The 117,003-nt window shown below is 58.4% G+C and overlaps 11 protein-coding genes across 25 annotated transcripts; 4 read left to right on the top strand and 7 right to left on the bottom strand.

Moving 5' to 3' along the window:
* Window positions 1–678: 678 nt before the first annotated feature.
* Window positions 679–22,100, bottom strand: ARHGEF2 (Rho/Rac guanine nucleotide exchange factor 2). 4 transcript variants are annotated; one of them, XM_067313317.1, is made up of 27 exons: window positions 22,082–22,100; window positions 19,326–19,641; window positions 19,003–19,165; window positions 18,742–18,850; window positions 18,455–18,494; window positions 17,756–17,876; window positions 7,986–8,136; window positions 6,959–7,026; window positions 6,783–6,846; window positions 6,426–6,555; window positions 6,228–6,337; window positions 6,007–6,153; window positions 5,644–5,894; window positions 5,036–5,161; window positions 4,781–4,898; window positions 4,431–4,688; window positions 3,757–3,833; window positions 3,496–3,665; window positions 3,211–3,278; window positions 2,920–3,111; window positions 2,710–2,802; window positions 2,570–2,637; window positions 2,443–2,484; window positions 2,264–2,314; window positions 1,737–2,171; window positions 1,420–1,600; window positions 679–1,259 (listed from the first exon to the last, which is right to left on the bottom strand). In XM_067313317.1, the coding sequence occupies exons 1-27, from the start codon at window positions 22,083–22,085 to the stop codon at window positions 1,174–1,176; spliced, it is 3,639 nt and encodes a 1,212-aa protein (XP_067169418.1). In that variant the 5' UTR covers window positions 22,086–22,100; the 3' UTR covers window positions 679–1,173. The 4 variants fall into 4 exon arrangements, with proteins under 4 accessions (XP_067169418.1, XP_067169421.1, XP_067169419.1 ...); XM_067313320.1 differs by lacking the exons at window positions 17,756–17,876; window positions 18,455–18,494; window positions 18,742–18,850; ... (1 more) ...; window positions 19,326–19,641; window positions 22,082–22,100 and adding an exon at window positions 14,787–14,803; XM_067313318.1 differs by lacking the exons at window positions 17,756–17,876; window positions 18,455–18,494; window positions 18,742–18,850; ... (1 more) ...; window positions 19,326–19,641; window positions 22,082–22,100 and adding an exon at window positions 13,863–13,963.
* Window positions 22,101–24,229: 2,129 nt separating this feature from the next.
* Window positions 24,230–31,073, bottom strand: SSR2 (signal sequence receptor subunit 2). Of its 2 annotated transcripts, XM_013952101.2 has the most exons (7): window positions 31,011–31,073; window positions 29,158–29,436; window positions 27,159–27,313; window positions 26,144–26,242; window positions 25,665–25,773; window positions 25,406–25,483; window positions 24,230–25,075 (listed from the first exon to the last, which is right to left on the bottom strand). In XM_013952101.2, the coding sequence occupies exons 3-7, from the start codon at window positions 27,311–27,313 to the stop codon at window positions 24,965–24,967; spliced, it is 552 nt and encodes a 183-aa protein (XP_013807555.2). In that variant the 5' UTR covers window positions 29,158–29,436; window positions 31,011–31,073; the 3' UTR covers window positions 24,230–24,964. The 2 variants fall into 2 exon arrangements, with proteins under 2 accessions (XP_013807555.2, XP_067169500.1); XM_067313399.1 differs by lacking the exons at window positions 29,158–29,436; window positions 31,011–31,073 and adding an exon at window positions 28,544–28,622.
* Window positions 31,074–32,024: 951 nt separating this feature from the next.
* Window positions 32,025–40,155, top strand: CCT3 (chaperonin containing TCP1 subunit 3). The gene is made up of 14 exons (XM_067313176.1): window positions 32,025–32,148; window positions 33,435–33,496; window positions 33,944–33,994; window positions 34,092–34,154; window positions 34,729–34,825; window positions 35,438–35,555; window positions 35,739–35,925; window positions 36,430–36,579; window positions 36,849–36,981; window positions 37,400–37,481; window positions 37,712–37,892; window positions 38,196–38,441; window positions 39,017–39,148; window positions 39,768–40,155. Exons 1-14 carry the CDS (start codon window positions 32,118–32,120, stop codon window positions 39,870–39,872), a joined length of 1,638 nt encoding a protein of 545 aa, XP_067169277.1. The 5' UTR covers window positions 32,025–32,117; the 3' UTR covers window positions 39,873–40,155.
* An 860-nt stretch (window positions 40,156–41,015) lies between these two features.
* GLMP (glycosylated lysosomal membrane protein) lies at window positions 41,016–44,436 on the top strand. 3 transcript variants are annotated; one of them, XM_067313435.1, is made up of 6 exons: window positions 41,016–41,088; window positions 41,653–41,910; window positions 42,164–42,346; window positions 42,510–42,728; window positions 42,913–43,190; window positions 43,527–44,436. In XM_067313435.1, the coding sequence occupies exons 1-6, from the start codon at window positions 41,035–41,037 to the stop codon at window positions 43,693–43,695; spliced, it is 1,161 nt and encodes a 386-aa protein (XP_067169536.1). In that variant the 5' UTR covers window positions 41,016–41,034; the 3' UTR covers window positions 43,696–44,436. The 3 variants fall into 3 exon arrangements, with proteins under 3 accessions (XP_067169536.1, XP_067169539.1, XP_067169537.1); XM_067313436.1 differs by lacking the exon at window positions 41,016–41,088 and adding an exon at window positions 41,469–41,536; XM_067313438.1 differs by lacking the exon at window positions 42,510–42,728.
* A 612-nt stretch (window positions 44,437–45,048) lies between these two features.
* On the bottom strand, window positions 45,049–47,792 carry TMEM79 (transmembrane protein 79). Of its 3 annotated transcripts, none has more exons than XM_067313177.1 (4): window positions 47,691–47,792; window positions 46,252–47,041; window positions 45,833–46,046; window positions 45,049–45,591 (listed from the first exon to the last, which is right to left on the bottom strand). In XM_067313177.1, exons 2-4 carry the CDS (start codon window positions 46,955–46,957, stop codon window positions 45,387–45,389), a joined length of 1,125 nt encoding a protein of 374 aa, XP_067169278.1. In that variant the 5' UTR covers window positions 46,958–47,041; window positions 47,691–47,792; the 3' UTR covers window positions 45,049–45,386. The 3 variants fall into 3 exon arrangements, with proteins under 3 accessions (XP_067169278.1, XP_067169280.1, XP_067169279.1); XM_067313179.1 differs by having other exon boundaries at window positions 46,252–47,036; window positions 47,691–47,777; XM_067313178.1 differs by lacking the exon at window positions 47,691–47,792 and having other exon boundaries at window positions 46,252–47,422.
* Window positions 47,793–48,713: 921 nt separating this feature from the next.
* Window positions 48,714–77,118, top strand: SMG5 (SMG5 nonsense mediated mRNA decay factor). Its single transcript, XM_067313191.1, has 22 exons — window positions 48,714–48,821; window positions 55,473–55,571; window positions 56,179–56,302; window positions 56,972–57,128; window positions 59,645–59,734; window positions 61,049–61,138; window positions 62,062–62,140; window positions 62,741–62,866; window positions 63,361–63,429; window positions 65,599–65,807; window positions 65,966–66,103; window positions 67,204–67,905; window positions 69,589–69,758; window positions 70,060–70,135; window positions 70,845–71,020; window positions 72,116–72,274; window positions 72,499–72,558; window positions 72,874–73,033; window positions 73,427–73,517; window positions 74,162–74,236; window positions 74,589–74,727; window positions 75,133–77,118. Exons 1-22 carry the CDS (start codon window positions 48,745–48,747, stop codon window positions 75,214–75,216), a joined length of 3,150 nt encoding a protein of 1,049 aa, XP_067169292.1. The 5' UTR covers window positions 48,714–48,744; the 3' UTR covers window positions 75,217–77,118.
* A 4,163-nt stretch (window positions 77,119–81,281) lies between these two features.
* Window positions 81,282–83,965, top strand: PAQR6 (progestin and adipoQ receptor family member 6). Of its 3 annotated transcripts, none has more exons than XM_067313200.1 (8): window positions 81,282–81,568; window positions 81,737–81,838; window positions 82,048–82,175; window positions 82,630–82,835; window positions 82,919–83,045; window positions 83,122–83,218; window positions 83,304–83,448; window positions 83,596–83,965. In XM_067313200.1, the coding sequence occupies exons 2-8, from the start codon at window positions 81,788–81,790 to the stop codon at window positions 83,874–83,876; spliced, it is 1,035 nt and encodes a 344-aa protein (XP_067169301.1). In that variant the 5' UTR covers window positions 81,282–81,568; window positions 81,737–81,787; the 3' UTR covers window positions 83,877–83,965. The 3 variants fall into 3 exon arrangements, with proteins under 3 accessions (XP_067169301.1, XP_067169302.1, XP_067169300.1); XM_067313201.1 differs by having other exon boundaries at window positions 81,282–81,631; window positions 82,747–82,835; XM_067313199.1 differs by having other exon boundaries at window positions 81,282–81,631.
* Window positions 83,966–85,516: 1,551 nt separating this feature from the next.
* On the bottom strand, window positions 85,517–86,362 carry BGLAP (bone gamma-carboxyglutamate protein). The gene is made up of 4 exons (XM_067313246.1): window positions 86,287–86,362; window positions 85,956–86,000; window positions 85,794–85,860; window positions 85,517–85,686 (listed from the first exon to the last, which is right to left on the bottom strand). The coding sequence occupies exons 1-4, from the start codon at window positions 86,345–86,347 to the stop codon at window positions 85,554–85,556; spliced, it is 306 nt and encodes a 101-aa protein (XP_067169347.1). The 5' UTR covers window positions 86,348–86,362; the 3' UTR covers window positions 85,517–85,553.
* A 941-nt stretch (window positions 86,363–87,303) lies between these two features.
* On the bottom strand, window positions 87,304–90,792 carry PMF1 (polyamine modulated factor 1). Its single transcript, XM_067313433.1, has 6 exons — window positions 90,605–90,792; window positions 90,324–90,429; window positions 89,907–90,007; window positions 88,924–89,119; window positions 88,616–88,665; window positions 87,304–87,601 (listed from the first exon to the last, which is right to left on the bottom strand). The coding sequence occupies exons 1-6, from the start codon at window positions 90,775–90,777 to the stop codon at window positions 87,517–87,519; spliced, it is 711 nt and encodes a 236-aa protein (XP_067169534.1). The 5' UTR covers window positions 90,778–90,792; the 3' UTR covers window positions 87,304–87,516.
* A 195-nt stretch (window positions 90,793–90,987) lies between these two features.
* On the bottom strand, window positions 90,988–102,981 carry SLC25A44 (solute carrier family 25 member 44). Of its 3 annotated transcripts, none has more exons than XR_010886622.1 (5): window positions 97,848–99,050; window positions 96,761–97,495; window positions 94,705–94,832; window positions 93,010–94,189; window positions 90,988–92,814 (listed from the first exon to the last, which is right to left on the bottom strand). XR_010886622.1 is itself a non-coding variant. In XM_067313244.1 (5 exons), the coding sequence occupies exons 3-5, from the start codon at window positions 97,380–97,382 to the stop codon at window positions 93,998–94,000; spliced, it is 942 nt and encodes a 313-aa protein (XP_067169345.1). In that variant the 5' UTR covers window positions 97,383–97,495; window positions 97,848–97,958; window positions 102,919–102,981; the 3' UTR covers window positions 90,988–93,997. The 3 variants fall into 3 exon arrangements, 2 of the variants coding, with proteins under 2 accessions (XP_067169345.1, XP_067169346.1); XM_067313244.1 differs by adding an exon at window positions 102,919–102,981 and having other exon boundaries at window positions 90,988–94,189; window positions 97,848–97,958; XM_067313245.1 differs by having other exon boundaries at window positions 90,988–94,189; window positions 97,848–97,958; window positions 98,300–99,050.
* Window positions 102,982–105,137: 2,156 nt separating this feature from the next.
* Window positions 105,138–111,960, bottom strand: SEMA4A (semaphorin 4A). Of its 3 annotated transcripts, none has more exons than XM_067313192.1 (13): window positions 111,807–111,960; window positions 111,662–111,724; window positions 111,456–111,554; window positions 111,239–111,347; window positions 111,035–111,151; window positions 110,053–110,183; window positions 109,785–109,954; window positions 108,539–108,689; window positions 108,251–108,440; window positions 108,037–108,152; window positions 106,777–106,940; window positions 106,003–106,136; window positions 105,138–105,885 (listed from the first exon to the last, which is right to left on the bottom strand). In XM_067313192.1, the coding sequence occupies exons 1-13, from the start codon at window positions 111,882–111,884 to the stop codon at window positions 105,176–105,178; spliced, it is 2,232 nt and encodes a 743-aa protein (XP_067169293.1). In that variant the 5' UTR covers window positions 111,885–111,960; the 3' UTR covers window positions 105,138–105,175. The 3 variants fall into 3 exon arrangements, with proteins under 3 accessions (XP_067169293.1, XP_067169294.1, XP_067169295.1); XM_067313193.1 differs by having other exon boundaries at window positions 106,003–106,133; XM_067313194.1 differs by lacking the exons at window positions 111,456–111,554; window positions 111,662–111,724; window positions 111,807–111,960 and having other exon boundaries at window positions 111,243–111,310.
* Window positions 111,961–117,003: the final 5,043 nt, after the last annotated feature.

Raw genomic sequence — 117,003 nt, 5'->3', positions numbered from 1 at the left:
CATCCTGGCGTCAGGCCCCTTGCAGCCCCCTCCAGGAGCTTCGTCCTCAGCCTGGCCCCCGGCTCCTGCCTGGCCGGGCTGCCAGCAGTGCGGAGGACGAGCCCGTCCCCGGGGCGGAACTCGCTCCTGGGCCGGCCGGATTATCCGTGCAGCCACCTGGGAGCTGAGAACGGATGAGCTCAGCTCACCTCCAGCACCGTCGCCCCACGAAGGCGCTCGCGGCACCTCTGCCCTCGCGGCTGGGGACCGCCGGAGGCAGGGGCCGCTTCCGCGGACTGCGGCTGAGACCCGACTCGCTTGGTGCACGGCTGAGACCCGACCCGCTCGGTGCACAGCTGAGATCTGACCCGCTCGGTGCACGGCTGAGACCCGACCCACTCGGTGCACACCTGGGCTAACCCCCCCCGGCCGGGGGAAACCCGAGGCGCTGAGCACCCGGCCCCCCGCCCCCCCCAGCCAGCCCACGCGCACAGCTTGGGTCCAAACTCGTCTCTTTAATTACTTTGCCTCTGGGTTTTTTTCTTCATTTTTTTCGTTTTTTGTACAGTTAAACCGAGGGGAAACACCAAACCCATTAAAACCGCCCCTCCCGGGGGGGCGCCGTGCCCCGCGCGGGGGCCCAAAAGCTTTGGTACGGACGCGGCCCCCCCCCCCCGCCGGGGCCCTTCCCCACCCCCCCCCACCCCCCGGCAGCGGGGACGGATGCTCCCGTGCCGGGACACGCTGGGAGCTCGGGGGGCCCCCGGGAAGCTCCCCCCCCCCTTCCCCGACGCGGGGTCATAGGGGAAGCGCCGGATGGGGGGACATTGCGACCCCCCCCCCGGGGGGACCGTGGGGGGGGGGGGACCGGGAGCCCGTTTGCAGCCCCCCCGGCTGCCTCCTCCCGCCCCACCGAGACTAAATAAATAAATTAACCGGAGCGGAGGGGGGGGGAGCATCGGCCCCAAACCGCTGTGACTCCCCCCATCCCGCCCTGGAGGGGCCCCGATGGGCCCACGCGGCTCCCGTGGGAATAGCGGGCTCCTGTGGGAAGAGCGGCTCCCGGACCCGCTGCCCCCCCCACCGCCTCCCTCTTCCCCCCCTGCCAGCAGCTGGACCCGGCTCCTCCTTGCCCGGCGGCTCCGGGGAAGCCGGTGGCTCTGCCCGGACAGGGGAGGGAGCTCGAGCCGCTCCCTAACTATCCGACGAGCCGCCGTCGCCCTCCTTCAGCTCCTGGCTGCTCTCCACTTCCTCGGGAATGTCTTGCATCCGCAGGAAATCTGCAGGGAAGCGGCAGCGCCGTCAAGACTCCCTCCTCCAGCCCCCCCCTTCCCCCCGGCGCCGCGCTCCCCCTCCGCCAGGGCGGCACGGGGGGGCCCAGGCGTCCGGGATATATCCCCCTCGAACCTGGTACCGGGAAGCGGGCCCCCGGACACCCACCTCGGGGGCTGGCGGGAGGGGAGTGGCGGCCGGGCAAGCCTTCGTCCTCCAGGAGGGCGTCCAGGGCGTCCTCACCCTCCCGCAGCCGCTCGCCGTCGCCCCGGTAGTCCAGCTCGTCGCGGGGGCACGTGCCGAAAGCGTGATGGAAGGGGAGGCCCACGGGGCTGCTGCCGTGGCTCATCTGCGGCAGGAGGGGGGACGAACGAACAGGGAAAGGGCTGAGGCCGGACGAACTCGTGTCACGCACGGGGCATCGTTTACCCCCGCAGCACGGCGGGGTGAATTGGGGACTGGGGGGGGGGGGGGAGGACGGCTACCTGGGGCGGCGTGAAGCTGAGATAGAGCGCGTCGCCGGCGGGCAGGCTCCTCCGGCGGGGATCGGCGCCGGGGCCGCGGTGGCCTCGCGCGCCGCCCTCCTGCCGCAGGGCGGCCAGGTGCCGGCGCGCCTCGTCCAGCTCGCGCTCCAGCCGCCCGCGCTCCTGCTCGCCGTCCCGCAGCCGCGCTTCCAGCGCCCCGGCTTCCTGCGCCTTGTCCTGGCAGAGCTGCCGGCAGCGGGCGAGCTCCTCCTGGAGCAGCGCGTGCTGCCGCTGCAGCAGCGCCAGCTCCGTGCTGGGCTTCTCGCCCGCCCGCAGTGCCACCGGTGCCACCACCGCCACCTCGGGCTGCGGGCCGCCGCGCGCCAGCTTCTCGCGCCGCTCGGGACCCTCCTGCAGCTGCAGCTCCAGCAGCGTGTCCTGCTGGCTCACCACCGCCTGCAGGGCACGGCACGGCGTGGGGCCACCCGTCAGCGCGGCGTCCCCACGGCGTCCCTACCCTGCCACCGTGCACCGCGCGCCCCACCGACCTGCAAGCCGTGCAGCAGCGTGTAGAGGTTCATGAGCCGCTGCATCACCTCCTGTCGGAGGGAGGGAGGGAGAGGATGGTGAGCCCCCCCCCGGGGCGGCGCGGATGGGGGAAACTGAGGCACGCCGGCGCCGCGGCGAGACCCGGCCGCGTCCCCTCCGCGCCGCGTCCCCACCTCACCTCCTGCGGCACCTTCTGCAGCAGCTGGTTGCCGTTGCCGTCCTGCCAAGAGAGCGCAGCGGTCACGGCGGGGGGACGGTGCCCTGGGGACCCCCCACCCAACCCCACGCGCGGCGGCCGCGCTCACCCGCTGCCCGGCGTCCGAGTCGGCCCGGCAAAACTCCAGGGAGCCGTTGAAGGCGCCGGCGTCACCGTCTGCGGGGAAAGCGAGGGGTGAGGGCGGGCGGACGCCGGCGTCGCGCCGGTGCCGCCGTCCCCGCGTCTTACTGCTGGCGCCGGGGCTGCAGCACTCGGCCTCGGCGAGGTGGTTCTGGTCCCGGTCGCGTCCGGCGCCCGTGAACATCTCCTTCAAGCACTCCACTGCGGGAAAAGGCGCCCTGAGCCGCGGCGGCACGCGGCTGCCAACCCGCCCCGTGCCTCAGTTTCCCCAGCCGCAGCATCGCCGCGCAGCATCCGAGCCCCCTCCCCGCCCCGTACCTTCCCGGATGGCGTCGTGCATGAGCTTCTCGCCCCGGGGCCCCTCGGCCGAGTCGGAGCGGAAGAGGGTGCGGGGCGCCAGGGTGGGCGAGGGGTCCTCGCAGCCGCTCGCCAGCGCCAGCATGTCGGCGAACAGCCCCACCTTCTCCTCCAGCAGCTCCGCGATCTCCCGGTCGTGCTGCAGGATGCGGTCTGCGGGGTGCCAGCGAGGGGTGAGCGGCCGGCGGAGGGTGGGAGGGGGACACGGCGGCGGCGGCGGCGGGGGGACGCGCCACCCGCGGCCGTACCCACCTTTCAGCTTGCGCAGGGAGGCTTCGATCTCCGTCTCGATCAGCGGGAAGTCTTGGCGGCTGGGGCAGCTGCAGGGGACGGGGTCAGAGCGGGGACCCGAATCCCCGGCACCGCATCCGCCCTTCCCAGGTGTTGCATCCCTCAACGCTTTTGGCCCCCATTGACCCATCTGCTTTGCAGCAGCTTCGCTGCGCACCCGGTCACCGTGCAAACCCCACGTTGGCCGTGCAAACCCCACGTTGGCCGTGCAAACCCCATCCCGGCATCCCCGGACACGGCACTCACAGGCTGACCGTCTGCTGGATGACCTTCATCCAGTTGTTGCGGTCGTCGCGGGAGGCGGCGTGCACCTCGTACATCTCCGGCGGCGCGGCGCTGATGAGGAACATGCCCTTCTCCTGGTTGGCGATGTCCCGCACGATGAGGTTTTGCAGGGAGATCACGGCCGGTTTGTCCTGCGGGAGAGGGGCAGTGGGTGCTGAAGGGGTCCTGGCATGCCACGGGGCCAGGCCACCGTGGGAACACCCCGTCCCCACCGCGGCTCACCAGCATGGGGAAGGTGTATTTCTGGTCCTTCTCTTGCAGGAAGATGAGGACGTCGGTCATCAGCAGCACAAGGACATCTGGGAGGAAGAGCAAGATGCAAGACGTCAGGGTGCGAGCAAGGCCACCGAGGGGCCGTTCCCGGGCAGTCCCCCAGCTCCTTCCAAAGGTGGTCATGGAGGGTGAGAGCCTCCTGGCACCCCTGTGCCCTGGCACTTTAGGTCCTGGCATCTCCTGGCACCCTGGTCCTCCAGGACCCCCATCCCCTGGCACCCAATCTCCTGCCAACACCATCTTCTGGAATCCTGGTCCCCCAGGATCCAATCTCCTGGCACTCTGGTCCTCCAGGACCCTCATCCTCTGGCACCCAATCTCCTGGTGCCCTGGTTCTCCAGGATCCCCATCTCATGGCACCCTGGTTCTCCAGGATCTCCATCCCCTGGCAGACAGACCCTGGTCTGCCAGGACCCCATTCCCTGGCACCCTGGTCCCCTAGGACCTCCATGTCCTGGAACTCAATCTCCTGACACCCTGGTCCTCCAGAACCCTCATCCCCTGGCACCCAATCTCCTAGCATCCAATCTCCTGGCACCCTGGTCCTGCAGGACACCCATCCCCTGGCACCCCACCACCCCCGGCAGCTCCATGCCCCGTCCTCCCAGCACCCGGTCACCCACCTTTGAAGCGCCCGGCCGCCGTCTTCCAGAGCATGCAGCCGCTGTGCACCAGCTTGCGCCGCAGCAGCTCGTCCTTGCAGAAGACGCCGGCCCGGCTCTCCCAGAGCAGCGGCACCTTGGCGCGGCCGTCCACGCGCCCGTACACCTCCTGCAGCCGCGCGTTCATCTCGAACGTGTGCACCTCCTCGTTGATGGACGAGATGAGCTCCTTGACCAGCTTCAGGGCTCGCGACAGGTCCGCGTAGTCGGCCTCGTTGTCTGCGGCGCGGGGGACGCGGTCAGCGCCCGAAATCCCCCCCCCACGGCCGCCCAGCCCGCTCCCGCGCCCCCCACCACCCCGGCCCCGCTACCTTTGGAGTTTTTGAGGACGCGCTCGATGAGCACCGGGTACTTGGTGATCCTCTGCGTGACGAGCAGGATGCACTCGGGCACCCCGTGGCGCCGGAGCAGCGGGGACCGCGTCATCCTCTGGCGCGGCGGAGGGAGAGGGACGGCGTCAGCGGCACCAGCCCCGCCAGGGAGAGGCTCGCGCTTGGGGAAACCGAGGCACGGAGGGAGGGCGGCCCCCCCGGGGGAGCCGCCGCGGCGCGGGGACGCGCTCTCACCCGGATGAACTGCTGGAAGCGCTTGTCGCGGGCGAGCAGCTCCTTGTAGAGCTTCACGGCCTTGTTGTGCCGGCTGCAGAACTCGGAGTACGCCTTCTTCATCTGCTCTGCACTGGTGCCCGAAAACTGCGGGGGCGAGGAGACGTCAGCGAGGACCGGACCAGCCGGGGTCCCCACATGCCCACCTGGGCTGGCCTGGGCTAGGACCTCCATATCCCAGCACTCAAACTCCTGGCAACTTATCTCCTGGCACCCTGGTCCTCCAGGACCCTCATCCCCTGGCACCCAATCTCCTAGCACCCAATCTCCTGGTACCCTGGTTCTCCAGGATCACCATCTCATGGCACCCTGGTTCTCCAGGATCTCCATCCCCTGGCAGACAGACCCTGGTCTGCCAGGACCCCACTGCCTGGCACTCTGGTCCCCTAGGACCTCCATGTCCTAGCACTCAGTCTCCTGGCACCTTATCTCTTGGCACCCTGGTCCTCCAGGACCCTCATCCCCTGGCACCCAATCTCCTAGCATCCAATCTCCTGGCACCCTGGTCCTGCAGGACACCCATCCCCTGGCACCCCATCACTCCCAGCCCCACCTGGTTGACATCCCACCTGGTTGACGAGGATGTCGCCGAGGCGGTTGATGACAAAGTTCTTGTTGCTGTCCTGGGCCAGGGACTCCTTGCGGCGCTCCAGGAGCTGGGCGAGGAAGCGCTCATGGATCTGGCCCAGCTCGTCCACGCAGGGGAAGATGCTCTGCACGGTGGTGGGCTCCAGCTGCAGCTCCTCCAGCATGCCCTTGCGGAACATGTTGGCCATGATCTTCAGCGTGCGCACGTGGTGGATCTCCGTCTGGATCAGCTCTGCCGAGGGATGGGGGTGGTGTGAGGCGGCCCCTCGCTTGGCCCTGCGTCCCCGTCCCTGCACCCCAACTTGGCCCGCACCCCTTTCCCCCGTCCCCTTGCGTCCCCGCACCGTAGATGACGTCCTGCCGCTTCATGACGTCCATCTTGTGCTGCTGCAGGTAGTTGTTGTCCACGGCCAGGCTCCAGGAGTCGGCCTCGAAGTCCTTCTCGTCCGTCTCGAAGTCGCTCATCAGCTGGTTGAGGATGACGTCGGGGCCTGGGAGGAAGGGCCGCGTGAGCGGAGGGGCCGGCGGCGCCGAGCCCCAGCGCCGTGCCGCCGCCGCGTCCTACCTTCGTCGATGAGCGACTCCACCGAGAGCGTGCGGTTGCGCACGTTGAGCGAGTCCGTGGACTGGGAGAGGATGCGCCGGATGCCCAGCGGAGACTCATCGTTGAAGGTCCTGCCGGGGAGCGAGGCGGGGTAGCGCCGGGCGAGGGGCCCAGGCGTCCGGGCGGCCCCCCGGCGGAGCCCCTCGCCCCTGTGCTTACCCCGCGATGTTGGTGGTGGAGACGCTCTTGGAGAGCGAGAGGGACGGGCGGCCGCGGCGGGAGCCCAGCAGCGTCTGGCGGAAGCTCTCCGAGGGGTAGATGGCCGAGTTGGGGCGCTCCCGGATGGCGGCTGGAGACAGCGGGGCGCGGGGGACGGATCAGCACCCGCCACCCCCCGGCCATTTCGGGATGCTCCGGGATGCTGATACATCCGGGGAGGTGACCCCAGATGCCAGCAAGGACCCGCAGGGTGGCAGCACGTCCCTACGCCGGGGCCACCCAGACCAACCTCCGCCCCGGGACACGTCCCCACCCCAGGGACGCCCCCCATCGCGCCGCCGCCGGCCCCCCGCTCACTCTTGTTGCGCAGCGACACCGACTGCAGCGCCGAGTTGTTCTTCAGCAGCGCGGCTTTCTGTTGCTGCGGGCGGGAGGGAGGGGGGCAGAGGCGTCACGGCCGCGCCAGGGCTGAGACCGGGCGGCTCGTGACACGCGTGCCCGGCACGGAGGCGGCGCCGGGGCTCGGGGCTCACCTTCTGCTTGACCTTGGTGCAGTTGGGCAGCGTGTCCTTGCAGCGGTTGTGGATGGTGACGTTGCAGGCTGCGAGAGAGGGGGACGAGGTTGGGGGGGGGGGGGGGCCCGAGCGTCCGGGCAGCAAGAAACGCTCTTTTTAAACGTCGGCGTAGCTTAAATTGTCTTTTTTGGCCCCTTTGGCTTCGCGGCCGGTTTGGACCGGCTCGGGAAGACGGTGCTGTTTGCTCCACCGGGGTCGGGGCTGCCGGTCGGTGCAAAATAGGGAACTCGGGGCAGGAGCGCGGCGGGTTTCCGGAGCAATGAGGCCGCGGAGGCCGTTTCCCCGAGCGAAGCAGAAACCCTCGGAGCAAGCAGGGCGCCCCGGCACCGACCGACGGCAGCAGATGCAAGGGGATGGCGAGAGCCCCCCCCCCCCCCCTTTGGGCCACCGAAAGCCGTCGGTCCCCAGCTGCCGGGCGGCCGGAGCGGCGGCGGGCGCAGCCGCGGGGAGCAGCTGCGCCGGGCGCAATTGCACCGCGTTCCCGGAGGCGGCTGCGCGTGCATGTGCGGGGGGGGGGTACGTGCATCGCGCAGCCCCCGGCGTGGGCAGCACGGAGGCGGCCCGGACACCAGGCCGGTTTGCAAAGAGCTTTTTTGCAAAAACCCGAGCGTCCGCCGGCCCCGGCGCTCGCAAAGCCGGGGAGGAGGCAGGATGCACCCAACGGGAGCATCCTCCCCCGGAGCCAATCTCGCCGGGAGCGAAAGGGCTTTAAACGGGGCTGGAGGCGGCGGTTCCCGTTGCTCCCGCTCGGCGTGCCGGAGGGAGGGCGGCGTTTGCAGGCAGCCGCCGCTCCCGGCGGGGGGCACGGGGCACGCCGGCAATGGCAATCAGCCCAAACGTTAATTAAAGCGCGCGGCTCCGGCGGGCAGCGGCTCGGCACCTCGCTCCGACGCGCGCGGGGGCTTTTCCCCCCCGGAGCGCGGATGCCGCAGCGGGGGCGGCGTGCAACCCCCCCCCAAATCCCGGGCGCGTTTCGGCTACTCACTGGGGCAGATGAGCGCCTCCTTGGCCGTGATGCTCTTGTTGCAGGCGAAGCACATGGTCATGCCCGAGACGGTGATGGTGGTGAAGAGGTGGCCGTTGGTGTAGCGCGCGTCCTTCTCCTTGCCCTCCTTCATCTTCTCCTTCTCCTTGCCCTGCGCCGAGGGGGGAGCCGGGCGGGTGAGGGGGCCGCGGCGCGGCGCCGGCGCCCCGGCGGCCCCCCGCTCCGCGCTCATGCCCGCAATCGGGGTGGGTTTGGGGGGTTTTTTTTGGATTTTGGGTGTTTTTTTTTCCCCCCCCCCGGGAAATGGGGGTCCCCGCGAGCGGAGCCGCGAGCGGCAGTGCGGGAAAGCGCGGGTGGGGGGTTGGAAAAAAAAAAAAAAAAAGCACCCGGATATCTCAACTCTCCCGTACTTCCCTGCATCCCATAACCATGACAACCGCGCGGCTGATGGAGAAATCCCCCCCCCCCCCACCGCGGTGTTCAGGGATGCACACGATGGCCGGGGGGAGGGGGGGGGGATGCCGCCGTGCCGGAGCCCCCGCCGAGGCCTCGGGGTGCGGGAAGGACCTCGGCCGCGTGCGAAACCGCGGGAAAACCCCTCGCGCTGCTCGGCGCCGGGAGAAAAACGCAGCGGTGGGGGGGGGGGGATGTTCAAACCCCCCCACGCAGAAAACCAACCCAGGTGTCCGGGCCCGGACCCCGCAGCAGCAGCCCGTCCCTTTTTCTTTATTACTATTATTATTATTATTATTAATTTATTTTAAATGCTTGAGCTCCTAAGTGCAGATTGGGGGTGTTTTCCCCCCGGATTGGGGCTGTTCCTGGAGGCTGGGGGCCGGGGGGAGCCCGGCGCCCCGCTCGCCCCCGGGTTGCCATGGTTTTCTCCTCTTAAAAAAAAAAATAAAATAAAAAAAAGGGGAAGCGAGCCAGCGACTTCCTGCGGCAGGTTTCTGAGTCATTCGAGGGCGGCTATTTCTGCTTCCGAGCCGAGGCCGCGGCACGCGCCCCGCTGAAAGCCGGCCACGGGAACGGCCCCGCCGGGGCGCCCCGGGGACCCCCCGGCCGGGAAGCGGCGTCCGGCACCGCGGCCCGGCACAGAGCCGGCTTTGTCCGCCGCTGCCGCCGCCGGCTCGGACCAGGCGCTGCCTGGCACCGGGGCGCCCGCAAAACAGCACCCGGAGCCTCTCCGAGCTGGGCTTATTTTAGGGTGCTTGGGATTTTCGGGGTGCCCAGGCAGGGTGCAGCTTTAAGCCGAAGGGGTTTTCAGTTTTCCCTGTATAAAGCGGATTAAAGATGCAAAACGGGCTGGGAAAGGGCGCAAAAGCGCTGCACGGCCCCCGCAGCCCCCGTTCCCGGCAGCACCCGGCACCCCCCGGCGCGGGAAAACACGCGGGGCACCCGTCCCGCGACACCCGGACCCGCTCGCCGCAGCATCCCTCCGGCGTCGCGCGCAGCCCGGGGAAAGGACGCGGCCCCCGGGGATATCGGGGAAAACCCCGCCAGGAGCCGGCGGCGCCGGGGCGCTCACCCGCTCTCGGCCGCCGAGGCTCTCGGCCTCCCACTCCTCCGGCAGCGAGGCGCAGGAGCAGCAGCACATCCCGCCTCGGCATCGGCCGCCCCGGGGCTGCCAAGGCGGGAGGGCAGCGGCGCCCGCGGCCGCAACATCTGCCCCTTCGTCTGCGCCGCGATTGTTCCCGGCCCTGCGCTGGGTTTTTTTTTGCTTTTTTTTTTTTTTTTTTTGCTTTTTTGCCTTTTTTTTTTTTTTTTTTTTTTGCTTCCCTCCCCTCCCTTTCAAGGGAAGCCGGCGCTGCGCGGGAAGGGGAGGAAAGGGCCCGGAGTTCCTGCGTCCCGGCCCCGACCGCAGGAAACAAAACAGCCGGCGAGACAAAGGAGGGAGGCGATTTCCCTTCCTGCAGCCGCAATCCCCCCCGCCGTTATCCCAGCGGGAAGCTGCATTCGCTCCCCAGAAACTGCCGGCCGGAGCCGGCCCATCCCGTGTACCCGCGCGACGGGAGCCGGGCGTCCGCGGGCGCATTGCACGGCCGAGCCCGGGGAGCAAAATCCACCCCCCCGTCCCGGCGCGCGCGGGAGGAAAATCCCGGCAGCCCGGGCGATTAGGTGCCGCGTGCGACGGCCGAGAGCTGCATTTTGGAGGCGGGTGAAATCCCGCGACACCCCGGCACGCGGGAGCCCCCGGCACCAGCATCAGGCCGGGATCTCCCGCAAGCGGTTCTGGGGGTCAAACACAGGTTTCGCCCCGGGGACTGTTCCCATCTGTAAAATGGGCTGCGCACGGGGCCGAGAGGGGAGGCAACGTCTCCGGCCGGAGGGTCCGCGAGCCACGACGCGCTCCGCGGCCCATCGGAGACCGCCGGTGGGGAGAGAAGCGGGACAAGGCGGATGGAAGGGGCCGGATGGATGCGGCGCCGAGCCTCCGAATTCAGCCGGGGCTGCTTTTCCGAGCGGACGCGGTGCCCCTCAACCGGCCGCCCCGACTCCGAGCACGGGGCTGCGGCTCCCGGCGCGGGATGAAAGCCGCCTTTGTGCCGGGCGGCTCGCGGGCGAACACAGACGGTGCCTGTTGCCGGCTCGCGCCGAGCGCGGGACGGGAAGCCGGCTGCGCCAGGAGCAGCCCGCGGCATCCCAGCGCGGTGCTCGCGGGAGCCGGCACGGCCCCGGCACGAGGTGCCCGGAGAGGCGACGGCGGCTTCGGGAAACGCGGATGAGGTGGCCGGGGGGGCTCATGCACCACGCCACCGCTATAAATAAATACCCCGGGGTGGGGAAAACCGGAGGGTTTCCCCCAGCCGTGCCGCCGGCACCGTGCTTTGGGAGAGAGCCCCAAATTTCCACCTGCACCCGGCTCATCCAAACCCGGCTCCCACCGAAGCGAGCGGATGAGCCAGAAAACCTGTAGGAAACAGGCATTTAAACAAAAAAAACCCGCATCGAACACCCGCCGCTCCTCCAGGCCCGAGTTGCAGGAGGGTAGCGGAAAGTTGCTCAGCTCTAAATAGAAATTCAGGGTTTTTTTTTTTTTAAGGCATCGACGTCGCTCTCGGTACAACGCCTACTGCGGGCATATTTATGCTGGCACGAACCTGACTTCGACCAAGATAGCTCGCAGCTTTTCCTGCGTGAGAACATGCCCGCGCAGCGCTGCCGTAGCCTAGTAACTAAACCCAGACTGGCGGAGGCGAGGGGGAGGCTTCGGCAAAACGACACCCCGGACTTTTTGCCCCCAAAGGTGCCCGTTTCCGCCCCGAAGCTCTTCCCCCCGCGCGCTCCCCTAAAACCCAAGGGGAAAAACGCCCTGCGGAAACGCAGCTCCCCAACCGCGGCACAGGAGAAAGCACCCTCCGATGGCGAAGCCGAATGGAAGCTCCAACTTTTGCCGTTGCTCTCGGATCGGCGCTGGCCCTGCGGCAAAAGTGACACCCCCCCCCCCCCGGCTCCGCTAGGGCTCCTGGGCTTCTTATCACCTGCCTCTGGCACATCCGCGGCCCGCGGGAGCCGGGCGGAGGCAGCGGGAAAGCTTTTCCCAGCTGGAAGCGATGCACAAAAAACGATGGCCCCCGTGTTGCGTGCGTCCCCCCCCCCCCCATCGGGGGCCGCCCTGCCGGGGCGCCTTTGCTGGGAGCCCGAATTTCTAAAGGCCGCGACAGCTGGCGGCAGCAGCCCGCGAGCGAGCGGCGCCGGGAGCCAGAAGGGGAAGGTGGCTGCTCTCCAAGCGCCTGGGATCCTTCATCCCCCTCCCAAATCGCTCCCGCCCAGCTGGAGGCCTTGGGGGGGGGGGGGGAGGCTGGGAAGGGGGAACCGATGGCGGCGCATCCCGGCACCCGCGGCGGATCCCGGCACCCGCGGCCTCCCGGGGTGGGGCGAAAAGGGCCATTGCTGAAACACTCTTTTTTTAACAGAAACCGCCATTTCCCCCCCACCCCACCCCGCCGCGGTGCCCGAACGCGCGGGAGCTCGCCACCGCTTCCCCACCCCACCCCGAGAAACACCAGACCGCCGAGGAAGCCTCCGGGCGGCCCTTTCGCCCCCGAAACCGGCGGGGCTGAACTCCCGCCGTGGGGTTTCCCGCGGCCTGCTCAGACCTGGGAAACTCGGTGCGTGCAAGGCCGGGCCTCCGCCACGTGAGCCGTAGCGGAGACGGCAGCGGCGAAAGGCGGCAGGCGCCTTTGCGAAGCCCCGCGCGGCGTGCCGGATAACGCCCGTTTGGTGTGGGGTAAACTGAGGCACGGCGGGGCGAGCGGGGCCGGAGCAGACCCCAGGCGTCGCCCGCCACGTCCGGCCGGGGCGAGCGTGACCTCGCGCGCCGAGCCGCCCTCGCCGCGAGCTGGCAGCGGGAGCACAAAGCCCTGCCAAGCGCCGGCAACACGCGGCACCAGCTGGGTCCCCCCCCAAGCCCCCCCCTCCCATTCCATCTCTCCCCATCCCCGAAAAACACAGCGGGCTCCGGCTCGCGCGGCAGCATTTCGCCACGCCGGGGCCCAGGCGCTCCGACACCCGCGCCGGCCAACGGGAAACGCTCCCGCGGGACGGCCGGGACCTTGGGGTCAGCCCGGTCCCCAGCTCGCCGCAGCCCCCCCCCCTCCCGTGCCTCAGTTTCCCCGGCACACGGCGGCGGCGGAGCATAACCCCCCCCGCCCCGGGCTTTGTCTCCGCTGGATGCGGCCGCGCTGCAAACAATAACCGGGGGCTCCCGTTTCGCCCGGGCGCAAGGGGCGGCAAATTAAACCCCCCCCTCGCCGCGAAGAAGGGTGGTTTTGGTTTTTTTTTTCCGTTTTTTTTTTTTTTAAATACCGCCAAAACGGCCCCAACTTCGGCGTAAACAAGGATCAGGCGCGAGAACAATTGAGGAAGTTGCAAATCCGCCCCGAAGGCGCCCAAGTTCCCCCTTGCGATGCCCGCTGCTGCCGGCGGCGCGGGGCCGGGGGGGCCCGAGGGGGGGGTCCGGGGAGGGGGGGACCCGTGGGGGGGGGGTCCCGGGGGTCCCGGGCGCATTGTTGTGCGAAGCGCCCACGGCGCACAATGGGGAGAGGGCCGAGCCCTCCGCCGCTCCGCGAAACGGCTTTTGTGCGCGAAAAACGGGGGGGTTAGGAAATAGTTCTTTTTTTTTTTTTCTTTCTTTCTTTTTTGCCGCGCCTCGCCTTCCTGGGGACCCCGACCCAAAATCTTCCCCCCCCCCCCCCCCAGGCAAAAATCACCCCTTTCTCCAAGGGCCGCTGCCGCGGGCTGGGCATCGCCCCGTGTCCGTCCCCCCCCCCCCGCCTCGCAGCACCCGGACTCACCCCGGCGCCCCCGCTCACAGCGCCCAGCTCCGGGACCCCGAAACTTTTCCCCCCGCCTCGCCCGGGCGGGGAGGGGCAGATCCGGCCCCCGAGCGGCGCCGGGCAACAAAGCGGGGCGGGGGGGTTGGGGGGGGGAAGCAGAGCCCCGGCCGGGACGGCGGCGTCCCCCGGGCCCTGCCACCCGCCGGGGCTGCGGCGGGGGGGTGAAACCCGCCCCGGGCGGACGGAGCTGCGATTTAGGGGGTGGAGGGGGGGGGGGGCGAAACCCCCCCTGCATAGAGCCGGGTTGTGAGGGGGGGGGGGTAACGCAACCCCCCCACGCAGACTAGGGGTGTGATGGGGGAAATGCAACCCCCCCAGCAGGGACCAACCCCCCCCTCCATGCAGCCAAGGTAGGGATTGGGGCCGGGGGGGGTGCAACCCCCACGCAAGCAGCCGGGAGGGGGGGATGCAACCGCGCAGCGTGGGCTTGCGAGGGCGGTACGACCCCCCCCCCCCCCCCAGCACGGAAGAGGGAAGCGGGGAGAGGGGGGGCAAAGCAAGGCCGGGGCAGGGCAGCGGGCCCGGGGGGGGCACCCACCTTGCAGACGTTCTCCTTCGCCCGCTCGCTCCTCGCCCGCGCCAGCGACTCGATGCGGGACATAGTCCGCGGAGCCGCCGCCGCCGCCGCGCTCCCGCCCCGTCCCGTCCCGCCGCCGCCACCGCCGGGCTCCGGCCGCCGCCGCCGCCGCCGGGCTCCTCCCCCGGGGCGGCCCCGCAGCGGGGCGGGTCGCGCCGCCGGCCCCGGCCTCGTGCGGCCCCGGGGCCCTTTGTTAGCGCCGGGACCCGCGGCGGCACCGTGGGAACGGCCGCGCCGCAACCGGCCCCGATCCGGCCCCGATGAAACGGCAGCGGCCGCCCGGAGTCACTCCGGAGCCGGGCCGGCACCGTGGGAACGGCCGCTCCGGGTCCGGCCGCTCCGGAGTCAGGCCCGGTCTGGCCCCTGTTAACTGGGAATGGCCACCTGGAGTCACTCCGGATCCGGGCCTGGCACTGTGGGAACGGCTGCCCCCAAAATCGCTCCCTATCTGGCCCCACTTAACTGGCAGCAGCTGCCCCAGTCACTCCGGATCAGGCCCTGGCAGTTTGGGAACAGCCACCTGGGAACAACTGGCCAGAGTCACTCCAGGGACAGTCTAGATCCAGCCCAGCCACATGGGAACAGCTGCCCAGAGCCGTTCCGGATGTGGCCTGACTCCACAGGAGAAAAAAACACCAGGAGTCAGTCCAGATCCAGCCAGCAGTGCGGGAAGGGCTGCCCTGGAGTCACCCCGGATCACACCCCCAGGGCCCTTCCTTAACCAGCCCCGTCTTGCGCCTCAGTTTCCCCTTCCCATGGCACAGCGGAAGACAAGCGACGGGCACCCACGCGGAGGACGGGATGTCGGCAAGCGGCCCTGGATTCCCCCCGCCCCGGCGGCTCCTCGAAGCTTTTGCTTCCAAACTAAGGGAAGCGATACCGTACCCTGCTCTCGGAGCTGCTTCGCGGCACCCTAAATCCCTTCTTCTCCCAACCGAGGCACCGTTGGGCAGCAGCGGCGGAGCCGGGTGCTCCCTTTGCGGAAAGCTGCCTCCTCGGGATGCCGCCGGAGCCACCGCCAGACAAAAGCGGCCCGCGCGGCCGTGGCAAAGGGCGAGCTCCAGCGTGGGCGACTTTTTTTTTTCCCCGGCATGTTTATTTAACCGCGCAAACACACTGCCCTTAGAAACACCCCTCCTGTGCGGAGCCAGCGGATCCGGCCAGGGGCCGAGCTCCCTGATTTAGCTTTTGCAAAGAGGTCGCGGTGATCCAGGGGCCGGGGGGGGGGGGGGATCCGACGTTTGCTTGTAACGGGAATGAGCCGTTGAGTCACGGCCGGCGAGCGCAGCCTTGAAGCAAGCTCAGCGACTTCTTGAGAACAGTCACTGTTTAGACGCAAAATGCATCACTTCCAAGTCATCCTGGCCCCAACGGATTTCCGAAGGGGGGGGGGGGAAAGGAGCCACTTTCCCTGCAAATGCCTCGGGAGTCATAGCCACTGCGGGAGGTTCGGGTTCCCTCCGGAGCTGGAGGAGATCCCCACCGACGCAAGGAGTAAAAAGTTGTATTTAAGTGTGTATTTTAAAGGAATTTTGTTTGTTTTTTTTCCCTTCAAATGTGACTTCTGAAGTCACCCCAGCGCGAGGACGGGAGCTGTCACAAGATGCACCCCCCCGCGGCTGCAAAGCCGGACACATCCCCGCGGGAAACCGAGCCACGCGGGCGCTGTATCCCCAGGAAATCGCCTCTCCCAGGGGTAAAGCGTTACGCCGCGCTACCCGCGTTGGCACCGGGCCGCCGGCGCCCCGTTAAACGTTAACCTGCCCTGCGCTGGCTGCCGAGGGCAACTCCGATTTAACGCGGCTAATGCAACGCGGTTGCATCTCCCAGGACGGAGGCATCACGGGCGAGAGCGGAGACTGCTCCGAGCGCCGGGCAGAGCGCGGATGCAACCATCTCCCCGGACCTTAAGCAAATAAAACTCCCCTTTCTCTCCCCCGCCGGGCCGGCAGCGCTTGACGCTCGCCCGTGTTTAAGTGGAGCAGAGGCAGCGCCATGTGCGCAATAAAGAGAAACGCCGGCGGCCTTCGGCTTAATGAGTAACTGCGAAAAACCCCGGCGCGAGCCAGGAGGTGCAACCGCTCCGAACGCCTATTTCCAGCCAGCGAACGCGCGCCGGGTCAGGGCACCTCCGTGAATGAAGCGTGGCGCGGAGAAGCCGGCGGGCAAGGGGAGCGTTCGCCTCGGAGCGAGCCTCGCTGCCGCCCTCCGCTTTGCTTTCCCCCCCGCCGCCGGCGCGGCCGTGCAAACAGGGGTTTCCTCCGCCGGCGCTAACAGAGGGCGGATTGTTTCCCGACGGCTGGAAAAAGGCCCACGATTGAGAGCCGGGCGCCCTCCGGGCCGGGAGAGCTCCCGTAGCCGAGGCCAGGGGCAGCGCGAGCGGCAGCCGGAGCTGCTCCGGTGGCACGGCCGCCCGGCGCGGGCTCGCTCCTGGGCGTTGTCCGGCTGCCAAGGCAGGGTTTTAATTAAATCGCTTTGCCAAAAAAGCAGAACAAAACCCGGCCAAGCGCCGGCGAGGCCCAGGCTGGCGGGGACCCAGCCAGGGCCCTCGGTGAGGTCAAACCCAAATTAGCGGCTGTAAACCCCCCCCCCCACTGTGCATCCTGCCGGTGTTGCCCCATCCCGGCTGAGCCCCGTTTCGGCTCTGCTCCGGAGCGGAAACGAAGGCGACGCCGGTGCCCGCCGTCCCGGATAACAATTCGGCCCTTGTTTCGGGCATCTCCGGGCTCCACATCTCCCGGAGATGAAGGACGGAGACGGCGGCCCGGGCTCTGCAGGGATCTGTGCCCCGCTCCCATGGGACCCCCGGGGGGCTTCCAGTGGGGACCCCCGGCCGGCAGTGCTCCTCTGCCCCACGCTTCCCCCAAACAGCCCCAAAACCTAAGGATGGAGCTGCCCCAGGGAAAAGCGACCCCTCGGCACCTCCCCTCCAAGCCCGGGTTCCCAACGAAGGGGGATTCGCTGCCGTTTGGCCACAGGGACCCGGCTGTGCCCATACTAGAGGTGGGGAAAACTGAGGCACGGGGGCACGCGATGGGTGGGCACGCGGGGCTTCGGGTCAAGAGCAACGGGAGCCCGCGTTGCCGCAAGGCGGCTGCAGGAAGAGGGCCTGAACGCACGGATCGCTCCGGGAAACAGCTCCGCCGAGCCAGCAAGCCCGGGGGAGGGCGCGCGGGCGGCGAGCTCGCGGCGCAAACGGGCCCTCCCGCGGCAGGAAAAGCCTCACTTCCGCCGCCGCAGCGTGGGCCCGGCGCCCGGGACCGTCTCCGCCCCGCGGCCTCGGAGGGGACGGCCGCGGCCGCCCGGATGGCGTCCCTGAGCATCCCTCCCGCCACATGCCCGAGGGACGGCGGGAGTCGCTCGGGATCGCTGCAAATCCCTGCAAGGGCAGAGCCTCTTCCCCCCCCCCCCTTTTCCAGGCTGCGCCAGCTCCGCGGCCGGTCGGAGCAGAGATGCCATCGGTGCCTGCCACCTGCATCCCGGGGAAATGACTTCACTCCAGGCAGATTTGCTTTGGAAAAGGGGGAGCTGAGAAATCCCAGAAATGCTCCAAGCACAGAGGGGTCCCACGGGGAGCCAGCTGCAGGGGGACGAAGCCGGCGCCTGCCCACGGCGCATTCCCAAAGGACCCTGCACCCGGCACATCCAAGTTTTTCCTTTGCAAAGGATGGAAAACAGCTGGCAATAATGCTGGCCGGGAGAGGGAAACTGAGGCACGGCTACGGGCCGGCAGGGGAACGAAGGCTGCAACGGCGACACCGCGTTTCGGGAAGCAAAGGGACCCCAACACCCCCCCCCCCCCCCCCGCGCGAGGACCGCGGACGCATCCCGCCCCGAATCCGCCCTCCTCCTACCTTGGACTTCCCCGTCATCCTCCTGATGAAGCTGAGGGTCCGGCCCAGGGGGGTCTCGTCCCGGCGCAGGCTCCCCGGCTCGCCCGTGGCCGCCAGCTGCCCGCAGCTCCCGGCGCTGAAGCTGCGGGAGACGGCGGATCAGAGGCGGCCGGGAAGCAGGGAGGAGCGAGCGGCCGCGGCCGCCCGGAGCAGCTGGGCCGCCGCACAGAGCCCTTTCTGTTCGCCCGCGGCCGGCGGCGCCCGTTCCCGTGGCCTCCCGGCGGCGAGGACGCCCCTTTTCCAACCCCGATGCCTCCGGCAGGAATTCGGGGCCAGCTCCGCGACAGGGACCCCCCCTCCCCGGAGGTGCTTCCCGGCTGGCCTCCTCCGTGCCGGCACCCTGTGATCCCTGCGCTAACGAGCCGGGCGCGTTGCCCTAATGAGGACGGGAATGGGCTGTGACAGGCGCCGGGGGCCAAGCGCCGCCGGGCAGGAGTGAGTGAAGTGCGTCAGGTCTCAGCCCCCTCGCAAGGAGGTGGCAAACGGCGGCGGCTTGACCCGGCGGCCGCCCGGACGCCTGGGCCCCCTCGCTGTGCCCGGCGGAGAGGGCTGGCTCCCGGGGAAACCGAGGCACGGGGCGGCTCGTCGAGGTGCTCGAGGACCCGGGGGCATCCGAGGTGCCGCCTTGGCCCGGCCCGCGGCCCCCCCCGGCCCACTCACCCGTTGGCCAGGCTCAGCTGGGAGGCGAAGAGGGAAATTTCTGCAAAGGAAACACGGAGCGAGTGAAGCGGGAGGCCACGGGCGCCTGGAGCGCGAAGCCGGCAGTGGGAAGAGCCGCGGCTTTTTCTTGGAGCACCCACATCCTTTGTGGAAGGCTCCGATTTAGGGGGAACGCGAGGGGGGGATGAGAAATAATTAACTTTTTGGCAGCCCCCTTGATTCGGGCTGGTTATTAGGGAGGTTTTGCGCAGCCGACGCATCCCGGCTCCGGAGGCATCCCTACTCACCGTCCGCATCCGGGAAGCTGTCGATGCCGCTCAGCGACACGGATTTGGAGAGGCCACAGCCACCGGGGCTCTGCCCAGCCCGAAACGCCTGCAGCCGCTTCGCACCCTCCTGCGAGCGGAGCCAGGGAATCAGCGCGGGATCAGGGGGGATGACGGACCGGGGGGGGTCGCCGCCGGCCGCTGCCGCCCCTTCCCCGAAACGGAGCTGCTCGCGGAGGGTCGCTGCCCACCGCACACCCCGGGTCCCCCCCCTGCTCCTACCTGCTCCGGCTTCCCGTCGTCCTCGTCCTCGTCCTGCGAGAGCAGCGACTCCAGGTCGTCGTGGCTGTGGAGCAGGGGCAGGCGCCGGGGGTCCCGCCGGGGCCGCGCCAGCCCCTCCGCGCCGGCGTCGAAGTTGTCGGGACTCAGCCCTTTGAGGCAGGCGCTGCGGTGGGGACAAAGCGGGGGGGTCACCGAGCCGGGACCTTGCGCCGGAGCTCGGGCGGCTGGAAGGAGCCGCCCTGCTCGGAAGCGAAGGATGCTCGGCACAGGGATGCTCCGGAGGGCGGGATGGGGACGGGGAGGGCAGCGGGGCAGGGGGCTACCTGAGCTGCTCGTAGCCGGGTTCCCCGCGCAGCTCCTTGCCCGGCTCCCAGCTGTGCCGGCGGAAAGCGTCCCGGGAGCGCATGGAGGTCCGGAGCACGCAGGTCCGCCGGAGCGGCACCCCTCGGAAGCGATCTTCGTCCTCATCTTCCTCCTCCTCCTCCTCCTCCCAGGGGGCCTGGGCGCCAGGGCTGGGAGTGCGGACGGGCTCCGTGGCCGACACGCGGCGGCGTTTCTGGCCGGGGACGCCGCAGAGGGCACCTTCGCAGGGGCCCAGGAAGACGCCGGCGCCGTTCATGCCGCCCTCGGAGCCGGACGCTGCGGGAGGGAAGGGCGGAGGCGTCGGGGACAGGCGGCGCGGGACCCGCCGGGCAGCAGGGACGGAGGCTCCCTCCGGGCCCCCTGGCTCAGCCCACCGCCGCGGTGCATGGAACGAGTTGGGGCGGCCTCAGCCGAGCTCCGGGGGCCCCCGGAAAGCGCGTGGGGCCAATCTGGCCGGCATGGGAAGGGCTGGAGCCGGCCCCGAGCCCTGTGCAAACATCGCCGGGGGGGGCTGAGCAGCCGCCCCCAGCCCTATTTGCCCCGGTGCCGCCGGCGGCTCGCGGGAAGGCGCCCAAGCACCGGCGCCAGCGGCCGAGCCTGGCCCCCCGCGAGTTACTCATTAACCCCCCAGGAATTCGGCATGCGAGCGCTCTCAGCCGCAGCCTGCCCCAATTCCCCCGTTTCCCTGGGAAGCGCAGCCACGAGGCAGCCGGAGCCCAAGCGGCTCCCGCCCCGACTCACCGCTGCGCTCGGCGGGTGCCGCGCGGGGGCCCGTTCCCACGGCCGGACCTCCGCGGCCCCGGCTCGGACAGGCAGGGAAATGGGATGAGCTCAGCCGCTTTCCTGTTTTTGTGCTCCCGGCACAGTCAGCTGATGAAAACTTTCCTCCCCGCTGGTCCAGGCGCTGCCCTGAGCTGCACCAGGCTGGACCGGGATGAGCCACCGCTCTTCCCGTAAATCCGGAGGTGGTAATAAGACAGCGAGAAAGCGCATAGGGACAAAGTGCAGGGGAGGATGAAGAAAGGGGATGATGATGAGGAGGAGGGCAAGCGAGGAAGGGCTGGGGGTCGCCGGAGCACCCCCCACCCATAACATTTTGGGAAGGGGGAGGACACAGCTAGGGAGAGCAGGTCTACCCAAGCAGAGGGTGCCCCCCGCCCCACGTGTCCTCGGAGGGACCCGGATGCAGCCAGGTGTGTCCGGCGCTCGCTTCCACTTCCTCCAGCGATAAAGCCCGACTCTCCCCAAAGGCACACACGGCCGGCTTGCCGGCGGCGCGGAGGGGCCGGCGCCTAGGAAAAAAAATGCCAGCGCGGCCAGGAACTTCCCGTTTTGCGGTGAGAAAAGGGCCGGGAAGCTCGGAGCACAGCCCGGCACTAGCATCTCACCCCTCTGCACCTTCCTCAGCCTCCTCATCCTCCGCTCCGGCCACCACGACGCCAGGAAGGGGATGCACAGACCCCGTTGCAACGGCCCCGGCTTCGCGCCCGGCTCCGGTGCTCCCGCACGCCCCATGCCACCGCTGGCAGCCCCATTTGCCCCAAATCCATCCTGTTTTGCCCCAACGAACCAAACAAACCCCTTTGGCCTCCGGGAAATGGGCAGCAAGGGCGGCACAGCTCTCCCAGCAGGACGCTGCGGCCGGTACCCGTCCGGTGCCCGGCCGCCCGCCGGATCCATCGGCAGGGGCTCCTCCGGGCACGGACAGGAGTCGCCAGCCTCCCCCCAGCGCTACAAAGCCGGGGCCGAGCGGTCCCTAAAGCCCCCGTTTGCATTTCCAGCCCCCAAAAAAATGTCGGCGCGCAGCAGCTGGAGAGCGGCGAGCGGGCTGGGGGATCACGTTACCCGCGCGAGCCGGCCGGCCGGCCGCCGCCAGCGGCTTTGTTCGCTCCCGCTCCCGCGTAATGGGGCGGAGGACGGCGGAGGGCTCGCGCCGCACCGGGAGGCGAAGGTGACGGGCACCGGGAGAAGGGCTTTTGGGCAGACATGTCCCCCCCCCCCCGTCACCACCCCGCTCCAAGCCAGCTCTTTGGCTCAGTGCTGAGCACTGCCACGCTCATCACACACGCATATAGGATGGCATCTGGGGTGGGTTGTGGGACCAGACCGGGCTCTTCCGACCCCGCTGCCGGAGCCCCATCGCCGGGGACCAGAAACGGCCCCAAACACCTGGCGCTGCCTCACGGACGGGGAAACCAAGGAATGGAGCCGGAGCGAGCGGCTGGAGGCATTGCAGCAATTTCACACCGGGTGCCGGAGGGACCCAGGCGTCCGGCCCCTTTGCTCCTGGGCTCCCACGTGGCCCGGGGGGGGCACGGAGGGGACCGGCAGCAGTGGGTGCTCCCAGCCGGAGCCTGGCACAGCTCGGCTCACCCGTCGGGGCACCCGCGGAGCCGCTCGCCCTGCGATCCCTACCTGCTGCCACCGGAGCGGCCCGGCCCCGCGGGACCCTGGTGCCAGCAGCGCAATGCCCGATGCCGGCGGGGTACCGGCCCCGCTCCGAACTCCTGGCGCTCTCCTCCCCCTCCACCCTGGCCTCTTCCACAGCACAAAATAAACCAGGAACCACTTGGCAAATCAGCTCCTTTTGCCTGTTAACCCTTTGCCCTGCACAGCCGGGATCCTCCACGCCCGGAGGAAGGCAACCACACTCCTCCATCCTCGCGGGGCGCCCCAAATTGGGCCTTTCCCCCCCCCGGTTTTGCTCCTTCCTTACCCATCAGCCGTGGCTCTGCGCGGGGCACCGAGCAGCCCTCGTTTCTTCCTGCTCCATCAGGTTCCCGCGTCCGGGGGCTGCGGTTGCCCTGTTCTGGCTCCCGGCAGCCCAAAACACCCAGGACCGGGAGTTATTAAGAAACCGTCACCGCAGGCAGGAGCGGGGCCGCCCCGAGGCGGAGGGTCAAACCCTCTAAATCGGCTCCGGGGCCGCGTTAACCCTTCCGCCGCTTGGGGACAGAGCATGCACCTTGCCGGGCGCTGAGCCAACCCGGCCCCTCTGGATCCAGGAGGGATTTGGCAGCCCGAGGAAAAAAGCCGGGTCTGCTGTCACATGGAGCACCAGTTCAGCAGAAAAAAAAAACCCTCTCTCACCCCACGCACGGGCCGGGCACCGTCTCCCTGCCCCGTATCCCTCGGAAAAAGGCGACGAGAGTGTTTGTTTTAAACAAACGGGTGGCACCGGGACCTTTGTGCAGCAGGAGCACGGTGCCAGGAGGTGAGGTGCACCTGCAGGATTGGGCCCGGAGCCGGCAGGGCCCGGCTGCGCCCTGCCCTGCAGGGAGATAAACCGCGGCTGACGGGCCGGAGAACAAACTCCAAGGTTTTTCCGAGAGCCCCAGCAGACGTCCCAGAGCCTTGTTCCCGGTCACGGGATGAGGATGGCCACAGCTCGCACACACAGAGGTTACACGGGAGCTCAGCAGCTGTTTCGGCTCCTAAATTTCAAGCAACTGAGCAAAACCAATCACGCACCGGTTTTGCGGGTAAGGAGGACCCGGGATAGCCTGGGGACAGCAAAATATGAGATTCCTGCAAATATTTCTGGAGGCTTTCTGGAACTTCAGGGAGCCAGGACGAGGATGGACCGGGGAGGGGGCTCCTTGCAGCTCCCCCCGGCAAACATTAAGGGGCTGGTTCACAACTATGGCTCCACAACCAGGGTTTCTAGTGTTAGCATGACCCAAAGACCAAAAAACGTCGATATTATTAGGGATACTAGATAACTCCTACATTTAAATCGGTCTCCCACATCAAAAACCACAGCCCAGAGGAGCAGCTTAGGCAAGACGCATTAGTTACCTTCGCCCTTCCTTGCCTCCGGTCTGTCCCGCTGCGGATCCCCGGGGCACAGCAGGGACAACCGCCAAAACAGGCAGAGTCTGTTTTTTCCAGTGAGAGCGGCCTTACCTCAGCCTTGCGAGGAAAACGCCGCTGCCGGGCACGTCCGCGGGAGAGGCAGCCCCGCACGGGGAAGCGGGCTGCCAGCCGGACCCGTTAGCGCAGCCCCCCGAGCCCTCCTCGCTCGCACCCTTCAGAGCGCGCCTTGTTCAGCGTCAAACGGCGACCGTCTCCCTAATCCCGCCGGTTGCAACGCCCGGCAGGCAAAACAAAGGGTGCAACCGGTGGCAGCGAAGGTTGGGACGAGGGGGTGAGGAATCCCAGCTTGGAAACATTGTTCTGGGAACAAAGGCACAGTGTTCGCTCCAGCACGGCCTGGGATTTCGATCCACCAACACAGATTTCTCGGCTGCCACCGCCGCGCTGGTGAGCGGGCTCCAACGCCCGGCCAGAGCGGCACCGCGGGAGCCCCGCGCGCCTCCGCCGGGGCTGGCGAACCGCCGCAGAGCTGCTGCCCAAAGCTCAGGGCAGAAATCAGCCACCTCTCACCCGCTGCGGGTCCCCCGAGGCAACTTATCGCTGTGCCATCACCTCCTCCAGAGGAAAAGGAAGCACAAATCGACGCCCAGCACGCAGCCACGGCATGACTTATTTACGGCTGTGGAGGGAAATCTTATCCTAGGGCCACCAGAACAGGAACGGATCGGGCGAGCTGCACAAGAGCGAGTCGCTTCCCCCCGCGCAGCGGTGCGAGTCACCAGTCCTTCAGGGACCAGAGAAACCAACCTGAAAAAGCGACTTCTGCTGTCCACATGTTCACCCTGCTCTCGCCCTTCCAGCTGTTTTACCGACAGGGGTTTCACAGCTACACCTGCAAGAGCAGGGGAGGGGCAAGGAGAGCGCCACGGAAAAGTCTTGGGATATTTTTAAGCTCGACCAGAGGGGCTACAAACACACAGTAGGCCCATTAGCTGCTTCCGGAGGCAGCCGCCTGCCTCCAGGCCCTCCTGAGGAAAGAAAGGCAGCCTTGTTTTGTGGTGTTCATTTTATTACAAAACCCTCAGTACCTCGACACACCTCGACCCTCAACAGAGCGACCAGAAAACACAGAAACACGGCAATGAACCGCTCACTGAAATACAACGGGGCTTCCTAGAGAACAAGCATCGCTGCGGGCCTCCCGCGCCCCATCTAGCAAAGCAGCAGCTCCAACGAGCCTCTGCGGAAAGGACGTCTGTCACCGTCACTAGACGGAGCTTCTTCCCACAAGCGTTTCTGCAAGGTGGGCAGCGTGCAGCACTTGGAAGAGGAGGGATCCAACGCTGGCGCAAAATCTAGGGGGTCCAAGAAGACTGCGGCAGGCTGAGATCCACTTGGCTGAAAGGCAGCAGAGATGCCAGAAATGCTGCAGAGCTGCACCCCCACAAACAAGCTCCTCTACGTGTTAACACATTCTTATCACAGCTGCATCGGCACTTATCTGCACCAGAGCAAGGCGACTCTCTGCTCCGGATATGCAGACAAGGGGATTTGGTTGTGGGTTTTTGTTTGTTTGTGTTGTGTGTTTTTTTTTTAAAGGGAGAAGGCAACGCATCACTGCCATTGAAATGATCGGTGACGCCCCGGCGCTGACGGGGCAAAGCTTAGGCCAGCTGGTGCTTTAAAGGGTTGGTTGTTGCTGATCCAAACACACCTGCTGTTCTCGGTGCGCGAATGTTTGTTCTCTCCTGAGCTCCGGGGTGCTGGTGGCACTCGGCTTCGCTCAGTTCTTTTTGGTCTTGGGGGTGTCGTACTTCCTCTTGCTCGAGTACCACAGCAGCAGCGGGATGCCGATGGAGGGCAGGGTCATCACGCCAAAAGCTGCCCAGTCCAGCTAGAAGGAGAAACCATTAGAAAGGAGTCAAAACAAATCAGAGCTGAGCATTATAACCATCAGATCTTCCGCCCTCAAAGCTTCTGTCCTAAATCCCACAGCGCCAGCTCTTTCTCAGAGCCGGCTATGATGAAACCTGTTTGCTCTTTGAGATATTCTCTTCTGGACAGCTGATGCCAATTAACCACAATCCCCGCTGAGCATTTTCCAGGTGACTGTAGTGCCAAGCAGACGTACCACAAACCGGCACGACACCCGCCCTGTGCTGGGGTACACAGTCACGCCAGCACAGCACACAGACAAATGAATTATCAATCGGAAGATACTTACAAAATGAGGAGAGAACCTCCTGTCAAACTCACGCTGAGCCAGGATTCCTCCTTGCCCTGGAGCACTAGTGAAACCAACCTGAAAAAGGTGGGGGGAAAGTTAGTATTTGCCACCTTTCCTTGTGGCAGCACAGAACGGGTTGTCTAAGATTGCAGGGACACGCGTCACCCCCAAACAAGCAGCTCGGCGATCACGGTCAGGCACATCTGCTGTTCGGTTTGGGCTAGGATCCCATGGACAATCAGGTAAAGTCACTCACCACCACCTGTCCGCCCTCCTGTGCCAGGTACGTGATGGTAGCAGAAGTGAAGTTGAAGTAGCCAGCTTTGAGAGGCCGCAGAACCACGGTGTGGGACACGTTACTAGCTCTGAGATCCGTTAGTTAAGGAAAACAGTTGCATTTCAAAGCACGGAAAGTAAGAAGATAGGTAAAACACAAAACTCAACAGGGGGTAAAGTCAGTCCGGCTGACAGATCCGAGTCCCCTGCAGTTACAGATATCCAGATCCATCCACTCCTCCTTCCCAGTCATATGAACTGCAGTGATCTGACACTATTTACAAGGAATTTTTTTTACACACCACCTTCAAGGAAAACAGAGGTTTGCACCCAACACCTTGGCCAGGGTACAGCGAGCTGGAATTTCCATGACAAGGAATGAAGATAAGTGAGCTCTGGGTTGTTTAGGGATAAAACAAGTGTTGGGAGGGGAGATAATTTCAAAACATGAAAAGATACGGAGCAATCCTGTCCCACTTGACGTTGAGCATCCCAGAGACGATGCCAAAATCCTCCGGGGGAAAAGAATCATCCGACAGCTCCACATCTAAAGCAGCACTAAATGCAATAAAGAACGGGATCAGAAGAGAGTCCTAGACCCGGTACTCTGCTCTTTGGGGACTGCACCACAGAGGTAAGGCAGCTCCATATTGGCAATTCAGTGGCTAGAACTGACTTTTGGAACGTAAAAAGACACCAAGAAAAGATGGGGAGGAGAAACAAAGTGTATTAAAAGGAGACTGCAGAGCAGGCAGGGTCTGACAAAGGAGGAAGGCAAAGCTCAGAGAAGCTGCAAAAGCAGCAAGGAATTGGATGTGGAAAAAAGCTCGAAGCCAAGAAAGCGAGTGTGCATACTCAGGAGCGTAACTGCACCAAGCTGGACCGAGAGCCAGAGCAGCCAAGAGGTGAAAGCGGAAACAGCGAAAGCAGGACAATGGGACAGGAAGGAAAAGGCAAATCGTAGGGTCGGACCTTCAAGCGCTGGTGGTGCGAGCTCAGAGTTAGGGGGAGCAACGGCAACAGCACGTCCTGAATGAGCCTCGGAACAGCCTCAAGCAGTTCACTGAACACCGATTTGCTCCTCACACATGTAGGGACCCACTGTTCCCCCTTCAAAACCCCCCAAAATCATATGCCCTTCCAAAAAGGTCACCTGTAACCTTCATCTTCCCTACTAGGAAAGCCCCTCATGGCCAGCACCACACTCCCAAGGAGCAGGCACGAAGGAAGAGGCTCAAAGGAGTTTCATAGCTGACTCCGATGAGCTCAAAGAGGGGAGAAAGCAAACACACTTCTAGAACAGGAACTTGAGCCAGTGTCTCACCAGGTCAACATCTTCAGAGCACATCTCACACCCCCAGCCCTACAGCAGGACACGCCAAAGGCTTCTCCTCTAGGCATCTCCCCTCACCCTATCCTGCCCCCGCACACAACGTTTGCCCCCTCCGCCATCAGAAGCGCGGACACGGCTTACCTGGAGCCGACGTTGTAGATGTTGTACTGCAGAGTTAAGTCCTTGCCCTCCACAGCATATCTGTTTAATAGAGATTTGGAGGCCAGTAGCCTGGCCCCTTCCTCACAGCAGGCCACGTAAAACAGGGCAAACAACGCAAGAACCAGGAGCTTCATCTAGAAGTAAAAGAAAATGAGATGTCTTCGATAATTTCATTGCAAAGAGATGCTTTCTCCCTTTTCAAGGCCCCAACACATCTCTTCCCCTTTATCACACGGCAGGAATTTGCAAAGGTCTCAGACCACAAAGCCTCTTCCAATAACTTTCAGAGCAACATTTTGACAATTAACAGTTAACTATCTATGTCCAAGAAACCATCTATCATGACTGATAAAAAAACTAACAAGGTACAGTGAAGTGTAGCAGCTTTCCACCACTGTCTGTGCCAGCTCTTACAAGAGACCTGGTTCTTCTCCCCACCAAATTCCCTGTTCCTCTTGGAGCGCTAGCTCATTTCCAATCTATGTTACTCTTTCTTATTCCCAGCCAGCAGCTACTACCGACTCCCTCCAGCGGCCTTTCGCTCCCCAGAACTCCCTGCCTCAGGCCACGTGTCCCTGTTTCCCTGAGCCCGGCATCTCTGGAGCTGCCCCGCAGCCAGCACAAGGAGACCACACAGTGATTACACGTGTTACCCAGAAGGGGACTTGTTAGCTCTTTTCTATGCAAAAGCTGCTGACATGTCAGAGCTGCTGCTCTCTGTGCCAGGGGATCCTTCTTTTCCTTCAATATCCCCCGGCTTCCCTTCCTACATTCCCCCCCCCAGCCACTGAAACCCAGCAGCACCCAGACCCTCACCCCCAGACACCTAACAGCCTGCCACCTCCCTACAAGGACTCCCTCACCCCTTGAGGGCCCCCCTGGCCCTCAGACTCTCCCATACATTTCCCTGCTTCCAGACACCCCCCCACCTCCTTCTCCCTCTGTGCCCCCCCTCCAGCTTCCCCATGCAGCTCCCCTACCCCATTGCCTCCCCAGGACTCCCTCACCCCTAAGCAGGTCCCCCTTGCCCCACAGACCACCCCCCTCCAGAACTTCTTCACCACCCTCGGGCTCTCTTGCCCCCCAGGGAAACCCCCCCCCCCCCAAGGCCTCCCTTTCCTCACAAAGACCCACCTCCCACCCCCAGAACTCTCTCCATGAACATCTCCTACCCCTAGAGACCCCCTTCCCCCAGGACTCCCCACCATGGCCCTCCCCTGCCCCACAGACCCCCTCCAGGGCCCGCCCCGTGGCCCTCCCCTGCCCCACAGACGCCCCCCAGAGCCCGCCCCGTGGCCCTCAGTCGCCCCCAATCCCCCTCCATGGGCCCCCGCTGCCCCCCACGACCCCCGGAGGCCCCTCACCGTCTCCGCCCCGCTGCCCCGCGGCACCCAGCGGAAGGCCGAGTCAGCACAGAGCGACCGGAAGTCCCCGCAGACCGGAAGGCGCCGCGCGGCCCTCTGGGAAATGTAGTCCTGCCCCCGCTCCCCTCCCTGGGACTCCGCGCGTGCGCACAGCGCGCCGCCGTGCTCTCCTTGCCCCTGCCCCTGCCCCGGGTCCGCTTTTGGGGCAGAGGCTTTGCCTAAGGAAACCTGGCAGAAGCGTCTGCAAAACACCAGCTTTTAGTCCCAAAAAATATATACTAACAACCACCCCTCCCGGGGGAGAAAATGGAGGGCTACTGCCTGTGCCAGGTCCTGCTGCCCCAAGGGAGGCGGCTGGAGCCCAGCACCTGGAGGTGCACGGGGATTTTGGTGCTCGGTAGGACAGGCTGGTGCCTGGAAGATACAACTGTCCCTGAAGCAAGGCACTGCCCCCTCTCCAGGACCTGCTTGCCCTTTATGTAGAAGGGGGCAAGTGACCTGAACCTGTAGTTCAGGTTTGCTAGAAGCCCCTTGCTGAAGTTAGTGCTTTGGGTGTGGAGAAGACAAAGCTGCCGACCAAGGACGGAACATAGGAAGCCAGAAGAAGTCCATACCTCCCCTCTTCCTCTGATTACTGCTCATGTTTCTCTCCATCTGTTCCTGCGGCTTGTGTATTTCTCCTCTTATCTCCTCGTTGAAGAGCTCTGGGCAAAAGGGGAGAGGAGGTGCCTTCCCCACTTTCCTGCCTTTAATTAGTGACGAGCAGGTAGAGCAGGAACCCGATGACCACCATGGCTCGGAAGAGTACTTCAAGGAGGAGCAGCAGCATGCCGAAGACGAGGCTGGCCAGCAGATCTGCCCAGCTTACCAGTAATGACGACTGCATAGAGACTCTGCAAAACGACGAGGGAGATGAGGACGAGAGCAGGGAGTGGGATCAGGGTTAAGTTCCTTAAACATGAGGCTGGCTATGTGGGACGCCTCTCCCAGTGCACCTTCATATATTATATTTGGGCCACTCCGCTAACTAGTCTCTCAGTGGAGAGGCTCCACCCTTCTGTTTCCGACAGATAAGGAAGTGTACTGACCTCCCCATTGCAAAACCAGTAAGCAAAGCAAAAGTTGCTGGCTCAATTTCCAGGAGGAAGCCTTGAGAGGTCCCTCGTTCCTGTGCTGCTCAGGCAGTTGCCTGCAGACCTCTGGTGGGAGGAGGGCCACAAAGGCATGAGAACCTCCCCAAATCCACACCTCTGTATACATGTTCCTCCTCACACACACAAATAAACAACCCATGAATCCACCTCTCCAGAGACCTCCCAGCCACAGGCTCCATGTACCTCCTCGTACTCCTCTTTCTTTTATCAAGATCCCCCATTCTCAACCTTTGGCAACAGCCCTCCATACACCTGCTTTCTTCTTTCCCCCATGAACCAGGACACTAACAGAGCAGGAGACTGGGAATGAGCAGTCCTGAAACTGGGCAGAGCTTAGCCAAGCCACACACTATGGGAAACAGAACTCCAATCAACGTTAGCCATCCACCACAGAAGCAGCGTAACCACAGGCTGGGTTCCTCTCTCCAACACCTCAGTGCAGGCCCTTTGGTTCATAGCCTTCCCGAGGGCTGTTTAATTTGAAGAAAAACTCACAGAGAAAATACTGATAATAATTTTACTTCCTGTTCCAAGGGTAGTCCTATTACAATCACAGTAATAAGGACCGTCGTGCTCACACCCCAACGCAGGATATACAAAGGAGAGGTGACTGGAGGGCAGAGACTGGGGCTGGGTCACTTGGGGAAGAGGTTGTGGCCTGCAGACCTGCCTCCTGCTCCTCCCTCTTACACTGCTGGCTGCGCAGCAGCAGCTGCATGATCTACTGCAGCCAGGATACTCAGACAGGCCTGAGCAATCTTAGTCTGGATCTGGAGATTGTTGTGCTTGTGCTCCCACAGGGCAAAGCTCTCCTGAGGCTGGTGGTCAGGGGCTGGGGAAGAAAGGACAAGGAGCATAAGGCTTTTGTTCCTTCCTCCACTGAGGAACAGGAAGTATAAAAATGGAAAAATGACTCAAGACTAACTAGAGCTGCAGAAAACCGCAGAGTCTGATCCTGCTACTGCACCCTTTAGGCTACACACCCAGCCTGCAACTGGAAATAACCCCCAGAAACCACCACACTTATCAAGCTTCGGCTCACACATAGATTTCATTCTCCTTGAAGGATTGGTATTGCGGGGAGCGGCAGCAAAACTTGAATATATGCAAGATATTTATCAGTAGGATTTGCTGTAGCGCCAGGAAGTCCATAGACCAGAACCCCATGGGGGCAGCTATCACACAATCACTGAAAAAACACCTGTTCTCAGCCTAAAACGCTTAAGGCTTTTGACAGAGGAGACTTGAATTTCTCTGCAAAGCACCTTATTCAAACAGTAACTGGATATCAAAGGGAAACGCATCCAACCTACTTTTTCTGTGCGTTTTTCCTCCCGGCTAACTGTTGGTGGCTCCATATGAGCAGAAAGAGCCGGTAACTACGAGAAAGGAAAAAAAAAAAAAAAAGAGCCGTGTTACTCAATTAAACAGTTCAAGGAAAACAAACTGGAAAAGCTGAAAACTTCTCTATGCACACGGGCTGCTGATGCTTTTGCGAAAGGGCAAACGGAGTTGTTTTCTGCGCCTCTTTCTCTATATATCTTGAAAAATTTGACGGGCTGGATTACAAGCAGTGGGACGTAACCGGCTGCTTTGGGCTCAGGGACTGGTAAACCCAGAGGGGACCACGATGAACCCGGGCCCTGGGGAGGTCTCGCAGCCGCGGGCCGAGGGTCCCCGCTCCGAGGCGGGCCAGGGCCCTGGGGAAGGTCTCGGGGGAAGCTCCGTCCCGCCAAGCGGCGCCGCGGGAACCGGCGGGATGGCAGCGCCCACGGCGCGGCGGCCCAGCCCCTCGCCCCGGCCCTCAGGCGGCCCGAACTACCGCTCCCAGCATGCCGCGCGGAAGCCTGCCGCTCCCGTGATGCCCCGCGGGGCGCGCTGGGCGAGACCACAGCATTTACGGGAGGGGGATGCGGGTTGGCTTTGAGGACTTCGCTTCCGCACACGGTCCTCACAGATCCTCTGTCTCCTTACTATCTCGTCTGTGGATCCGTTCCGTTCCCGTTCCGGTGCCTTCCAGGCGCGATGAGGAGCGCGGGATGAGAGCCTCCCTCGTGGGCCCTTCTAACGGCGGCTCCGAGCCCTTATGCGCATGCGCAATGGTCGCCGGCGCCGCTCCCGCACGTCCGGCGCGTGTGGCACTTTGCATGCGCAGTGCCGCCTGGCCCCGCCCCGCGGCCACACGCGCTGGGGCGTCGCTTCTCAACCGAACTTGCTTCAGAGCGCAGGGGAGGAGGGGGGGTTGTGCCGCCTTCTTATTGGGCGCCGGGCCCGCGGCGCGGGCGGTGATTGGCCGTGGCGGGCGGGAGGCGGGGTAGGGTGTCGCGGCACGGTGAAGCGGCACTTCTCGGCGCGGCCGCTTCGCGCTCGCTGTCTCCAGAAGGTTCCGCGCCGGGCACCGCGCTCCAGCCGCCGCCAAGATGATGGGCCCGCGCCCTGTGCTCGTCCTCAGTGAGTCCCGCCGGGGCCGCGGGCCGGGCCGGACCCCGGGGGGGGGGCTCCGAGAGTGTGGAGGGCGCGGGGGTCCCCCTTTCCTCTCCCCCGCCGCCATGTTGGGTCCCCCTCAGAGCCGGGCCCTCCCTCACGGCCGCCGCCCCCCGGTTCCCCTCTCGGGGCGGGGGCCTCGTTCTCCGCCGGGGGTTTCCCTGGACCCCCGGTCCCCGCCCCTGACACGCCCTGAGTCCGCCCCCCCCCCCCCAAATGCCTCATTCCCCTGCCGTTCACAGCCGCTGCCCAGCCCTGGCTGGGGCCTTGCCCCCCCCTCCCCATGGCTGCCCCTTTCTCAACTCCTTCCCCCCTCCCGTGTGTCCCCCCCCCAACCCCTCGTGTGTGTCTCAGCACTTCGCTTTTTGCTCTCCCCTTTGAGCCCCTTACGCTGTTGCGATGCTCTTGCCTTGCTCTGATACGAGTCCTTGCAGGTACTCCTTTCTGCTTGGGTTTCTCGTCCTCCCCTCCCCATTTGCTCCCCTCACTGTTAACCCCCCACTGTTAACAGGCTGCTGTAGCCTTTGCTGCCGCCCCCCCTTCGCATCTTCCCAGCGCTGCTCTTAGCGTTGCGCTCTTTTGTCCCGTCTTACAAATCTCATCAGCGTGCGCAAATGTCCTCTCCTGAAGTAAAGCTGTGCTCATCCCGTCTGGGCTTGTAGTTAAGGAGAAGCGGCATCTAGACCTGATCTGGGTGGATATTCTTTAGGGCAGACCCCTTTGACAGCTGGTCCCCTAATAAGGTCATGAGGCTCTGGTATGGCAATGACTGCTCGCATTAATGTGCTGAAGGCTGCGCATTACTGATGTATAAAGCTTAATTTTACAATGCTGTTTTACTTACTGCGTGTGAGCATCAATAACTTCTCAGACTGCTGAAAACTACTGTGCAACAATTTGTGTGCTCTATGGCTTCTTACAGATTCTAATGAATCCCTGCTTTTTGATTTTTGTGGGGAGCATAGGTCATATTTTGGGTGTGCCAAGTTTTGTCTTAGTTGAATTATGCTGATAACCAGGAATTCTTTAATGCTCTTTTTCATTGATATTTTTCTATGAATATGCTTTCTTATCCTGGCAGTTGTATTTATTTTGTAAACTCTTAATTTAGCACTAGTCATAGATCCTGTGTGTGTGACTGGGATGGTATCTTTGATGCATTGTCAGTATTACTGCTTCAATCTTGGATTTCTAGTAAGATCAGATTTCAGTTATACTCAGGCTGTTACTATTTTTTTTCCTACATGCTTTAGGTCAGAATATGAAACGTGAGTCTGGAAGAAAAGTCCAGACTGGGAACATCACTGCTGCTAAGGTACCATATTATTATGCCAGTTTTATTTAAATTTTAGAGGGGAAACTAGATTTGGAGAGTTTTTCTGTAGTCTACATTAGTCTAAAGTAGAAGGAGCATAGAAAATGAATTTTCAGTGTTAATGCAACAAGTGTTAACAGTGTAACTGGACACTGAGGGGTTTAATGCACCAAACAGCAGCATTCCTTGAAAACCTCTTCCTCTGCAAAATCTGAAAATATTCAAATATTGACATCTGATTTAGACAATAACTTAGGGGGATGCCAACACTATTATAATCCCTGTGTTTTCACTCCCACAACTTCTGCATCTAAGCAACTATAGACTCACTGGTTCACTTAGATTTAATGCAGTGACTGCCTGTTTCATCTAGATTATGGTTTACTAGAGGCTGTTTTAGACTTTGTTGCCTTCTTACATTGCCTAATTCCTTTTTTCCCCTCTTAGACTATTGCTGACATTATCCGAACATGTTTGGGACCAAGAGCTATGATGAAGGTAAGAACTGCTGAAGTCCCTGTGCTCTATATACTGACTAGAAACACTGCACGTATTACAGGTCAGTGCAAATCTTGTTTCTCTCTTTCTGTTGCAGATGCTTTTGGACCCTATGGGTGGGATCGTGATGACCAACGATGGCAATGCTATTCTTAGAGAGGTAAGTTTCTCCTAAAGGATTGTTTTGTTTAACATGTGAGTCAAAATGTTCTAGAATACAGTGAAATAGCTGCCAATTGAACTGTATTATTTCGCCTTTGGTCCTGAAAGCCAACAAGTAATTAAACAGCAGTACCGAGAAGGGTGCTTATTGCGGAGGAATTAAATATTTCTAGCTAATTCTTTCTCCTTGGGAGATTTGGCCCCAGGGTAGAAAGTCGTTGTGGTGATTTTCCAAGATTGGTATAAATTCAATGTTAATTATAGTTATAATCACTTGTGTGCATGAAAATCTAATGAGTAGATGCTTGCTTTCACCATGCAAATAATTAGACCAAAAAATCATTGTGTAAATAACATCACAAAATTTTTAGTGCCTAAAAAACTGTGGGAGATGCAAAATTGTGAAACACAAGGGCTTATTTTCTATCTTGGAAAAGAAGAAAATTCTTTGCCATAGTCGGGTAGAATGCCTTTGATTGCTTAAAAGGTGTGGTGTTTGTTCCATTGAGTAATACAAGAAGTTTCAGCTTTAATATTTTGGACCAAAAGCCTGCCATTTGCCTCCCCTACAGATTCAAGTCCAGCACCCAGCTGCAAAGTCAATGATTGAGATCAGCCGTACTCAGGATGAAGAAGTTGGAGATGGGACCACATCTGTAATTATCCTTGGTAAGAAGAGTGACTAAGACGTGTGCTTTTATAAAAGGGTAAGGCTGAAGTTGGTCCTGTTTCAGGCTAATTTAGTTCTTGTATGCGATAACGTTTGCGTGATCAGATACTTCTGATTAATATTGTGCTACTTCTTGGCCTGGCAATGTGATATACTTTGTCACCTGAACAGTTTGCAGCAAAACATTTTGCTTTTGCTCTCAGTTCTCTGATCAGATGCACAGGAGTTATGTCAAAGGACTCTACTCCATAACCTGCAGTGCATCTACTGCTTTTTTCCTCCCTTGTTTCCCACCTGTGTTTGCTCATCAGAACCCAGCGAGTATGCCTTGATGAGCCAGATAGTTATGATTTCCCTACCCTAAAATTGTTTTTTTTTTCTTTAACCATTAAGAGAGCGCTAGGTTCATTATACACTTGTTATGTGACCAGCTCTGTGCTTCGGAGGGTTGTATTTTTTCCCCAAGATAAGTGCAATTAAGTACAAAGAAAGGTACAGGTGGCGATAAAGCTCTCTGCATGCATAGCAGATACTTTTTGTCTGTGGTGTTCTCGTGTCTTGACTGATGGTTGTTCTACTAACTCATCTGGGGGGTTTTGATGTTTGTTTAGCTGGAGAGATGCTGTCTGTTGCCGAACACTTCCTTGAACAGCAGATGCACCCAACGGTGATCATTGGGGCTTATCGTAAGGCCCTGGATGACATGATCAGTATTCTAAAGAAAATTGGGTAAGTATGGGCTGTGGGAGTTGGAGAAAAAGGGTACAGGATTTTATTGCTGCTTAAAGATGATTCTTCAGGGAATCACCCTAGTAAAATATAATTAAATATAATTAGAGAAGGATGAAATGGAATTATGAATAGTTTGTAGCTTGGAGTAATATTCAGTTTACTATTTTTTCCTTGTCTCAGCACTCCAGTGGATGTGAACAACAGAGAGATGATGCTTAAAATAATAAAGAGCGCTATAAACACCAAGGCAATAAGCCGCTGGTCTGACTTGGCCTGCAGCATTGCTCTCGATGCCGTCAAGACAGTGGAGTTTGAGGAAAACGGCAGAAGGGAAATCGACATCAAGAAATATGCTAAAGTGGAAAAGGTGAATATGTCCTGGACCATTTCTTTTCTGTCTGCCCCTTTCTTATTCCGAACTAGTTGTATCAAGGATGCAGTGGTACGAATTTTACGTGCTGCTGATCTGCAGCCCCGCAAACATAACCCTTGAAGATACTTTACTGAGTGCTGTCAGTAATGCTGGTGTGCAGTGAAAAGAATGGGGCACTTGTTTCAAGGTTTTAGAATATCTGTCAAAAAAATCATTTCAGTTATTTAGATTTGCATCTTCCAAAATCATGTTGCTAGGCAGTAGGATGTGAGCAGTTTCTCGAGTTCTTTTATGGCTTTTCACTTAGTAATATGTCAGCGTGCTCTTAATGTTAACTCGGATTGTGATGTGGATGTTTTAGTTGAATATTCAAGAGACCCTTCCTTTTTTTTCAGTATGTGGGCTGGATAGTTTTAAGAACGCAGATATACATGTTTTCATAGAGTAGACTAACTCGCCTTATTTCCCTCCCGTTTCCCCCTTTCTTGTGTCTGTCAGATTCCAGGTGGTTTTAATGAAGACTCTTGTGTTTTGCGTGGAATCATGGTGAATAAAGATGTAACTCATCCCAGGATGCGTCGCCTTATTAAGAATCCACGCATTGTCCTTCTGGATTGCTCACTAGAGTACAAGAAAGGAGAGAGTCAGGTAAAGCGAGTCTTATTAGAGATATCCGTGACCCTTAAAACTAGTAGGGTGAACAAATTCACGTGACCAGCATGAGTGGCAGATGATGTTCTCAGTTAACTTTTTCTCCACGGTGCTGAGCCCACAGCAGAATTAGCCTGTAGATGCAGCAGCTCCCTAAAACACTGCACAGGGATCAATTAAGATCACTCAAGCTGGAGGAATCTGTGTTTAACTCAGTGCAGGGTTGGGAGGAATACATTAAGATTTTGACACCTCTTTCTGTGCAGACCGATATTGAAATTACTCGGGAGGAAGACTTTGCCCGCATCCTGCAGATGGAGGAAGAGTACATTCAGCAGATCTGTGAGGATCTGATCAGAGTCAAGCCAGACCTGGTCATCACAGAAAAAGGAATCTCTGGTAATAACATTTGTGATCTTTGCTTGCATTGAGCTCATAGGTAATAAGGTTGATGCTGTGTTACATGCACTTTTTAATGATTAAAAAAAAAAGATTTTGAATATGACCCCATTTCTTAGCTTTCTAGAAAACAGTTGTACAACACAAGTGTTAAAATTGGTTCTTGAGGCTGCCTTATGAGCGTGGACACTTCTAATAATATTTTGCTTTTCCAGCATTTGGAAACAATATCAACACGTAAGTGAGGTTGAGTCTAGCAAACCATAGGAAACCGCACTGGAATTTTGCCTTGCAGCTTGGTTTAAGAAGCAATCTTTAGGTGTTTCCTTTCCATGACCCTTTATGGGTCTCTAAAGTAGTAACAAGTTTATAATGGTACTGCTGATTCATCAATAAAATTGCACAAACCTGCTTTCAGACTTGGCCCAGCACTACCTGATGAGAGCCAACATCACAGCAATCCGCAGAGTGAGGAAGACGGACAACAACAGGATCGCCAGGTAAATGCTCCCCCCTCGTTGGAGCAGAGTCTTTGTGGTCCGTTGCACTGAGCTGTTTCATTCGTATCTCAGCCTTTCTCCCCGGTTATCTGTGAGCGTCTAACTCGTCTGTCCTTTGGCTTGTGGCCCAAACTGTTGTGTAACCTCAGGGGTAGATGGACGCTCGAACGCGTGTGACTTTGCTGCAGCTCGGTTTCAGGAAGAGATCTTGACTGCCGTTTGTGTGCTAGGGCTTGTGGAGCTCGCATTGTGAGTCGCACAGATGAGCTGCGGGAGGAGGATGTGGGAACTGGAGCCAGGCTCTTTGAAGTTAAAAAAATAGGAGATGAGTATTTTGCCTTCATCACTGATTGCAAAGACCCCAAGGCTTGCACTATCATTCTGCGTGGAGCCAGCAAGGAAATCCTAGCAGTAAGTTATTACATGTTCTGCTTTCCTTCCTGTCCTGGCCACCTTCTTAGTGTCAGAAAGCCCTTGCTTCCTTGTGAGGAGCTATTGTGTGCGAGTGGAGCAAAGTGACAGTTTCCTCTGGGTTCTGGAGTGAGGATTCGGAGCGACAAAGAATCCCTGTCTCGTGTGCTGTGTAGTCAAGGCAAAACTGTTGTACTGCGGCGTGTGATGAGCCCAGCAGACCTTGGGCTGTGCGCTCATCGCTGATGGTGAGCTACAGTTTAGTTTGCAACTAATAAGCCTGTGCTTTTGCCTTTGTTACAGGAGGTGGAGCGCAACCTCCAGGATGCCATGCAGGTGTGTCGCAACGTCCTCATCGACCCGCAGCTAGTGCCGGGAGGGGGAGCTACCGAAATGGCCGTTTCTCACGCGCTGACGGAGAAGTCCAAAGGCATGACGGGCGTGGAGCAGTGGCCCTACCGGGCCGTAGCCCAGGCTCTGGAAGTCATTCCCAGAACACTGATCCAGAACTGTGGTGCTAGTACCATCCGTGTGCTGACCTCACTCAGGGTAAGGCACATGTCACAGGATCTTCCCGAGAGATTTGGCTTCTTTGTTGCCCTCTCCTACCCCTCAGATCAATCGTGCTTCTGTGTATTCTGATAGCAGCTTGTCATACTACTCAGGGTGCAGCTTTTTTGTAGTTACAATAGGCCTTTTTACACTAAAGAAAACCTTTTTGAAATAACCTATCTGTTGAAGGTGATTGAAAGATTGGATTTGGTTTTTTTGTTTGTTTGTTTTTTCTCATTAGTTGGGCTGCAAACATTTTTACCAAAGTTTTGTGCCAAAATGTGAAAACAAGAGAGGGGAATTATATAGCTTGTTGGATGTCCCAGAGTTAAAACCTGAAAGTGAACAAAATCAAAGTCTTAAACTTTGAGATTAGGTTGGGTAGCATGAGAGGGAAGGGGTTTATGTGGTGCTCTGTAACAAATACTTTTGTATAAACTCCACAGTTGAGAAACTTCTTATGATTTCTTACCGTTTTGGTAAACACGTGATCCGTTTGAGTCCCTAAAGCTGAATTTGCTGTCTTAATCTGTCAGAGATGACTTTGGAGTAAGCTTTCGCTCTGTTTACAGGCAAAACACACTCAAGAAGGCAGCCAGACATGGGGAGTGAATGGTGAGACCGGAGCCTTAGTCGACATGAAGGACCTGGGGATCTGGGAGCCTTTAGCAGTCAAATTGCAGACCTACAAAACAGCAGTAGAGGTAAGGAAGAAACTTAAGTGAGCCTCCGTAGCGTATCTTTCGGAGAGAGGACTGTTACTGCCTGCACGCCCAGATGTTGGGGTAGGTCCTGCAAACCGTTTGTGGCACGTGCTGGTGCGTCGGCTCGCATCTAGCTAGCGCAGGAAGCAATGTGATAAGGGATGCAGCACGTGGGTGACCAGAGCCTGCACTCAGGCTCTCGGGGAGTTGTGTTTTGATCCCTAGCCTGAACTGAAATGGGTCGTTTTCCATCTTGCCCGTTATTGCCAACTGTGCTCGTTAGTCTCGCAAGGACGGGCTGTTCTGTGCTGTTCAACAGCCCTGTGGTAAGAGATCATTTAATTAGAGGCAGTTGGTTCTTTGCTGTGAAAGCCAGGTAGGTTGGATTTTATTCTTATTCAGGATGGGCTCTGGACTAGACTTAAAATATAGTGTTAAGTAGGGTCCTTGTCTTGGGCTGCAGCTTGGTCTAAACACAAGTCAGCGCGATTCCTATGGAATAAAGACTGGGTGGGAAGCTTGTGCACGTGCGGCCCTGCAGAGGAAGCCAGCTAGCTCTGCGCTGCCAGAAGCGCTGCAGCAAGCTCCTCTCTCACCTGGCTGCGGGCTTTCTCCCTAGACGGCTGTTCTCCTCCTCCGTATCGATGACATTGTTTCGGGGCACAAAAAGAAAGGCGACGATCAAAGCAAGCAGCCTGCAGCTCCAGAGGCAGCCCAGGAGTAGAGGGGTTGAGTCACCCGCAGAAAGAGCCAGGCGCCTCCGACTCAACTGCAGGAAGAGCTCAGTGGAGCGACGCAGCTTCTCCCCTGTCCCTGAGGCTGAGCCAGGGCAAAGTCTGAGAATTAGTTTGTCTAAAGTCTGTGGGTGGGGAAAAAAGAACATGAATGTGGCGAAAGAGCCAGTGTCACGTATGTGCCCTTGTTGTTTGGAGACACTGATGCTTAATTTAAGTCTATACTGTAACTTCTCATTGCTCTTTGCCTCAACAATAAAACACGTCACTTCAGTCCATTTGTCTGCGTGTTTGTTGCAAGTGCGCTGGGGAGGAAATGGGGGAACTGCTCGGTCATCGCCCTGCCGGCTCGTACCGCTCCCGTCGTCTGTTCGATGTTGTGAGGTCCTCTGCAACGCTGCTGCTGGGGAAACTTGCAGCAGCAATCTCCGTGGCAGCCTCAGCAGGGCTTTCCGTGGACCAAGCTTGAGCCCTTCCTCTTCCTGAGGTATGGAGCATGAGGCTGCAAGATGGTTACATGAGTTAGGAAAATAGTAGGGGACTGGACTGAGCGCTGTGGGGGCAAAATCTGGTCTCGGTGCATCCAGCCTGCCGTTGCCGCTGCCTGTGCCCTTCCCCTTTTGCTGGGAGGAGTCAGGGGAGTTTGGACAAGTGGACAAATTGCTGGATTTTGTAACCAGGATGCAATTTCCCAGGGTGGATAAAAAATTACCAGGAAAGGAACAGGTTCTTAAAATGAGATGCCCCTTGGGAGGCAGTGGAATGAGGTCCAGGCGCCAGCGTGCAGCTGGCAGCATCTGTCCAGCTCCAGGCCGGATCAGCCAGCCGAGAAATTAGTCACGGTGCGGCAGGTTGGTTGCTTGGTGCCAGCGGCGCCGGAGCGGGGAAGGCAGCTACCCTTCCACTTCGCTGCTGTCGCTCCCCGTGAAATTCCTCGGCCTTTTTCTGTGGCGTTGGGCCGCGGGCGTCCAGCTGCAGCCAAATGCAGCGCAACCCTCCTGTCCCGCGGTTGCGGGCGGGTTGATGGCAGCGGCTCCTTTAAGAAGCTCCCGCTCCTTCGCGGCGCTGCGCCTTTAAGGGGGGGGGGGGAGGAAGCAGCTGAGCGGTCACGTGAGCGGCGCGGGGGGGGGGAATTGCAACATTGTAGCGAGCATGTTGCTGCTGGCGGCGCTGCTGGCGGCGGCGGGCGGCGGCGGCCGCCGGGAGGTGCGACCGGCACCGGGACCGGCACCGGGACCGGCGGGGTGACCCCGCCCCGGAGCCGGGCTGCGGGTCCCGGCACGGCGGGGGAGCTGCTGCACCCGGGGCGCCGCCGGGCCGGGAGAGGAAGCGGGGGGGGGACTAGCGGCCTCCCGCGGCCCCTTACGGTATCGCGGCGGGCAGCTGCGGGGCTCGGGGAGGAGGAGAGCGGCTCCCGCGGGGCTGCCGGCCTCCAGCGGCGGGGCCGAGCAACGGCGGCCGCTCCGCATCGCCTGGGCTGGGGGCTGGCGACAAGGCTCCCCCCCCCCCCCCAGCACGGAGCGCGCCGCAGCCGGTCCCCCACGGCTGCAGCCTGCTCATCCCTAACCTCCCTGCTGCCGCTGCGCCCGCCCGGGGCCGCCTGCCTTCTTCCCACGCTGCGAGACGTCCCGCGTCCTCGGGACCGACTTGCAAAGTTGGTGGGGAAGCTGAGGCGGCGGCTGGTTCTCCCGTGTCCTCGTCTAAGCGGGTCGGGGAACCCCGCGCTAGGCAGCGCTGGGGCCTCGCTGAGGGTTTCCCGCTCCTCCGCAGGTGTCCATGCAGTACAACCCCGGCTGGAACAACTCCTCCGTCAACCTGCTGCACGTGCGGGCCGTGGGGCAGAACGACACGCTGCACTACGTGTGGAGCAGCATCGGGGCCCCCGCGGCGCTGCTGGTGGCTACGGGCAGCCAGAGCAGCACCCTGCACGTCAACTGGACCCGGCTGCTCTCGCCCGCCCCCGCCGGGGCCATCTGGATCGAGCCCCCCGGCAGCGTCGTGTACTCCACCGCCGTCGTCTTCACCAAGGTACCGGCTGGGGGTGGCCCCCTGCACTGGGCGGCTGCGGCCAAACTGCCCCCTGCGCGTCCTGCCCTGGGCGTCTCTCCCCCGAGATGGGGCCTTGAGATGTCCGGCCAAGGCAGCTCCTTCTTGGGCTCCATCCTGTTCCTGCCATCGGTGGCAGCCCCGTGCGTGGTGACCCGCTGTCCGCAGCGCGAAGTGGTGGTGTCCCGAGCGTCCGCCGGCGGCTCCCAACCCTTCTCCTCTCCCGTGGCCCCAGGTGTTTGAGTACAGCAAGGCCGACACGCCGGAGGAGCTCTTCTACCCCGCGTACGACCTCTCTAGCTTCTCCTGGGACAGCATCAACAGGACGCTGAACCACACGGCGCTGACGGCCGAGTTCCTGGGTGTCCCTGCCTCCGACCCCAGCGGCAGCTTCTCCAACGGCAGCTTGGCTTTCCGGGTACGTCCACAGGGGCGGAGAGGGGGGGATTCGCTGCTCTAGGGTGAGCACAGCCCCTATGTCCTGCTGAATATCTCATCCAACGAGGTCCTGGAGAGGGACCAGTGGTCCCTGGTGTCCCAGCCCTGGATCACACTCTTCCTCCTGCCCGCGCCTCCGGCAGGTGACAGCCTACGAGGCCAATGGCCGCGACGGGCCCCTGCCCAGCCTCCTGCACACGGCAAACAGCTCCAAGGTGGAGTTTGTCCTGGCCGGGGTGGCCCCACGGGGCAACGGCTCCCGCTTCGCGCTGGAGGTGGCAACGGTGGAGGAGCCGGGGGTGGCGCGGAGGCTGCGCTCGGCGCGCTCCATCGACGACGAGTACACACCCACCATCTTCGAGGTGAGCGCGGCCGTGGTGGCCAGCTCCGGGCCTGGGGATGTCCCCCGCTCCGGGGGTGAGCAGTCGGGCATCCTGCTCCTCCCGCACCTCCGCCGAGAGCCCAGGAGTCCTGGCTCCCCGCTGCGGCTCCGTAAAGACCTTTTCCTGCCCTTCCTTTGCCCCCTCTTGCTCTCCCCCGGATCAGACGCTCTCCCTGGCAGCCGAGGCCCGAAATGCCAGCGCCGCGCTCAGCTTCCTCCAGTGGAAGGCGACCGCCTATGGCTCCCGGAGCCCCAAGCGCGAGGACGGCATCCGGTGCCGAGCCCACGGCCTGCAAGCGGCCAACTGGACTCTGCCGGCGTCCGGCGTCATCCGCGCCTACTTCGGCGAGGGCTTGGGCAGCGCCTACGCCGTCAGCGCCATCAACATCTCCTTCGGGGGCGAGGACGGAGAGGTTTACCAGGAGAAGCGTTACCTGAGCTGGTGAGCGGGGTCCGGTGGGTGCCAAGGGCCGCTAATAACTTGCGGTTTGAAAATCCTGGGCTAGGGAGTCTCCGTGGTTGGTAGCCCTTGATTTGTGCCCCCGTCTGAAATTTGTGGTTTCCTACTGCCTTGTAGCGAGGAGTTGGGCAGTTTGTTGTCCCGATCTTTCCCCTGGCCTGGGAGATGTCCCTCTCCCTGCCCCGTGTGGGATCCTGCCAGGAAATCCTGGTGCGGGGACGGACCAGCAGATCTGGCCCCAGCAGGGCAGAGAGCCCCAGGTCTTCCCGGCGTGGGGGAGCCGAGCCGCGTCCCCACGTGCATCGTCCCCTCCTGCAGGTCGGCGCTGCTGGGCTTCGGGCAGCCCCCCGAGGACACCTTCTCCCCCCTCGTCATCTCCATCATGGCTGTGGCGCTGGGCACCCCCATGGCGCTGCTCCTGGTGGGCAGCGTCGTGGTCCTCTTCGCCCAGCGGAAATGCTACTCCGAGTACGAGCCCATCAACTGAGCGGGGCCGGTCCCCGGAGAGACCGCCGGGACCCTCCTCGTCCCTGGACAGGGGGACGCAGCTGCCTGTGGGGGCTCTGACGCCTGCCATCTCATCTCTGCCCCCCGTCCACCCCCTCAGAGCCGGCTCGGAGGAGGCTGGAGCAACGCTCACTGCAGTCGCCTGTGCTGCGTCCCTCTGTCCTGCTCCCTCCTGCTGTCCGGAGCCTGGACCAGATCGCACTTCTCCCTCTTTTTCCCTTATCTGCCCAGCTGGGAAGTGACTGGAGGAGCCGGTGGTTGCTCTGAGCAGAGGGAAAGATTTTTCCTGTCCTAAGGGATAAAACCACTGCTGGCCTGGCCTTAGCCAAGCAGCCGGCGCTGGCTGTGCCCCCTCCCGTATCGGGTGCTCCGGGCTCGCTCGGAGAGCTCTGACCCAGGAGCGGGGCTGGCGCCGGTGCCTTGCTGCTTCTCGCGCCGCCCTCGCCCGGCGGGGCTCCTCCGTGGGAGGACTTGCGCTCCGATCCCTCCTGTCGGGACCAGGGAGGGCTCATCCGGCCTCGTGCTCGGTTGCCCGCAGCCGTCGGCTCCGCGGGGCTGAGCCAGGGCTGGGGGCCGTGGGGTGCGCGTGGTCCTCGCTGCGGGGGGGGGCTGCGCCGCTCGGTGCTCCCGGAGGCACCGTGGTGCTTTGGGGCGCGCTGGGTTCCGTGTTCTCAACCACTGATTGTCTTGGACCAAATAAAAGGGATTTCTAGGAGCGGTTTCCCGCAGAAGCGTCGTGCTGGGGGAGAGCAGCCCTGGGGCCTCGCAGGGGTTAACGGAGGCTGGAGCTCGGAAGGAGCCAGTTCTCTTTTTCTGGGCACAAAACCATGCGTCTGAGACAAGGGAAGCTCCCACGCTCCCAGGGAGAGAGCTGGGGGATCCCTCTCCCGCCCTGCCTTGCAAAGGGTGCTGACGGGGGGCCGTGGGGTGCAGGCTGGGTGCCTGGGCAGGGGGGGGATCGGCTGCCCCCCTGGGCCGGGCAGCAGCAAGGCTGGAGCCGATTCACCCAGCCCCGGGCCACCTCGTCTCGCCCGCGTCCCTCCCCGGGGCAGGGCTCCCTCGGACCTGGCCGACCGGTTTGCGAGCCAGACGCTGAGCCTCTGCCAGGAGGAGGAGGAGGGACACGCCGGGCCTGGCTGAGCCGCCGCACAGGATCTGGGATCTGGAGGCAGGGACGAGGCTGTCACGGTGCTGGGACAGGATGGGGGAACATCTGTTTTTTTCCCCCCTCTTGGAAACATCATTTTGGGGCTGGATCCCAGGGGCCGAGGGTGAAGCTGCAAGTCTTCGTGGTGAGGGCGAGTCCTGGGGAGATTTAATCACGGAGCCAGTTGGTGGAAGGGTTTTATTGGGCAAAGCCAGCTCCAGCAAGAGGTTTGGGTCCCTTCCACCTACCCGTCCCTGTGAAATGGGTCCTGCTGCTTGCTGGGACTTGCTCTGGGTCCCCCATTCGCCCTCCTGCAGGAAATTCCCAGCCCGGAGGGTTTTACAGCCCAGCCCTCTGCATCCAGCGAGATGTCACCGGCTCCGAGCAGGGACCCAGCTGGATCCACCTGTCCCCATCCGCCTTCCGGGCTCATCCTGCAGCGTCTCTGCCCAGCGCGAGGAGGACTCGGCCCCTCCGCACCCCGGGCGCCGCAGCTGAGCACCCCGGTCTCCCCGCGGCCCCTCTCACCCCCAGAATCGGAGCTTGTTCCCGCTGTCCTTGGAGGGGCCCTCGGCCTTGGCGCCCGCCACGGCGAGGAGGTTTTCGGGCTCCAGGACGAACATGCCGTACAGGTTGCAGAGCAGCATGGCCAGGAGGGGCAGGAAGGTCATGCTGAAGCCGAAGGCACGGAAGGAGCGTCCGATGGCATACAGGAGCCAGTAGAGCAGCCTGGAGACAGGAGAGAGGTCGGGGCTGAGCAAGGGCACGCCGGGAGGTGACACGGTGATGCCCAGGGCTCAGGAGCGCTGGCAACAGCGAGGGTTTGCCAGACCCAGGCGGCTGCTGCAGGAAGGGGGACAAAAAACAGGGCAGGGAGTTTTCCAGGATTGACGGACCTGGCTTGGTCCCTCTGGGAACCTCCTGCTGCCCAGGGAGGGGATGCCGGGGTGGAGGGCGAGGAGCCGCTTACCGGGAGATGGCGAAGAGCCCCGTGAGCAGGGGGACGAGTTTCAGGGCCTCCTGCGGGAGGTAGGTGGCCAGCACGGCCATGTTGAAGAAGTAGAGGATGAAGAGGTGGACGGACTGGGAGACGTAGGTGCGGTGGATCTCCACCTCCCGCTGCAGCTCCCCGAAGGGCTCCAGCGAGGAGGAGCAGAGGCGGGAGATGCCGTGGACGATCATCCCTGGCGGGGGGGCAGAGAGAGGGGCTGAGCAGGCACCCGGAGACCGAGGCACGCGGTGCAGGGGGGTTAGGAAGCCGTGTCAGGGACAGAGAGCCGGAGAGGGGTGGGAAGAGGGCAGGAAAACTCGGTCGTGTGATTCTGGCAGGAGCGACGGAGCTGCAAAGAGCTCCGCTGCATCCGCCGCATCCCGCACCCCACGGCTCACCGAGGACGACGGGGAAGGTGGCGAAGGCGGCGCAGCGGAGCGTGTAGACCAGGCGGGCGCCGACGGTGGGCAGGAACGGGGCGTCGAAGGGCAGGAAGACGTAGGCGCCGTAGACGAGGCAGGGGCAGAGGAGCAGGGCCCCCACCACGGACGCCACGGCCCTGAGGCTGTCGGAGCTGCAATCCTCGGCGCAGGGGCACCGGGACGCTTTGGCCGGCACCTTGGCCGCTAGCCCCTCGTAGCCCGGGGCGTCCCTGTAGGCGAGGGGGAGGAAGACGTGCTTCTGGCAGAGGCCGTCGGGTCTGTCGCCGCGGGGGGCCACGTAGCCCCCCTCGCCCTGCTCCCGGGGCCGCGGGGCCGGCTGCTGCTTCCGCTCGATGCACTGCGGGTCGATGGGCACGAAGACGTGGGCGGCCACCACGGGCAGCCCGGGGGGCTCCTCGTCTTCGGCCTCACCCGGGGGGCTGGCTGGGGCGGCCTCCTCGGGGTCTTCGCGGCCCCCCTCGGGGCTCGAGCGCTTCTTGGCCTCCGCAGGATCCGGCTGGCTCCGGGCGCCGTGCTGGCACTGATCCCACGGCAGGGTGGCGTCAGGGTGCCCCGGGGGCTCGGTGCAGCCGGCGGGCGTCTTGTCTGGGGGGGTGGCCACCGTCCCCAGCTCCAGCAAGGCCACCTCCTCGGGGGGCAGGACCGGGTCGGCCACAGCCATGGTGTTTTGGGATTTTATCCCACGTTTCGGGGCAGCAGGAGGGGACTAGGAGGCGGATCCCATCCCCGTCGGCCTCACCCTGCGCTAGGAGGAAGTAGACAGACAAAAAGACAACAAGAATGAGAGGTTTTGGCCCAGGAATCCCCCCTCATCAAACGCCCCTGGGGTTTCGGGCTGGGAGTTGAGCCATGCAGCTCGGGAAAGCTGGATCCCGCCAGGCCGATCCAAGCACGGCTCCGTCCCGCGCCAGCGTGGGTCGCGTCCCAACATGCGTGCTGGGGTGCGCAGCTGGAGTGAGGACGGGCCAGATTTGTTTCCAAGTCAGGGTGGGTGCAGGAGGGAGCTGGGTGCTGCCTGCTACGGGGGGAGCAGGCGATCCGGGTGGAAATCCCAGATTTTCCCCCTCCCAGAGGGCCCCAGCCAGCGGCTCCGGGTCTCTCCGCTCGTCCCAGCCCTTGCTGGCTGCAGGAATGGGAGCCTCCCGCAGGGAAAATCCCGCCCCAGGCGCCTTCCTCCTCGCACCCCCGTCAGGAGCCCCACCACCCCGGCCCGGCCAGCGGCATGGGGAAACTGAGGCACGCCGCCGCGATCCACCCGCGCTCCCGCCAGGCGGGATGGCGGAAAAGCAGCTCCCTGGCCGCGTTTGGGCCTCCCCCCCCACCCCGTCTCCAACCCCCCCCGCGGGGCGGCCGGGAGGCAACCGGAGCCGGGCTCCCCTCGCCCGGCGACTTACGTGCCGAGAGGGCCGGGGGGCGGCGGGAGCCCTGGCAGCGTTGCCGCCGCCGCCGAGGCCTCTCCGCCCTGGACTTCAAACCTGTTTAACCGGCGAAGGTGGGGCCGGGCCGCAAGGGGCTGGCGCAGCCACCTCGCCCCACGCGCCGCCCGGCCCGGCGGCTCCCAGGCCTGGAGCCCACGCGAGAGGACACGCGTGTGTGAGGGGACACGCGTGTGCGAGGGGCTCAACACGTGTTTTGGGGGGCTCGGCATGGCGATGGGCTGCCAGCCCCCCCATCCCATCCCAGCCCCTCGGCGCCGGCTGGGGAGACGGGCAAACCTCCTGGGGAGGCCGCAGCACCTCCCGGGCGCCCTGTCTCCCTCGTTGCAGGTTTAGGAGCGGGATCCCACGCCCCGTCCCCTCTGCAGCCCCCCCCCCCCCCCAGGCCCGCGAGTTGCCCCAAAAGGCTTCGCCGCTGGCAGGGAGGGGACAAAATGGAGGGCAGCCCCCAGGCCGGGCAGGCCCGAGAGGCACCCCAGTGCGGTCACGGGGAGCGGGGGGAATCCCAGGGGGGTCCCTTGGCGCTCGCTGAGGGAGCTGGTGGCGGGGGAGTCCCTGAAGGGCTGGGGCTGCCTGGACGGGGATGTTAATGGCGGGGGGGCTTCTCCCCGCGGCCCCTGGCCTGGCCTGGCCTGGCCCCCTCCCTCCTTCCAGCCCTGCTGTGCGTGTCCTCCTCGCAGGGGCAGCAATAAAGCTCGTTGAATGAAGCCGGAGAGACCGCCATGTTTGCCAGCACTTAGTGCTGGCACCCAGGTGGCGGGAACTCTCGCGAGGCCACGCCGCGTTTCTCCCCCTCCCGCCTCTCCCCTGGTCTCGCGGCAAGTCTCGCGATAGCTGGGCGTCAAGTCTCGCGCGGCGCGGGGCAGGGGGCAGCGGCGCAGCCATGGCGGCCGAGCGGGGCCGGTGGCGGCGGCGGCGGCGGGCAGCGGCGGCGGCGGCGGCGACGACGGGGCGGCGCGGCCGGTGCTGAGGGGGCCGCGGGCCGCGCCGGGCCTTGCCCCCGCCGGGCGCCATGAGCCAGGGCGGCGGGGCCCCCGGCGAGAGCGGCGAGCCGGAGGCCAAGGTGCTGCACACCAAGCGGCTGTACCGGTGAGGAGCGGCGCCGGGGGGGGCCCGGGCCGGGGGGGTCCGGGGAGGTGGGTCAGGGCCAGGCCGGGCAGCGAGGCAGCGGCTCCGGGGGAGAGAGGGGGACCGGGGGGAAGGAGGTGGGGAGATTCAGGGACGATGGAGAGGGCAGGGGGAAGGGGATGGGGGGAGTTCGGGGAATATTGGGGGGAACCAGGGGGAAGGAGATGGGGGGAATCGGGGACGATGGGGGGGGCAGTTCAGGGAAGATGGAGGGGGACGAGGGGATGGATCCAGGGGAGACGGGAGGGCCCGGGGAAAGGAGATGGGGAGTCAGGGAAGACTGGGGGGGGAACAGGGGGAAAGAAGATGGGGGGAAAATTCAGGGAGGATGAAGTTATGGGGGGAAGAAGATGGGGGGGAGCAGGGGTGAGGGGGTCCGGAGGAGATGGGGCAGGACATGGGGGGGGTCACTGGAGGAAAGAGGACTTGGGGGATCCAGGGAGCTGGGTCAGGATGGGGAAGGTGGGAGATCCAAGGGATAAGGGGGAGACCAGGAGATGGAGAAGATCCAGGGAAGACTTGGGGGAGTGTAAGGAAAGGAAAGGGGGTGTGGGGGATCCAGTGAGATGAATCCGGATGAGGGGGATGGAGAAGGGATGTGTGTGGGATGCAGGGAGATGGGGCAGGACACGGTGGGGGGCACTGAGGGAAAGAAGTGTGATGGATGCAGGGGGATAGGGCAAGATGTGGGGTGATCCGGAGAAAGGGGGAGCTGGAGAGGGAAATCACGACACTGGCAGCGCGCAGGGAATGCATGGGGAGGGGTGGAGAAGTGGGTCCAGTGAGCAGGTGCTTGGGCCAGGGCATGTTCCAGCTGTGTGGAGGGCAGGACTGCTCCAGCTGCGGATCTTCCCAGTAAAACATTTCCTGGGACTCCACTCTCCCTTATGTCTCTGCGCTGCGTGTTCGAAACGGTGTCGGAAGAGAAGATTCAGGAAATCACGGCGGCCTCAGTCCGCTCACCCCAGCGGGGACGAGGTGCCGTTCTGGCAGCGCTGCGCAGCGGTGCCGCGCACCCCAGCTGTCCCGAGCGCTGCGGGAGGCCCCTCGCGGGGGTGGGAGCCGGGGGCCAGCCTCCGCTCTGCCGATGACTTGTTTTGTGACTGCGGCCCAGTCATTGCCCCCTTCTGTCTCAATTTCTCCATTTGTGGAGCAGATTCATACTGGAGTTTCAGGAGTGACGGTGTGATTTCTAAGATGAGCAAGATGGTGAAGGCAGGAAACAGGGTTCATGCTAGGGTCTGTTTCCAGTTGTCTTGCTGACTTGCTCGGTGACATTGGGCATGTCCTTTCCACTCTTGGAACCTCCTCGGTAAAACAGGGATAGCCTCGCCTCCCTCTGAGAAATGTGGTGAGATCCTTGCCTAAAAGTCCATAGCAGGTTTGAATGCCAGCTGCTAGAATTTGTTTCTGTGTCCCTAGTGTGCTTCATAAGAGCTTGTCCCCTGTGCTTTGAAGTTATATTACTTTTTTATTTTATTTTATTTTTAAATTGCAAGGCTTGTGGTAAAATGCAGTGGCTTGGATTATCCAGGGTGTGGGCTGTGCTGTCACGCTGGAAGCGCCTCCGGGGCCATGGAGCTCTGTACCTGCTGTCAGACTGAAATACCCCATTTGATCTTCGGGGTGTATTCCCACAACTGCTCGTCACTGAGGTAGCGCAGCATAGCAACGCACCTCCTGTCACTTGAGGTGTGTGGTGGCAGGGATCGGAGAGGATGTGCGCGCTCCTAGGGCATCCTGCTTGCAAAATAAAACACGTCTTGTTTAAACCACCTTCAGGTTGGTTTAAGATGTGTTTTACTTTGCGGTTACAATGGGCGAGGAAGGTGTGTGGGCAGTAATCGCTTCTTAGCTCACCTGACAAGCTGTAGCTCACTATGCTGCTGAAGCTCACAAGTGAAAGTCCCTTCTCATGCATTTGGTCATCAAGGCAAGGAAGAGGTTGTTTTCTGTTTACGTCTCTATGGCAGAATTAGGTGCATGCTTGCTTAGAGCATTTTCACAGCAGAAAACCACATTCCTCTAGTCATCTCTTTTCTTTTAGCTCGAAGTGAGTATTGTGATTTTACTGCAGCGTTTATATCTGCAGTGGTCACAAATTTTCTTGCTGTGTAGCTGATAGGTCTCCCAACAAGCTTTCTATTTTAACAGAGTCTCTTGTCAAATTTTCTGTTTCAGCCTGGGGTTCGGTTAGGCAGGGTGGTAACTTACTCTCCTGTTAGAAGTACTGTATTCATTGTACTTTGTGTGATGGCCAACTACTGTCTCTGGAAACTTTGGCCACCAGGTTAGATTGTGCCTTTGAATCGCAGATGTTTGAATGTCACAGCCCTAGCTATAAACCGTGCTCACATGGGATCAGCTTTGTGCCAGCTGGTTTGTGAGAGCAGCGGGAGTTGAGCTCAGGTCTCTGCAGTCCTTGGCCGGTGCGTTAGCTATGACAGTGTCCTTTTGGAAATGAGGTTGCCCATCTCCGTTCGTAGGCTGGTCTTTGATCTTTTCCATTTAACTCTTCCTGGACTGATAATCCCTGGGTTTCACCACGGAATGTGGCCCCTGGATTATACTGGGTGCTGTTTTACAATGTAATTTTTAATTTAGGATGACTGTGTTTCTTTTACCTGATTCTGGGTAACCGTTGCTTATTGGCTTTGCGCTACTTTCTGTTCTGGGCGATATTATTTGTGTACCGACATGTGCCAGAATACAAGTGAACGGCTGCAGCTCCTCTCCTTGAGACGTGTCGTACTCCTCAGAGGCTCTTAGTAATGTATTAGATAAAGAAATAGCATGAATAATTCTCCCTGCCATCTTGCCCCCGTCCCAGAATGTTAACGGCACAGAAGGAAAGTGTTGGATCCGTTCCTGCGTGGCCGAAGAGGACTTGGCGCTGGACTTTTTCCACCCTGCTTGGCATGATGTGCTGCACTTGGTTCTTTTAATAGACTTGGTGTCTGATTTGCTCCCTCCGTGGTTCTGATGTGCTGTCTGAAAGCAAGGTTTAAACGCAGCAGGTACAAATATGGGTACTGAGACAAAATTTGGCTTCTTAACCCCTAAGTATAATTCAGCCCATGGTCTCAGGCCACCCAGGGCCCAAACTGCTAAGCTGCATTTTAATCCGTGCGCGGTCTGCCTCTCCTGCTTTGGTATTCCTGAACTTTTCGAAGTGAGCCCGTCTCCCGTCCCTTTGTAGCCTCGTTGTGGCCCCTTTCCTCACTGCCCCCAGCACGGGATCCCTGCGGCTCTCTGCTGGTTGTCGCAGCGTCGCCTTCGCTGCTGCCTCCGCTTCCCCCAGCAACAGCCTGGAGCTCGCGCTGTTGAGAAGGCCTTTTAGCGTGGGGTCTGCCTTGTGCCTTGCCGCTCAGCAACCCACATCCTAAAAGATAAACCTCGCTGCCCTGTGGCTTTCGAGTCACCAACCCTCCGTTTCTTCACAAACCCATAAAAAGCAACAGAAAGGACCAGTGTCTCCCAGCACCCGTCCCTGGCTGTTGTAGGAAATGGTGCTGTGTGGGAGACGCGCTTTGGGATGCCTCCCACTCTGTGCTGGAGGGGAAGGTGAAATACCCTCCAAGGTCCCTGCTGAGATAGTCCCCGGAAGGAAACTTTTCCGTACTTCACGTTCGGTCAGCGTTTGAGCCCTTGGTGCATGTGAGTAGATGTGTTCCTTAACTGCTTGATCGCATTTCTTACCCGCCGATAGTGCTGGCAGCCAAGTAGCTGTCTGTTTGCTTGACCCTCAGAAAGGGGGCTCTGGCAATTGCCTTTTTGAGTAATTCACGTGATTTCATGGGTGTCACGTTGGGCGGTATCAAGATGCATTTCCGTCACTGCTAGACTCAACCAGATCCTTAGATGAGACTTTGTGACGCTCTTCTAGATATAAAAAATAGAGGCTTGTTTGGCGTATAAACACTGCTGAGCAGTGAGGGAACTTGGACCGTGTGCCCATAAAGGGAACTGAATTTAATAAACGTCAGGAGAAGGGGCCAGTGTGGGGCCTTCAAGTACAGTTAACTTGCACACGAGGATGTGCGCGCAGGTTCATGCCTGCATGTGTTGGTGCCCATCCGCAGGGCTGGCCGTGTCCTTGGATGCAGGTGTCTAGTGCTTGTAGTCACCGTGAAATCGTTTCCCACCTTGAGATGTCAGAGTGACGTGTGAACTTGCACCAGACGCAGAGCAGCTGCTGATCTGGAGCACAGAGAAAGAATTTTTAAAGCTATTTTGAAGATGTAGGGACTACCTATTTTGGGAACTGAAGATCATAGATTTCCTGTACTTCTCTTTGGGAGTCAAATGAATCAGCAGTTCCATTTTCTTCTGGTCACCCTTCTGCATAGGAAACAGCAGCTCCCTGCAAGCCACGCTCTTTCCTGCTGCAGTGCTTGCTGCAGAGGGTCTTTGGGAGCTACAGTGACAGGACAGTAATCACAGGTTGCAGCGAAGAAATGTCTCTTGCCTGCTGCTTTGGTGAGATCTATTTTGGGGAAGTGAGATGTGTGTGTGATTTTTATTTTTGTGTTTTGTTTTGTTTTTTCCCCCCATTGGTATGCTGTGAGTGTGGACAAACACTTTACAGTTAGTTCCTTTTACATGCAAGAAAGCGTTTTACTTGCTCGCTTTTGGAGGGTACGAGGTTGTTGGACAGAGTTTGCAAAGGACCTTCAGGCCACGTGAGAAAGACGCTAGGGAGCAGATGTTGCTGTGGATATCAAGGTTTGTAGCAGACTCCCGTGTGTGATTCTTACTCTATACTTGGTTTTCCTCATGATTATTTAGGAAGAAGTTGGTTCAGCTCTGCGGTGTTTTGATCTCCCAAACCGTTGTGCAAGGTTATCCTCTTCCCCACGCTCCTCTTCCTGTGTCAGGTTCTGTGGTTTTCAGTAAACCAATGAGAGGTTTTAAGTTAGTCTTGGATGAAGGGCTTCCTGGGCCTTATCAGATAGATCATTTTGTCACTTTGAGCTCCTGAATGTTTTGCTTTGCTTTTTTGGTGAGCTTTCTTCTGACGTGGTGGTTTGGGGAAGGAGACTTGCCTCACGAGTAAGGGGCTGGCGTCTGAAACCATCAGTTACTTTACAGTGAGATCTGTAGTTTTCGAGGCAGTGGCGCTGGTTTCAGCCTACCCCCTTAGCATCTGCTTTTGCATGCTCTTGCTCGCAAGTGCCCGTGCGAGTGTCCTGTACTCAATCTGGTGACCATTTGTGCATGTGCACGCGGAGAAGGTCTGGGAAGTTTCAGGCGTTGCATAGTGCTCCGAGCGTGACGAGGAAGTTTGCTTTCTGCAAACGGTGGAGGTTTCTGTGGGGGAGGCTGGTAGCAACATCTAACTGTTCTGCTTTGCAGAGGTTTGCTCTGATCAGCTCTGTCTCATTCGGTATTTACAAGGCATCTCGCTTGTCTTCATCTTGTTCAACATGTGGCACTCTCAGCGGGAGGAACGGTAAAGGTATAAGAGCAAATGAGGGATGCAAAGTTGATGGGGGGAAAACAAGAACAGCTAATGGCTGAGGATGGCTTGGAGGACACGTTCCGTAAAGAGGAGCGTGTAGAGCAAAGAGCTGGGGAAAGTTGATTTCAAGAGTCGATGCAGTGGCATCGAATAAAGGCTTAACAAAGGCAGAGGTTTAGAGATGATCTCTCTTGGTAGAGAGGGTATAACGTGGCTTTTTGATTTTTTTGCTTTATCGAACCGTCCTTGAGGTATTGATGGGTGTACTTTCTGTCAGTGCTAATGCTTCTGGAAGTCCCTGATTTTATTTCGTTGCGGTGTTCTGCAATCGTAGCCTGCTTTGTTCATAGCTTCAAACTGTTGAGTACTTGAGATTTTACACACGGTGGCATTCCTCCTCCGGGAGGTGGGAGAGTCTCGGGCAGTGACTCACAAACGTGGTTTTTGCTCAGACACTCGGAAGTTGCTTGGTCTGTCTTTTGGCTGACTGGGGAGGGAGGGGGAACTCTTAATAAATTTGGTATTTTAGAGTGTTTTTGCATGTTTGTGTCATCTTTCATCCAGAGATCTCTAAGAGCTTTAATCAATGAATTGCTCTAATAAAGATCAGGAAGTTGTGGCAGATGGAAATGAAGTGAGTTGCCTTCTTTCATAGACGAGTTGGTAAAGGAGCAGGAAGTGGTGGACTTTTGACCCTTGCCCTATCAAAACAGTAATCATTAGGAACAAATCCATTCTTTAATCATACAGTTTGCTATATCTAAATAATCTGTGTATTTGTGCATGTGTAGTATGTTTTAATTGCGGAGGTTAAAAGTTACTAATATGTCCAAAGACACTTATATATATATATTTTTTTTTCTACTGTAGAAATAATTGGCAATTTTGACCGCACAGGTAGCGGTAATGGCTGATTTGAAGCAGAAATACTAAAGTGTATATAACTCTGTTTTTTTTTTCCTTCTTTCCCTAAGCTTTTCAAAATAGTGTGCAGAAAGGAAATCAATGAATATGGTGTTGGTGGTATACTGCAGCTCGTTAATAATGGAATTAACTAGGCTGGTATGGTTCCATGCAGAGATTCCAGTTCTCCTAAAATACTCCCAGATAACCTGCCGTTCTGAAACTCTTCTTTCTGCGTTCCTTTGCAGAGCAGTGGTAGAGGCTGTTCATCGGCTGGATCTCATCCTTGGCAATAAGGCAGCATATCAAGAAGTGTTCAAGCCAGAGAATATCAGCTTGAGGAACAAGTAAGTTTGGGCCGATGATTTATTCGTTATATTTGACCTGAAAAAAATGCATGTGAAGTAACACGTCAGCAGTTGCAGTCGTCGACCAGGGATTCCTCCAGGTTTTTAGAGCAGAGGCCATACTTCAGGTCTGTATTTGAATGCGCCTAGTTGTAGAGTCCAAGTCCATGGCTGGAGGCTTTCCTGAATGCCATTGTAATACAAATAGGTCATCTTCATGTTGGCTAATGACTTCCTTGTAATTATCTTAAAATACCTATATGGTGAAGAAACTTCCTATACATGCATGAAATTTTTTATCAGGTTTTGGGGGTGCCTAGAAAGGATGGTGGATTTTTTTAATCTGTGATCATAGACAATTTTTGACATTCCTTATGAAATTCCTGCAATTTAGAAAGCTACTGATGGCCAGCTGAGGCAAGGTAACTGATTGAGTTTATGGCTTTTCCAGCTGCTACTGTGTAGGAGTGACACAAGCTGCACCATCACCAGATGGCCTAGCTCATCCATAGTAATCAATTCAGATTTTCCTCTTCCCCGCTCATGTAGCGGCAGCTGTATTTGAAGCTGCTGTAGCTAAATGTGAATTCTCTGCTCTCTGTCACAGGCTGCGGGAGCTGTGTGTGAAGCTGATGTTCTTGCATCCGGTGGATTATGGGAGAAAAGCAGAAGAACTGCTCTGGAGAAAAGTTTACTATGAAGTTATCCAGCTCATTAAAACAAATAAAAAGGCAGGTATCTGTGGCTGCTGCATGAGAAAGTCTCTGGCCATGCAATGGGTCAGACCAAGTTAAATGCTTCATTTGCCTGGAGAAGTTGTGGTCTGAACACAGGGCAGGAAGCCAGGCACTCCTGAATTTTAATTGTGAAGCTGACATACACTTTCTGTCTATCTGTGGGCAGGTAACTTCTAATGATCTGCCCAGAGAGCTGCAAGTGCAGAGGATATTTCAGCTTTGCTTACTTAATTTTTGTCTTCCTGTCTTCAAAATAGGCATATCTCCATGTAAAGTGAGTGCCAGTGATACTCTTAAGGGGCTTTGTCAGTGCTGGTTGGTTTTTCTAGAGTTGATCACTGGAAAATACTCAAGACGTTCACATTAAGTTGTATTTTCTAATGCTATGAACTCTGTCCTGGTGATCTGGTTGCCTGAGTGTAATTAAGGTGTGCTCTAACCAGATGCGTTAATCTTTTATTCCTCATTGCTGCAAGTGTTTCTCCTTGATGTTGACCCTTAGTAAATACTACTAGATACAACATTTTTGAGCAAGAGGAGGTATAGAACTGCTGAAAAACAATTATAGCCGAGATGCCTGCTACATACTTGGTATAACTTGGGTCGCTAGCCTAAAAAGTTGCGTGGATTGCATTAACACATCCTCGCTTCTCTTCTCTCCAGCACATTCACAGCCGTAGCACTCTGGAGTGTGCGTACCGGACTCACTTGATCGCTGGCATAGGATTTTACCAACACCTTCTCCTCTACATTCAGTCTCACTATCAACTGGAGCTGCAGTGCTGTATTGACTGGACTCATGTAACGGACCCTCTCATAGGTTAGTGTTCAGCCTGTCGGGCTCTTGGGTAAGGCCTGAATCCCAGGCAGGTGGCTTCCCCCCCCCCCCCCCTTTAATATCTGTACTGAACTGGGGAAGCAAGAAGGATTGGAACGTGTCAGAAAGTGCTCGTAGAAAATCCCTTAGTAAATGTTTGGTGATGGCAGACTTTTATGCAGTTTTGGAAGAGCTCTTCCAGCTGTACAGATTGTTTTAATAAATTAAAGTAGACAACAGGGCCTTGGTGGGAGTGGGTTCTAGAAATCAGCAGATTTTGTCAGAACACCTTACACGCTTAGATGTAAGATGCTGTTCCTACTCCTGGTCCCCTCTCTGTCTGTACTTCTTTTACATACTTCCCACTTGTGCACACACCACATAAAGCTTTGAAACTGCCATGGACTCTTGGACTGAGAACATAAAGAAGCTACTGTAACATAGTAAGCTGCTATATGTTAGCTGTCTCGGGTAACTGCCTCTGTGCATGCCCTTAGATGCCGGGTAATTTGAGGTATCTTACCTCTTGGGGAAGAGGAAGAAGCGTGTTTACAGGCAATAGTCGTGAAGCAGCTCTAGGCTGTGTATGTGTTCACATCGTAGATTATCTTGTAATAATGCGCTCATCTTTGCTCCTGTGTTGTGCTCAGTAACTTCAAGGCACATATTTCTGTTCAGGTAGATCCAGCTGAGAAATGGAGCCTCGGTATTTTTTGTGAACTGTATTAGCAAGGGTTTAATTGACATTTTTAAAGCTGGCAAGGGGAAGATGACACGGAAATTGGAAAAAAAGAAGTTAGTATGTCTTTAGCAATAGAACATTTTAGTTGTTGGTATCCTATTCTTAGCTTCTGGGAGATGATTGTATCATGATCAGCTTTGAAATGTCATTTTAAAAGGCAGATGTCCCTGGCAACTGTTGCTTTGAGAAATGTAGCTTGGTACTGCAGAATTAATAAATCCTCAGAATGCACATTCCAGCTGGATTTGTACTCTGTGATATGTGATTGCATTTAAAAGACTCCCCTTCTTCAGGTTTCTTAATGTGTTCAGCCTCCTGTAATTAAAATGATGCAGTAGAGAAACTTGGAACTGGACATTAAAGATGAAACCTTGCATATCCGGAAATGATGTATGTGGAAGAATTGCATATGAAATACGAATTAGGGTGGACAGAACTTGATGGTTATGTAAATGGGAACAAGAGGATTCAAAGCAAAATAGAAAGGGAGGGTAGATCCCATAGTGTCTGTGGGCACAGCCTAGAGGCTGTGTGTCAGTATGTGACTCATGCGATGCCTGTTAGCAACTGGGAACCATTCCTCACTGGTCACTTAATCCTTCAGATTTCACTTCCGCCCTTTTAAACTAAGCCAAGAGGGAAGCAAGTCAGACTGCAGGCTGGACCGGTCTTCTCAAAAATATCTTCCTTTGGGATTTCTGCTTGAGGGATTTTTCTCCTACAGAAGGTGGGAGACCTTGGGAACAGGAAGACCGAACCTAGGCCGGGCGCTCTAAGTCGTGACACTGATCTGCCCCGTGGCAGTAAGTGCCCTCTAGAGAGAGAGGGCGAACGCGGTAGCCTTCCTCCCAAGCTCCAGCTGAACCACTGCCCCTCTGGCCGAGGAGCAGGTGGGCTGGGGAGATGGGATAGTGTCTTGCCAGTGGCAGCCCCTCCCAGGAACTGAGTCATGTTTAATGGCTCAAGTTAGTCAGAACAGCTGGCTGGAGCCTTCTCCTGTTGCTTTTGCCACTTTCCACTGAGTTGCATTTTCTTCTGCTAGTGATTGTCCCTGCTTGACTGCAGATGCCTTATCTCCAGCACGGATTTCCCTTCCTGCTTTTTCCTTGCTTTACTTCCCTTCCTCCCTTTTTGGTTGGCCAGCCTGGAGGTCATTCAGCACTGAATCCAAATCTCAGTCTTGGTGCAAACAGGCCGAGTCCATCCTCAATGTCAGGGAGGGTATGTCCACGCTGAACGTCACCACCAGGTGCAGGCGTGCCCAGCCTTTGTTCTGGCTTCCAGGGAATCGTGCCAGCTCCTATCCAAAGGCCTCGTTAGCCATGCTAACAAAATCAGCCTCTCAACAGGCCTTATTAGCTTGTGCTTGATGCTATGTTAACATGATCACATGGCTTGTAGACAGGAATCAGCCTCTGTCCTTTCATCCGAGTGCAAACGGAGCCAGCTCTCTGCGGCATACCTTGTAGTCAAACTCTGAGTGACAGTCGTTTTGGTGACTGGCAGGGATGCAGCGACATGCACTGCCCCTCATCAGCAGGGAGCTGAGGGAGGAGTCCGTGTCGACGTACGTTTTCCACATTTTGACAGCAAGGGTGAACCGACGTTGGTCTACAAGATGCCACAGACAGCAGCCAACGCTGTGGTCTGAACACGTGGTCTTTGTTTTCACCCACTGAAATGCTGGGTGTCTCAGGCAGAGGCGTAGATTGCTCGCGTGTCTTTCCAGCTGCCTTTACCCAATGGTGTATGTGATTTTTTTGCATTTCTCATGTAGGCTGCAAGAAACCTGTGTCTGCATCGGAGAAGGAGATGGAGTGGGCACAGATGGCATGTCACAGATGTCTGGTTTATCTGGGAGATCTAGGTAAGAACAGCATCATCTTTCAGGGCACCCTTTAATACATAAAAGATGGTGCCTGTACAGCGGGCTGATTCCCTGATTGTTAGTCAGCTGCCATAGTTGCTTGCAGACGCTGGTTTCTCTTGGACACATTTGTCAATGACTGCTTTAAGGTGAAAGCTTCACGGATAAGTGAGCTGCTGCAGATTGCAGCAGCTTTGTTTTAGTGCCAGTAGATGAGTTTGCTATTGGCAAACAACTGAATCTGTGGCTGTGTAAGAATGGAAGCCTTGACTTTATTTATGTTACTTGGACAGTGCAAAGGAAACTCGAAGCGGGGTGACTTCTCAGCTCAGACTTGCTTTAAGATTGCCTTACAGAGCCACTGTCGCCAGTGTAAGCGTGAATGAAAATTGGATTTGTTAAGCAATATTGTTAACTGATCCGGAAAGATAGGCCACGCCAGAGACCCAGGTTCTTTGCGAGTGTGTCTGGCTGTGTGTTGTCCTTTATATAGCAGATGTGTCTACCCCACAGTCACGACCTCCTAAGTGTGTCAGCTTCTTGCTTGATTGTGAACACGTGGGTGTGAAGGCAGTGAGAAAACATGCAACTGTGTGAAAAACAGCTCTTTGAAGTGTGGCATGGGTAACTGTGCTTGACACGCAGCAGCCTTTAAATTCTTGAAAGCTGTTTTGGCGTTATCATTGTGCATGAATCAGCTGAAGAATTGCGAATCATTGCGGATGAGTGTCGTATGGGGGCAGCAAGAATGACTTATCTGACTGGTGGGAGAAAAGTGTGCTCCCCTCTTTGCAGTGCTTTCACCTAAGGTTTTCAAGGTGCCTACCGTTATCCAAAAAGGATAATGATTGATAAGGTCCAGTCTAGACACCAGGCATTTTATTAAGTCAGCTGACTTTAGATTTCACACTCTGCTGTAGTAGGATATGGTCTGTTTGGGGTGCTGGAAAATGGAGCACAACACTGAGTTATTTCAAGGATGACTGAATCAGCACTTAACACGTGGAGCAGTAGATCTTGTTCCTTTTGCTTACACACCGCCACAAGTGTTGAGAGATGTCCCCTTTGCTTGGAATGGCAGGGATTGTGATGTGCAGGACAGCGCAGTTAAAATAGAAATGTTTCAAACTGTCCTGGCAAGCCCTGTGCATTTCTGTGTTTTGCCAAGAGCGGTTCGTATTTGATGGATTTGTTGACTTGGCCAGTATTTCTAGGTTTGTGGTATTTTTAATCTGTAACGAAACTGTGCTTCTCTGCAGAAGGGGAGACAGTGGCTTCTAATTTCTGATGTGCAGCGTGTGGTTTTTCTTTCAGCTCGCTATCAGAATGAACTGGCAGGTGTGGACACAGAGTTGCTGGCTGAGCGATTTTACTATCAAGCACTTTCTGTTGCACCACAAATTGGTGAGTGAGTTACCATGAATTTTCATTGTTCAAGTCATGCTGCCATAACCTAAAAGCAATACTCTGTGACACGGCTCTATTTAGGTTTATATCTGGTTGCTGAGAGGGGAGTGGTTTTATTCTCTGGTTAAAAGTAGTTCCTTCTATGAGAATCTCTCTTTGGCAGGCAAGCCAAAGAGATGAGTTAAAGCAAAGGTGGTCTTCTCAAATGACATCAGCTTACTTATCTGATTAATTCTGAGAAGCTTAAACTTCCATGAATGGGGTAAAATCCCGTTTGTCTGGCTCAGGGAAGTTCCAGCTGTCCCTTGCTGGAAGCAGAACATTACTGCTCATCCCCCTGTTCTAACAACAACAACAACAAATCTCATGTGCTTCTCTCTGCTTTAAGTGATTCTTTTATGCAAGCACACTGTAGCAAGAGTTGAGTGCCTATCTTATCTTAGAAAGGAAGCAGTTCCAGAAGGATGTTTTCTCTGCCCTGTCTTTGCGAGGCTCTTCCAAGTTGTTTGCTGCGGCTGATCCCAAATACCAGTAGCTGACCAACATTTACGTAGCACAGTTGGCTGGGACAGAGCCCTTGAATGCTGATAAGATGTTGTCCATGTCAAGAGAAATACAACATACTGGGGTCAAGGCCATGTGCTTATTAATGAAGAGGAGGAGGAATTGTTTGCTCTGCTTTCTTCTGCAGACAACCAGCAGGAAGGTGGGGAAGATCTAAAAACACTGTAAATCAGGGGAAAAAGCTAAGTGGCTAAAGGATCAAGTAGTCCAGACCTTTGGACTGCAGTTATACTATTGTTTGTGCCACCTGGCTTCCCTCCCATATGGAAATGTAGTGAGAAGGAACGGATCTGCTTTCTAGCAGGGAGAACTGGAGAACTGCAAATTGATTCACTTGCCCCTCTCTTTCGTCGCAGGCATGCCCTTTAACCAGCTGGGGACACTGGCGGGGAGCAAATATTACAATGTGGAAGCTACCTATTGCTACTTACGCTGGTGAGTGCCTGTGGGGATCTTCTTTTTTTTCTGGGCAAGGAATCAGTGCACTGTGGTTGCCATTGTCAGATTTTCTCCTTTACTTCGGGCTCATGACTTTTTCAGTGGATGAGTTTCAGGGGGATGGGGGAAGAGAAGAGGGGAGCAGTTATTTCACCCTTGAGCAGGACTGATAGTAAGAGCGAGCCCTGGTCAAACCAAATCGCCGTGCAGGTCACTAAACAAACATGCAGGACTGCAGTTGGAGGGCAGGGTTCCTCCTGCGACCCTGTGCCTGGGCTAGAGAGCGCCAGGTCTGAAGGGGAGCGGTGGTGCTGTGTGAGGCACCCAGCACAGGGAGGTGGGTGGAATTCAGTTATCTAAACGTGGCCTTAAGGTGCAAATTTATAAAGGTGTGTAAACATTGCAGATGGAGCTGCAGCGCAGCTTGGAGTGGGGTTTGCAGACATCAAGGGGAGTTAAGTACCCCGGCATGTTCAAACAAAAGCGCTAGGTACCTGTCTTTGTGTGCCTGAATATCTTTCTAGTGAAGTAAAACCATAAAATGTGAGCAGCCCTGTGGCAAAGTAACTTTTGATGTGTTCTATTTTGGTATCTCAGTATCCAGTCTGAAGTGTCCTTTGAAGGTGCCTATGGGAACCTGAAACGGCTGTACGACAAAGCAGCCAAAATGTATCACCAGTTGAAGAAATGTGAAACCAGGAAGTTGTCTCCAAGCAAGAAACGGTGAGAGCCCAAAGAAAAGGGAAGGGATGCAGGCTGAGAGTTTGCAATGCCATCGGGGTCCTTTTCCGGGAGAGGGTAGTGTCATTCCGGGCAACAGGCAGCTGGCCCTTTTGAGGCAGTGAGGGTTCCCAGAATTTGAGAGCTTTTTCTTTCTTTTTTTTTTTTCTTCTTCTTTTCTTTCTTTTAAACTGCTCCAGTGTAGATCCCATTCTTGGTCTCTTAGGTCATGGTTTCAGGAGAGAAGTTAAAGGCTGGATAGATGTAGAGGTTGAGGTGAGGGGTTTCTCACTCTCCTCTTGAGCTGGTGACTGTAGATGAGGGTTGATGTGTATTAGTGGAAAGTAGAAGCATATAAACTGGCTTTCTTCTCCTGTTTCCTCAGAAGGTGGGTATCAACTGAGACCTGATTCACCTATTGATAGAGCTCTGTTAGCCTCTCCCGTTTCTGTTGATGGGATACCTGCTTTACAGTGTTTTCTCCTTAATTTTTTTAGATGCAAAGACATTAAGAGGTTGCTGGTGAGCTTTATGTACCTGCAGAGCCTTTTGCAGCCAAAGAGCAGGTAAGGTTATGACAGATTATATCTCCTATTGATAACTCACAGTAGCAGGTATTTAGGAATGGAAGAGATTGTTCCCTGCAGGATAACAGTGTCTGTGCTGAGGCTTTCTGCCAAAAAAATCCAGGCCTCGTAAAGTCTTCTAACCTTGCAGTGAGAGTGAAGATGATCACCTTTCAAGGGAAGTTGAAATATCAAAGGGTTAAATACTTTGTGACTCTAGATAAGTTGAGCCTCCGAGCTCGTTTGTGCTTTGTACCATGCCTTTGGTGTGTTCTAATGTCTTTTTCAGTCATCAAATGCTTTCTCCTGGCAAGCACCAGATTTAGGCTGATTCAACTACAAAGAGTCACCGTCTGCACGTGTGCAGAGCAGTTCATTGCACTTGGAAACCTGTAACCAAATACCTTGTTCAGAGGAATGGATAACATAACCTGTTTGTATTGGAATAAATGGAAAGCTTTGTACAGCTGTGTGGCTTTTCCTGGATTTTCTCTGTCTCTACTGGGAGGTTTTCAGGTGGTTCTAAATTAACCTCTTACTGCTTGAGATAGAGTAGGTATTTTAGAGGCTGCAATTAAATCTGTCATAGAATAATTTAGCTTAAAAGGAACTTCTAGAGGTTATCTGGTCCAGTCCTCCCCCAAAGCAGGGCCTGTTTTGAAGTTAGATCCAAATTCAAAGTTGGATCAAGTTGCTCAGAGCCTCATCCAGTTGAGTTTTGAATATATGCAAGGACAGAGATTCCCCACCTCTCTGGTTTCTCTTGCAGTGTTTGACCACCCTCACTGTGGAATCTTTTTCCTTGCATCTCATCTGTTTCTCCCTTTCTGTGACTTGTGCCCGTTGCTCTCTTCCTCTTGCTGTGCACCTCTGAGAAGAGTTTGGCTCATTCCCCTGTAACCACCTATGTGGCAGTTGAAGACAGACCATATCCCCTCAAACCTTCTCTCTTTCGAGCTGAGTGAACCCGGTTCTCTTTGCCTTGTCTTATCGTCATGCGTTGTAGTCCCCTTGATAGCCTTCTGCTGGACTAAGTCCAGTTTGTCACTTTTTTTTTGTCCTGAGGCCTCCAGAACTGGCTGTGGTATTCCAGGTGCCATTCCGCAAGTGCCAAATAAAGAGGAATAATCACTTTCCTCAAGCTGCTGGCTATGCTTTTGCTAACGCAGCCCTGTATGTGGTTAGCTTTCAAATATTGACTTATGCTAGAGCTGAACCTCAGGGCTCATTTAATATCCGCTTAACACATGTTTAGTGCATAAGAAAATAGGAAATTACTTCAATATCCCAAGTATGTTGCCCCCTGAAAAGGATTTACTAGATGTTTTGCAGACAGGGATTTTTTTATTATTTTTTATTGGTAACTAGGAAACTCCTGTAGTCCATTACACTGAATACTTCCTTTGAAGTAGCTCATGGCTGCAGAGGTTTTTGAAAAGTTCTTACGGGGCTGCAAGTTAGACAGAGCTATGGGAGGAAGAAAAGTTGAGTCCCTGGTTTGTGTGCTGCAGTGTAGTGTTTTAACTGAGCAGTGGATCTGAAACTTTGGCTATTTTTAACATTAAAGTGCACTGTGTATCTTAATGGGTACTGTCTGAGCCCACAGGGAAAAAGTCATCCAGGAGTTATTTAGGTTAAAACATAAAGTATTTCTGAGATCTTTGAATTACATGAGCTAGAGAAATGCAAAGAATGAGTTTAATCTCCAGATTTTTCTCTGGTTTTAAACTAATATTTCATGTTTGGTGACATGAGCCCATTACACTAAAGAGTGCTGAGTTAGCTGGCTCTCCTGCCTTGTGCCCTGAGATGTGTAAATGAGGGCTGTGTTTGTTCCTGTCCTAGTCTGCAGAAGCATCACCCCGAGCCTGGGAGTGAATGTTCGAACCCCCATGTATATTTGCTGGTGACCCATCTCTTTGCAGGGAGGAGATCTAGTTATCGTTTGCCTTTAGATTAGCAGCTTTGGAGAGAAAAACATAATCTAATTCATCTCACTTGCTTCCCATAGCTGTTGCTGCCTGTAGTATTTTCGCTGGTGCTTAATCGTGTCTAGTGCTAAATGACCTAAGTGAAGCCTCTGCCAGTTTTGCTTCAGTTTCCATGCAGACATTGCCAGGAGCTTGAGTCTTGAATAATAATTCTTGTTTATTTTTCCCTCTTGCTAAGCTCTCTGGATTCTGAGCTGACATCTCTCTGCCAGTCTGTGCTGGAGGATTTCAACCTGTGCTTGTTCTACCTGCCTTCTCCTCCTAATCTGAACTCAACTAGTGAAGATGAAGAAGAGTATGAGAGTGGCTACTCCTTCCTTCCTGATCTCCTGATCTTCCGCATGGTGATCATCTGCCTTATGAGTGTTCACAGCCTCAAGAGGGCAGGTAACCAGTGCATTATTCAGCTCTTTCATGAATAGAAGCAGAGCGATATGGGTAACACTTGGTATTCCACTTAGGCAGATATGGTCTTAATTGGAATCCGTTTTGTAGGATAGTGGGAATGTCAGTCTCCTCCACCTCACTATTCCGTCTTGTTGCAGGTTCAAAGCAGTACAGTGCAGCCATCGCTTTCACACTGGCCCTCTTCTCTCATCTGATAAACCACGTCAATATTCGCCTGCAGGCAGAGCTAGAAGAAGGGGAAAATCCAGTCCCAGCCTTTCAGAGTGATGGCACAGGTAAGAGGACAGAGACAATGCAAGCTGCATCTGCCCAGTTGCCTACCTATATGGGTGGCTGTTACTTCCCTTTCCTAAATCCCCTGGGCATGGGCTTTGTAGCATAGTGTCTGAGTGAATGGAGTGGTGTTAGAGATGTCCTGATGTTTGACTGTTGGGCTGAAATCCCCAATGACAGGTAATTTGTTGAGACAGTCTCCACTTGGAAGTTCTCCGTGAGTTTCAGAATCATCACAGGCTGAAAGAGTTGCTTTCCTTTTTGTAAGGAATTATCTTTCTGTATCTCTTGGCATCTCATTCATCATCTGTCTACTGCTGTCTGTGCTCTGTATTTCCTGTCTCTCCATTTGCTGTTGTTTACTGGACTCTTCTCTCCTGTTGAGGAGGTGATCTCAGGTGAAACACCTGGGCAACAGTGTCTCAGGGAGGCCCTGCTCTGCCCACCTAGTATCTGTTCAGAGGAAACAGAGGTCTTTAGTTTCCAGCACAACCTGTTGAGCAGAGTTCAGTTGAAAGAATAAACCCCCTGAATCTTTCCCTTCAAATCAGTTGATTCATAACATTTAGCAGAGCGTGAGTGTAGAGTTTTCTTGGCCAAAAGTGACAATGAATGACTCCTCCCCTGCCTGGGTTTTGAAGCTGGCAAGGTGACATAGGCTTGCAAAGGCTCTGAGCGTGTTGGTCAAGGAAGGGGTTAGGTCAACTCAGTCTGGTTACAGGGCAGAGTGGCTGGTTTAATCGAGCTGACTGGCACGTGCGGTTGCCCTGTCTGGTGGATCACTGGGCTTTCTGACCACAGAAGGCTGGGGAGAGGGTTTGGGATTCAAGTGTGGATTTTGTGCTGGTCTGGCAGCATTCAGCACTGAGCTGTCTGATAACAGAGCAGTACGGTTTGAGCAGTAGGAATCCAGGCTTTCTGGCTGCCTTTAGAAAGTGTGTCATCCTGCCAGGGTTGCTGTTACTTTTTCTCTGGTGGAAGACGCTAATAGAAGTGATGGCTGAAATTTGTATGGCTTGTTCCCTGGGCTCAGGGCTGGCAACCAGCTTGTGTCACGCATCAATGCTCTTCTAACTTGTGGTCTTGTTTTAAATGCCTGCAGATGACCAGGAGCCACGGGAGCCCTTGAACTCCATAGAGAAGGAAGCCGAAGCTGACTTGGCCAATCATCAGCCCAGCGAGGAACAACAGAAGAATGACTGCAAGAAAAGCAAGAAATACTCCCGTCTCTCTTGTCTGCGTCGCCGCCGCCACCCCCAGAAGGTGGACGAGAGTGACCTGAGCGAGGGCTTTGACTCTGACTCTAGCCAGGGCTCCACAAAGGGCAGCGATGGCTCAGAAAGTGGCTCAGAGAAGAGTGACGAGGAGGCAGAAGCTGCTTTTGATGTGGAGACGGACTCTGACATGAACAGCCAAGAATCTCGTTCTGACTTGGAGGACATGGAGGACGAGCCGGGTGAGGAGGGAAGTGGCCGAGGCAAAAGCGGGCCCAAAGAGGCCTTAAAAAACTGTGTGGATGGCAGTGGGCTGGGGGACTCCAAGAGCCCAAGCATCTCTAAAATCGAGACTCCAGATCCAGCAACCAATGGGCCAGCGTCCCTGAGCACTAATGACGCAAGCATAGCCAGTAATCTCCAGGCCATGTCTACCCAACTGTTTCAGACCAAACGCTGCTTTCGCTTGGCTCCCACTTTCAGCAACATCCTCCTGAAACCAAACAGCGAGCCGCCGGTCTTGAAGGATGGAGTAGACAGCAAGCCATGTGTCAATGGAGATCTGGAGAAGCCTGGCTTGGCAGAGCAAGGTAAGGATCAGAGGTCTGGTTCAAAATTGTATTTGTCATTGCAATCCTGCATAGAAAACTGCAAGCTGTAGAAGTCTGTTTGCTAAAATTCACTGTTCCCTGAAGGAGGAGTTTTGCTGTTAATGCCTGATGTCCAGGACCACATGCGCTGAACAAAAGGGACACCTGCAGCTAGTCTGTGTTAGCTGTTGTTCTGCTCAACAATCTGTCAGATTACAAACTCTGCAAAGCTCTCATAGGCGCTGGTCTGCGAGTTGGCAGATGTGACCTAGCCGCATGCGAGAGGAGTTGAGAGCCAGTTTCTGTGAGCTTCTGCGTGCTGCCTCGCTCAGTGTTTGGGGCTGAACCAAACTGCAGATGCACAGCAGGTGGAGCTGCACACTTGCAGCTCTCTATTACCATGCGACTTATAAAACTGAGTAACATTCTGGGGGGAAAAACAGCTTGAAAGGGAGATCAGATGCGCTACAGGGCGTTGTTTGTATTTCGGATAAAACCACATGGGCCCGTTCGGTCTTGTTTGTCGTTCCTCCCAGCTTCCCTGGAGCAAGGAAACATTTTGCATCGTGCTGCCAAACTCATGGGCCTGCAGCTCTGGCAAGATTCAGGCGTTGCTTGGGCTAAGATTTGAAGGGGGAGCATTAGATCATGTTAGTGTTGAGTGGCTCCCAGCATTGCTTTGTAACCACTTGAAAGAGACGAGGGTAAAGGAAGAAACAAAGGATTTTTGGTCTGTTTAACATTTTCCTTTATATATTCAGCGGGTTACACAGATGTTGCTGCTCCAGGAATATATTTGAATAGTGTAGCTGTGATGTCTTTATGGATGTAGGAACTGAGAGGTTGAATTAACCCATGTGCTTTTTTTCTTTAAGCTCTCCTTGCTTCAGCTGGGCTGTTTCAAAACTCAGGCCCCTTTGTGCTGACTCTGTCTCTAAAGCTGAAGGACATTTAATGGTTTTAACCCTCTGCCAGGGATGGTTTCTGAATAAATTGCTTCCTCCCTTTTGATACTGAGCGTTTATTGAAGGGTAATTGCTGTGCTAATAGGCAGAAATGACTGTGCAGTTAAAATAAGGCACAGTAGCAAAATGCATAGTAGATTCTCAATTTGCTGCTACCTTGACCGCAGGTCGCTCATTTAGCTGGCCTGGAGTTTCATCCAGGGAAGTTGCTGTGTCCTGGCAGCTGGCTTTGAGCTCCTCAGGTCTGTGGAACTACAAAATTGCGAGGCGTAATGGATATTTAGATTCCCTGCCCACCCCTGGCTAGTAAAATAGCCTGGCTGTTTGCTTGTCTTGTGTTGCCTGAAGGTTGGCACACAGTGACCCAAACAGTGGTTGCTGGCTCTGGTCTCTGAAGTAAATGGCCTGGTCCTTGCGCTGGGACGTGCTGCTTCCCCCTGCTCTGTTAGTGAGTGTCTCTGAGGCTTCTGCAGGGCCTGGGCATTTGTTAAGCTTTCACAGGGAGATTTTAGTAGTCTTCTCCCAAGGAAAAGTAAAATACAACAGTGGAGACCCTCTTATCGACAGCTCAGAGGACAGGGAACTGCTTTTGTGAGGATGTGTGGAGGAACAGAGTTCAACCCAGCTCTCCCCAACCCAGTGCTGTTCTCATACCAGTAGGGCTTTGCTTCTCGAGGGGTTTAATGCTTGCCATCCTGCTTTTCCCTTCGTTTTCCAGATGATGTATCTGACTCTGAAGAAAGCATTTCAAGCAACAAATCCTGCAGGAATGAGCGATCCCTTCAGGAGAAGCTAGAGATTGTGACCAACGAGGGGTTGCTTCCCACTGTCAAGGTGTTCCTGGACTGGCTGAGGACCAACACGGACCTCATCATCATGTGCGCACAGGTAGGAGCTGGGCTTGGTGTGTGCAATCCATGCCTGCGTCTGTTCAGTTCTCCTGGGCTGGAATGTTAAGGGCGTGCTGAAACCATTGGCCTGGTCCCACTTCCCCGATATGAAGTGATGTTTCCATGCCCCACCAGTTGAATTAAGCTAATCTTGACCTCGGGAAGCATAGTGAAGTTTACTGTTTGTAAAGCATTTTTACAAACAGGTCTGTGGAAGATGCTGGAAAGCCCGAGAGGCCTGGTTATTGTCTCCATCCATCCTGATATTTTCTGTGGCCTGTTGTGTTTCATTCTTGCAGAGCTCTCAGAGCCTGTGGAACAGGCTGTCTGTGCTCCTGAACCTTCTGCCTTCTGCTGCAGACCTGCAGGAATCAGGTACTGGAGAAAATAATGGAAGTGTGGTGTTTCAGCAAGTCTAGTTATCGGTAGTTTTCATGGTGTGCAACAGATCCTGGAGTGAGAACTTTGCCAGTAGCACTTAGCTTATAAGCACAATGGGAAGCAACTTCATCCACGTGCCGTTTTTGTGTTTAAGAACCTTCCCAGTTAAATACTGCCCTACAAAGCTTATTAATCCATTCTATATGGCTGTCAGTATACCGAAACACTTGCACCTGTGTTGGTGAAGCCTTTGTGTAGTCAACACAATCGAAATGGACTGTCAAGACTATAAGTAAGGGTGTGATTTTTGTCGTGGCATTCACAGAAGCTAGTTTTGATGCCCCAAATGCTCATGATGTGCCCTGCACCTCAGCCTGAAGATCCCTCTGGGACGTGAAAAGCATAGCACAGACGTGGATGCTTGTCTGTTGGAAAGAATGGGAGCACTAACCCTACAAACGAGTTTGCCCGAGGCATTACACCTCAGCAGGTCACTTGAGACAGTTACTCTTTGTATTTTGGGTGGCCTTTTTGTTGTTAATGCTCCTCGCCCAACATGTGCTCACAGTACATGTATAATTTACTTAAAATCTTCTGCCCTTGTTCTTTACACATCATGTGCCTTCAAGCATTTTCCCTCTTTGTCCCTACATCAGTTGTTTCAGTCACCATATATTGCTGTCTCGCCCGCTCTTTGCTCCAGGGCTGGCCCTATGTAATGAAGTCAAGGACATGCTGAGCGGCTCTGAACTCCCAGACCTGAGCGCCAACTTGCTGCTCCCCGAAGATGTGGCCCTGCGCAATCTGCCCCCTCTGAAAAACGCACACAAGAGGTTTAACTTTGAGCAGGACCGACCCATTTTCTCAGCAGTGGAGGAGGTGAGTCAGGGTAAACTCAATCTTGGCGCCAGCCGCATTTCCCTCTTTGGAAGTGCGGCTGGTCTTGGTTATGCAGGTGAAGATCTAGGTTGGTTCTTGCCAAAAAAGACCCCAAACTGATTCGAACTTTTGAGTCTGAGGCTAGTTCACACCATTGGTGGTTGCTGCAGTTATCTGTGTATCCAGAAGTCACTGTTCAAAAAATGAAGCACAGTCACATGTTGGCAGCTTTGCTGCATGAGGTCTCCTGACCTCCCTGTCTGGACAGACACGTTGTTATCTCTGCCCTTCCTGGGATGAAAGGGGATGTGGTCAGGGCTGCAGGATGCTTCCTGTGATCCTGATTTAGTAAATGCAAAAGGCAGTGAAATCTCTCTTCATGTGGCACCATCTGCCCTCGCAGAGCACATTTATATGCTGTCCCAAGCACAGAGGGCCAAGGTGGTCGTTTCTGGGTAGCGGACGTGTCTGCAGAAAAAGGTGACCGTTCTTCTCTCGTCTTGTCTGGCTAGACCAGTCTGCTCCCTTCTGGGGTGGGAGCAGGTTAACATTTGTCTAGTTTTGAGGACACTGCTCTGACCTGTGATGTGGGAGCCCTGTTTGTTAGGTTGGAGTCCAGCAGGGTGAGTTCTTGAATGTCATCTTAAGCTGCCGGGGCAGCTGGAGTGAAGTACAGCAGTCTCATGTCCAGCGTGAGTCGCCTTTTGCCAACCTCGCTCAGCAGTCCAACCAAGAGTAGTGCCTGCCCTAAAAGCAGTGTATAAACTGTCTCTTCATTTGGTTCCTTTTCCCAGCGCTGAGGGCTGAGCAGAGACTTGTGGGGAAAAAAGCAGCTGTTGTTTTCTCTGTGGTTTTCTCAAGTTGGGGAAACCCTGTTTGCAAACACTTAGCTTTCTGGCCAACCATAGACTTCTCTGCAGCACTCTCCACGTGTTATTGCCTTCAGAAGCACATTTCCATTGGAAATGTTTCCTTTGGATTTTTTTTTAATAACAGTTTCTGTCTTTTCCAAAAGTGTAAGCTCCAGGGTCGGAGCCGGCTCAGGCTACAGCCCACTTGGGGAAACAAGGCTGGTGACTGTCTGCTTCTTTGCAGTCTGTTGTTCGGATTTGCTGCATCCGGAGCTTTGGCCACTTCATTACCCACTTGCAAGGCAGCATCCTGCAGTTCAACTCGGAGCTTGGGATCTTCATCAGCATAGCTCAGTCGGAGCAAGACAACCTGCTGCACCAGGCCCAAGCACAATTTCACATGGTGAGTTGGCAGAGGTAGGCTAATTCTCTGTATTTGGCACAATGCCCCATAGGTTACTATTAGATGGTAACTACAGAATTTGGAGATGAAAGTCTCGCTCCTGCTACCATCCTTAAAGCTACTCAGCTGTTCCCTTTTCTTTTCACCCTGTTTCTGAAATTGTGTGCTACTGTCAGCTTATGTGTTTCCTGCTAATTGATTTGGAAGTTTGTTTTTATAACTAGGCTGCTGAGGAAGCTCGTCGGAACAGGCTAATGAGAGACATGGCTCAGCTTCGACTGCAGGTAGGAGATGCTAGTTCCAAGCTGAAAACTGGGAGGGATGCTGGCTGAAATGCGTGTGAAATTAAGAAGGGAAGAGCGAGCTCCCTGCTCCCATCTCATGTAGAGGTGGTTCCTCTGTTCTGCCAAGACAGAAGTGATGGGTGGGCTGGAACTGCCCCACTCTCCATGTCCAGTCCTCTGCTCCTTGGTTGAACCTCTGTGTGCTGGGAGGCTGGAAGGGCCTGGTGGAGCGTTGCAGGGGGCTTCTTGTCCTCTTTGATCCTTTATTTCAGCATAAATGCCAAGCAAGTCTCTCTGTCTGTGTGTGTCTTTCAGCTGGAGGTTTCTCAGCTGGAGGGAAGTCTCCAGCAGCCCAAAGCCCAGTCGGCTATGTCTCCTTATCTCGTCCCGGACACCCAGGCCCTCTGCCAGCACCTGGCTGTTGTCAAGCAGCTGGCCACTAGCGGGAGGTTCATAATCATCATTCCTCGAACAGGTATGGGGACTCCTCTTCATGTCAAATAGCTGAGCCTGCCTTCCCCTCATTCCTTCTTTGTTAGGAAGAAAGCCCTCTGGACCAAGGTGGCTGCCATCCATCCTGCTGCCGTGGTCCCTTGCCACCGCAGGAGCAGCTGAAACGCGGTTCGCACATGTCTCTTCTGGGGCCTGTTTCATTTGTGGTGCATGCTTGAAATCCAACGTAGTTTATTGGAGAACAGCTGGAAAGAGAGAGGCCCTGACCACCTCCCGCTTCGTCCGCCTCCTGCGGCAGCAATCACTGCTGTGCATTGGGGGCAATTCAGTGGGATGTGGAATTCTTGCCACATCTGGGTTAGCTTGCTGAAGTAGAGCTGTAAGCCAGATGTTCTTGCTTCTTTCTTTCTGTTAGTGATTGATGGCTTAGACTTCCTGAAAAAGGAGAACGCAGGTGCTCGGGACAGCATCCGATATCTGGAGGCAGAATTTAAAAAGGGAAACAGGTGAGAGTGGGAGAATGATGCACATTGCCCTTGGTTTTAGAGTGGGTATATTTTGGGATGGAAGAAAATGTTGTTGGGAACATGCTTTGCATCCCTCAGAGAAGAGTGAGAAGTGGACCTGGAGAAAGCCAGGCCTCAGGAATGCACTTGGCGAGAGGAACAGTGGTGAAGTAACAGATTTGGCAGCTGGTTCCCCAGACACTCTCGTAGCTGCTGCTCAGCTGTGAAATGTAGCTGTTCCTGAGGGTGGCAGGAGTTGCAGCCCTTTACTGGTGTGTAAAACTGAGCTGTGCCTTTTGCTCAGGAGTGCTAGGAGAGCTGCGCTGCCTTAGTGCCCGGGTTAGGTGCAGCAGGGCAAACGGGAGTGCTCCTATAAAGACAAAACTGCACCTTCGAAGCCTGTGTCAGGGCTGGAAGCCTTTAAAATACTTGTGGTATTGTGAAGTGCAGACAGCGATGGTGATGAGATAGGGGGGGTGACCTGAGGGAATCCTTGGGCAGGCCGTTTTGTGTCTTTTTGGCAGATACACGCCAGCATTGCCAAAGGTGCCTGCAGACCTTGACAGAACTGCTGTAGAGTATTGACTTCTGTCTGTGTGACAGTCTCCATGTGGGCTCAGTGACTCTGATCTTTCTTTCCTTAGGTACATTCGTTGCCAGAAAGATGTTGGGAAGAGCTTTGAGAGGCATAAATTGAAGAGACAAGATTTAGACGCCTGGTAAGATTACAGCATCTGGAGATGTCTGAGCCCGATTCCCAGCAGGCAGATGGATTTGGGGAGAAGTGTTAGCGTTGGGACCAGTTGCAGAGCTTGCTGGATTTGGTGCTTTATGTGGGTGACTATAAAATTCCCCAAAGAGAGTGGCAAGGCACGCATCTGTGTCCCATAACACCAAACACCTCTGAGACCGTTCTTAGGACCAGAAAAGCCATCAGCAGGCAACAGAGAAACAGCCTTCCTTTCAGTGCATCCTCCTGAGCATGCGTGAAACCGGTGCCCGTTTGCCCAAACGGGTGCTTTCCCCTCTGACTTTCCCCTCCACTTCTCTTTTCTTGCATCTGTGTGGCAGGAACCTCTATAAAATACTGGACAGCTGCAAACAGCTGACGGTGTCCCAGGCAAGCGGAGAGGACGACACCACAGGAATGGTCACCATCATCACGGGCTTTCAGCTGGAGGACCCAAGCGCCTTCTCGGTGCCCATGCAGGTCAGTAGCTCTTTGTTCTGGCTGAACTGCACCTTCCTGCTTCCTAGCAAGGTTAAAATCTGGTTGTGGCAACAGATTGTTTTGGTGTTTTCTGCCTCTGGTAGTAACTGTCTTGGACTTCCCAGATCTAGTTTGTAAGTCATGGCTCCTACTCTTTATTTTCTTGAAGGCCCCCTGATCTGTCATGCTTTTGTGGTGTGAAGTATCCTGGGGGAGGAGGGAGAAGAGTGATTTGCATGACTGTACAGGCTTCTAATGCCAGAGCTGCGTAAAGCAACATTAGCATGAAGGAGAATTAGGCCTTTTAGCCATGAAAAGCCGTGCCTGACATCCGGGAGTTGTGAAGGGCAGCGCTCTTGACAGGGCAGGGAGAAAATAACCCCCTGTGTATGTGTTTGCTTGCAGTCTGCCCTCCAGGCAGCCGCCAATGCCAGCGTAGAAATAAAAAACGTCCTGGAGTTCTACAAGCAGTGGAAAGAGATGGGCTGATGTTCAGAAGGGCATCAGGTTGGTGTACCTTTCTCTCCCCCTCTCGGAACGTGCAGCGTCTGAACGAAGGAAACAAAAATCCAGGCGACACTTAGACACGAAGAAGCAGCAGCAGCAACAATAAGAAAAATATCTACAAAAAAAAAAAAATTAAAAAAAAAAAACAAAACCAATCCAGGCACGCACACGGACACCCGCCACCCACACCCCGACCAGACGGCTGTACATCTCCAACAGCGCTAACTGCTCTGAGAAGAGAGAGGCACCTCGGCATGGCTGAGGCAGAGCTCTGCCCTTCTCCCAGTCGGCAGGGATGGGCGAGAGACGGGCAGTCATTCATTCCCCCCTCCTTCCTCCCCAAAGCTTGCTTGGCCATCCGAAACGGGCAGGCGGCTTCGAAAGCGTGGACTTCACTTAAATGAAACCAAACCAGCGCAGCGGAAATGGAGCCCCCCTAGCTTGGGAAACGAGATCCGAAGAGTGTTTAGCTCTTGCTTGGCAATCTGGTGACAGGAAAGCAGATGTTCCTTTTTTTTTTTTTCTTTTGAGTTAATTATTTTTCAAGGGGTTTTTTTCCTTTTAATTCTTAGTTTTATATATATAAATGATATTAAAAAAAAAGAAAGAAAAAGTGGAGTTCCTTTGGGGTTCTGGATACTCTTCCAATGTTAGAAAAGGAAACAATGATGCTATTTAAAAAGAGGGGGGAAAATGAAAAAAAGCTCTTAATATAATTTTTTTTCTTTTTTCTTTTTTTGGGGAAAAAAAAGCATATTTATTTCCCTTCCCTGTCTCCACGGAGCGGGCTCAGCGCAAAGGGATGTCGGCCTGCAAAGAGAGAGCAGTCTGAAGTGCCCCTGTGTGCTTCATGCGCGTCCTTGCTTTCTGCACAAGCTGTGTGCTTCAACGAGAGTTTGGCCGGGCTGCTGGAGAGAGGTGAAAAGGACTCCGTTCCCCCCGTCTTTTCCTCCTCTTCCCCCTTCCCCAGTCCCTCCCACTTCTTTGCTTCCAGCATTAGGCCTTGGAGAAAAGGAGCCGAATCCAGCGGAATCGCTGGGAGAGGGAGAAGAGCCATGTGGGATTTAAGCACCGATAAGGTTTGCGTGCTGTGACCACAGGATGGATGAAACCAGCAGACGTCTCCCAAGGACCCAAGCCTCTTTTTTTCTTTTTTTTTTTCTCCCTTTCTTTTTTTTTTTTTTTAATCTTGCAATGGGATGTGGAGGAGGAAGGAGGATCTCAAAGCCATTATCTCCTCTGCTGGCTGTTCTGACACCGCTGCTGCTACGTCATGCTAGAGAGGGTGACAGAACTCGCGTGGTCGTATCCCCCCCGCACACCCCGCTCCGGGGCAGGCAAAGGCAATGCAGGGACTGCTGCGGTCCAGGACTGAGCCCACGAACTTATTCTGTGCTTTAAGCATCCCAGAAAGAAGGGAAGATGCTACCTGGGAGGATGCTGGAAGAGCTGATTTCCCCTTGTGCCCTGCAAGGGACGGTACAGACCTCCATCCTGACGGCATCTCAGGGCGACCTGTGTCTGACTTCCTGCGACGCTGATGCTTGGAAATGAAGAAACAGGTTGCTCCCAAGACAGCTGAGCGGTGGGAGATAGGCTGAATGGCCTCTTCATAGTTCATCTGCGTCAGTGTGCTCAAGAAACAGATGTTTCCATCCACGTGAACTAACAGCAGCTATGCAAGTAAAAACCACTAGTCTTCTACGTTTGATTGTTTTTTCACATGGGCCAGCCAGAAGCTGCTATAAAAGGGGCGTAATATGGAAAGACAAGTAACATACTCCAATCTGTGCAGACTTCCTAGCACGATGCATTGTACTGGAGTGGCAGGATGTTCCTTGTTTTCAGGTAAAAAAAAAAAAAAAAAGAAAAGAAAAAAGAAACCAGCACAAGTCCCAGATAATCCATATATATTGCAATTTCAGTTCCTTTGCAGCATGCATCCTATAGCATGGCAGAGAGAAATGCAGAGCATTAAGTTGCAGCTGGAGCTGGCCCTACAAGGTCCACATGCTTGAAAGGTGACCTGAAAGGCAGGTGGAAGGGGTAGACTGGCAGGGCTTCCCGCAGGTTTTTCCCTTTGCAGCTTCTCCTGAAACTTGGGGCGCTTTTTCTAGGCTAAGCCAAGGAAACAACATGAGCAGAAGGGCAGGTGAAAGACTGGCTCGGCTCGGGCCTTCTTGGAGATCTAAGATGGACTGTGAAGCTTGACAGTCGTGCTTTCCTCCAGTGCTATCAGTGATTTTATTTAAAGCCATTTGTTTGTCTAGCTCATTATTTTTATTTGACTGGGATGGGGGAAAGAAAAAAGACTCGCTCTGTGAGACTCGTCCTTCAGCGCACGAGCCGGAGCAATATGGTGTGGTGGAGAAAAGATTCGCCTCCCCTTCTGCCCCTCTGTTGACATGGAGAGCGCTGCTCAGCGATGCTGAAATAGGCTCCTTGTCCACCAGGAGCCTGGCTCAGCGGGGCAGCTGGCTGGGGAACTGTGCTTTTTTCCTGCTGCTTGAGAAAACCATCCAGGCCCTTGCTGCAAAGCAAATCGGAGGGGTCTGCAAAGTCTGCAGCTCCCTTCTCCGAGGTCTGCAGCCCTAATTGTCCTTCTCTTCTGGTTGGGTAGTGCCAAGTGTGCGCTTGGCTTTGATAAAGAGAAGGACGTTGATCTGAAATTAGAAAAGCAAGGAGCTGGAGAGGTTCCTCAGCTTTGCCCTGGGCCAGGTATTTCCTTGGCTACAGCTGGAGCTTGAGGGGAGGGAAGGAGCAGAGCAAAGGAAGCAGCAACCACAAGGGAATGGTTCCCCTGCAGCTAGCAAGTGTCTCAGTCCATGCAGCTCCCCCGGTGCAGGATCCGCCCTGGAAGCCGAGCTCAGCAGGGTCGGGATGGCAGGTGGGGCTGCACGTTGAAGAGGTGGGAGCCAGGGGCCGTGTCCCGGTGCAGAAGATGGGCTAACACAGCCCATCTGTCTCCTGAACTGGATCGGTGGCTGTTTGGGCTGGATAGAGAAGGCAGTTGCAAAACCAAAATAAACAGAGCTGAGCTTTCTGTAACGAGAAGTCGTTGCTGAGCTCTAATAACCCTGCTTAGGGGCCAGGCAGCGACATCGGCTGCTTTTTAAAAAGCAGCAGGGCTCTTGCTGCATCTTCCTCATCAACACAACGTCCCCCGCCAGCTGCCTGGTCCCCTAAGGGCTTGTTTCAATATTACCCCAAAGTTTTGCAGACCTAGAGAGGAGGAACCTGATCTGCCCGTCAAAGGGAAATCTTAATAACAGCCCAGTGGCCTCGTTCAGCTCATGGTACCTTTTGGTTGCCCTCACCCTAGGGAGGGATGGTCACCTTCTAAAAAATGCACCCGAAAGATCCCTTCACCACCTTGCTTTACCCTCCAGAACATGCAACCGTGATTCTGGACATGGTGAATTTTTGGGTGCATGTCCCTGGCCGGAGATGCATGAAACTGGGGGGAAAAAAAAAACAGGAGACTGGAGAAGCTCTGGAACAGCGAAGCTGCAAAGTGAGGCCTCAGGGAAGAGGGCAAGTCACATCCTCCTGGAAGCGTTACCTTTCAGCGGAGGCTTAGTTTGGCTTCTTTAAGTTCAGGGTAAGGGAAGACACGTGTTAGCCCCTATCGCGCTGCTCGTGCTGAGCTGGAGTCCCCTCCCTGGGTATAAATTGACCCAGCTCTGCTACGTCCGAGGGCCTGTGCCAGTTTGCCCCCGTGCGGGATTTGGTGCATCGCTTCCCGATCCCAACCGCGACGCCAAAAGCAGGAGGCCGGTCTCCCTGGCCGGTCGCGGTGGTTGCTGATGCTAAACGCTTCTCCAGGGACAGGGAAAACTTGAATGTCGGTGGGGAGGCTCCGCGGGTCCCGGCTCACCGCGCCGCCCGTGGCTCCTGGACGCTGCGGTCGGGGTTTCCCCCGAGCTTTCCGCAGCATAGCGACGCCAGCCGGAGCCGGAGCCGGAGCCGCCGCCTGACTTGCCAAGCCAGCATCGTGCGACGATCGAGCCTTGGGCAAGCCAGCTCCGGGCCGCTGCTAATCCATATGGTGCTATTCCTGTACCTACTCAAAGCTTGCTAGGACCAGCTCCAAGCCAGCCCCGTAACCCCCACTGTGCTGGGAAGTAAAGCAAAACGCAAAAAAGAGAAAAAAAAAAGAAAAAAATTGCTTTGTGGGCTGAGAAACATTGTTTTTAAGGTGTTTTTGTGTGTTTCTGGGCTTTTGGTTTTCTTTCCTTTTCGTTACCCCCGCAGCGAGCTCTCGGAGGGTTGGAGGCGGGGGGCGACCCTGCTTCCCGGAGAGCGCGGGTTGCCGGTGGCTAACGGCACGTCGGCCGGGCGCTGTCGCCGCGGGGAGGGGGGGAACGGCGGTGCCGGTGCCTGCCGGATTCCCACGCGGCGTTTCCGTGGGCTGCGCCGAGCGCCTCTTCCTCCTGCTCCCGTCCTCGCCCCGCTCGGCTCGCTGCCGCTGCCGCCTGCAACGCCTTGGATTTCCACGCGCCTCTCGGACTTTCCGTTTGCACCGTCCGGGTGAAGGAGCTGCCCCGCGGGGGGCAGGAATTAGGGGGAGGGCGAGCCGGGGGCGAAAACGGAGTGGAGAAAGGACCTCGGCTCGGCTCGGCTCGGCTCGGCGCAGGCTCCCGCTCTCGCCTCTCCAGCCGACGGCACGAAGAGGACGGTCGCGGGGGCGGGGGGGGGGAGGCGACGGATTCGGCCTCGATTCCCCCTTTTGTAGCACAAATCCCAAACCCAGCCTGTGGATCGGCGCGCGGGCGAGCGCCCCGGCCCGGCCGCGGAGGAGCTCGGGGGCTCTCACGGCATGCGTCTGACTGTGATCCCGACACGTCGACTGGCTTAATAAAACCCGAGATGTTTGTACCCCTCGTTTCGTGGTGGTTCCCGGCCCGCCTTCCTCCCGCGCGGACGGCTGCGTTTTCACACGCGCTTTCCTAACCCAACTGGGGGCTTTTCCCGAGGGAAACGACTCGCTGCCCCCAACCTGGTTTAATCCCCAACCTGGTTTAATCCCCAACTGGGATTGCAGCGGTGCAGGGGGCACTTTGGGTCGGGGGGGGGACAAGAGCTATTTTCGGCCTTGGTTTTAAAAGGGGCTTTGGGAAGTCTCTGCTTTTAAGTGCCTGGAAAGCAGATATTCTCAAAAAAGTGTAATTTTAGCCGTCTATTCAAGGTGCATTTAAGAGGTTTGATTTTGGGGAGAGAGCGGGCCAGGACCCTCGAGGTCAGGCTTGGCGAGGATCCGCGCCAGGCGCTGGTGACTCGGGAAGCAGGTTTAAAGCCGAAAAAAGGGGAAAAAATCTTCCATTCGCCGCCTTCGTTCGCCCCAAAGCTCCCTTATACGCTCTGGTAGTGGAAAGCGTCGAGCCGGGCGTAAAATTCCCTCCCCCTGCCTGCTCCTTTGGCGGCTGCCAGGAGCGAGAGGGTGGCGGAGGGGGGGGAGGTTGTGAAAAGGCGAATCCGGCCTTCAATTCCCGGCGGGAACAAAAAGCCGCGGGCGGCTTCTCCTTCCCGCGGGCCGGGACGTGCCCTGCTTCCCAACGCCGCTGCCCGGGGCGGCACGGAACGGAGCCGCCGCCGCCGCCGGCTGCTCCGAAGGGGCTGGAAGCGGCTGTCCCGGCCCGGCACCGTCGGCCTCACTGGGAGCTGCGGACGCACTGCCGTAAACTCTCCGCCGCGGCGCGCGGCGCTTCGGAGCCGTGCGCGGTGAGGGGCCGAGGAATTTGCTCCTGGGAAACCGGAGCGGGACGAAGGAGCCACAAGTCCTGGAAAGTCCCGGGCAAGGCAGCAGCTGGCTCCCTTCTCCCTGCCCTGAGCGGATCCCTGCCCCGAGTGGATCCCTGCTCCGAGCGGATCCCTGCTCCGAGCGGCTCTTGCTGTGCCCCAAGCAGGTCACTTTTGGGGCCACCTTCGGCACCGGGAAACGGCGACTGCCGGCGCTTTTTCCACCCCGCTCGGCCCCCCGGCTCCGAGGAGCCGCTGGCGCCTTTCCCGCTCCTCCCCTACGGGCCTTGGCGGCCGGAAACCGGCAGCTCCTTCCTCATCCTCGCCCCCCTCGCCGAACGCGGGGACCGGGGCAGGCGCCGGGGCCGGCACAAAGCCGCCTTTGAGCTCCGGCTCCCGGCCGCCGCCGGCTCCCGGCCGCCCCCTCCGCCGATGAGCGGGAGCCGCCGCGCGGGGCCCCCTTGGCCGCCGGCCACCGGAGCGGCCCGGGAGCCGGGAGCAGCGGCGGCAGCGGGACGGGACGGGACGGGACGGGGGTCCGCGTGGCGGCCGGGCCGAGGCGATGAGGAGGGGGCGGCCGGCGAGGCCTCGCCAGGTTTGGGGCCGCTTCGGGTTTTTTTTTATAAATTGCTTATTTTTCCCTTTTTCCTCCTGCCGGGTGAGTTTGCGGATGGGGCCGGGGGGGTGGGAGGGGGGGCTCGGCGCTCCTCGCCGGGGGGGGGACACACACGTAACGGGCTCCGCTCTGCCGCGCTCTCCGCAGGACATGCGTCCCGGCGCGGCCCCCCGCCGCCGCTAGCGCCCCGGCCCCGCCATGCTCACCGTGAAGCTGCCGCAGATCTTCCAGGTCCACCAGGTGCCGCGGGTGCGTGTGGGTGCTGGGTCCCCTGCCCCTCCCTTCCCATCCCCATCCAAGGTGGGAAATCCCGTGGGATCCCCCCCCCCATCCCTCCTCCAGCTGGCGAGATGCTCCCGGCCCGTCCTGCCTCGGTTTCCCCCCATGGTGACGAGGCCGGGGTGGCTCTCCGCGACTGTCCCCATGTCCCAACCGACCCCGCTCTCCCCCCACCCCAGATCTTCTGGGAGGACGGGATCATGTCGGGGTACCGGCACCCCAAGAGCTCGGCCCTTGACTGCATCCTCAGCTCCTTCCAGATGACCAACGAGACCATCAACATCTGGACACACTTCCTGCCCACCTGGTAGGCACGGGGACGGGGACGGGGATGGGGACAGGGACAGGGATGGAGATGGGGATGGGGACAGGAGGGGATGGAGATGGGGACAGGGAGGGGATGGAGATGAGGATGGGACAGGGATGAGGATGGGGACAGGGATGGAGTTCAGTATAGGGATGGAGATGGGTGCGGGGACGAGGATGGTGATGAAGAGAGGATGGGGACAGGGATGAGGATGACGAAGGGATGGGGACAGGGACAAGGCGGGGATGAAGACTGGGACGGAAACGGGGACAGGGCCATGGATGAGGAAGGGCTGACAGTGAAGAGGGGATAGAGATGGGCAGAGGGATGGAGTTCAGCATAGGGATGGAGACGGGGACGAGGACGAGGATATAAAGAGAGGATGGGGTCAGAGACGGGGTTGGGGACGGGGACGGGCAGCGCGGGCCCACGCAGAGGCTTGCGGCGCCCGCAGGTATTTCGTGTGGCGCTTCCTGGCGCTCTCGTCCTCGCTGGACTTGTGCCGCGAGCCCTACCACTGGCCGCTGCTCATCTACCTGCCGCTGGTCTGCCTCTACCCCTTCGCCTCCAGCTGCGCCCACACCTTCAGCACCATGTCGGCCCGCGCCCGCCACGTCTGCTACTTCTGCGACTACGGCGCCCTGAGCCTCTACAGCCTGGGTGAGCCGCCGCGGGGATGGGGACGGGGACGGGGACGGGGACGGTGGGCGCTGCCGGCTCCTGACGCTGCCACCGCCTTGCAGGCTGCGCCTTCGCCTACGGCGCCTACGCCATGCCGGAGCGCTGGGTCAGCGGCGTTTTGCACCGTTACTTCGTCCCCGCCGCTGCTTTCAACTCCTTCGTCTGCACCGGCCTCTCCTGCTACTCCCGGTACGTGGAGGGGGGGATCGGGGGGGGCGATGCCGGGCTGAAGCCGGGCGCTGATGGGGGACTGGGCTCCCCGCAGCTTCCCCGAGCTGGAGCGTCCCCGGCTGAGCAAGGCGCTGCGGACGGCGGCGTTCGTCTACCCCTTCCTCTACGACAACATCCCGCTTTTCCACCGGGTGAGTGGCGGCGTCCTGGGAACGGGATGCAAGTCGGGGGGGAACGGGGAACGGGACCCCCACGGTTGACCCGTCTCGCCGGCAGCTCCTCTTCTGCTTCGGGAGCGACGGCGCCTGCGACGAGGCCGTGGCCGGCTACTGCTACCACCTCGTCTTCGCCCTGCTCACCGGCTTCCTCTTCACCTCCCACCTGCCTGAGCGCCTGGCGCCCGGCCGCTTCGACTACATCGGTGAGCGGGGTCCCCCAGTGCCTCCCAGTGCCTCCCAGTGCCCTGCTGCAGCTCTGGCCCCGATGCAACCCCCGGAGCCGGGAGGGACGGGGCGTCCCCGCCACCGCGGCCCCGGCGGTGACGTTGTCCCTCTCCTCGCCCCGGCAGGGCACAGCCACCAGCTGTTCCACGTCTGCGCCGTGCTGGGCACCCACTTCCAGCTGGAGGCCGTGCTGTGCGACGCCCGCTCGCGCCGGGCCTGGCTCCGCGGCCGCCTGCCGCCTCCCGCCGGGCCCGGCACCTTCGGCACCGCCGGGCTGGCCCTGCTGGGCAACGCCGCCATCATCGGCGCCTTCACCGCCGCTCTGCCACGGGCGCCTGGAGGCTCCGCCGGGGCTGCTGAATCCCGGGCTCCGGGGGCTGCCGGCTGCGTTGGAAGGGCTCAGTGAGGATCCAGGCGTCCTGCCACCCTCCCTGCCCCCCTTTTGCTTTGCAGGTGTCATCTCCTGGGAGTTCGGAGGGGCCCGGACGCCTGGGTCCCTCCCTGGTGTGGCTCCCAGGGGTGTCCCCTCCGCAGCGAGCGGAGCCGTGCCTCAGTTTCCCCGCCTGTCCGCTATGGCTAATCATACTCACCGCTCCGGGGGGGCCCCCCACAAAGCGCCTACGCTGCCCCTAACCCACGTAGCGGCCCCGCCATGCGCGTGTGCACGTGTGTGCACATCTGCAGCACTAACAGCTCTGTCCTCCCCTGCTGCCCCGTGCGTCCATGGGCTCATTACAGCATTCACGGGCCAATGCAGCCCCATGTGCACAGCCCCAATTGCAGTGTGCACAGCCCCAGCGCAGCGTGCATGGCCCCAGTGCAACGTGCACGGCCCCGATTGCAGCCCCAATATTGCAGTGCGGCCACAGCCAAGCGCCAGGCACCGGGTGCCCAGGGCAGCCAAGAGCTGGAGGCAGGGCCGAGCTCGGGGTGCCGGCTGGGTGTGAGGGGGTGGCGACGGCCGGGCTGGCAGGACGAGGGTGCCTGCACCCGGCGTGGAGGTGGCCCTGGTGCCCTCGGCTGAGCCAGGCCGGCCGAGGGGCAGCGCGGGGAGGGGATTTTTTTTGGGGGGGGGGGTGGTCCCATGCCTGGGACCCCGGGAACGATGGGCTGGGCATTAGCGCAGCTGCAAGATGAATTTGGGGAAGAGGAGCCAGGTCTCAAGGTGGCGTCAGACCCTGTGCCCAAGGCTGGTGACCCCACGCAGGGACCTGGCTCCCGGCGGTGACGTTGCAGGCAGGTTGGAAGGGGTAGGAGAGGCAGAGCCAGGCAGCCCCAGGCACTTGGTGTCTCTGTGGCCTTCCCAGTGTGGGGACACTGGGGGGGAGGGGGGGGTCCCCATGGGCCCCATAGCTCCCTGGGGTGACGGGGACGATGCAACCATGGGGGCTGCTGCATCCCGGGGCATATGGCCCTGCTGCAGCCACACCATGGCGCTGAGCTAGGAGATGCATGTGTGCACGCATGTGTGCGCATGCACATGCACCCCGTGGCCTTGCAGAGCACCGTGCGCAGCCCCAGCCAACCCCGGCCTTAACGATCGGGTTTATTAAGGCACCGCTGCCTGCCAGGACGGGAGCAGGACCGTGGGGCCAGGGGAGAGGAGCCGCTGTCCCCACTGCCCCTAATAACCCCGCGCTTGGGACAAACAGCTCTGAATTAAACTGGAATAACGCTGGCGCTGGCGCCAGGCTGCTCATTGCCAGGGACGGGGAAGGGGGGAGCTGGGCATTGCTCGGCCTGGGGGGGGGCTGTGGGAGGAGGAGGAAGAGGCCGGGAGCCTTCGGCCTCGCAGGGAGAAAGCGGGGCCTTGGGGTGCCTGGGGGGGAGGGGAAGATGGGGCCCAGGCGTCCTGCTTCCAGGGAGGGGGAGCAATGGGGCACCAGGTGGCCCCTGGGAGCCGGGAAGCAGCCCCAGGTCCCCGCCGCGGCCTCGCGCCGTCCCCGCGCCCAGGAAGGAGCCGGCGGCACCGTTCACACGTTTATTTCATCGCGCGCTTAACGCAGAGGCGGCCGGGGGCATCGCCCGCAGGCCGTGGCACGGCGCAGCTCGGCTCGGCGCGGCTCGGGGCGCCGGCGCGGCGCTAGACCACGGGGCCGTAGAAGCGCCGGTACGCCTCCTGGAAGCCGATGTGGTCGGCCAGCTCGTCGCAGTCGGGGTTGAGCTCGCACACCTCGCGCTTGGCCTCGAGCGGGTCCGGCGCGGCGCCGTAGGAGCTGCGGGGACGGAGCGGGCGGCGGGCAATGCCGGTGGGATCCGGTGATGCCGGCAGGTTCCGGCGCCACCACCACCCGCCCCGGCACCCCTGTTTGCCAGCCCTTACCTGCCGACGGCGAAGTTCCTCTTGTGCCTCCGCACCAGCTCGGCGCTGGCGCGGCGGGAGACGAAGGCTGAGGAGGGGGGGCAAGAGCGGAGGCGTCAGGGCGGCCGGGTCCGGGTCCGGCCTGGGATGGGGGGGGGAACGGAGCCGGCTGCCGGGACTCACCTTCGGAGCTGGGCGAGTCGGCGGCGCTGGCGGAGCGGTCCGAGTCTGCGAGCGGAGCGCGGTCAGGGCGCGGGAAAGCCGGGTGCGCAGCGGCACCTTCCTCCCCGCTCCTCCTCTTCCTCCTCTCCGGGGTCCCCTTCCAGTCCTATGCGCACCCAAACCGCCCCCACCTTCCCCACCCAGGCATCCCGATTCCCATCCCCCGTCTCTAACCAGCACAATCTCTCCCGGATCCATCCCCCCAGGCTCCCGGTGCCGCCGCCGCCGCTCGGTGCACGGCCCGTTTCGGGGCCGGCAGCCCCGGCGCCGCTCGCCCCCGGGTGCCCCTTACCGCTGCGGCCGAGGCCGAGGGCGACGAGGGCCAGCAGGGTGAGCAGCGCGAGGGTCCTCATGGTGCCGCGGGCGCTCGGTGCGGCTCCGTGGGCGCCCGTGCCGCTTTATAGCCGGCGGCGACCGCAGGCGAGGAGGGGCCCCGCGGCCCCGCCAGGGTTATTTCTGGTTCATCCGTTCGGGGCCAGGAGCTGCCAGCCCAGGCGGCAATTGTGGTTTGGGGTGAACTCGGTTCCCCCCGCTGCCGGCCGGAGCCTGCGGGGAGGGAGACGGGGCCCTGGGCCAGCAGGGGTTTACTGGGACGAGGGATGGGGCTCGGCCTGGTTCACCAGTCCCTCCAGCCGGTCCTTACTGGTGCAACTGGGGCAGGAGCAGGGGGAGACCCCCAGGTAAGAGCCCAGGTCCCCTCCGGCCCGTGGTCCCGCGGGTCCTCAGGGACCAGGACCCGTTTGGTGACCTGCATCGCTGGGGGAGTTTCCCGGCGTCGCCTGCGAGGTTTCCGCTCCGGCCGAGGGGGTAATTTCTGCCTCGGCGCCGGGGGCGCGTTCCTTCCGCCCGGCAGCCTCTCATTTCGGCTCGCTTCCCCCGCGCCGAGCCCGGCCGGTCGCCAAGCCCCAGGGAGGAAACGGGCCGCGGGCCCGGCTACCCTCGCTCACCCCCGGGGCCGCAGGGAGCGACACCTCGCAGCCGCCCCGTGCCACGTCCGAGGGGCAGACGCGGCGCGGCAGAGCTGGAATCGAGACTGGACCCCGCTGGAGGAGGTCTCATATTCAATTCCAGGGGGACTCTAAGCTCAGGGCCACATTCGAAGGTAAAACAGGGTGCTGGGAGCTCCCAGGAGCGACGTTCCTGACCACTTCCCAGACTTTCGAATCCCAGAAATCCAGGCCTGTCTTGAAAAGCGGAACTGGAGGGTTTGGGGCGGAGGAGGAGAGAAACGCTGAGACCAGAGCCTCTGTCAAACAAACCCGTAAACTATAGAGTGCACGGGCCAAGCACCCACAGCGGGAGCCAAGAGCAGGGAACAACAGCCCCAATTTATTTAGATTATAATGCAGCAAGGGAAGGCTTGTTTACGACAAAAGGAAAATATGCCCAAGTCAGTCAATCACATGCTTTGGCTGCCTCTAATTGGAAACAGAGGCTCGCGCTCGGGGGAAATTGCCACCTTTGTTCTCCGAATTCGTATTTCAACGCCGCACGGGGCAGCCGCTCCTCCGGCCGGCTTTCACTAACAGCCAAAGCGCTGAGCGGGGCAGGAGGAAGACAGCTGATGGGACAGGTAGGGAACCTGCTGCCCTTGGCAGCTCTGGCAGCTGTTGGAAAGAGGCTCGTTATTAATCCTTGCCAGACACAGTAAGATTCCCACGTTTCTTCGTTTTAAAGATAGACCTCGATCCCTAGGTTTCACTAATGTGCTGCCACGCAGCCGCCAGGTAAGTCCCTGCTTCACTTTCTGTAAGAAGAGGCAGATTTCTAACGGGGAGCTGGTAAAGAACAAGTCGAAACGGAACTGAATCCACACAGGACTTTTGGACCGCTAAATCTCTTGGCCACGAGCCCACGAATGGAAGGGGCTCACTGACCCCATGCACCCAGTCAAGCCAGGGACATTTTAACCCCTGCTCAGCTACGCACACAAACCACATGTCCGCACACCCTTCACACTGCGGTCCTCGAAGAATCAGTGTCAGCGTGCCTTTTGTGTGTACCTGCAGAGAGCTGTTGTAAAAGAACAGCTGGAAAAAAAGAATATACGGAAAGGAGGCACGTGGTGTGATAGAGCAGCTGCTAACATGTCTTTTCCAATGGGCAACGGGTGGACGATTGTTTAAAGAAACACATTGAAAATATGGCAAAAGAGTCCAAAGTGGCTATTTACAACTCAGCTGTACAAAAGGCCATTGTAACATTTAAGCGATCGCGTGCTTCACGTGCTACAGACAGCTCCGCCGCCAACTCCCTCGCTCCTCCGCCCTGCACGGAGCGCAGTTAGCATCTGCGCTCCACTTGCTGCCTAAGGCACCGAGGTTTCTGCAAAGTGCATCTGAAATGCCTCGAGGGGCTCAAATCCAGCTTTAGCGAGCCAGAATCGGGCTCGTCCTGATGCATTTTCTCATTTCTTCACAATCTTTGATCAAATTGTGCAAGTTCAGTAGTGATTCAGTCCCACTGCAACAGCTCTTTTGAGCCTGCCAAGAGGAAGGCAAGTGCGCAGCGCTGTTTATATATGCCAGGCGCGGAACCCCACTTCCCAAAGCATTTTTGGGGCTCCAGAGATGAAGATAAAATCCACGCACGAAACATTTACAGAATCTCTGCTTCCTCACTGGGGCTCCTTGAACGTCATGACGAGTTCTCTCTGCTCTTTACTAATTGCCTGGAAGGAAAACAAACAAATACCAAACTCAGCAAAGTGCTTTTCTCCACAGATGCCAGCGCTTAGGACACAAAGCAGCACTGACATAAAACAGTGCCTCATGTATACTGCCGTCCCCAGCGCGTACAGAATACAATCCATTAATCTTTCTTGTGGGCTCACCCACAAAAGCATCCCACCCAGCACACTCCGTTCGGGAACACGCAGGGAAAAACATTGGTGCACATTTTCGGTGCAAAGCCAAGGTGGGGGTTTTACCTGCCAGGCTCGTTTGCGATCTTGTATCAGCCGCTGCAGCTCTGCGATTCTGTCCCTCCCAGCGAGCACGGACTCCGCTAGCTTCCTGTTCTCTTCCTCCTTCTCCTTCAGGACTTTGCGGAGGTAAGCCCTGTGTTTCAGGAGGTACGGCACCATAGCGCTGCGAACGTCTTCCTCGGGGATCCCGCTGGGACGCCTGGGAATGACCGGGGTGTTTAGCGACGGGAGAGCAATAATTTCGCGCAGCAATTACGCTCGCACGCTCTAATTGGAACTTGAGCCGTTGCCACAAGGCATCGGCTCGCCGACTCCGGCAATTTACCTTTGGCACTGCCCAAGCCTGGATGCTTCGGCGGACGGCTAAAATGTGAGCAACTACTAATGGGCGCCCCATGGTGCAGCCCTCTAATGGCGCGCACGGAGGAAGGGGAGGAGTCCTTCCCGAAAGCCTGCAGTTAGCCGAGGCCCGAAGGCAGGCGATATAATTAACTTCCCCAAACACAGAAACACGAAGTCGTTATGATGCTTTTGATCAGAAGACCCTGCCTGCCTTCAGGACGAATGAAAGGCGGCTCATACAACGTCTAGCACCCGCCAAGTCCCTGAGCAACGTGTTGCAAGGGAAAGCGTTGCTGTGAGCTCTCCTATTAGGACAGTGGCTGTGGCTAAAGGGCACGCTCCAGCTTTGGAATTATTCTTCAGAATCATTTTGAGTTTACCTCCCCTCCGGTCCCAGTGGCACTAGATTCCTCCTTGCAAAAAGTGTAACCACGTGACTTTAGAATCACAGATAAATCTCTTTTTCAGATGTTTTGGAAACAACGATGTTAAGATATAGGAAGTTTTCAATGTTCCTTTTGGGCGAAGCTTGCAGCACAGGACCCAAATGTCACGCAGGAATTCACCTGGGCCCGTGACAGAACTGGTCTCCACACACAAGCTCCCCAGACTGCTTCCCACAAGACAACCGAGATGTCCCTCACCACGCGGGCTCCTCCTGGTCCTTTGCCTCCTCCACGATCTTATCCAGTGAGTCAAAGAGCGCCTCCAGGTTCCCTTCCTCCTTCACCTCCTGAATCTCCTCCTGCGAGGGAAGGACAACACGGGGGTTGAGAAGCACCCAAACTGACACGGGCACCGCCACGCCAGCCCTTGCCCTTCCCCGACGAAGGCCGCAGCTCTTCTCAGGGCGAAGCAGCGGTCTGGGAGGACCTCGGGGGCGCAGCCTTCGCTTTTTTGTTTATTTTTTCCATTCGAGAAAAGGCATTTTGCCTCTCCTTCTCAACGTGTCTCTCCCTAGCTGTCTTCTGTCATTGATATTAGCTCAGCCGGGCGCTTTGCCCCGAGGCGCCCCTGCGCGCAGGCCGCGGCCCCCTCCCAGGCCCCGCTGCCCCGCTCACCTTGATGGAGGCCTGCAGCTGAGACACGAATTGGTCGTAAATGCTCCTGGTCAGCTCGGGCTGCAGCCGGTAGAAGTCGCGGTAGCAGTTTGCAAACCTCTGGTAGCTGCGAAAAACCCGAATTGGTCGTTTCTTGGGGCGGGGGGGGGGGGGGCGCCAAACGGGGCAGGACTGCGGCCAAGCCCCAAGTCTCGCGAGAGCTCCGCAGCTCTCGCGAGACGCCCAGCCGCTTCCCCCCCACCCGACTTCTCGCGAGACTTCGCCCCCCCGCCTCGCCTCACCTCCCCGCCGCCACCAGCTTCTCCAGGAAGGTGTCCACCACGGCGGTGAAGAGCTGGCCGCGGCCTGGCGCCGCCGGGGCGGGCGCCCCGCCGCCATCGCCGCCCTCCTCCTCGTCCTTCGCCGCCGCCGCCGCCGCCTCCTCCTCAGCGCCGCCGCGCGCCGCCGCCGCCATCTTCAACCGCCAAACGGCCCGGCCGCCGCCTATTGGCCAAAGCCGCCGCGGGGCGCCGCTCCTATTGGTTGCCGCGCGGGCCACACCCACGTAGGGGCCGGCGGCGCAGTGCGCATGCGGCTCCGCGCGCGCATTCCTCCCCCGCCCCGGGACCCGCGCGCGCCCCCCCCGCCCCGCGCGCGCCCCCGCAATGAGAAGCGGTGCGATAAATAACCAAAAAACCAAACCTTTAATGACGCTGCTCGGGGACTCGTTACACCAACGCAAGCTCGGCGGCCGGACCCCCCCCTTCCCCCCCAGCAAGGGTCCCAACACCGGGGGCTCCGGCCCCGCCACCGCGGTGCAAAGCCTGCGAGCCCCGTTGCAGGGCGAAGTGAAGCCGGGGGCATGCAGGGGTGCGAGCAGGGGGGTGGCACGGCACGGGTAACGCCGCGCCACCGCCGTCTGACAGCAATCGCCGAACACAACTTGCCCCCCCGGGGGCTGGAGCAGCACAGCAGGAATCAGTAAAACCGCGCGGGGTTGGAAGGCTTCACCTGCCACGTTACAGTAGGAAACGACGCTCTAGCCACTAAAGTAGACTGATAAAACACAATATGCCGTCCTCTTGGGATCCCCAGTGCAAACCTCCGCCCCGGTCAGCGCTTAACGGCTGACTCGTGTTCCTCGCCTTCATCGCTTCACAAAAGCGTCGATCGAGGCCGAAGAACACGAGGGAGGAAGCATAGTCCAAGTACAGCACAGAGAGAGAAGGAAAACAGACAGATCACTTACATTTTTGCCTTGCAAAGATAGTCCACTGCTTGTAAGAGTTAACCAGAACTAACAGTGCTATAAAGGAGGACTCCACACTTTTTTCAGACGGTCTAATCTACAGTTTCAGGTACTGTGCGTGCTTTAGCTGTTTTTCCTGGCTTGTTCAGCTTCGTGCATAATCACCTTCATTGTTTTTTTCACAGTCAGCCTCCGCTGGGTCGGTCTCTCCTAGTGCTGCTTAAAAGGTAAAGCTTTAAAATAAAAAAGTATGGTTGTGAAATTATAGAAACTGCCAGACTCGCTTGGCAAGCGCACTAACCGAAACTTTTAAATTCAGGTGTTGAGCTGAAGGTCTGTAAAGTTTGTTTTATTAGTTACCGGCACTTCTCTGGTTAAGAGAAAAATATTAAGCTTGAGTCTGTCTCCCTGAAGTTGCGGTGTCTGCCACTTCCTCTGATGCACACTGAGAACCTTCCTGTTGGTAAACATCAAATGCTGATTCTTACTATTTTTTTTAATAGTGGTATTGCTACTGCCTCTGCACAAGACCAGGGCTACTACACACTCAGGATGCTTCCTAGCGATTTTGTGATGCTGCTATTCCACTTCATAATCTTTACAGCAGAATCAGCTATTATAGAATGAGCCGATTTAAACAGAAGAGCCTTTCAAACAACAAAAAAATCCAACAGAAGAGCAGCTTGCAGAACACACTGCTTTAACAGCTCTGCCAGTGGCTCTGGCCATCATCTTACCTAATGCTGCAGAAAACAAAAGCGGGATTAAAAAAGACACCCTTTGAAAACTCCTCTGCAACCCTCTTTAAGAGGTGGTGCTGTGCTTTAAGACCAAGTTCTGCCCTTGAACACAAAAGTCACTCTCTGACTTCAGCAGCAACTGTCTGTACTTATTCCACCGGCAACGGACACTGTGGCACGTCCAGTCTCTGCACAGGGGCTTAAAGGCAAGGGCCGTACCCAGTCCGAGGCGAAAAGGCAGCTGAGAGACTGGCAGCAGCCACAGTTTAGCAGGATCAACCCTATAACCACGAATCCCTTATTATGGCAGCGAGATGAGCAGAGGCGGTAACTTATCTGTCTCAGCTACACATGCCGCTTATTTGGAAGTGTCTCTCCCACCTGTCGGACACACAACTAACTGGGGTGAGCACCATGTGCGGGCTGGCATCACCAGATGCTAATCTCAAATATTGAGACGAGTCGAGCAAAGCCAAGCAATCCCTTTGCTCCTCCTCTTCGTAACTTGCCTGCGAGTTTTCATCTGGTAGGAAACACAACAGCTTAAGATTTTGATCCAGGGAGAGTGTGCAAAGAATTGTCCTTGCCCTTCCCAAACAGGATAAGCAGGATTTAAACTTGCACTGTATTAGCGAACCATTACTACTTATTCAATATGAACATGCCAGTCAGGTTGGAACTGGATCAGAAGCCAGGAGAAGCTTTTTTTCTTCCCCACCTCACATCCAGTTGTGGCTCAAATCACGTTCAGTTCCCAGCTTGGCTGCCAGCAGCACAGCGACCTGACGCTTCTCCCACACTCTGGACTTGTTTGTGCTTAAACCGACTGAAGGTGGGAAGCAGCAGCAGCCTCCGTCTCCCCTGAACATGCAGTATTGACACTCACATTGAACAAGGCCACAGAACCACTCAGTCCCCCAGAAATCAGAGTAAGCTTCCCTGAAATAAAATAAAAAATAATTAAATAACAACAGATTAAAAACATAGGTTAGGTGTCGAAATCGCCATCAACTAATTACAGACAGCCAACACAATTCTTAACTTGCCTAACAGCTGGGTTTGCTGTTTGAAGGATGAGAGATAGGAAACATTTTCCAAGAATATACAAAAAAAGGTATGTACAGAGCTATTCCAAAGGCAGTAAATAAGGTCTTAAATGGCTCCAGGTTACTGTCTTCTCACATCTTCTAGAAATAAAAGTGGATGACTGGGAAAATTTACTTGCCTAGACTATTTTTCCACCTTCGCACAGTACAATTGCAATCAGCACACAACCCACCAGAGGGCTCTGCTGCAGTCTGTTAGATGGCCCTGCTTAGAAGTTTGGCAAACAGTAAAATAATTTAAAGAATAAACTGGCTTTTTCTCCAACTGGTAAGTCTTTAATTTAAAAAAAAGGAGAATTAAGAGCTTGCCAGGATTCATTCACACACCTGGCTGCTCTTGAAGGAACTGTCACAGGCAAAGAGCATTGCCAAAGGTCACATTTTTGATGATTTTAACCAGAAACAGCAGCAGAGCATTGTATCGCAATCAGATCTAAAGAGGTGAATTGCTGTTGCTCTTGCTTCTGCCTTGTACTGTGAAACCTGCTCCCTGTTAGCTAGAGACAAAGGAGACTCCAGCTGCCTCTCCTCCTGAGCTTTCAACCGCGACGGTCCAAATCCAGAAGGTTCAAAAGAAGGTTTCTCTCCCACCAGCTGCCACTACCAGTGTCTCGAATCTACCAGCTCTGGGCGGAGGCTGAGCTTCTTCAGAGTTTCGTATCCCACCACGATGACGATGGTGGAGGGAGTGGCTGAGATGATGCGGGCAGAGAGGCCTTTTGTCAGGCCCCAGGGACCCTCCTCTGCTATGAGCTGTTTGAAGGTGAGGATGATGGAGCTCTTGCCTTCCACCTGCAAAGCCAGAACAAAAGACATTCAGAGAACTGCTAGATTTCACACAGAGCCGCTCTGGGGTCCTGCTCCGGCAGAAGCCGCTATGGAGACTACAGATCAGTCAGTCCAATAGCCTTAACCCAGTGTCTGTGGGGGAAAAAGAAAAGGAAGAAGTCCTAAAGAGGCAGCCATAAGTGGGGTCTACCACTAGACCTGCCTCCTCCTTCCCTCCCACTGCCCCCACCTAGAAGCTGGTGGGCCAACACAGCAGCTCGAGCATCAGTAAAACTGATATTGTTGGAAGCACCTCTCCTTTTCTGAAGGATGCCACATCTGATGGGAAACCTCCCTGGAGCTGTCCAGGTAAGGTGAAGCTGGCCTTGCTACCTGAGCTGCCTCCTATTAACACCCAGCGCAAATTAAGCGGCGCGATATCTAGGACAAAACAACCCAGGAACAGAGAGAAGGGGAGCAGTTTACCTGAAGCCACAGATCAAAGGGCTGAGACCGAAGGCTGCAGGCTGAGCTCTTACCTGCACCCGAGCCCTGATGACATCCATGGGGTTGGTGAGCGTGGAAGCTGTAGCAGCCGCAAGCGGCCCTGATATAGCTTGCAGGAGGAGATGGGGACAGTCTTTAGGAGTCAAGCTAGAAAGCTGTTCTGGGAATGGGAGGGAGAGTAAAGTTATAGACAAGTGGCTGCTTACCATTTCCCCAACTCCACCTGCTAATTTAGCCTGATCTGCAAGGGGCAGAATCCCCGATTTATGGCCCGCTGCATCCTCCCACAGCACATCTGTGTGTTCTCTGAAAGTTAGCGAAATGCAGGGAGCAAGCCCCAAAATGCCCCCGGCAGCATAGTGCTCCACTCCCAGAGCCTTCGATCAGCTCAAATGCAAAAATCTCTTAGACCTGCTGGGCAAACAGAGCAGCAAGAGCTTGTATCTCCCCAAAACAGACCATGGAAACATTCACCCCTCCTTTGAAGGGCAGGGGGAAACTTTTAAACAAGACTATCTCAAGCTGCTTGCACAGATCCAGAAAGCCATCACCACCGCCTAGCAGGCTGCCCAGGTGATATCCGCATGATGTCCTGCTGGGGGACTTCTACGGAGGACAGTGCTTCGTATTGCTCCTAGCAGGGATTTCTTCATTCTGCTTTTGTTCTCTGGCAGACAGGATTTTAACCTGACTCACTGCCAGCAGTGTACTTTGAGCCTCGAGGCAGGTTTGATGACCCCTGCGTTGGCAGCCAAGGCCAGCACGCCGTCCAGGGACGGCAAAAGGAAAAGCCAGCGTGCGAGCGGCTGGAGAAGAGATGTGTTGACCACTCAGGCCTACATTTAGCATCATCTTGATCTCCATTGTGGAAGGCTAAGAAAGGGAGCAAACACCTAGCAAAAGCAAGCTGTAGTCTCTCCCTAACAACGCTCAATCACTTGCTCTTAGATGCTTGCTTTTTGAGTCTTCTTGCAATGAAAGTCTTACAGTCTAATACTGTGTTTTTGGTATTTTAAAAAATAAAAACACAAAACGCTTGCATATGAGGAAGAGGATTGAAAATATGAATGGAGCCAAGTTGGATAGTGAAGGAAGCAGCTCCAGCAAAGCTCAAACCAGGTGAACAACCCAAGCCGTTGTTGCCATTTAAATGCAGTGCTGACTGTAACCAGTTCTCCCTGTTGCTACCAGAACGTGCCTGCACTGAAAAGTGAACTGGGCACCTGAGACACCTGTATTTAAAAAAAACAGGTGACTTCCCGGATTTACCTTAAGCTTAGTACAGTGAAATCTAAGCCCATCATTATCACCACTTTTAGCTACATGGTTATTAAGCAAATATTGGTCTAAAAACCACACGCAAAGCTGCATGACAAATGAAATGGATTATCGGGGGGGAAAAAAAAAAAAAAAAAAGAAAAGCATTAGCTGGCCAGTGTTTTTAGTATTTGGGAACAGCCTGAGCATTACTAGAGCTGAGCTAAGGAGAGAGAACATACTGTGAAGTACAGTTTCGTATCACAAGGCTTGGTGCCAGTTTTAAAGCTAAGGAAACTGAAGCGTGAGCTTAGGTAGACACGCAGCCACAGCTGACTTGGCACTCGTCTCTGCCTGTTGCTTTGTCCTGTTATGGGATTTCAGGCTCTAGAAGCCTTTTCGCTATATACAAGAACCCTGAGCCCACGTGAACAGAAACACGAATTAGACTTATTCAGTGGATTCAAAACTCTGCCCAGTACCAGACAACAGCCTTCCTCACTTCCATGCAGAAAGTGAGCATTATTCAGGATTAGCGGAAGGGAAAGCTAAAGCAGATGCATCAAGTCCCTTTTGCCCAAAGCCACCTAGTTTCAAGCCCTCTAGTGCTCAGACTCCTGTTCTTTAACACTGTATTTAGAACTATGCTGCTCTATCAGGCTTCCACCCAACCTCTGCAGAATTGTTTAAAGTGGACACATCTCTTAGGTTCTGCTCCAACCCCAAATCAAAGCAGGAAAGCAAACGTGCCGGGTCCATAGTTTCAGAGATGATCTCTGGGGCTTCTAGGTCTCCTGAGACAAGATCCACCCAAAGCCTCCTTTCACCTACCAGCATAGAAGTGGTAGAAGGGCCACCAAACTGCGCTGTTGGGAATATAGGTGAGCAGCGAGGCCACGTAGCCCCTGTAGAAGCCTCTAAAGCCATCGGCCTTGAAGATCTGTACAATGATGTCCTTGGTTTGGCCAAAGACCAACATCCGCTTGCCATCTTGGTTCTGCACCTTGAACCTGCCCATGCTTTCGCCCTTCCTCTGCATCATGAGGTGCTGGGAGACCACGTCGATGGGTACCGTGATGCTCTGGGCCACCAGGGAGGCTGAGCCGCCTGCCACCAGAGACTTCACAGCGTTGTTGTTGTTGTACCGTGACACGTACTTTCGAGTGAGCTCGTACGTCGTCACGTAGCACTGGCCAGAGATCAGGGTGAAAGTGTTGACCAAAAAGCCACGGTAGAGCCCAGCTGTCCCTTCTGTCCGCAGGATTTTCACAAAGGCATCAAAGGTCCCGTTGTAGAGGCTCTTGCCCTTCTGAACCTGCAACCGTGTCCGGATGAGTGTGAAAGGGTAAACGCTTACCCGGATCATCATAGTCATGCAAATCCCAAACACGTAGAACTTCCTCTTGTCCAGGTGCTCCCATTCGATGATGGGGATGTTGCGTTTGTCCTCCATGACTCCTGGAGTTGGGAAGGAGAGGTGGTATGCCCCAGATCCACCTCAAAAGTGCAGAGTGGACCCAGGCCCAGCCCACGTATCTTAAGTGCCCGGATTGGAAGTGCTGTCACCTGGAAAGAGAGAGACATTTTCAGAAGATGATTAAGCACCTAAGTTAGCTTAAACGGCCTACACCATCTAACTTTACTTATCTTTCCTGAAGTGGATAGGGAGCACTCGCATAAAACATTCTGCTGGCAGAGCGATGGGACTGTAATGTCCAGCAGAAGGGCCATAACACACGGCTGATGGCAGCAGTTTCTGAAGTCACCACAGCTATTTGTTAAACCCTGACAGCACTCCGTACACACAACAGTTCTCACCATGCTTCAGGCTACTCTGCTGTAAAGCAAAGCTTGCCAGACTTCATAAAGCACTTTGAGATCTGCGGAGGAAGAGCACTGCTCCAACAGCGAGTACTACCTTTTAATGAACATGTAGGAATATGGACTGTCAACCAAAGCAGCTTCTCTCCAGTCATTCCGGGTTCGCGATGCTCCTAGATGTCAGAATGTCACCTTTCAGTTCCAGGCTCTGTACAAAGAAAGCAGTGACACGCTGTGAAGTCTCCATACAGGTTCTCAGATTCCCCGCACAAATCAGATGCGCTTTTCAGGGCATTTCAATTTCTCCCCTCCTGAAGCTGAAGGGCAATGCAAGCCTTGAGGAGGGGGAAGAAGGGGTAGTGAAAGCAGGAGCAAGAGCAAAGAGTTATGTAGAGTCTCCATGTTGGTGGCTGAGATCCTGAAAAGAAAGAGTTAAAAATCGCAGCTCAGCTGAGCAGAGCCTAACTGCACTTTTCAGCTAAGGCGAACAAAGTTCATCCTCACTACCATTACTGGATAATCCCCTCTGGTACGATAACACTCGCAAACCTGCCATCCTTCCAATTTTGGCAGCATTCAGAGGATCAGGAGCTGAGGGACTGCAAGGCGAGTTGAGGAGCCGAGGGGAACTCTTGCCGCAGGTCAAGCCAGGAGGTGCTCCCGGTTCAGCCTCCTCACCTGACACGTCACCGCTGCGTCTCCACCCCACAAGCAACCGAGTCCCAGCAGTCACCGCCAAGTGCTTCCCCAGAACAAGGCTCAGTGCCTCCATCCATCTCCCTTTGGGTATTGTCTGCTCTAAATTGCTGTGCATCTAACCAGGCTTGGACCAAGCCTAGCTCCTTGCAGGGCCAGGCATATATAAACAAAAAGAAAAGACTGTTTCAAAGATCAACCCAGCATAAAATGTGATTATTTCACTGACCACTGAGACTCTCTTTCTATGTCAAAAAAAGCCTACAGGTCTTCTGGAATAACAGACTGCTAAATTACTACAACAGGCCTGAATGCAGTCGCATCAAGGCTTCGGTAAAGGGTTCTTTGAAGTCTTATGTACAGGCACAAGCTGAAAACACATAAAGTTATTGAGAACAGAGTAATACTAAGTAACTCTATTTGCAAATGCAGAAACTGGAACAAGTGTGCCACAGATCCGGAGATGGACGCTTCACTTTAAATCTGTATTTTCACTCAGTCTAGATTATTCAACATGAGATGAAGTCAACACCCTACACCAACTTTGGTGCCGTTTTACACTGTCAGAGTAACGCAGAAAGGCCTTAGCATAAATACACCTCCGAATTGCTTAAACAGCGAAGACTCAACTGGTTAGAGATGCACTAAGAAAACCACTGGCAATTATTTACCTCTGGCACAGAGAAGATTTTAAGATTATGAAATTATGGTGTATGTGTGTGGGGAGGTTATTAACAAAGCATTTCCATGCCCATCTGCCAACAAAATATTTACTTAACCTCTGCAAACAGTGTTACAGGTTGCCACAGCTCCTGTTGATGGACAGTGAAGTTAAAAATACTCAAAGGGCACCCGGGTCCGCAGGAGCAGGGCAGGAGGGGGGGGACACCCTATTTTACCTAGTACAAAGAGAACTGCAATTCATAGTTACAGTCAGTTGACCTGACAGATGACGCATAACAAAGCTAATGGTCTGTCTAAACAAAAGTTGTATGGCTTTAATTATAATTAACGCATTACCGCTTCACGAATACAGGCATAATTAGACAGCATAAAGCTTCCTATGCAGGAATTATCTGCCCACAGCACCTATAAAAACATTATTCCATTCATGCTATGAGTCCCACTAGCTTAATATTTTATAAAAAATAAATGTAAAGTCTAGCCAGTGCAATTTCCTCGTGAAACCTGAGGGTTTATTCTACACTCCAAATTCCTCTGCCACCCCAAAACTGAACCATACATGTCCAGAGCGCTGCACCTAGAAGGTAAGGTGTCCCCACTAGGAAAAATCCTCATGGTTTAGTGTAGGAAGAAAAGAATGTATATATCAAGGATACTTCTTTATTAGTAATTTTACGTACTGTAGAGCTTTGTTTTTAGAATTTAAGCCATAACCTCCTTGGGGGAATAATTGTACTTTCCTTGGACTTTTATTAATAACTACCTTCATTCAGGATCTAAATTAGACAGAATGTCATTTTAATCCCATGGCCCACAAGCAATTGAAGCAGTAAATTCATCCTGGAGGGAGGTTTGGAGGGAAGGAGAACCTCACCTCACTAGGGATGTTCTGATTTGATCACCACAGGCAAAATCCTTGCTCTGCTGAAGACGAGAGTTATGCTCGAAGCATTTATTCTGCCAGAAATTAAATCTAGGGCCTTGCTCTGACCAGTGATCCTGTGGCACCCAGTTTTGGCAATTCTGTGCTGATCTTTCCAGTAACTTTGGGGAGGCTGATGTAAAAGTAATTGCTAAGTCTCAAAAGAACAGACCTGCCCTCTGAAACATAATACAAGTACACCAGCCTCCTCCCCAGGTCATGGAGTTATTCTGCGCTCCAGCGCTTCAACTGCTTCAGCCTTAAACAGTACATTTAAATAAATCTGTATGAATGGTGACTTTTCACCATGAATAGAAAAGCATTTTTTGAATTTCTGCCTAGAATTTAAAGCAGAGGATTAACAAGTAGGCTGTACCTGCTGCTGCTCTGTCACTATGAAGCAGTAGCCTGTAGGTCGCATTGCAAACATCTTCTAAACCCAGCCTGCGACTTAGCATGAAACTCTCGCCCCCGCAATTTAACCCCCTTTTAATGCAGCCCCATCAATCCAGTCTCTGAACTCTTTCCGCTGCATCCGTATCTAAATATGAATCTTTGGCAAATAAAGACAGGGCCTTTGTGTACCCCCAGCCAAGGATGCTTCCCGCTCAGCATACTAATGCCTTAGCACGAAGGCCTGGGAACCATCCAGAAATGGGCCGGGAAAACGCCTTTCCAAGCTCCGAGCGCTATACGCTGTTGCCTGTGGAGATTCCCTCAAGTGGGAAAGCATGAGATCAAACAAATCCACTACAAGTCTCTTAAAATTTACTTCTTTTGTCTGTGGCACGCTATGCAGAACCTGGTCTAACTAGACACCTCAGTTTTCAAAGTCTTTACTATTGCGCTCCTTGTATCCATTTCTATCCCAGGGTAAATTTAAGAACGGCTGCACAAACACTGAAGATTTGCAGCTCCTTGATGAAGCACCTCTCTGTAAACGATACGACAGAGACGCTTGAAGGCCAGCGCTTCCAAACGCACCCACAACCCTCCGCCGAACTCCCCCCACCTCCTTTGCGAAGGACGCGTGTGCCCAGGAGCCTCGCACGAAAGCCGTCGGTACACAAGTTGGGCCAGCCAAAAACCTGATGCACCCGGGAGTCACCGAACACGTGCAAATTTTGGCACAGGACCCGCTCAAGGTCACTGAGCTGTTAGCAGCTGAGCGAACAAGAACCCTCCCGTCCTGCCGTTTCCAGCGCCGCTGCTATTTGGTGTCTCGGGCTAGTCCCCCCCCCCCCCCCCCCCCCCCGCAGTCCCAGACTCTGCCGCCCCCGAGACGCTTCTGTCCTCCTCCCTGCTGGCCGCCTGCCTCCCAAACTCGCTGCCGGCAGGGCGCCAGCCGCTCCAGCCAGGCTGGTGTTGGAGCAAGCGGCCCCCTTCCCCTGCCTCCCAACCCCAAACCGTCTCCCCGCTTCTTTTCCAGTGGTAGAACCTGCCCCTTCCGCTTGGGTCTCGCTCCAGCTTCCCCGCACAAAACGCGCCCAAAAACGCACCCAGGTCCCCCCCCGCCGCTTGCTTGCGGCAGCCTCACGCTGACCCCGGCCGACTCCATCCCCAAATCCTCTCGGGGGCCAGGGCCCTGCCCGCTACGCCGCCCCCAGCCTCCCCGAACTGAACCGGGGCCGTACCCTGCCCCACAGCCTCCTCCCCCATCCCACCCCACAAACTCCAGCCCCACAACTGCCCCCCCCCAATCCCACACCACAACCTCCAGCTCCACAGCTGGGTCCCCCCCAGTCCCGTCCCACAGCCTCCTGCCCCACAGCTTGGCCCCACCGATCCTGCCCCACAACCGGGCCTCCCCAGTCTCATCGCACAACTGGGTTCCCCCCCCCCAAACCTGCCCTACAGTCTCCAGACCCACAGCTGGGCCTCCCCAGTCCTGCCCCCCCCGATCTCCTGCACTTCGGGGGAACCTCCCCAATCTCATCCTACAGCTGAGCACCCCCCAATCCTGCCCCATAACAAGATCCTCCAATCCCACCCCACAACCTACTGCTCCACAGCTCGGAGCCCCCAATTCTGCCCTACAGTTAGGTCCTTTAATCCCACCTCACAGCTGAACCTCCCCAATCCCACCCCACAACCTCCTGCCCCACAACTACGTATCCCAATCTTGCCCCACAACCTTCTGCCCCACAGCTGGGCTGCCCCAATCCCCACCCCACAGCTGGAGCACCCCAAATCCCACCCCACAACCTCCTGCCCCACAGCTGGGGCACCCCAATTCCCACCCCACAGCTGGAGCACCCCAAATCCTGCCCCACAACTTCCTGCCCCACAGCTGGGGCACCCCAATTCCCACCCCACAGCTAGGGCACCCCAATTCCCACCCCACAATCTCCTGCCCCACAGCTAGGCCACCCCAATTCCCACCCCACAACCTCCTGCCCCACAACTACGCAACCCAATCTTGCCCCACAACCTCCTGCCCCACAGCTGGGCCGCCCCAATTCCCGCCCCACAACCTCCTGCCCCACAGCTGGTTCCCCCCAATTCCCACCCCACAATCTCCTGCCCCACAGCTGGGCCGCCCCAATTCCCGCCCCACAACCTCCTGCCCCACAGCTGGGCCGCCCCAATTCCCACCCCACAACCTCCTGCCCCACAGCTGGGCCCCCCCAATTCCCACCCCACAACCTCCTGCCCCACAGCTGGGCCCCCCCAATTCCCACCCCACAACCTCCTGCCCCACAGCTGGGCCCCCCCAATTCCCACCCCACAACCTCCTGCCCCACAGCTGGGCCCCCCCAATTCCCGCCCCACAGCTGCCCCCTCCTGCCGGCCATCCCCCTCCCGCCCCGCAGCCGGCCCCCCGGACCAGCCCCCCCCCATGCCGTCCCGCCGCCGTCCCCCTCACCTCAGGCGGGCGGGCGGGAGGCCCCCGCCCCGCCGCGCCCCGCCGCCGCCCGGTCCCGCCGCCCCATGGCCCGGCTCCCCTCAGCGCCCCGGCCCGCAGCGCCGGCCGGAAGTGAGCGGCAGGGGAGGAGGAGCGCGTGAGCCCCGCTCGACCAGTCAGCGTCCGGGCGCCGGCGCCATCTCGGAGAAGGGCTGACGCCGCCCCGGAAGGAACCCGCGCGTGCTTCCAGGCCGCAGTAAAGATGGCGGCCAGCCGCTGCGCCCCGGGGAAGACGAACGGTGGGATGCGAGCGCGCATGCGCACGGCCGGCGAGTCCGCTGCGGCGCCCTCGCCTTAAAGGGCCAGAGGCACCTAAGGACTCTTAAAGGGCCAGAGCCAATTACTGAGTCGATGCAATAAGGGAGTCTTCCTGGAGGAGGCCGAATAATAGCTGCTGCAAAGGGCAGAGGGCACGGCTAGGGGCCATTTCCCCCTTCCTGCAGGGCTGTGGTGCACACATCCCTTCCCTGCCCCCCAAGCATTGCACGCACATGCACAATGCACTCACACATTGCACACCCCTGCACAATGCATACACACCTTGCACACCCCTGCACAATGCACACACACCCATGCACAATGCACACACACTGCACACACATGCACAATGCACACCCCTACACAATGCACACTCATGCACAATGCACACCCATGCACAATGCACTCACACATTGCACACCCCTACACAATGCACACCCATGCGCAATGCACTCACACCTTGCACACCCATGCACAATGCACACTCACGTGCAATGCACTCACACATTGCACACCCCTGCACAATGCACACCCCTGCACAATGCACTCACACATTGCACACCCATGCACAATGCACAACCCTGCACAGTGCACTCACACATTGCACACCCCTGTACAATGCACTCACACATTGCACACCCATGCACAATGCACAACCCTGCACAGTGCACTCACACATTGCACACCCCTGCACAATGCACACCCATGCACAATGCACACACACTGCACGCACATGCACAATGCACACCCCTACACAATGCACACTCATGCACAATGCATACACACCTTGCACACCCATGCACAATGCACACTCATGTGCAATGCACACACACTGCGCACTCATGCACAATGCACTCACACATTGCACACCCCTGCACAATGCACACACATGCACAATGCTAACACGCACATTGCACACCTTCACATGTACACACACACACACACACACACACACGCACATCCCTCAAAGACGGAGCCTGGCGGGGCCTTGGGCCGCCCTCCTGGGCCTGACGAGCAATTTAAACGCAGCACACCAGAGCACCTTTTCCGTTTTAATAAAAAATAAAATGTACAAAGACCAGGAAGATTTACAGCTGCTCCTTCTTAGAAAATAAGGCTGAACATGATCAAACAAGCAGCAGGGGCAGAACCTCGGCGGGGAGGGAAGGGGGGGTGCAAAACGGGGGCCACGGGGCCGGATCCCTCCCTCCCTCCCTCGCCGGCGGCAAAGCGGGGTGGCCGGACGCCGCGGCACAGCGAGCGTTTGCAAGATCCGAGGTTTTTCACCCGGGTTCGGCACCGGGGTGAGCGCCGGCGGCAAAACCGGCTTCGCCATGGTGCCCTCCTTGCTCCGTGGCCATGTCCTTGCCCCGTCCCCATGTCCTTCCCTTGTCCCCACGTCCTTGCTCCATTGCCACGTCCCCGACCCGTGGCCACGTCCTTCCCTTGCCCCCATGGCTGTGTCCTTGCCCCATCCCCATGTCCTTCCTCTGTCCCCATGTCCTTGCACCGTGACCACGTCCTTCCCTTGTCCTCCTGTCCCTGCCCCACAGCCACATCCTTTCACCAGCCCCATGTCCTTACCCTGTGGCTACATCCTTCCCTTGTCCCCACATCCTTCCCCCGTCCCAAAGTCCTTCCCCATCACCGTCTCCTTGCCCCATCCATACAACCTTGCTCCATGGCCATGCCCTTCCCTTGTCCCCATGTCCTTGCCCCATCCCCAAGTCCTTCCCCCATCCCCAAGTCCTTTCCTTGTCCCCAACTCCTTGCCCCATCCATACAACCCTTCTCCATCCCCATGTCCTTCCCCTGTCCTCTCTCCGTCCCCGCGTCCTCGCCACCTCCCCCCGCGGCCCCCAGCGGAGGGGAGCCCTCGCCCCCGCTGCCGCGGAAAGCTATTTTACATGAAACCATTTATATTAAATTAAAAAAAAAAAGGAAAAGAAAAGCTTCACATTCACATCCCACCCCCTCCCGCCGGTCCCCGTCCCCGCGGCGCCGGGAAAAACCCTCCGGCCGCATCCCGGCGGCAGCGGCGTTGGTGGTGGTGGTGGTGGGGGATGATCCCTCCGGGGGGGGGGGGACATGGCACCGCGGGATCCCCTACGCCGGGAGCCGTTCGTCGGCATCGCCGGCGTCGAGCTGGAGCCGGGGGGGCCGGTGGCTCCCCGCGGAGCGGCGCCTTTTCGGGATGCCCCGGGGCCGTTCCGCACCCCTGCACCTTCCTCCGGGCTTTGAGCTGCTCGTGGTAGGCGCCGAAAGCCACGCACGCCGCCGCCCCGCCAGCGTCGCCGCCAGCAGCACCGTCACGGTGACGAACTGGGGCCAGTACGAGCGGCGGTGGCCGGTGCCGGCGTCGTCCTCGGCGTCGTCCTCGGCGGCGCCCGGCGGCTCCCGCAGCAGGTACTGAGCCACGGTCCAGGTGTAGCCGTTCTCGGTGGCCTGGCAGCGGTAGGTGCCGGCGGCTCCGCGCCGCATCAGCACCAGCAGCGTGTGGTCGGGCAGCAGCGTGGCGGCGGCGGCGGCACCGGTGGCGGCGGCGGCACCGGCGGTGGTGGGCACCGGTGGCGGTGGCACCGGCGGCGGGCTGCAGCCAGGTGTAGGCGGCCAGCGCCGAGCGCCGCGGGCACCGCAGCCGCACCACGGCGTGCAGCGGCGGGCTCAGGGCTGCGGGCCACGGCGCGGGGCTCAGCGGGCGCCCGGCGTCCCCCACCGAGCCCCCCCACCCAAAAAAAAATCACCCCCCCCCCCACCCCCACCAACCTCCCGGCCCCGATACTCAACTCTCTACGGTGGCGGTGGCGGTGTCGGCGTCGGGGGGGTCGGGCACCCCCAGGGCGCGGGGGTTCGCCCCGCTTCTCCCGCGGTGGCAGGCGCCCGCCGGCTGCCCCGTCTCCACGTCCTGCAGCCAGCCGCTGCTGCCGGCGCCGGCGGTGGCCGAGGGGGACGGGCTCAGCGCGCGGCCGCCCTGGCGTCGCCTCCTGGTCCCCCCCCCCCCCCCGGTGTCCCCAGCGACCCCGTTCCCATCCCCAGCATCCCCAGTGTCCCCATCCCCAGTGACCCCATCCCCATCCCTAGTGTTCTTCGTTCCCATCCCTGGCATCTCCAGTGTCCCCATCCCCATCCCCAGTGTCCCCATGCCCGGTGACCCCATCCCCAGTGTCCCCCATCCCCGTCCCCGGCACCAATGGTGTCTTCCACCCCAGCATCCTCATCCCCATCCCTGGCATCTCCACTGTCCCCCCCCCCAGTGTCCCCATCCCCATACCTGGTGTCCCCTGCCCAGTATCCCTGTCCCCAGCATCCCCAGTATCATCCCCCCAGTGCTCCCAACCCTGGTGTCATCCCCCTGCTGTCCCCATTCCTGTCCCCTCCCCCGGTGTCCCCCATCCCTGGCATCCCCGATGTGTCTCCATCCCCATCCCTGGTGTCCCCATCCCCCAGCACCCCCAACCCTGGCGTCCCCTGTCCAGTGTCCCCATCCCTGGCCATCCCTGGTGTCCCCAACCCCAGGCGTCCCCATCCCCACCCCGGCATCCCCGGCGGTCCCCGGCTCACGGGTGGGCACCGGCGTGGCGGGCGGGCCGGCAGGAGCGGTTGTGCCCGTCCCAGGCGCAGTAGGGGTCCCGGGCCAGCAGGCACTCGGCGCAGCTCCGGTACCCGCTGCAGTTGGCCAGCGGCACCTGCAGCACCCCGCCGGAGTAGCCCACGTAGAGGAGGCCCTGGGGGCAGAGGCGCCGCGCTGAGACCCCACAGCCCGATATGGCTCGATACAGCCTGATACGGCTCGATATGGCTTGATGCGGCTCGATATGGCTTGATACGGCCTGATATGGCTTGATACGGCCCGATACGGCTCGATAGAACTTAATATGGCTTGATACAGCCCAATATGGCTCAATATGGCTCGATACGGCTTGGTATGGCTCGATACAGCTTGATATGGCTCAATATGGCCCGATACAACCTGACACGGCTTGATACGACCTGATATGGCTCAATATGGCTTGATACAGCTCGAAACAGCTCTATATGGCTCGATACAGCTCAATATGGCTTGATATGGCTTGATACGACCCAACACGGCTTGATATGACCTGACATGGCTCAATACGGCTTGATATGGCATGATATGGCTCAGTATGGCTCGATACGGCTTGATACGGCCCGATATGGCTCGATATGGCTCGATATGATCCGACACAGCTTGATATGGCATGATATGGCTCAGTATGGCTCGATACGGCTTGATACGGCCCGATATGGCTCGATATGACCCGACACAGCTTGATACGACCTGACGTGGCTCGATATGGCTTGATACAGCTCGAAACAGCTCTATATGGCTTGAAACGGCTCTATATGGCTCGATATGGCTCGATACAGCTTGATATGGCCCAATATGACCTGATAAGACCTGATATGGCTTGGCATGGCTTGATATGGCCTGATAAGGCTCGATACAGCTTGATATGGCTTGATATGGCTTGATATGGCCTGATATGGACCGGTACGGCTCGATACAGCTCAATATGGCCCGATATGGCCCGATATGGCTTGATACAGCTCAATATGGCTTGATATGGCTTGATGCGACCCAACATGGCTTGATAAGACCTGACATGGCTCGATACGGCTTGATACGGCTCGATACAACCCAACATGGCTTGATATGACCTGACATGGCTTGATATGACCTGACATGGCTTGATATGACCTGACATGGCTCGATATGGCTCAACACAGCTCGATACAGCTCTATATGGCTCGATAGGGCTCGATAGGGCTCAATACAGCCCGATAGGACCCGGCACCCACCTTGGCGGGTGCCAGCAGCAGGCTCTTCACCGGCTCGGGCACGCGGAAGAGCTGGATGCTCTCGATGACGTGGGGGGCCCCGGGCAGCTCCACCGCTTTGTCCAGGAAGCCGTCGGCTGCGGGGACGGGCGCTGCGTCACTGCCGGCATCCACGGCACCGCAGGGACGGGGATGGACCCGTCCCCATCTGTCCCCCCCCCCCCAGCCAACCTACCGGTGCCCAGGAAGAGGACGCGGTAGGCGGCCCCCGAAACGCCGCGGGGCTCGTCGACGGCGACGCGGGTGTACTTGACGCCGGCGCGCACCAGCAGCGGCCGCCCCCGGCCGGGCGACACCTTGCCGTCCATGAGGAAATGGTCCTTCATGAAGGTCAGCGCCTTGTCCGAGGAGGGACCCACGGAGCACTGCGGAGGCGGCGCGGGGAAACTGAGGCACGGCCCCGACACCGGGCCCCGCCGTTCCCCACCCCGGGCTGCACCGGGCTTCGGCGGCCCCGACTCACGCTGCCGGGCCGGGGGCTCATGTCGGGGCCCCCGTAGACGGTCCAGCGGGAGCTCTCCTTGTTCAGCTCCTTGTACTTGCCCTCGAAGACGGCTTCCACCTCCTCCTGGCTGTAGGCGCACACGGCCGCGCTGCCCGCCGTGCCCGCCTGCCTGCGGGGAGCGGGGGGGGGGGGAGGCGCTGTGGGCCCCCTGCGCGCCCCCAAACCGCCGTGCACGCCCCAAGCTCCTGTGCGCATCCCCAACCCTTGCGCGTGCCCCGAAATCCAAGTGCGCGTCCCAAAATCCCTGTGCATGCCCCCCAGAAATCTCCCTGCATGCCCCCGAAATCTCTCTGCACGCCCAAATCCCTGTGCATGCTCCCAATCCCCGTGCACATACCAAATCTCTGGGAACATCCCAAATTCCTGTGCATGCCCGAATCCCCGTGCACCCCCAAACCCCTGTGCACATCCCAAATCCCTGTACACATCCCAAACCCCGGTGCATAGCCCATATCCCCGTGCACCCCCAAATCCCTGTACACCCTCAAATCCCCGTGCATGCCCCAAACCCCCATGGACCCCCAAACCCCGGTGCACATCCGAAATCCGTGTGTACCCATCCAACCTTCATGCACATCCCAAATCCCCCGTGCATGCCCAAATCCTCATGCACCCCCAAAACCCCGGGAACATCCCAAATCTCCGTGCATGCCCAAACACCCATGCACATCTCAAGCCTCCGTGCACATCCCAAACCCCTGTGCACACCCCAAAACCCCCCGTGCACACTCCAACTCTCCCTACGCATGCCCCAAAATCCCCCGTGCATGCCCCAAAACCCCCTGTGCATGCCCCAAAATCCCCCGTGCATGCCCCAAAACCCCTGTGCATGCCCCAAAACCCCTGTGCACGCCCCAAAACCCCCTGTGCATGCCCCAAAACCCCTGTGCACGTCCCAAAACCCCCTGTGCATGCCCCAAAATCCCCCGTGCATGCCCCAAAACCCCTGTGCATGCCCCAAAACCCCCTGTGCATGCCCCAAAATCCCCTGTGCACGCCCCAAAATCCCCTGTGCGTGCCCCAAAACCCCTGTGCATGCCCCAAAATCCCCCGTGCATGCCCCAAAACCCCTGTGCATGCCCCCAAACCCCCTGTGCATGCCCCAAAACCCCTGTGCACGCCCCAAAATCCCCCGCGCACACCCCAAAACCCCCGTGCCCGCCCCCAGACCCCGCCGCGGACGCCGCGAGGCGCCCGGCCTCACCACTGCGAGGTGAAGACGGCGTAGAAGTCGGCGCGGCCGGGCCGGCGCGGCAGGGCGAAGGCGTGCTGGATGACGTTGAAGGGGAAGCGGCCGGGCTGGGCGCACACCAGCTGCGCCTTGAGGAACGTGGTCCACTTCTTCTGCAGCACCTTGTCGCCGCCGACGTCGCTCTGCGGTGACGGGGGGGGGGGAGGCCGCTCAGCGCTGGGGCGCCGCGGCGTCCGTCCGTCCCCCCTCGCCCCGCTTCCGTCGCCGCCTTGCACCCCACCTTGCAGACGCGGGCCACCCGCGGCACCAGCAGCCGCTCGAAGAAGTCAAACTCGTCGGCCGTCTCCTCGAAGAAGAAGTAGACCTTGTCGTCGCCCGGCACGGAGAAGGAGGCCACGAAGGCGGCGTCGGCTGCGGGGCACGACGGCGGCTGGGGTCGGGTGCCTGAGGTTCCCCCCCCTCCGCGCGCCCCCAAATCCGAGCGCGCGCCCCGACGTCTCCGTGCATGCCCCCAAGCCCCCGTGCACGCCTCAAACTCCCATGCGCATCCCAAGCCCTTGTGCATGCCCCGAAATCTTTGTGCACGCCCCCTAACCCCTGTGCATGCTCCCAAAATCTCCTTGCATGCCCCCAAAATCTCCCTGCATGCCCCAAAATCCCCGTGCATGCCCCCAAAATCCCCGTGCATGCTCCCAAAATCTCCCTGCACGCCCCCAAACCCCAGTGCATGCTCCCAAAATCTCCCTGCATGCCCCAAAATCTCCCTGCACGCCCCCAAACCCCGGTGCATGCTCCCAAAATCTCCCTGCATGCCCCAAAATCTTCCTGCACATCCCCAAAATCCCCATGCATGCCTCCAAAATCTCCCTGCTTGCCCCAAAATCTCCCTGCACGCCCCCAAAATCCCTGTGCATGCTCCCAAAATCTCCCTGCATGCCCCCAAAATCCCTGTGCACGCCCCCAAACCCCGGTGCATGCTGCAAAATCTCCCTGCATGCCCCAAAATCTCCCTGCACGCCCCCAAACCCCGGTGCATGCTCCCAAAATCTCCCTGCATGCCTCAAAATCTTCCTGCACGCCCCCAAAATCCCCATGCATGCCTCCAAAATCTCCCTGCTTGCCCCAAAATCTCCCTGCACGCCCCCAAAATCCCCGTGCATGCCCCCAAAAATCTCCCTGCACGCCCCCAAACCCCTGTGCATGCCCCCAAAATCTCCCTGCACGCCCCCAAGCCCCAGGCGGCCGCCGTGGCCGCGTCCCACCTGCGAGCCAGCGCAGGAAGGCGTCCGTCTTCAGCAAGGTGCGGCCGCCCAGCGAGCGGGAGATGATGGGCTCGTTGCCCTGGAAGTTGTTCATGGTGCCCGCGTAGAGCTCGCCGTCTGCCGGCGGAGGGGCGGCGATGGGGTGGCGGCGGGCGACCCCGGCGTCCCCCCCCCCCCCCCCCAAAAACCTTCCCCAAAACTCACCCACCAGCAGCGCCGTGTGGGTGTGCTGGGGGTCAAAGGGACACTGGCCCTTCCCGTCCAGGAAGGGTTGTCCTCTGCTGCTGGCCACCAGCGTGAAGTTCTCCAGGTGCTGGGCGGAGGGGGGGGGGGGGGAAACTGAGGCACGGTGACGGGCCGGCCGGGCTCGTCACTGCGCCGGGGCGAAGCCGCAGCACGGCGCCGCGGCGCGTTCGCTCACCACGTAGGCGCAAGCCGGGCTGAAGGCGTAGGTGCCGCACGCGTAGAGGTGGGTCTCGTTGAGGGCCACCAGCACCCGGATGAAGTTGAAGCACTCGGTCTGCAAAAGCAATCGGGGGGGGGGGAAAAAAAGAGGGACCGGGTGAGGATGAGCATCCCCCGCCGTCCCCCGTCCCCCCCCCCCCGTTGCCGCCGCCGCCGTCTCACCTCCTGGCTCTTCTTCTTGAAGGCGCACTCGGACGCTTTCTCCGCCGTGGGGCTCCACGCGATCTAGGCAGGGAGGCGAGACGGTCCGCAGGGGCCGGCGAGCGGGGAAACCGAGGCACGGGGCCGCCCGGCGCCGGACGCTCACCGAAGCCTTGGTGAGGACGGAGCCGGAGCCGGCGACGGCGAGGGCCAGCAGCCGGTCGCGCGCCCCCACGTACAGCATCTCCTGGTCCTCGCGCAGCAGCAGGGCGTCGTAGTCGGAGACGTTGGGCAGGCTGAAGCGGGCGAGGGGCCGCCGCGGGTCCCCTGGCAGCGCCAAAAAGGAGGCTGAACCCCCCCCCCCCCCTCCATCCACGGGTGCTTTCGATCCAAGCGGGACCTCGCCAGCCGGTGCACCATGCCGGCGGGGAGGATGCGGCCCCCCGTTTCCCCCCCACCGCCGAAACCGGCCGCGACGCAAGCAAAAGGCAAAGGAGCTTCTGCAATTCTCCGAACTGCGGCGGGCGGGAAGGGGAAGTGGCGGCCGGGGCTGTGCCGGGCCCCCGCCGGGGTGGCAGCCAGCCGATCCCAGGCGCCCCAGCCTCGGTGTCCCCAAACCCCTTCCATTGCCACCCTTTAATTAGCACCAGCCCTTAGGAAACCCGGCCTCGCACGCCAGCGGGATGCTCCGGGCCTGCGCCCCGGCTCCGTTCACCCGGCAGCACCCGAAGCCGGATGCTCGGCGCCGGCGGAGGGGATGCGGATGCACCCCGAAGCTGAATCCGTCTCCGTGCAAAGCAGCTGGTCCCTGTGCTTCCCTTTCCCCTTTCACCACTATTAGCTTTTTCCCCCCTTTTTTCCCCCCTTTTCCTCCTTTTTTCCCCCTTTTCCCCCTTTTTTCCCCTTTTTTCCCCCCCGGCCGTACTCACCGGCGGCGAAGGTGACGCGGGGCAGCGGCTCGGCGCGGAGGACGGCGGCGGGCAGCAGCACGCCGCAGAGCAGGCGGAGGGCGGCGCGGGGCATGGCGGGGGGCACCGCGCTCCCGGGGGGTGCCGCCGTCCTGGGGGGCCCCGGCGCCGTCGCTGCGCGGAGGCGGAGGGCAGAGGGTGAGCGGCGAGGAGGCAGCAAGCGGAAACGAGAGCGGGAAGCCGGCGTCCGGCTCGGGGGCCGCCCCGGCACGTGGGGCGCTGCCGCTGCCGCCGGCACCGCCGGGTGCTGCGGGCTGCCCGGGGGGGGGGGGGGGGGGTGGCAAAGCATTCGCTGCCCGAGAGCCCCGCGGACCTTTTTTTGGGGTCTTTCTGCCCGGTTGCCCCCCCTGTACGACGCAAGCCCGCAGCCGCGTGGCCCCTGGAGCAGACCCGACGCCGTGGTGATGGGCAGAGCGATGCGCCCAGCGGCATCCCCGGCCGCGCCGGGCGTTACCTCTCCCGAGGACGGAGCCGGGTCACCCGCAGGCATCGAGCGCCGGCACCCGGCGGGCACCCGGCCCCGGGGGGCTGTGGGCGGTGGGGCTCGGTGGGCCCATGCCCAGCGCCCGGCCGCGCTCCCGGCTGCCTCGCGTGGCCGCCCCGGCTGGGGAGGAGCCCGCGGTGCCGCTGGGGCCTCCGTGAACCAGAAAGTCCTGCTGGGGGAGGACGAGCCCCGGCAGGTCGCGGGCCCGGCGCCCGCCTCGCCCGCGCTCCCCACCGCAGCCTGGCAGGGGGGGAGCAGAGGGAGGGGGATGGGGCGCCCGGACGCCTGGGCCCCCCTCCCTGGCACTGGGAGAAATCGCCGGGTTTGGAGCAAAGAGCCCAGGCGTCCTGCCCTCCATCCCGGCATCCTGCCCCCCGTCCCGGCATCCTGCCCCCCATTGCCTCCTCCCTACCCGGCTGGCGCAGAAAGCTCCCGGCGAGCCCAGAAACGGGGGCTGCTCGGTGGCGGATCCGGCGGAGGCGGTGGTGGATCCGGCGGCGGCGGCCGCTTGGCTGCGAAACGGGGCCGCCGGGAGCCTCGCGCCGGCCGCATTGTTGCTCCCTGGGCCAGAGCCACCGGGGCCGCCGGAGGGGCGGGAAAGGAGGACGCGGCTCCTCTCCGGCACTGGGCACCCGGGCGGATGGCGCGAGGGATGGGAAAAGCCCCTGGAGCCCGTTCACCGGTGCCAGGGGGGAACCGAGAGCAGCCCCGAGGCTGCTCCAGCGGGCTCAGCAAGACGACGCGCTGGTGCTGCCCCGGCCCGGGCGGTTTGGGGACGGGGGGGGCCTGTCGCAGCCCCCCGGCCCCGTGCTGCCGGCGCTCTCCCATCCCGCCCGTCCCAGCTGCCTTCGTCGCCCTTTTCCCCCCCAGCCGGGGAATATTACGTGAGCTCGTAAAAATGAGGCCGCTTTGCAAAGGGCGGATTAACCCTTCCCGCCAGCCCTGCTCCCCGCCGCGGTGCCGGGCCCCGGGAATGCCGCGCTGGGCGGGCAGGCGCCAGACGGCGGCCGCGTCGGCAGGGATTTCTCGGCTGCGCGAGCGCGGCGGGGCAGGCAGGGCTTTCCCCGTGCCTCAGTTTCCCCAGGGGCTGCAACGGTGCAGGGAGCTCCCAGCACTTGGCTGCGGGGAGGACAGGGATGTTATCAGCTCCAGGCCAAAAAAAAAGGGGATGCGAAGGGGGGAGATGCAAAGCAGGGGGTGCAGGAAGGATATGGGGGGGGGGAACGTTTTTGCAATGTTTTGCAGGGGAGGGATTCAGGGGGTGCACAGGGACGTGGCAGGGGATGCAAAGTGGGCTGTAAGGGGAGAAATGCAAGGGGATGCAACGGGGGGGGGGGATGCAATGGGGGGATGAAAAGGGAGGGATGCAAGCGGGGGATGCAAAGGGGGGGGGATGCAAAGGGGGGGATGCAAAGGGGGGGGTGCAAAGGGGGGGATGCAAAGGGGGGGAGATGCATTGGAGGCTTGCAGGGGGGCTTTGCAAGGGGAGTTTGCAAGGGGGCGAAAGCAAAGGGGCGATGCAAAAGAGGAGGGGATGCAAGGGGGGGGATGCAAGGGGGGGTTGCAGGGATGCTCTCCCTGGACTGGAAGCCCGGCCCCTTCGTCGCTGCCCCGGACCATCGGAGCCATCCGAGGGGTCCCCCCCGGCTGCGGCCCCGCTACAGCAAACGCCCCGGCCCCCGGCCCCATCCCGAAACCCCCCGGGCGGCCCCCCCATCACCACCCCCCCCCAGTCGAGGAGCCGTGCCTGCGCGGGTGGCGGCGGTACCGACCTGGCCGAGCAGCAGCACAGCGGCCGCGGGGGAGGCCTGCCGGGGCCAGCATCCCTTGTGGGGCCGCCAGATCCTCCTCACATCACCATGGCTACGGCTCACCTCGCGCCGGCTCCAGCGGGCTTCACCCGCACCCGCGCACGCACGCACGCATGGACACCGTCACCCGGAGCCACGCTCCGGCGCCGGCACGCGAGCACATGCACCGGCCATGGACACGCGTGTGCAGGCGTGAGCAGACGTGCACACGCGTGCATGCCTGCAGACCGGCTCAGATGCGCTCGTGCACAGGCACACATGGATGTGCACGCGTGCACAGGCGTGTGCACACGCGCAGGCCTGCAGGCAGGCTCCGGCACACACACACGTGCGCACACGGATGTGCACAGGCATGTGCACACATGCATGTCTGCAGGCAGGCTCCGGCATGCACACACGTGCACACACGGATGTGCACAGGCGTGCACACACGCATGCCTGCGGCTGGGCTCAAGCATGCACACGCACGTGCACAGGCGTGCACACACGCACGTGCACCCAGGCACGGGCATGCACACGCGCACCTGCGTGCCCAGAGCCCTGCAGCTCGCAGCCCCCGGCGCTCCCCGGCTCCAGGCTGCCTCCGTTTCGGTGCTCACCAAACCACTTCCCCCCTCGAAACCCCCTCGCGGAGGAATCCCCGGCCTGGCTGGGTCCCACTTCCGAGGAGTCAGGCTGCCGTCGTGGCCGCTTCCGCTCAGCACCCCGGGGCAGCTCAGAGCGAAAGGAGAAGTCGCTGCCGCTCCGCACGGCTCGCCGCAGTGTCCCCCCAAATCCCAGCACGGGGGGTTTCCCCCCCCCGCCACATCGCCCAGCCGCTTCCACCCTCTGCAACCGCCTTCCCCGCACGGCCTCTGCCCTGTCCCTTTGCCGGCGTTCGGGCTTTTGGGCTTCCAGCCGAGCCCTGCCGGCAGCAACGATGGAGGGGGAGAAATGCAGCTGGGTGCGCGGGGAGCGGGGCAGCTCCGGGCACGGCCGGATCCGGCAGAAAGGGAAGGGCGCCACGAGGCCGCGGAGCAGGGGGAACTTGCACAACCCAGCCCGGGAAACGGCATGGAGCGGACCCAGGTGTCCGGGCGCCCCCCCCCCCCCGGCCCAGCACTGCCCCGTTCCCACGGGACCGGGGAGGCCACCAGCCTTCGCCCGGTGCCGTAAGGAGCTTGTGCCTCGTGCCTGCCCGCTCCCGGGCCGCCGGAGAATTAGCCAAAGCCTGGCGCGAGGAGGCAGAGCCGGACCCCGGACCCCTCCTGCCCCCGGGGCACAGGACCCCGGCGTCCTGCGCTCCCGGCTCTCCCCCGACCCTGCGGCCGCCCCGGGACAGGCAGCACCGTGTGCCCGACTGGCTGCGGAGCTGGGGGGTGCGAGCGGGGCTGCAGCGGGCACAAGCTCCCGATTTAACCACCCGTGGGATTAGCGGGGCAGCCTGACCTTAATCCCCCGGGGCACGCGGGGGGCTGGCGGGGCCCCAAGCGCCCGCTCTGCGACGCCCCGTCCCGACCACACTGGCCCCAGCCGGCAGGTTCAGTCCCGGCTCTGTCCCCGTCGCGGCGTTTGCTCCGGGCCCCCACAGACTGGCTGTTGCCCCCAACAGGTCAGATTTTGTTCATACCCCGGTGTGCCAAACCCGGCCGCGCGCTCCAGCGCGTCTCCGCAGAGGCCTTGGCGCTCGGTGCACGAGTGAGCGAGGCTGGGTCACCACGCTGCGTTCCAGGCCTGGTTTTCACCCTCTCCAGCTGCCAGGCCGCAGCCTGGCAGGGCTCAGCCCCGTGGGGGCTGCAGGGGCAGCGGCAAAACCCGGCCCGGATTTAGTGCACTGGGCCGGAGCGGTGTCACATGTGCTCTTGTGCAAGGTCCCCGCCGGCGCGTGGCACCGGGGCAGGGTGGCAAAGGGCAGCAGCAGCGGGGTGAGCAGGGTCCCATGCTCGGCTCGGGGACCCAGCGTGACATTTCGGATGGCCTCCTGACATCATTTTTCCTCCCAAACACGCCCGGGCGGCAGCACGAGGTCCCAGCAGCACTGTTGGCTTTTCCCCCTGTTAAACGCCCTGCTATTTTGGGCGCAAACCTGTGACTTTTGGGGGCTGTGCCGTGCCGGGGCCG

The sequence above is a fragment of the Apteryx mantelli genome, chromosome 31 (assembly GCF_036417845.1).
Source record: "Apteryx mantelli isolate bAptMan1 chromosome 31, bAptMan1.hap1, whole genome shotgun sequence".
In the NCBI taxonomy this organism is placed as follows: domain Eukaryota; kingdom Metazoa; phylum Chordata; class Aves; order Apterygiformes; family Apterygidae; genus Apteryx; species Apteryx mantelli.
This window is presented reverse-complemented; position numbering and strand designations above follow the sequence as displayed.

Bases quoted from the DNA above. Each gene is read 5' to 3' on its own strand.
- GLMP (XM_067313435.1), top strand. From the start codon at position 41,035: ATGTTGCTGCTGGCGGCGCTGCTGGCGGCGGCGGGCGGCGGCGGCCGC. The intron at 42,347-42,509 runs GTACGTCCACAG...CGCCTCCGGCAG, and splicing joins ACGGCAGCTTGGCTTTCCGG to GTGACAGCCTACGAGGCCAA. The intron at 43,191-43,526 runs GTGAGCGGGGTC...CCCCTCCTGCAG, and splicing joins GAGAAGCGTTACCTGAGCTG to GTCGGCGCTGCTGGGCTTCG.
- SLC25A44 (XM_067313244.1), bottom strand. From the start codon at position 97,382: ATGGAGGACAAACGCAACATCCCCATCATCGAATGGGAGCACCTGGAC. The intron at 94,833-96,760 runs GTAGGTGAAAGG...TCCCATTCCCAG, and splicing joins CTTCTACCACTTCTATGCTG to AACAGCTTTCTAGCTTGACT. The intron at 94,190-94,704 runs GTAAGAGCTCAG...CTGGCTTTGCAG, and splicing joins TCATCAGGGCTCGGGTGCAG to GTGGAAGGCAAGAGCTCCAT.
- ARHGEF2 (XM_067313317.1), bottom strand. The intron at 17,877-18,454 runs GTGAGTGGGCCG...CGTCTCCCGCAG, and splicing joins CAGCTGAGCCTGGCCAACGG to CTTCAGCGCCGGGAGCTGCG. The intron at 5,162-5,643 runs GTGGGATGTCAA...TCGCCCCCGCAG, and splicing joins GCGACATCCTCGTCAACCAG to TTTTCGGGCACCAGTGCAGA.
- PAQR6 (XM_067313200.1), top strand. From the start codon at position 81,788: ATGCTCACCGTGAAGCTGCCGCAGATCTTCCAGGTCCACCAGGTGCCG. The intron at 82,836-82,918 runs GTGAGCCGCCGC...ACCGCCTTGCAG, and splicing joins CCTGAGCCTCTACAGCCTGG to GCTGCGCCTTCGCCTACGGC. The intron at 83,449-83,595 runs GTGAGCGGGGTC...TCGCCCCGGCAG, and splicing joins CGGCCGCTTCGACTACATCG to GGCACAGCCACCAGCTGTTC.
- SSR2 (XM_013952101.2), bottom strand. From the start codon at position 27,313: ATGAAGCTCCTGGTTCTTGCGTTGTTTGCCCTGTTTTACGTGGCCTGC. The intron at 25,484-25,664 runs GTGAGTGACTTT...CACCTTTTTCAG, and splicing joins AGGAGGGCGGACAGGTGGTG to GTTGGTTTCACTAGTGCTCC. The intron at 25,076-25,405 runs GTAAGTATCTTC...TTCTCCTTCTAG, and splicing joins GGAGGTTCTCTCCTCATTTT to CTGGACTGGGCAGCTTTTGG.
- SEMA4A (XM_067313192.1), bottom strand. From the start codon at position 111,884: ATGCTGTACGTGGGGGCGCGCGACCGGCTGCTGGCCCTCGCCGTCGCC. The intron at 111,725-111,806 runs GTGAGCGTCCGG...CTCCCTGCCTAG, and splicing joins CCGTCCTCACCAAGGCTTCG to ATCGCGTGGAGCCCCACGGC. The intron at 109,955-110,052 runs GTGGGGTGCAAG...CCGTCACCGCAG, and splicing joins GGGTGGCCCGCGTCTGCAAG to AGCGACGTCGGCGGCGACAA.
- PMF1 (XM_067313433.1), bottom strand. From the start codon at position 90,777: ATGGCGGCGGCGGCGCGCGGCGGCGCTGAGGAGGAGGCGGCGGCGGCG. The intron at 90,430-90,604 runs GTGAGGCGAGGC...GGTTTTTCGCAG, and splicing joins AAGCTGGTGGCGGCGGGGAG to CTACCAGAGGTTTGCAAACT. The intron at 88,666-88,923 runs GTAAAACCCCCA...TTTTCCTTCCAG, and splicing joins ATCGCAAACGAGCCTGGCAG to GCAATTAGTAAAGAGCAGAG.
- TMEM79 (XM_067313177.1), bottom strand. From the start codon at position 46,957: ATGGCTGTGGCCGACCCGGTCCTGCCCCCCGAGGAGGTGGCCTTGCTG. The intron at 46,047-46,251 runs GTGAGCCGTGGG...CCCCCCCGCCAG, and splicing joins CACCTTCCCCGTCGTCCTCG to GGATGATCGTCCACGGCATC. The intron at 45,592-45,832 runs GTAAGCGGCTCC...TCCTGTCTCCAG, and splicing joins GGGCTCTTCGCCATCTCCCG to GCTGCTCTACTGGCTCCTGT.
- CCT3 (XM_067313176.1), top strand. From the start codon at position 32,118: ATGATGGGCCCGCGCCCTGTGCTCGTCCTCA. The intron at 33,995-34,091 runs GTAAGAACTGCT...TTTCTGTTGCAG, and splicing joins GACCAAGAGCTATGATGAAG to ATGCTTTTGGACCCTATGGG. The intron at 36,580-36,848 runs GTAAAGCGAGTC...CTTTCTGTGCAG, and splicing joins ACAAGAAAGGAGAGAGTCAG to ACCGATATTGAAATTACTCG.
- BGLAP (XM_067313246.1), bottom strand. From the start codon at position 86,347: ATGAGGACCCTCGCGCTGCTCACCCTGCTGGCCCTCGTCGCCCTCGGC. The intron at 86,001-86,286 runs GTAAGGGGCACC...CTCCGCTCGCAG, and splicing joins CCTCGGCCTCGGCCGCAGCG to ACTCGGACCGCTCCGCCAGC. The intron at 85,861-85,955 runs GTGAGTCCCGGC...CCCCCTCCTCAG, and splicing joins CGACTCGCCCAGCTCCGAAG to CCTTCGTCTCCCGCCGCGCC.
- SMG5 (XM_067313191.1), top strand. From the start codon at position 48,745: ATGAGCCAGGGCGGCGGGGCCCCCGGCGAGAGCGGCGAGCCGGAGGCC. The intron at 48,822-55,472 runs GTGAGGAGCGGC...GTTCCTTTGCAG, and splicing joins CACACCAAGCGGCTGTACCG to AGCAGTGGTAGAGGCTGTTC. The intron at 62,867-63,360 runs GTGAGAGCCCAA...TAATTTTTTTAG, and splicing joins TTGTCTCCAAGCAAGAAACG to ATGCAAAGACATTAAGAGGT.